Source organism: Lytechinus pictus, chromosome 3, assembly GCF_037042905.1.
Source record: "Lytechinus pictus isolate F3 Inbred chromosome 3, Lp3.0, whole genome shotgun sequence".
In the NCBI taxonomy this organism is placed as follows: domain Eukaryota; kingdom Metazoa; phylum Echinodermata; class Echinoidea; order Temnopleuroida; family Toxopneustidae; genus Lytechinus; species Lytechinus pictus.
In genome coordinates, this window is record NC_087247.1 from 20,716,635 (window position 1) to 20,839,232 (window position 122,598).

The window sequence follows — 122,598 nt, forward strand, 5'->3', positions numbered from 1 at the left end:
TTTTTCACCAGATATGTGATCATGCAATCTTTTCGATTATGTACAGCCTACATGCAGGTACACACAAAGTTATATTATATGTTATGGCCCATGCTCCAGAGTGTACGTACTTCCATGCAGGTACTGAAATTGGAACTAATTCCATACATAATATACTAACAATCATATCATGCATGTCATGGGCAGAAATCTGTCCCCAAAGGCTGGAAACTGACAAGCAAAAAAAAAACCTTAAAAAAGTTATCACCCAAAATGTAAGGTCATTTTAACCATAAAAAAATCGACAAGCAAAAAAAAAAGGTTTTCACCAAAAAAGTAAGGTTATTAAGTCCAAGATACATGAAGAAGCTCAAATACTTTTAATAGAAAAAAAAACTCCAAATAGCATTGGCAACAGTTTCTTGACTGGTTGCCAGCAAAACCAATAAAGAAGAAATCGTGGTGTAATACTAATATCTCAGTCAGAATAGCTTACGGTGAGTCTACCGTACCGGTACATTTGTTGTACCAGGCGGTTGGAATGGCAGGTTTTAATCGGTTTGAATCAAAATGAATACAACGGCTGTTTTCGATCCTACGCTTTCATAATCACAGTTGAGGGGAATTCCCTGACGTAAAAAAATTCCCGGTTTTGTCAGCACATTCACAGGACCAGTAGTAACTCGGTGTTGCGAAATAACTAGGAAATCCCCAATCTTCTGAGCAAGATTATGGAGAAAAGGGTAACGACTAGTGTAGTAGTATAATGCGTTTCTTTTTTTTTTCACTTTTGTACGATTTTGATTATTTGTGGGGCAGGCAGGTCAACTTACTTAGGTTACTTGCATGCAGATCTCGGTGTTTTTGCTTGCATTGTATGTCGCACTGCACCGCAGATATATAGAGCTCAGTCAACTCAGAGTCGGAGAAAGCTACATGCAGCGCCAGCGGTACCGTATGCGAGGCGAAGGGTATGAAGTTTCATATCTATTGTTCTCTGGTTTTAACAGGTAATAAACATGACTAGGGACAAATTCTACTAAAGGAGATCCCTCTATTCTATTCAGAGATCCCTCTAGTAGAATTTGCCTAGTCATGTTTATTACCTAGACAGCTGGCAGCCGTCTGTTTCGAGGAGTTTTTTAACATTTTTTATTTTTTATTTCTCCTCGTACACAGACGGCTCGCTAGCGTGCAGCCACCATTAGGGGACTTGCAATGCAAAATCCCCCCGTCGGGGCTCTTCAATTTTTGTCTTTAATGAATAAAAATTTTGAAAATTAATGCGACCAAAATGCAAATTAATATTCCCTCTTGTCATTAATTGCCAAAAAACGGAGAAAAATCAAGTTAAAAGGAACAAAAACAGTGACTTACCTCAGCTGTCGCGCAAATTCACTTCCCCGTTTTATCCAATCTTAAGTACATAAACATATGGCCATTGAGTCCCCTGTACAGATCGCGCTAGAACTTCGGTCTCTGTATTTGGTGAGTGAAGCCAACGGAGTTCAGCTGAACAACCAACATAACAGAGACCGAAGCTTTTGGTCTAGTTTATTACCATGCCAGTCGCGGTCTATCGCTCGCGCTCGTCATCTTTCATTTTTATAATTGACGTTCATAAGGAGTTTAACCACCTTTTTTGGCAATTTATTTATGAAGGGGGGTCCCATGTCTGCGCACCTATTATTTAACTTTTCATGATTCAACCAAGTAAGACGGAATTTAAAAGAATATGAATTTTTTCACAAAAAAATAATTTGATAAGGTTCTCTATATTATATTTAATAATCATGTGTGACAAACATCTCATGGAAAATTGAAATAGATATAATCTAGACCCTAGGCTATATGATTTTCTTGGAAAAAATCTTGGCCAGTCATTTTCAAATTTAACAGTAAAATGGCACACCCATCGACTTAAGTCTACACACCATTCAAAGATTTTGATTAGAAAAGGCTGCATTGCATTGTTAGGCCATCAAATGAAAAGCCTGAAATTCAATATTATTCCATCATTTTGATGTTTAAAATGAAAATCTCTCTATTGCAGGTGTAAATTTTGTGGTCGCTGCTTATCTACTAGAAATAATCACACAGATACGTGTGTGCACAGACAAGGGCCTAAGGGGGACTGCGCAGACTTGGGGATCTTGTAATAATTTCTGACATTTTACTATCATGAATTTAATGACAAAAGTCTGGACTTTGGAGTTACAGATAAATGTGAAATATGGTTGAACACGTTTATATATAGAAAATTTGTTATGGGCTATCAGACTTTTCCATACTTAGGCCAAGACCATACTGGTCTAGATCTAGTTTTGTTTAAACACATGCCTTTTCTTGTATCATATTTGCATGATGAGATATGATTCGGGATTAAGAAGCACAGTCTTTGGAATTATTTGATGAGCAATTCCTTTTTTTTTCATTATTAAAATCTATAACTGCTTTTAAAATTTGATTTGGGGATATGTATGTTCTCTCTGAAAATATTTTCTTTAATTATTTTTTTTTATATACACTGATTATGAGTGATTTAAGAGAGCAACAATGAGATTTTTATTGAAATTGTACATGAAATCACAATTTTGAGCATTTTTAACCTTCCGCTTTCTTGAAAATTTGTAACTTCAGAACTGTGGTCCCGATTCTTGTGATTTTGGTCTCAAAATTTGTACTAGACTTTTCGATATACAAAAATATCACGTGAAATATTGAGAGGTCTACACAAACAAATTTGAGCTTGAAAATTCGCTTTTTAATTGTTTTTTAATTAATTCTCAAAGACAAAAAAATAGCTTCAATACGGTTCCATAAGTTGGGAAGTGACCACTCGTAAGTGTATTTTATTTCTCACAAAATGTCATTTTATTTTTAGAACTAAATATGAAGCTATTATATTCATGAGCATACCTGATTATTGGGGATTGCTGTTCATGTAAGGTGTGCTTTGTCCCATTCGAAAGGTGTACTTTTTGTAATAAAAAATTTACAGATCAACAAAATATCCCTTATTCTTTTTAATTAAAACTTTACTGAAATAAAGTTCAGAAGATACCTTTCTTCACAGCTAAACACGAGTTCATGAATAAAATACTTTCAGAGAATTTTTAACTTGAACTTTATTTTTTTTAATCTCTTTTTTTATACCCCCGCCAAACAAAGTAGAGCAGGGGTATTATAATCAACTTCAGTGATAGTTCTAGTTTTTTCTGGTCAGTACATTTTTGTTGATAAAATATGTAATCCAAGGTCAAATGTCATCAAATTTTTAAAGAGTATTCTTTTCATAGGTATCCATCATACGATGATAACACAGAAAATCCAAATGCTTTTTAAATATTTTTAGAGGTTGAAAATCTCTGAATGTCCCATGCATATCTTGGACTTTTCCTATATATATCTATCCTTTGAAAGATGTGAGATGTTATATCTTATCTCAGATTCTCAGTTGGTCCTAGGCAGGTGACCATTTTGAAAATATGACTGGCTGAGATTACATTTCTTTTGAAAATAAAGGAGCACCTCCCCCTTCCATTTGGAAGGATGTTGGTGCATTAAATGATCTTTTGTTTGTAAATTTATTTTTTTTTTGTCTTTTTTTTGCTCCAATGTGACTAATTAACTTTTGATGGAATGCTCCCCAGGGAGTGGAGAAAGTGCATGCATTGTGTGCGGACATGCCAGGATCCGATGAACATGGGAATGATCTGTAAAGTGCTTAGAGACATTGTTCCAATGTATTTAATGCTATATAAAAGCGGAATATGTCATTTTTCTGGGGGAGGGGGCAGGAGGAATAGGAAGCGACATGAAAATATGGTCATTAAAGTATCAATCATACTCCATTCATGCTGTGCTGTTGAATTAATGTAAGAATTTGTCTTCATTAGAATAAAAAGTACAATTGCAGTTCAAGAGAAGCAATAGATTCAGAAGCATGTAAAAGTTTTGAAAGTACCTGTTCCCAAACCCCATCTAATATCTCCAGCAGACAAATGCCCATTAGAATTGCATTTAGGTCAAAAGTGTAGTGCAGAAATGCCAAGTACAAAGACCAGCTATGCGTGAGACTTTCCATAATCCATTGTGAGATCAAAGACATTGTGTGTAAAATATATGGGGATAGGCTTTTGCACATGTATGCGTGAGAAAGAGATTTGAAGGGATGAGCAAGAGTCCCTAATGTGGGAGTCACACACATAGTGCGTGAGACTTGGCATATCTGATGGTGTACTTTACAATTGACCGTGATAAATTAGTACCGGTATTCATTATCAGTTCACTGCAGTGATTCATTAAAATAGTTTCTGAATTGAAGGGCCTCATTTTGGTGGATTCCCTTTTCAATGATTAAACAAGAGGACTTTGTTGTTTTACATTGTAGAATCAAAGTAGTTTTGTTATTGTCCTATTTTCTTTTATTATCTGGTTCTCAATTTCCCTTCCCTGAAAACAATACAGTGCTTCCAAGTTAAAAAAGAATATAACTGAATTCTACCCTTCATAAAATTTCCAAAATATTCATTTGTTATTATTTTTCAGTGAGAGGCCTTCATCCAGTGCAAGTACAAGAGACCAATCCATGAAATACTGGCATGCATATCACTAGGTGTACCACCATTGAAATCACATGTAAGATAGGAAAGCAGGATCCAAGAGAAAGATGGCTGGACGTATTCCAGGTCCCTCGTCGGGTTCCCAAGAAGCTCTAAACTCAATGATAAGTCAGCTCCACAGTAAAGTAAAATTAAATGAAGCAGTGGAGTCTCAAAACAGAAAGAGAATATCGCATCTTCAAGAAGAGAATGCTTTGTTAAAAAGGGAGAATTCTGCATTAAAAGATAAGAACTCTTCACTTGAAAAAGAAATGGGGCACCTGAAGAAAGCAGATGGAAGGGAAAGAGATCAGGTAAATCTTGGGCTAAACACAAAAGCTATGTCTGGGTATCCAGGAGGATCACATTACCTTGGTACCATTGAGAAACCGACAGCATTGTCATCTCCAGATGTGACTGGACACCCTAAAGGCAGTTCTGCCCCTACCAGGATTAAGGAGCAGTCTAAATTTTGTGAAGAGATATTTGAAAACAAGCTTTCAAGTTGCTTAGAAGTCAAAAACTTATTACAAGATCTTGCAGCTTACATCGGCAAGTCATTAGCTCAACATGGTGAGGCACAGACCAGAGAATCCAACCTGAAATTGGAAGTCAGAAACTGGCATGATATTTCCAAATATTTATTGCAATTCTTTGCTCTACTCCAGGGTATTGTCATAAGTTTAGGAAATGATGATGATAGTGTTGCTCCTGCTTGGTTAAATATGGCACTTGGGAGTGAGACTGACAGGTCTGTCAGGCAACAAGTATACCAAATATGGAGACTAATGCATTGGAACATCCATCACTTGCTCAACAACAGTGGTAAACCTCCAGCAAAGTCACAATCAAAGATTGACAAATGGTTTGTCAAGGAGATGGACAAATGTATGGGAAATGATGACGTAGCGTCAGCAGTTGATAACCTTCTAAAATCAGTTTCAAAGAACCTTGGCATTGTTGAGGAACAAGTTGTTGAGGGCCTCTCGATGTCAATTTCAATGGAGACAGAAGAGGTGTCCTCAGGTGTATCGAGTAGCGATTCATCAATTTCCTCTGCAATTCCAGCAGAAGACCTCTGGACATTCAGAAGTCTTTTTCAGAAACTTGTAGAAAAGATTGATCATTTGTGTTTCAATATTGGTGAATCCCAGAATCTTGATGATGTGGATGAAATGGAGAGGGACATGTACCTTCCCCAGAGAGAGGCTCTTGAGAATTATGACCTTGGGAACTTGCTCAGGCTGATGAGTTCCACTATTCAAAGTCTTAGCCAGGAGGTAGTGTCAGTAAATGCTGAGAGGGGACTTTGTCAGAGATGTGGACATGATAATGGCATTGAACCAAATGGTGATAGAATCAATGGTAAGCAGGACAATGCTCCACAGAAAAGTGGTGAAACTTTGCACAACTTAATTGTTTTTGATCTGACGCTGTGATAAATTAATTTACTCTGGGAAAAGTTTACCTCTGTTATATGTTCAGGTATCTGTTAATTTGTGAAATTTTTTTAAGGCTTAAAAATTATGTTTGTGTTTAGCAAAATTACATCAATCAAATTAATTTTCTTTGAGCCCTTTAATTGATGTATAATTGATGACACTTAACCAGTCCAAAGCCAATGCAAAAAAAAAGGAAGAGTGAGACATTTGAAAAGTTTCTTTATCATTCCATCTTCAGTTTGATTCATATCATAATTGCCATATTTGCTTACACCCCCATATACTCACAGATCATACATTGCTGAGTCAGAGGAGACAAGGACAGTTACCAACTGGATTCAATTCTGCTGGACCCTCTGGTCTCAAGAGCAGAGAGTCAACTAGCCAGACCGCCAAGATGCCTCTTCCTCCCAGTTTCACATTGATGTCAGGTGGTGCAATGCCGAAGATGCCAGTAGCAGTACGGCCTCCCCAAGGGACGTTTCATGGGATTAGAGGTCCATTGCCTCCAAAGCAGCTTACTGTTCTTCAAAATAGCAATCCTCATGCCAGGTCTAAATCGGATACATTTCTTTCACCCCAGCAAAAGAAGGTCACGGACCAGTCCTTGCTCTCCAAACCCAGCAGCCTTGACAGCGTATTTAAGAGACAAAGCATACCCCTTGGTATCAGTACTTCACCACCATCTGAAATATTCAGTCGTAGATTTGCAGAGCATTCTTCAGATTCAGATGATGATTATCCAGTTCGTGGACCACCAGATACACCTCCTGAAGTGAGATCATTTGAGCATCTGCTGATCGGTAAAGACAGCATTGCCAACTCTTCAGAATCTTCAGGTAAAATAGACAAATTAGGGGCATTTTCAAAGTATGCAATGCAGAGTGCCTCTCAGCCCAGGGACAATGTCGCTCTTTATGATAGAAAGTTACCTTTGAGTCAAGTTCAACAGTGTACAGGTGACAACAGTGGTACAACCCAAGACATGCTGTTACCATCATCTGTTCAATGGAGTAGTGTACAATTCAAGGATGGTGGCATGGCTTCTCCAACGCTAGGAGCCATGAGTCAGCTGAACACTGCCCAGCAGAGGTCCCAGCATATGAACTACTTCAGTGCCATCCCCCAAGATAGTTCACTAAACACATATTCTGAAGATCTCGAAAGAGATGGTTTGGAAACTCTGACAAATTTCTCAAATCCATCGTCCAAAGAAGGGAGGGTTTGTCCTGTTTGCAATATGCTATTCCCAGACTATGTACCAATGCAAGCTGTTCAGAGCCACATAAATTTGCACTTTGATGAAAGTCCAGGTAGCTTTGAGGTAGTTGCTGAAAATTATGATAATAAATAAAGTTTTTAAAAACATTAGGCCACAAATTGCTGTTCCATCTTTTAAACTAACTCTTTCTTCTTCTTTTTTTTTTTTGTGGAAAAGTATTTGGTGTTTTGCCGCCTGTTAGTCAAAGCAAACCCATTAGGTGGTATTACTGGTAAGTATTCATGATATTCTTTTTTTTTTGTGACTAGTTGGTAGGTAGTTAAGTTAGGCACAAAATTTAAGTCATTTGAATTATTCTCTTTAAGATCTGTAGAGGGTTAAAATGTCTCACTTAAACTTTAAAGTGGGATAACTTTTTGAAACTGTAAGCTCGTCTTCAGATTTCAGTCTTAGGTTCAGATAAAGGTCTACTTTTATATGATTATGTACTTGTATGTCTCGTTATACACATATTTAATTTATTCACAATATAGTTATTAGAATATATTGTTCATTCAGCAACAGATTTGAATTTCAATTTGAATGAGGATGATTAATTCCTACAAATTTGGTCAAACTCAAGATCACATTGTATCATGGTGTGTGTCATACGTATTGTGAATATTTCTTTTGAAAAATACATGGACTCAAGTTTTGTATTTTTTTTCATTTATATTCGACCCCCATTGTAAGAAAAGATAAGAATACTACCCGACCTGCTTGTATTGCAACTTTAGCTAATGTTTATATTTATTCAAGAATTCACCACACAGCAAGAAAAAAATACTAAAAACTAAAAACTTTTTAAAGCACAATAACAAGTCCTAATGTAGTGATTACGGTACATTAATATGTGGTATTTAAATTATATACATGTAGTTTTATTATATACATTCTGCCAGATTTGTCAATTGCAGCTATAGATTCTTTATTTACAGCAAGAAGCAGCATGAAAGTGTTCCCAATTATAATATCCATATAAAATTAAAAGTATATGACTAGTGAGCAAGAGTAATGGATGTACAATAACTGGGCCTTGCAGTGTCCATCTGTAATCCAAGCTACAAGGGGGAAGATTTGAACCCTGGGTCGCATCTTTCAGATGGTGTAAAACTCATTCACACTCACAAGCATGCATACAACTTGGTGTTATAGTCTGCACCTTTGTATGCAGCAGCATGTTCAATTGGATTCAGAGATCAGAAGTGTGAGCCATAGTCTGGTCATGGACTCATTTTGTCATTAAAGTTTATCCCCCAGATGTAAGTAATCAAATCGGATTGATACATGCCTAATGAAACACAATTACACCCAGCCGCATTCACATGGGGATCTCCAACTTGGGGGCTCTTTAATACTGATGCATTAATATCCATGCCCATAAAATGCATATTGCATGATTTTCTGCTGTGTACTTGGAAGAATCAATTCTTATTTCATTTGTCATGATCTTTTGTTAACTTTCTTTTTAAAGTGCTATAAAAATAAAGTAGACCGTTGTATGAGGGTTTTCTCCCATTTTCCCGTGTCACATTCATATTTCCCTAAAATAAGTATAAAGGGGTACATAAGCATCAACATAGTGTTTGCTCTGCATTTAAATGGAAGTTGAACTGCTTCCTCGTTTTTGCAGCAAAATTCATGCATTTGGACTATAATATACATCTCGTCTTTGATGCCAATTTGGTTGTCTGCCTTGACTGCTGGTATTTATTTCAGTGTGTTAGGAGTTTGAATTCTTCAGTCAATTGTTCTCACTTCTTAATGATACGTTAAAGATAATTTCTAGTGTTATTGATTATTCGACATCAATATCTGTTCTGGATTTGCTAAATCGGTCAGGCATAATCAATTCTGCCATTTTGCATACTAGTAAAAGGATTCATCATTTTATTCTACCGGTATATGCTTTGTTAATTTCATATTATTTCATTCTTCTCTCAGCAGATCATGTACATGTAGTGACACAACTGCTCTTTGACTTCTCATGTTGTCTGCATCTCTTCATTTCTCACTTCTCATTTTTTTCAAATACATTTTCTCCAGATTTGTTATCTGTTCTGAAATCGAAGTTGAATTCTCTGTATGATATTGGTGCTTATTAAATGGAAATGTATCAAAGTTTATTTGGGACAAATGAGACTTTACTACTGTTAACAGTAAGGTGTTCTTTTATCCAGAAGGTAAAAAGCAAAGCACGTATAGGAAGATTAATCCCCCCAAACCATTTGATATCAATCTGTTATTAAAAATCTTCAATTAACTTACAAATTGTTTTCATTGTGATATATTTTATGGTGCATGTTCTCTTCTCAGCTCTCAAAACTAAAGACTGTAGACCACAAATGTTGATGAAATGCTTCCTGGGTTCATGAATTTAGAATTTAGAAGTCAGAAAGGGAGGACCTAAAATAATTTCAGTAAGAATAATTTTAAATTATATGAATACATAATACACCAAAACATACTCTTATTTTTTTTTATATGGTCTCGTTCGCATTAGTTGAGCCTGTTTCATAAGGACTTACAAATATTGTAATTTTGCCATGGTGATAAATAACTTGGAACCTTGATTGTGATTGGCTGCTGAGCCCCGATGCCATGTATCAAAATGGCAAAGTTACCATTATTGCAAGGCTTTTCTGAATGGGTTCTCGTTATGTAACAAGGTATCCAGGGTACTAGTATTAAACAAGTGGAACGCCCCTGGCAGTCTTGCTTGCATGACGCGATTCAATATATCAGCAGTGCTGACTTTGAAAACAGCTACTGAATAATTATTCACAAAAGGAAACGATGAAATACTATATCCATTGACCAAAATGACCATTGACCTTGGTCATGTGACCTAAGACGTGTGCAAAAGAATTATTCATACTTGATTACCCTTATGTCTATGTTTCATGAGCTAGATCCATAAACTTTCTAATTTATTATGCCAATTCAGCATAAATCCCAAACATGGCCAAAGTTCATTGACCTTAAATGACCTTTGATCTTGGTCATGTGACCTGAAAGGCGCATAGGATATTCAAGGACACATGGTTGCTCGTGTCCAAGTTTCATTAACTAGAACCATAAACTAAGTTTTGATAATTCCTCAAATACCCCCAACATTACCAAAGTTCATTGACCCGAAATTACCTTCGACCTTGGTCATGTGACATGAAACTCTCACAGGATGTTCAGGAATACTTGATTGCTCTTATGTCCAAGTTTCATTAACTAGATCTGTAAACTTTTTTAAGTTTTGATGACAATTCCTCAAATACCACCAACATGGCCAAAGTTTGTTGACCCTAAGTGACCTTTGACCTTAATTACTCATGTGACCTGAAACTCTCACAGGATTTTCAGTGATACTTGAATACCCTTATGTCCAAGTGTCATGAACTAGGTCCATGACATTTCAAAAATCTTAACCTTGGTCAAGATTTCAATGTTGACGCTGCCACCGCCGCCGTTGGAAAAGCAGTGCCTTATTGTCTCGCTCTGCTATGCAGGCGAGACAAAAACTTGAAGAAAAAAATCAGTTGTCTGTACAAACATTCAAGGCCTGACACAGTGGCATATCCCTGAGTCATTGTCTCACTTTGTCACACAATTCTTCCCATGTATTGTTTGTTTACATTCTTTGCTTTTATTTGGAACTGTGGAAGTAATATCCCAATTTCCACTATTTCTAGAAATTCAACAACATATCTGGTCACAAATTGAACGAAAGAGAATTGAGGAATTCAAGAAATTGTTTCATAAAAAGGTGTCACCTCATTTTTATTGAAATTCTAACTACTGTAAAATAGACTACATGTTATTATAAAGTACATGTACAGAGTTATTTATTTTCACATATAATAATTAAAGCCATTTTAAGGCTACATTTCATACTGAGCTTTTGGACACATGAAATCTGTCCTTTTTCAACATAGCTATATAATACATTATATTCTCAAATAAGGTACATTAACCTGATTACTTGGACAGAATTCAGGCATTGAATTAGGAGGGGCTCCATATCACCACACAAAGGTTTCGGGGGGAATCCCCACACAAGCGATACAATGCTACTATGGGCACTCACACAGCTTGTACTCATGTTCCATGAATGAAAATCTCAATGGTTCTCCACATGAGTGACCAATGGAACAGTATCCATGCACAAAACTATATTTATGTAATATTTTGATAATTTTCAAACCAATCTTGCTCAAATACATGTCACCTAAGTTTGAAATTTATAACTCGGTATCAGTTAGCATAGGCAAATGAAGAAATTTTTATTCCAGGTGGGTGTTTCATAAAGCTGTTCGTAAGATACGAATGACTTTACGTACGACTGGTGATCCTTTCTTGTGCTATGTGATATCCCTATGTAATTGATTTATGACCTAAGAACATGTTCCAGTCGTGCGTAAAGTTGTGCGTAACTTTACGAACAGCTTTATGAAACACCCTCCAGGTCACTATTTAAAGTATTCAAATTCTATATCCATTTAAATACTCAAGTTTAAACTCTCCCACAACTGAACATTATTTCCATTACTGACATTTTCTGTTGAATATGGCCAACTCAGGGTAACAGCTTGCACACAAACAAATTAATAGAAAATGTGTGAAAAGGGGGAGGGAGTGCTAAATTACTCCTCTCCATGTCAAGTTTTGTGTGAATAAGTTTATAATGCAAGAAGTTCTTGAATTGATGTTTTTAAATTAATTTCCTTCCTTCTTATAACTGCTGATTTTCATTTTCTACAGATACATGAAATACAAAATGCTTACAGTGAAGATTTATAAAATCATGAACACAATGTATGTGCATGTGCTGATTGGAGATATTAGCTTTATAGTTCATAAACAGTTCTTGAATTATTGGATTACATATGCACACACCAGAATGAAAATAATCACCATATTACCCAGGCAATGGTTCAAGGTACAAATCAATTCCTGTTTCTGTAATGCTCAAACCCAAACTCACAAGTGTAAATATGCATAATATATATGTTTTATATAGAGTCGTACAGCTCCATGATGTTGCTGATACCAGTATATAAATATTACATAAAATATGTGTGCACAGAACAAAATACTGCTCTTTTATAGGAAATCTTTCCAGCACACCACTTCCCTGTTATGATGTATATTTGCCAATGGGACATTAGGGGATTCCCATTTGAACACAAGTTTACAAAAATAAGAATGTGTCTCAACGGAACACATACATGTACCTGTTTTCATCATCATCCAAAGTACAACCATGCAATGTAAAATCACATCTTGTATGTATTTGCAGTGACTATCTCTTCATGGTAATTTCATAGGCAACAGCTGAGTTGAAAATTCATTTGTTTTTAAGTCTATTTTTGCAATAGAAATGAGAATGGACAATTGAGCCTTTGTTGATATACTCTGCCATATATACTTTTATATTTGAATTGCGGAATAACTTTTACACATTCTACAATATTTTTGTAAATTTAAGCTTAGATATGAATAATTTATTTGCTATATTTATGTTAAATGATAAAATTACAACAACTTACATTGAGGGGGGGTGGGGAGGGGGGTACTTGAATTATAACATGTGCTGCATCAAAAACGAAAAATAGGGGCCCCTGGAACTAACCCTTGGTCTTAAACTGAGGGTCTCCTGAACTGCCATAGGATCGAACAATTGCTAAAAATGCAATGTTCTGGACGGCACGAATTCTGTGTTTCAGAGCATTGCATGAATATGCATGATATTGGTCATGATGATTGAACCAATCGAAAGTCTCCAATTGCTGTACAGAGCTTTGGCTGTCCACTAAATGCAGTAAATTGCCAAATTGGTGATGTTCTGGAACAGAAATTTAGGCTGAAAATGGGTCTCGACCGCAGCACGTACATATCATACATTTATACTAAGTACCCCCCCCCCCGGGCTTCCATCATCTGGCAGAAGGGGGTCATAATGCCTCAGTGTACAGAACTAGACATCCCTGCATATTTACATTGTGTAGTCAATATAATCAATCAAAATTACAGAATTATGTTCAATGGGCTATATAAAATCACAAATGCAAAGCAAAAGAGTTTGCACCAATGAAAATCCTCTGATCAATAACATCACAGCAAACTAGGCACAGAAAAGGAACATAATGTCATTACATACTTATGTAAACAAGAAAAACAAAGGCCTGAATTAAAAAAGGTGGTTTAAAAAAAAAAAAAGGTTAAACCCATGGGTTTTGTTTACATGCTTGGACGATCAGGAGGTATTTCTTGCACAGTCAGACCGCAGGTCCCTATGCTAATGAGCAAAAAGGCCAGATTCATCCAAATCATCTCGTAGCTGAATCCTCCTCCTGGCAAAATCTCGTGATTCGTGAGATTTTCTTTCTCTAAGAATTTACCTGTTTTAACCTCAAGTTCAATGAAATATTATTGCACCATCAGATAGAGTAAATGTTATTCTTTCATATTGGTCATTTACTTTGTATACAATATTTTGTTAAATAAGTAAATTTCTGGCCTGAAAATGTGCCTCAAAACTGAATTTTCTTCCTCTGTTTTCTTTTGCAAATTGTGCAAAACTTTTTGTTTTGAGCCTCAATGATATCTATATCACCATAAAGCTAAACTTCTGTACTTTCTCACAATGCCACTCTTGATATGCGGCACCTTTTAATCGGGTCAAGATCACACTTTTCCAACCAAGGTACAAGACGAGATTTCTGAAATTTTGTACTTGCATGAAATCCAGAGTTCTGATTGGCTGGATAAGGTTCACAGAACAACAGGCGCGGGGTATTTGAGGAGATTACCACGTGGGAAGTGTGACCTTCCCATGAACCCAAGCACTGGAACTGTTGGAATTTGGCAGCGTGTGGTCTCTTTGACCAATCAGAGTGCAGTATTCTTGTTTTCAAGCTGCTTTATGTACTTGGCAAATGAAAAGTGTGATCTTGACCCGATTAAACCAATTCTTATTTTGAAACCTATATCATTTTAAAGCATACATATTCAGCTTTATCATGATTTAAAAATCATTTGGGCTCAAACAAAAATAAAGTGTGAAAATAGCAGCTTTTGTCAGGTGAAAATAATTGTTTTGTAGCATATTTTAGATAAAAATTTTAACCTATATTACAAAATCTTCGAATAAATTCAAACACATGACCTAAAAGAATGATTCTTCTTCTTTACAATGATACCAAATTCATGAAATTCGATGCACAATTAGAGCAGCAATGACCGAATGAAAAGAAGTGTTTTGGTCCGTATCAAGCTCATTAAATATGCAAAACATCTCAAGTCATGAATATCACTTGGATGAAAGAAGCCACTTTCTTGGGACCTGCCGTCTGACTGTGCAGTGATGTAAATTTTGATTTGCACCAAAGTTAGACATGACTGCATTGAATGAATCCAGAAGCCAATGATGTCATAATTCTACATGAATTAAACATATTTGCAAATCCATTTTCAATTAAATTTACTCAAGAATTGATACTAAATATTGTTTATTAAACAATTATAATGTAAATGATTAAAAAGGTGTTTTGAAATGGATTCGATTGCAACCCTTGTAGGATTATGACATTGACATCTGAATAAATTCATTGCAGTCATGCCTTACTTTGGTGCAAATCAAAATTTACATCACTGCAAAGAATATCTTCTGATCATCTAATCGTGAAGACATACATGTACCACATAAAAATAGTATCAAATTATTTGAGAGAACATACCCTTTCAGGCCATCTATAATAATCATGTGTTTATGACATATTTTTTCCTTAAATTGGGGCTTTGTGAGGTGTCAAGTTTTGTTTGACTCGCATGGTATAGTAAAATATCCAAAGTGTGAACTCTAGCGAATCTTATCTTTATATTGGAGTTTAATATACAAATCTGATGGAATGATGTAAGCATACAACTTATTCATCTCAACATAACAAAATATGGTTACAACTGCAATGTAATTATGAGGAGGCATAAAATGTCACTGGTCAAATACTTATTGTTGCTATGCATTAGCTACTATTTAAGCTTTCCTTAATCTCACTCTGTTTCCTTTAGGGGAGGAGGGGTTCAAACTAGCACATCAATGATGTGGAGCTCATCCGGCATCTCGCAACAAAATTTACAACAATTTTAATTTCAGCCCAGTTGACACCAGTGAATTATATTGGTGACATAAATTGAGGATATAGAATTGAAATTGATGAAGAAATGACATAAAAGCATTTTTTGTGATCTATGAATAAATTTCATATAAGTTGAGCATAAATAATTTTCTAGTCAAAATTTCTAAACTCTGTGTAGAACCTTGGTGAACCTCATGTAGCTCTCAAATGGAACAAAAATAATCAAAATCAATCAACAAATAAATAAGTATTTTTGTGAGTTTTGAAAATATGAATAAATTAGCATATTTAATGAGTTTCAAAATTCTGTGTTGAAATTTTGTATCACCACCTAGAGCTATCATATAAAGCAAACAAAATTGAAATTGATCAACAAATGAAGGAGAAAATTTTTTTTTTGTGATTTATGAATAAATTCTGCATAAATTAGCATAAATCATTTTCTAGATAAAATTTCACAATTTTGTGTACGTTTGGGGAACCTCATGGAGCTCTACCAGATGGAAGAAAAAAAATCGATCAACAAATAAAGAAGAGGCATTTTCTGTGATTTATGAATAATTTTGCATAAATTAGCATAAATAATTTTCTATTTCAAAATTCTGTGTAGAAGTTTGGTGGACCTCATGGAGTTCTACCAGATGAAAGAAAAAAGAAGCATTTTATGTGAATCTTTAAAAATACACATAAATTAGCATATTTAATGAGTTTCAAAATTCTGTGTAGAAGTTTTGAATTCCCCACCTAGTGCTATCATATAAAGCAAACAGAATTGAAATCAGACTTGAAATGACGAAGAAGCATTTTGAAATTCAGTCAAAAATAAAGAAGAGGCATTTTCTGTGATTTATGAATTTCGCATAAATTAGCATAAATAATTTTCTACTTCAAATTTCAAAATTTTGTGTAGAAGTTTGGTGAACCTCATGAAGCTCTACCAGATGGAAGCAAAAAATTCAAAATCTGTCAACAAATAATGAAGAATATTTTGGGAATTTTGAAAAATGCTAATAAATTAGCATATTTAAAGAGTTTCAAAATTCTGTGTAGAAGTTTTTAATCCCCCACCTAGTGCTATCATATAAAGCAAACAGAATTGAAATCGGACTTGAAATGGCGAAGAAGAAGCATTTTGAAATTGTGGACGGACGCCACGCCACGGCATATAAAAAGCTCATCGGATGAGCTAAAAACAAAGTGGCAGTATAAAATGTTTGAAGGCAAAGTAATGTCACTATCCATTGAATTACATTACTTCTAGTCAACTGCTCAACCAGTCACTGGTTCCTTATCCCAGGAATGGATCAAGCAGGATTAGGCATGGGCCTACCATCGTAAAAAAACAAGATGACTTATAATATTGTATTGTATGTAACCCAGCTGGATCTACTTGTACCACTGTCTTACCATGGAGATACCTCTGGGGGGTGTTTCACAAAGTATTTAAGTATGACTTAGAGTCACACTTAAATACCGAGTTGCGTATGGTATGAAAGGCTTGACCGCATTGGTCAGATCGTGTCATGAGGATCGACGCGCACTAATGCGTATCTATCAATAAGATCGCGCGTTGCATATCATGTACGCGTCGGCATTTAAGTACGACTTAAACCTTTTTGTGAAACACCCCCAGGAATAGTCATACCTAGAAATGTAACATTGTGCTAATAAAGATCAATAAAATGAAAACTCATTATTTTTATTTTTTACTCTTTACTGTATACATATTTTGTCAAGGAACAAAAGGATAACTGATTTTATCCAAACATTCTCATTTTCAATAAAGTTTTTAAGGCTATAGTCTTACAGAACATGAATCTTTTACAGGACCCCCACTGTGCATCTGATCTCCTTGAAGAACCATCTCCCTTATGAATAACTTACTATAAGATTGACATCAATACCATTCACGACCTGACAGACCATCAATTCTTCTTTCCTTGCATGACTTACCTTGTCATTATTTTCTTAATTCAAATTGATGGAATTCCCCAAACAAGAAGTCATATCAAAGCATGTGACTTAACTCATTGAGGTTTATTTTACTAGAATCTTTCATTGGCAGTACTTAAAGCTTGTTATTCAATAATGTTGAGCAACTATATCCAAAACCAGATAAAATGCCATGATCACATTTTTCTAAAAGACATTTCACTTTCACTATACATATCAATTAATGCACTAACATAAAATTGAAACGATATAAAGTTATGACTTCTGTATCATACCCTTGGCATGGTTGCATTATCCTTTTCCCTCATTGAATCGACAACAACCAGGCTTCTTATCTCAACTTTAATGACCTCAAAGAGTAAATCACCAATCATTGTGATGCAGCAAATCCACAACCCTTATTGCATGTACTGCATTTTAAGGAGATCACATTACAAAACCAAATATATACACTGAAAAATAATTTCAAGAGTAAGTCTTTTAAAGTCAATGACAATTATTTAATACCACATCATAGAACTAGATGTAGTAAGTTGTGACACGATTTGAGTAAAAAAAAAAAGTACATGTAAGCTGAAGATCACTAACAGCGCTCGATAAGCCTGTGGGTACTTTTTTAAAATCTGTATTCCATAAAATGACAGCTACATGTATAATAATTTCTCTAAAGCAATTTGTTTCTGTCAGAATCATTTGGTACAGAAATATTCAAATATACAAGTATGTCCAAACATTTTGGTAGTCATTTCGTTTTGATCTGTTTGAACTCAATTTGAGCTTGTTCTCAAATCTGTTATTCATATTTCAGATAAACACAGGTCCTTATGATTGAAGATTAATTACAGAAACAAGGATGCAAGAAACCTCAATTAAGTAATCTATCAACTTTGGAGATCCAGGACATTAAAGCTATAAATATTAATAGTAATAATAATAATAGGCATTTATATAACGCCATCTATCTAGAAAATATTCTATTCCGAGGCGCACAAGATTAAAATTCAGAGCAGACTTCAATCTGTCTTCAAAATATTGATCTGGGGGAAGTATGTCATACAAATTGTTAGATGCATGAAGTAAATATAAATTTATTAACCAAGGTAATAGAGCAGTAGAGTGTTCTATTTTATCATATTAACCAAGGATCACCTACCTACATGTACCTAAAAGGCCATGGCACAGTTTAACGATGCTTACATTTCAACCCTGACTAAAGTTTGGGATATATAACCCATTGACACTTCCTTATTGTAAACCTCACCGTACAAAGTTATAAAAATTATGAACACATGAGGGAAAAAAAATGGTAAACCACCAAAATTCTTTCAAAGAAGTTTAGTTGCATACAATTATTTTTTTCTTCAATATTCAGAATTCTTGATCTAATCCAAAAGATATGTCATATATCATGAATCCTTTATCTTGGAGACAAACATCACTGCACACATTGCTCCAAGTAGCTTTGCCATTTTACAATAATGTACAACTTATAAAACTTTGTAATACAAGATTTATGCTTTGCAAAGCTTTGGTATACTCACCAGATAAATTCACTCATTTTAAATTACATACTGTCGCTCCGAGTAAAAGATACCCAATTCCATGATTTTTTTTCAAGTTTAATAAAATCTTCAACTCCCTTGGAAGGAGATTTCTCTTATTGTTGTGTGACATATCTCATCTATCCATCTATTTGATATTGCACAACTTGGACAAAAATGGTGTAGACTATTCTTGGTGATATCTTCACATGCTTTTTTATTATAAAGGCAAAGTTACGCAAGGCAATAGCAATTCAAACCAATCGTATCAAGTTGCATATGAGCCACTTTCAGGACTTTCTCTTTCTGTATATATATTCAACTATCATGTGAAATATATAAGTATTGATAATGAAGTTTTACTATTTATAGATCAATACAAGCGCATTGGTGGATAACATTTAAATAAAGTTAGTTATCAATATGACAAATGCAATCATTACCATCAAATTGAAAAACTAACTCCACATCACTTCCAATTGTATTCTTCATCATGATGAAAACCAGTGTCACATTTTCTCTGGCCTGTTGCGACTAGACTTCAGCAAACCATGGTTCATAGCAGGGATATGTAACGAATCTAGATAATAGATTCTTTCTCAATGGGTACGGTTTAAAGTGCTGCTGCTTTCCTTCTTTATCCGGCCCCATTCTCATTGTTTAACTCTATTGGAGAGAAGAGAAGGGTCTGTTGCACCACAGTAACTCCTACAAGCAAGTTCTGTCTAAAACTACTTTCCAGAAAACAATGGCATCCTCACACTGCCTTGTATATTTCCAGTAGTAGTTTTGCATGAATGACTTTGCTTGTATGTGTGGTTTTCCAAGTCGATGGAAGAGTTATAAGTTGGTGTCTTCTGGAACAAAAGGAGTAATATTTCTGTCCGTATGGCTTTAAATGATGACACATTTTTCATCTTTCATTTGGGGGTTCCCATCTATGAGTTGCAGCACCGTTTTGAATATATCCTCCACACTCTGGGTATTAATAGAATAAAAAAGAGAGAGAAGAGAAAAAAATATGGTATAATTTTCCAGTTAACATACAAAAATGTGATGATGATGAAGATGACAATGAGAATAGTTACTGAAAATGTCCTTAACCCTATTTAATTAAATCTTTGAAAGACTTTCCTGCCAGAGCTCTTTGAACTGAGGGAGTGGGTGCCACAGGACTAGGCAAGCATAGACAAACATCTGGGAAGGCAGAAAGCATTTCAGGAAATATATATTATTAAGTGATTTTCACTAAATATTTGTTATAAGCTACTGAAATCATTGCATCTGATTTGCCCATAGTAAATTTGTCAATGATAACTGGAGACAAAACTCTTTATGAAACACTATTCTGGCATCTCTAAAGACGGTCTGTGGCACATACTCTATGAAAGAAAAAAAATGAAATAAATAAATCTGGGTTCATCCCCCTATATTGGGGGTTTCAAAAGAGAAAACTAATGTTCCCTCTCAATCATTTATAACAAGAAATATTAGAATTGTTATTATGGGAGCCCTATCACTGACGAGAACAACTCATTGCCTTTCTACTGGTAACTTGCATTCACTGTAGCTTTCATGGTACATAATACTGAACACCTTTTTTTCGCAATATTCATGTAAAACAGGTGGTATACTTCCACTTAAGTGATACATGGAAGGCTTCCATATCAACATCTTTTTTTCAAATTAAATCTATAAATGATAGCAGTTGGGTATTTTTACCTTGTATATTGATTCTGAGTGAGTATTATATTTCAAATTATTCATATAAAATAGAAAGTGGTTTACTTCCACAGCAGTAATATATACTTCATCATCATTATCTTTATATATTCAAAATTATGAATGATGAAATTTGGGTTTCCCTTTTTTTTATACACCCTGTATTCCGGATTCTGTTTTACTAGTATTCATCATTTTCTCCCTTGCAATTTGTCAAGGATTAAAAAGGCAAATTTGAACAGATACGAAGAATGTATGGAAATATCATAACTACCATAATACAATAAAAAATATGATATATCAACAGGGCGAAAGGCAAGTGTCATGGAAAATTAAGAGTTAAAAGTGATCTAACCTCATTCTGCTTTGCTGATGATTCTATGAATGTGGCACCCCATGAATCAGCCAGCTGCTTGCCTTGTTGTGTACTTATAATTCTATAAAACACAAAGAAAAAAATATATATTAATTTTAAATGAAATCTACAACACAAAGAATGTGGACATACATGTAATTTTAATGTAAATTTGAGTAAATGATTACTTTTTCAACAACAAAAATCTTTGTTCATCTGCAATCTTGATTCAAGGTTCATTACCATAAAATCAAAAGCAATGCTGACTCAAGAGGCCTTCATATGTCAAAAATCTATTGTTAGAAATTTTTCATATGAAAATATTAGTTTAAAGATGGTTGATATATATTTTGCTAACCTTATTGGAAATAATTCCAGAGAAGGCCAAGGTAGAAGATATGCATACATTTACAACTTGGCAAAGATAATTTTTTTTTCATAATAAAGAGGGAGCAATTGCAGTTGTAGCTATGATAGCATTCAATACTTGTCAACAAACATGGCATTCTATTGGATCACTGTACAGTGCGTTCCACAAAAAGAAACTGAGATTCCTACTTGTTTTCCTGCAACATACAACAACAAATAACTTGTGGTGATTCATTTACATCATCACAGAATTCAGATTTTCCTTTTTATTTTGATACCAATATGATATAAAGAGCTCACACACAGACAAGTACATGTAGGATGAGTTTAAACTTTCAATATCAAAACCAAGTTGGGTCACGATTTGATCAGGATACGACCTTGCCTTGGTCACAACCCGCCATCCACCTCCGTACACGTGATCTGTGGAGATTTTTGTAGAAAATCTGTGGGGCATACACTTGGGGTTGTACCTTTTTCACCTAACATGCAGGTTCCATTTTGTTATGGGATGCACTTAATAATGCTTCTAGGTGGTTTCCAAAGTTTGCAAATGATTTATTATAAACTAGACGGCTTTATCAAAGACTAAATACATATAGTAGACATCTGATAATTTGATAACTTCCTATTTATAAAAGGGAAAGTGGTGATATTATCATGGAATCATTTGCAAGTCATATCCTGCATTTGCTCAGTTTGGTTCCTGATCCTGAAAATTGATTCCTGATTAAATTTAGGTAAACAGTGTTAAAAAAGTAAGTAATTGACATTAAAGAAACTTGTAAAAAAAACATGTTAAAAAATCACCAAAAGAGGGAGCAATGCAGGACATCAGTTCCACCTTCATATGTACATCAAGAGTCCAATGTCAGTGTTACACACACTGTATGTTGCTTGTAAAACACTTCCATTTCATTAAAGGTACTATAATTACATGCACATGTACCTGTATTTGAGCTCAATTTAAATAGTTTTTCCCCCCTGTACATATAAAAATGAGCACAAATATGAATTAATATACACAGCTGAAGAGGGAGGAGAAAGAAACGATAAGAAAGAGGGTTTATACATATATATAAATCATCTCAAATCACATCCCCACAAATTGACAACACACAGGTCTATGCAGTATTTTTAAACAAGTTCAAAAAAGGGGGGGGGTGGTGTTTTAAAAGTGCCAACCCTGCCCACATCATTAGTGATGGCATTAATAATCACAAAACAATCATATTCATGTCAATTATTGTTGATTTGAAACAAAATTAATATTTTATTACTTTACCTTTCCAAATGAAGATCTTTTTTATTTCCAACAAGTACCAGTGGAATACTGCAGAGGAAGAAATGTGCAGATCAAAATGAAGTTAAGTCACATTACTACATTATCAATCTTGAAATTTGCACATTCTCATTTTGTCAACGGCAGTGAATGCACATGTGCATGCTTCTAGATGTCCTGTACATTCATTTGATTATTAGGATTTTTTTCATTCAAATAAAATTGCAGTTTTGGTTGAATTGGCCTCCAAGCTACATTTGAAAATACTTCATATGAATAGATAATTAATCCACACCTTCATTTTAGGGGTGGAAATCATGATTCGGAGGAAACTTCAAACTTCGGAAAAGATAGGTTTGTACACGCGATCAGCTCAGATCCAACGACTTGAGCGTTGCGAATGCAACATTGAACACAATGAGTTTTGAAACGTCCTTACATTTACTCTCATGGTGGAAGCATACACAAACAGGTGCCAGAACTGACCTTTCTTGTGATGGGTCAAACTGCGCACTAAAGCTGCGCTTACGAAAGCAGGAAATTTAAAGACAATCACCATATAAACGGCTTTATATTTTTGACACTGAACAGTACACTGCTGATCGTGTGTGTTTGATGTTTTTTAATTGATTTTTCATTCATGATTCATTTTGCTGTTTAAATTTGAAAATCGACATTGAACACACCCTTAATAACAAGTGGAACACCTCTGGCAGTCTCGCCCGCATTACACGATTTAATATAGCAGCAGTGCTGACTTTGAAAACAGCTATTGAATAAACATTCACAAAAGAAAACATTCATATGATAATAAAATACCCAAAATGACCTTTGACCATGATCATGTGATCTAACATGTGTGCAAAACAATAATTTATACTTGATTACTCTTATGTCTAAGTTTTATGAACTAGACCCATAAACTTTCAAAGTTACGATGGTAATTCAATGAATCCCCCAAAATGGCCAAAGTTTGTTGACCCTAAATGACCTCTGACCTTGGTAATGTGACCTGAATCTTGCACATAATGTACAGTGAAACTTGATTACTCAGATGTTATGAACTAGCTCCATAAATATTTAAAGTTACGATGGAAATTCAACAAATACCCCTAACATACCCAAAGTTCATTGACCCTAAATGACCTTTGACCTTGGTCATGTGACCTGAAACTCGGGCAGGATGTTCAGTAATACTTCATTACCCTTATGTGTAAGTTTCATGAACTACAGTAGGTCCATACATTTTCTAAGTTAAGATGACATTTCAAAAACTTAACCTTAGGTTAAGATTTCGATACTGATTCCCCCAACATGGTCTAAGTTCATTGACTCTTACTGACCTTTGACCTTGGTCATGTGACCTGTAACCAAGGCAGGATGTTCAGTAATACTTGATTACCCTCATGTCCAAGTTTCATGAACTAGGTCCATATACTTTTTAAGTTATGATGTCATTAAAAAAAACTTAACCTTAGGTTTAGATTTGATGTTGACGCCGCCGCCGACAGAAAAGCGGCGCCTATAGTCTTGCTCTGCTACATGTATGCAGGAGAGACAAAAATAAATAAATAAATAAGTGAATAAGTGTATATGTCAGGAGAATTTCTGCTTAACTTATAATGAAAATATATTTATTCACATTTTTTCTAAACATTGGTTAAAAGTTTTAATTAACAAACTCAATTTTATAATGTACTTGAAAGGAGTGCATGTAGTATCACTGTGAAAGTCTCAATTAGTCAGCTGCCTTAAGGTGACCGCACACCTTACGATTGGTCTACGACTCAATTTTAGAATAAAACGCAGTAGAATTTGATGCTAATATTGAGACTTGGAATATCTTACTGTGTAATGTTCGAAATCATTGTACTAATACCTATGTTCAAATCTGCAGAGATGCCAACCTAAAGGGATGGTTGTCAGGAATATTTACCATATTTGTCAGGAACAAATGGGAGTTTCTCAGGAACATCCCGCGAAGTAGCATCGTTTATACGCTCACAAAAAAAAACTCAGAAAATGAGTGAACAATGTCTCCGCCTTAATGATTTCGTGATCAGCTGAAATTGATGCAGAGGATTGGAAAAATGTATCGATTCCAGGAGCTTTCTGCAACTTGGCATATTCTTTATGCTTTTTGCTTGAAACATGTCTTCTACAGTCATCGCGTCCTCCGTGTGAAATTGAAACATCCAGTTTGCACGCTGAACAAAAGATGTGGTTTTTACTCACTTTACTTGGCTTTATAACTGGCCACACAGCAGAGTATTCCATTTTAAATGTCTGAAATCTCCTTTCTTTGGTAGGCTATTACTCCATTTCGCCTGCGTCCACAATTCTTTTGCGCGATTCCATGATGTTAACGATGTTAAACTTTCAACCACCAAGACGAATGCTACTTCGAAGTTTGAACTCGCTACAGTGCAATATGCATGCAATACACGTATATGCAGCGCAGTGACGTGCCTAGCAGTAGCACTGCACTAGCAGTTACATGCGATTACCATGTCACACATGTGTTCATGTGTACAGTCAATCGCCATTGACATTGTGCATGCATGAACCGCGGCTTGCACTCCGCACTTCGCTGTGTATTCAGCAGCAGCGCGCGGAGGCGCTTGCAATAGAAATCTCAGTAGAGAAACTCCCGTTGGTTTACCGTTGGCCACACACACGCTGCATGCACGATACATGTATACACAATACACGCATCTATACACATGCACAGCAAAGCAATACACAATACACATATATTGTAGTTGTTTTTTCCGTAATCTTTTTATTGTTGCCGTAACACCGTAATTGGAGGAATAAAATCGGAACAAATACGGCGAATCCGTAACGGTTGGCATCTCTGAATCTGTGACTATGCTATCATCCTTCTTAGAATTAAAAGCAAATTTGATATCTAGTCGTAATGACGTCATAGCAGTCATATGATTGGCTATGATTTGAAACTAATTTGGCCTTTACTCCAAAATAAAAGCTTGCAATCTTTCAAAATGGTTATATTAGTATTCTTTCAATTAATTTTAGCCTCAAATAAAATGATATGTTCCATTCACATTTTCAGAAAATGAGCAAAATGCAATTTGTTCCAAAGTCGGATCGCGAACATTCGTAAGGTGTGCGGTGGCCTTTGGGCCCATAATTTGAGGTTTTGGGGACAGAGTTTACAAAAGCACCACACTTTCCCTATGTCACTATTAGGTCAATAGCTTATTTTTTCCCACAGAACATGGTGTTGAAAGTTGCATCTTCATGCAAAAATATGCAAATTTTTGTAAATTCGCAGTTATCTATGCATGAAGCCATATATGCCAATAGGAATTAATTAATAAAAGTTAATAAAAAGATACCAAACTTTAGGAAAGTCTCAATCAGGTAAATAGCTTTAAATTTCCCTATCAAATGTGCTCTTGAAAATCCTGTCTTCATGCAAAATATGCTAATTTATGTAAATTAGTAATTATTTTATATGCATAAATTAGTCCCATTCCAAGTTGTGTAATAATCACATCATGGGCGATGTATACGTAGGCAGATTCTATACATCTGTACATTATTACTATCTCCTTTCGGTTAAAGACCTATCATGAATTTTTCGATCACTATATTGTAATTAATTTGTTGGGATGTAAAGTAATGATTTTCAGTAAATATCAAAATCTCCAGCTTCGACGTGAGGAGGGATTGTAGACCAAGATATAATTCAAACAGCAAGCAACAAGTCTGATCGAGACTACACTTCAACCAGGGTTACACGAGAACCGAATTCTCCCTCACAAATTTGGACTGATTCTGCTCGAATATGGCCTGATTCGGATGAATTCCGTGGATGCGGACCCTATTCATCTCTGATTCGGGTTGCTCACTGAATTAGAGACGATTAGGTCTGGAATACGTCCCGTATCAGAGCAGAATCCCCAAGAATTCAACCGAATCAATATTGACCGCCCCGCATAAAGCCGTATGCCAACCCGAACAGTGGCAACAATCTAGCAAAAGGTGGCCAGAATCCTCCGATTATCGCCAAATGACGACCTGAATAACGACCCGAATCTGAACGATTAATTATGCCCGAATTCGCCAAGTATGCCACCGAATTTTCCGAAAAATACACCAGAATCTTTTGAAATTGGCTAAAATTTACTGATTTGGCAGCTATTCGGATGCCATTTTTCTATTTTCTGGCCCTTCAGATGGATTCGGGGAGTTCCCCCAAATAGAGAAGAATGGGTCCGGAATAGGTCCCGATTCAGCACAGGAATTGACCAAATCAATTTTGGCCATCCCCAAAAAATCAGAATGCCAACACGAATAGTGGCAAGAATCGACCGAAGCATGTCCAGAATCCAGCCGAATGTGACCCGATATCTCTGATTACAGCCAAACGATGGCCTGAATGTTGACCCGAATCAGAACGATTGTGCCGAGCTCGGACGGTTCGGGACGGTTATGCCCAGAATGATACAAAAAGGTCTGAAGCTGCCCAGAAAACTCCAAATGCCTTCCCTATTCCAACCGAATGTCATGCGAATACATCCCAAATGTGGCTCGATTGAAATTTGTTGTGGTCACATTCGGGAGTATTCTGGAGGGTTTCGAGCTGGTTTTGAACATTTCAATATGAGCCAAATTTCTCAGCAAATGTTCCCGAATACCTCCCAATTTTCTCGCATTTGCGAAGGCAAAATAAAATATTCCTGAAACCATTCAAATACATGTATTTGGATGGATTCGCAGCTGATTCGGTTCTGTTCTAACCCTAGCTCGGCCCTTGCTTTAAGCAAGGGTTACACCAAAACCAAATTCTCCCGAACGAATTCGGACCAATTCTGCCCAAAATGGCCTGGATTCGGTACTTATTCGTCTCCGAATCGGGGAGCTCCCGGAATCAATTCCAGAGGATTCGGGACTATTCTTTTCTCCCTCCCCGAATATGAGAACGTTCAGGAAGGGTTCAGGAACATTTGAGGGATTCTGCTCATTTTGAAATATTTAAAATCAGCCGAATATCCTCCAACTACTCCCGAATGTGGCCACGACAAATTTCGTTCGAGCCACATTTGGGACATATTCGGAAGGAAATCGGTTGGATTTTGGGAGGCATTTGGACAATTTTGGAAAGTCAATTCTTGGCATAAAATGCTTCGATTCAGGACCTATTCCGAACCGATTCGACTCTAATTCGGTCTGAAATTATTTTGGAGAATTTGCCATGGCGTGCACACCAAAAAAGATGTACAGTCACTGGAAAAAGTCGCTTTAGCGACAGAGATCAATTCATGAGCCAACAAATAAAAATCACTGAAATGATTCAGGTCACCATCAACCAAAGGACGACAGAAACAGAAGGAACAGGTCTCTTTGCTCAATCTGATGTGTCCATGTTCTCAAAAATTACATAGTTGTGCATCACGTCAGAGGGACAGACATGGACACTTTTTTTCCGATATGAGAACCATCCATATACCCTCCTCTTCTTTCTGACGGGAAAACTCTACCTGGGAAAGAAATCTGACCTCTTGAATTGCTTTGAAAAAAAAAAGATTAAATAATGGTTTATTTATTCCATTTTTTGTTGTTGTGAAAGAGGTATGAACAGTATTTATATATTTGCATAAATTTGCATTTTAAACATGATAAACTCCTCTGGTCGCATTGAAAGTCACCAAAATGAATGAATTGTGTAACAGTGTATAATTATAACATAGTGACATTTTTGTGCTGGTCCCTCGATTCTAAACCCAAAATATGGTAATTCATGTGTTTTACACAAATTTGCACAAAAATTGCATAAATTTACATTAATTAACATTAAAAATAGATTCTCATTCCGCAATTTTATAGAAATTAATCAAGATTTGATGCCCCATCAAAATAAATCCCAAATACAAAAAAAAGGGAAGAACTAGGCTTCTAGAAAAATTTAGGTCTGTAATATAAATATACAGTAAATTATGGTGAACAGTGTGAATTGTGTGATTTTGCATAAATTAGCACTATGAAATAGAATTCCAGTCATCCTTTTGAAAATTAATGATTTTGGTACCAGTGACACATGTGGAAAAATAATTGCGATTTTGACAATTCTATATGCCGAGATATGATAAAATATGTGTTTTTATATATAATTTGCATAAAATGTGCATAAATTAATATTAAAAATTGATTCATACTCACCAATTTCATTAAAAAATCGACCTACAATTGAATGTTTAGCAAAATAAGACCCAAATGCAAAACAAGTGGAACGCCTCTGGCAGTCTCACCTGCATTACGCCATTTCATATAGCAGCAGTGCCTTCGAAAATTATTTAAAGTGAGATATGGTGAAATTTGTGTATTTTGCATAAAATTTGCATAAATTAGCATTTCAAAAATAGGGTGCCCTTCACCGATTTCGGGGCACCCTATCTAGAATTAAAGCTTTTGATACCAGGGACCCACATGCAAAAAAAGTCGCTTTTGTAAATTCGGTCCCCAAAAGTTTGCTAAGGCCCCTGACTATATGGAAGTATATTGTTTTATCTTCATATTGTTTAATGTCCAGTTCTTTAGACGACATTTCGGTTTCCATGTTGTGTATTTAACTATTTTGTAAAATTAATACAAATTTTAAAACTTTTGTATTTCCATCCAACTACCGGTACAATGAAATTTTCAGTGCTTTTAAATACTTGATTGATTATCTTCACTTTGAACTTGGCCTTAAAATTAGATTTTTACATACAATCCTAAAGAAGTTCCCATGGATTTGCTGTGTCACAGGCCTTTAGAGTGTCAGTGTATGATTCTATGATTCCACAAACGTTTTAAAATTATCCCAAAATGTATTTTTAAACAAATAGAATGTCTCTAGCAGTTTTGCCTGCATTATGCGATCCAATATAGCAGCAGTGCAGACATTGAAAGCAACTTAAGATGAAACGAAATATCATTTGATTATAACTACTATTAAGTTTGTTTACCTCAAATGACCTGTAACCTTGATTTTATGACCTGAACCTCTTGCAAAAAAAATCAGGTATACTTGATTACCATTACATGCATGTCCAAATTTTATCAAATAGATCCATTTGTATGAATATTTTTTAACAACTCAAGCTTGGTTTGTATAAGGATTTCAATGTTGATGCTACATGGGGTTCAAAGTTCATTGATCCGAAAAAATGACCTTTGACCTTGATCATGTGACCTGCAAATTTTGCCAGATGATCAGTTTCATAAGGTAGGTCCATATCAATTTAAATTTATAACGAAACTTCAAAACCTTATCCTTAGTTGCAATTTGATTGCTGATACAACATGATCAAAATTCATTAATTGACCCTAAATGACCTTTGAACTTGACCTGAAACTCATGCAGAATGATCAGTGATACTTCCAGTTTCATGAAATATGGTCATATACTTTTTAAGTTACATGACATATGAAAACTTAGCCTTGGTTAAGTTTTCAATGTTGATGCCACCGCCGCACAGTGGGCCAGGAGAGAGCAAAAGTGCGCCAAAACTGGTTTTGGGTCATGAAACAAATTTTGTTTTTTTCATGTTCTAAGCAAAGATAAGAACCTGTAGAATGTCTCCGTACAATATTTCTCAATGAAATTGATTATTAGTTGCCCATTTTATTTAATATTACCGGAAAATGACCCTTTACGGCTACCGCATGTGTAATTGACACGTTTTTAGAACTTTCATTGTTTTAACAAAACGGATTGCTTAATTTATTTATAATTCACGGTACTTTTTGATGAATGATTGTTTTAGGTGATCGGAAATTTTCAAAATAAAATGATAACCCCTTCAGAGGTAATTTTGGACGAAACCATTTGACAATGGGGGGGTTTTAGCAATTTTTTTTCATGAGCATTTCTTTTACAAATTGCTGCCGATTGCTGCGCTGTAAATACCATGAAGGTCTTTGTTATAGTTCATGCTTTACACTGATACCAAATTTAGCTGCATATACGTGCATTTTCTGGAGATATGATCAATTTCCAACCACATGTTCGCCGTATTTATCACAAAAATTGTTCCAAGTTAGTGTCCCATTATGCGCGTGCCGAACGTTGCGGGTGACATTAGACAAACTCCCCGTCGCGTGCTGGGAGATAGAGAGAGAGGGGGGGGGGTGTCTTGCTCAAGTGTAAGGCTCTTGTGACTGGTATCTGCCTAAAATATTTTCGTTAAGCCTACGTAAAGACAAGCTTTCATTTCCACTTCCACTAACTATATAATAATACATGTAACACAACTTCATTTTGATGTCAAACTGTTCCATATCTGATATGCTATCATCCTGAGAAGATAAATTCTTAAGGTAAGATTCCCGGATAAGATTATTAATTTGTTATTTTGTTAATAAACCAAGTAGGGGCTACTGTATATCGATATAACACACATGACTAGGGATGTGATAGGTCTCACGCAGTTTTCTGCCAAAATATGAAAATGTGTATAGGAAAGAGATGGGATATATGTGGGCTCTATACATGTATAAGTTGCATTATCATTATTATAATATTTGTCCCCCAAAAGGGTTTGTAACTTCACATACACGTATGAATTCGTTTATCTCTTGGCTCATTCTAAATTTGGTATAAGTTATTGTTAGTATCGATCAAGAAGGAAGTGTATATTATCATTTCAAGGAGTGTTTGGTTTGTGACTCTCATTGACTTTATATACATGTATTCCACAGACTAATAGTAACAGGTGACATTGTGATTAGTATCAAGTTTTTAAGAGTACAACAATCACAGCCTCTTCCCCCTGATGTTCAAAGTATGCTAAAAGATCCTCTAACCAAAGACATAATAGTTGGTGAGATGGCAGAGAGAGACTCTGATTCGGAATAACTTTGTATACGCCGTTCTTGGTGAAATAGGTAGGCCTTGTAGGGCCTTGTACTGATTAACCTGCAGAGGACCCGGCCTCTGTTATTTATCATTGGAATAATTTTTTTAAAGATTTCACTGTCCACTTCTGGTATCAATCCATTTTAACCCTTTGCGTGCGACGGGCTTCCACAGAAGCCCAGCGAGTCGTTCACTTAGCTACGACGGGCTTCTACAGAAGCCGATATTTTTTTGGTCTAATTCGATGAAGTTTTTTAGCTTTTTCGTAATTGTTATGTACTAAAACCTCTGCCACTATTTCCTTTATAAACCTATTTCGATAATAAAATGAAAAAAATATACAGCTACGTGGGGAAAAATCCCGAAAATAGGAAATCATTTCATCTTTACTCGATTTTTTCGTTGGATTCAGACGGGGACGGATAAATTTGGTGACGAGCACGTACGCGCGCGCAAAAGGCCCGATCACGTGATTTGTTCGGATCACGTGATTTGATCCACATCGTACACTAACATCTTTTCTGCAAGATCGTCACGTAATAAGCTACGCGTTTATTCACCATTTTCGTCTTATAATTTGTTTCATCAAGGAGATTTCACTCTAGAATTATATCTCCTCGGTTTCATCGATCGATTGTATTTTCAGAAAAACTAAAAAGCTTGTACGAGAGTAATGTCTTAGTACTTTGAGCTGGTCTCGGTGCACCTTTGAACTTTTTCACTCCCCATAATATAATCATCTCTCTTCTTCTCATTATTTTTGTCTACTATTCTGTAAAAAAAGAAAAAAAGAAAGCAGTTTAGCGCACCATTCATCTTATGCTCTTTTCAAAAGGGAAACGTCCATGTTTTTCATGATATCCGCACTACCCGAACAAAAGAATGTCAGGGCGGCCACTCAAACAAATTCTTCCGAAAAGAGCAGGATACAGATGGTCAACACCCCGAACAAAAGGAAGATTAGTGTTTATCGAGAGGATGACTTATTGAATGCTTTTCGCACTTAGCAATACAAAAAGCTTTTATGAATACTTGTTTTTTTATTTCGACCAACATACCGGAACTAAAAACAACAAACTTTGTCTCATTTACCAACAACACGTAGGTGCTTATGACATCCGTCAGTGATTCAAAGCGCTTCCCCTTGGTGATGATGCATATAAAGGATGAAAGAAGAACCATTTTGGGAAATTATAGAAAAAAAATGTTCAGATGTCACGGAGAACGAGAGAGAATGAGAGACAGAGATAAAAGGGTTAATAGACAAGTGCGCTTTGCTAAAATCCATGAATATCCACTTAAACGAATAACAACATGACTTTATTTTTGGGTATAGATTACTAAAAAAAAATCCCACAACGTTTGTTTGTCGCAACTCGGTCCTCAGACCCTTGTCAAACTGGTGACTTTTTATTATTATTCTTCTTTGACATACCCCTCCCCCCTCCAGATAGAAATGTTCTGACCTGCACTCTAATATTACTTGTTTGTCTCCTCTCTCCGATTTTCTGCTTTTTTTTCTTCCAATTTCTTTTTTTTTAACCGGCGAAAAGCGTGGTAGAATAGATTCATTTAGAAAAAAAAATCTGACCCACCCGTTTTTGTTCCCGTTACTGCAAACAAACATTTGGGTCACTTACCCTGGTTAGCATCAAAACCAAAATATCTGATTTCTTACATAAAAAAACAGGGGCCGCTGAGCGTTTTTGATAATGGAGGGGTTGAGCGGATAGTTGGAGGGAGTAGACCGGCCAAAAGAAAAATTACAAATTTATATAGACTTCGGATTTTTTGTACATGTTGCTGAAGGGGTGAGGATTGAAACTTCCTACCAACTCCGCCGCTTCTGTACTATTAGATTGAACGATTACAACGATAGAGGCAAAAATGAATTCTATTATAATAATAATAATATGCAACATTTATATAGCGCTTAATACAAATGTTTCTAAGCGCTGTATACTATTACTATTACGATTTGTTTTAATGATTTATTTATTACCATGATTACTGCATGTGTTTTTGGTTGTGAAATCAAGGAGACAAATAAAAAATAGAACAAAACGAAAGAACAAATAAAAAACACTTTTAATTGCAGATGGTTATAATTTATTCAAGAAAAAATAATTTCTCTTACTTTTAGTAGTTGCTAGCATGGCTCTTTTTGAGGGAAAAGTAAGATACAGAAAGAAACGTAGAAAGTGACAAGGAGAGAGTCGGGAGGTATGATTTCAGACTTACAATTTTAGTCACTCTTACTCGTGTAACTTTGAAATAATTTCAGGATATTACAAATCGAATACTGGTGAGCAAACTTCAGGAAGAAAATTATTTTACTATTACAATAGCTGCGGGGCAAATCGAATTAAATGAGACATATAATTTACGAAAAAATCTTTAAAAAATGACTTTTAGTAAAAGATGGAGGCCTCTGTCTTGCCATATCCCTAAGCCCCAAGTTCACAAAAAATAGATTGGTCGTGCATTTTCTTTTGCGATAGATATCTACCCACGTTATTGAAAATGGAAGATGATATAGAATTTATTGTGAAATGACAGTTACAATAGTAGTTTTAAAAGGTTTTTGGGGACTTTTTTTGAGAATCTGGGAGAAACCCCCCCCCCTCCCCTAAATTTTCGACATGATGGCCACGATGCAATAGGATGAGAGGCTCACAAATGCAACAATCTCCGATCAATACAAGTTGGCAAAATGGAGGCATACTCTCGGAACGATTTCCGATGAAGAGAGAGAAAGAGAGAGAGAGAGGGGGGGGGAGTTAGAAGTAATGTAAAATGACAGGTACCGAGAAGAAATAAATTAGAGAGAATGGATAGAGGGGGATGGGGCGGGTATATACCTCGTAATCCAAATCGGGGAGAAGGAAGACGATACATATAAATGAGAAGAACTAAAAGGAAAAAAGGTGTAGACGGGAGGGGATATAGAAATACTTTAGATATAGGAAAGGGAATGAAAGCGGTAGATAATACATTCTGTTACAGGTTAGAAACCAGGGAAAGGAAAAACGAAAAAAAAAATGCCTTGGTACCGTTTTTCAATACATGTAGCCTACACTTTATATTGACAAATGCGCAATAACCCCCCCCCCCCCCCCAAAAAAAAAAAAAAAAAAACATCCGCCAGTCACATAAAATGATTTCAGTAGCTTTCCAGTGCCCCTGGTGCACTTTGAAACCCCCCCCCCCCCCGCGTTCTTTCCTTCTCTCATCTTATTGCTATTATTTTTGTCTTCTTTATATTTCAAAGGAAATAAGAAAGAAAGAGACAAAACGGGGTACAAATCTTTCATGATTTATTTATTAATTTTGTTTTCGACTGTGAAAAAACCCAGAACGGTTAAAAAAATGAATAAAATGGAGGAACATAATAAAACACTTTTAATTTAGATGTTACGAGGAGAGCGTTGGGAGGTATGATTTCAGATCCACTATATAATTTGAAACTTATTTACACCCTCACTCTTTGAAATTGCAACGGAAAACATATCGAATACTGGTATGTAATCTTCAGGAACAAATTTTTTTTTTAATACAAACCATAATTTATGAAAAGATACCAAAGACGATATTTAGTGAAACGTTGAGGCAACCGTCTTGAAGGCCCCCCAAAAATCACAAAATAGTTTCGGACTTTCGTTGCGCGGTGTTAAATCATCATCATCGCACTTGCAAGGGAAAATTCGCGCTTTTTTATTCATTCTGGAAAATAAAGTTATTTGGTATGCTGTGATTTCACCCAAAATGGATTATCGTTGTAATTATACACTTTGCAAATGATCTCTCTACAAGGAGGTAAAGATACAATTCATGAGTAGCAGGACAATAGGCAATGAAAAAAAGCACTAGAGCAGACAACAAAGCGGTATCGATCGAACCCGACATGTCCGCGCGTGCTGATTGCTCTTACGCATTTTTGTACACAGCGCCTATTGACTTGGGGGAAAAGCGAAGATTTTACAAAATAACACGACTTTTTCCTCATAAATTTCTTAACTATTCTGTTGATTTGAGAAGCGAAACCTGTATTTCTAGAAAGAAAAATGTATGATCTTTCATCTTTACATTTACTAAAAATCCTGAAAATACATCAGTTTGGCGCAATTAGCAATTGATTGGGAAAATACCGCCACAGATCCAAATACCAGCAATGTACCAAAACGGCTCCGCCGCAGGGAGAGGTAACGGGATTCGCGGGTCCGCACGCAAAGGGTTAATTCATGTAGGTGTGGTTCATGGGTGTCGATCGGTATTCTTGGTTGGGGGGGGATGATTGACACAAATGTTCTTGTGGATGGGGATCTTTCAACATTACCCCCACTAAAATCACAAGTTAGGACATTTGGGAGTGGTTGATATGCATGGTGTTCTTGCAGTGGCGTACCGTGAGTCACGGCATGGGGGGGGGTACCAGCAACATTTTTGAGTCACTTAGTGAGCGCGCGAAGCGCGCTCAGTTGCCAGGTATACTGACCTAATAGGGACATTTTAAGGACAGTGCCATTAAACGGATATGTATCTCACTGCTCAAATAATGCGAGCGCGAAGCGCGAGCTGAAAATTTTTGCTATGCAGACCAAAAAAGGACATTATAAGCAAATTTTTGTAATCATGATACATACCTGTCTCGCGAAACAATGCGAGCGCGAAGCGCTAGCTGAAATTTTTGTAATTATTTACCCCAAACAAGGACATGTTAAGGACTATATTTTAGGAATCCATTAAGAGTATACATATCTCACCATAGTCATCTAATGCGAGTGCAAAGCGCTTGCTGATTTTGCTACATCTAAACACATGAAGCACTTTTTGTAGTCATTGTAATCATGATAATACGAATCTCACTCATCAAATATTGCGAGCGCGAAGCGCGAGCTGAAAATTTAGGATATTCAGACCTGAAGAGAGGCATTCTAAGGCCTGTTTGTAAGAATTCACTAAGACCATACGATACGTATTTCACTAAACAAATGATGCGATCGAAAATTTTTGATATTCAGATCAGAAAAAGGGAAATTTTAAGGACTGATTTTTAGGAATTCATGAAGAGCAGTCATATCTCACCAATCTACTAGTGCGAACGTAAGCACGGACAGGAAATGTTTTATATTAACACCTTAAAATGGGGCAATCACTTTAAGTAGTCATGAAAAAGAACCATATGTCACTACATAAAACAATAAGTCGAATTGCGAGGAAATATATTTGGTGTATATTGACTTAAAAACGTTAAACAGACAATGCGAGTACCGGGAACAATGAAGAAATCTAGGCCAGAGCAAAATAAAGATATGAAAAAAAATGTTTCTTATGTATTATAACATAACATTATTATAATATAACATTATGATGAACAATAATTTCTTCATTCCCACTACGTTTCTCTTCCTTTCTCCTCTTCCCCGTTTTTTTTTTTGCCAGCCGATTGGGGGGCACGTGCCCCCATGCCCCCCCCCCCCCCCCCCCGTAGTTACGCCACTGTGTTCTTGGAAATTCTTTCATTATTGCAGTGTACTGTACTTATAATTTTTTTTTGAAAATTCAATTTGTGTTACAAGCAAGCCTATTCTAAACTCATACGAAAGAAAAAATGACAAAAATTGTCTGGACCATGTACAAAGTGATCTGTTTATTGGACATGATGTATACAACTTCTCTCTTAAATCTAATCCGACTGGCGATATCTTTTTTCTTCTTAATGCATGATGATAAAATGCAGATTCGGACAAATTAAGACTAGCACAAATTACAAACTGTGTGGCTTCTCGTGCGCCATCGGGCTTACCGTCATTCCTTAGACGATTTTAACCCTGGATTTTAACATGTTTTAAATGCTTTATAAGTGCATAAAACAAAAACAAACATAAAAATAATCAAAACTCAACTGTCATGTTATGATATTTCTCCAATATTTTCTTGAACCATCAGTGTGTAATATCAGCTAATATATGTGTTAAAATGAAATTTACGTACCGCATGAGTGTGCTCATATAGAATGCAAAACTGTCATCCCTTTCCAAACTCAAAAGAGATTTCTTTTTGCCAAAATAAGAAAGAGCCAATCAAGTTTAGTTATTCAAGTCCATAACAATAACAAGAATAACATGGGAAAAAAATCTGATGTTCATATCCGAAGATACGCTTTAGAGAGAAATTAATGATTATTCTTTCTGAAACCATTGATTGATTTCACTTATTAAAAATTGTAAAAATATGATCATATTACCACTGGTGGGATGGAACACCCTATCAACAAAAGTTGTTTTTCGTCGGGGTCCTTTTATGTCATGTGTTAAAAAATATCATATACGTAAACATTTCATTCTTTTTCATCTTGAACCTCCACCCATCTGTTTAAAAGTCCTGGAAAAGAATGTTTTTATTTAATAACAATATACACAAATTGCGAGGGAAACAAACTGATTGATGGCATACTATAATCATCACTATAATCATCATGATCAAACCTTTACATTTTTTCATCATCATTATTATAAATTTTCAACCCTAAATTATTGGGGGGGATGATAATACAGGCCATCCCCCCCACTTGAAATATTGGGGGGGATATATCCCCCCCATCCCCCCCGTGATCGACACCCATGGTGTGGTTAATCATTGTATCCAGGGAATGAAAATACTCCTTTGCATTTTTTTTTTACAAATTCACTTTGAATTTTACAATTCCGGATTCATGGTAGGGCGCCCTCTTTAAGCGATACTCAAGTCACCAATTGAATTGTTTGTATACCCCGAGCACAGACTTTTCTTGTTTGTTTGCCTGTTTGTGTGTTTGCTGTTTGATAATATGCTTAATTATTGCTGAAATTTCTCTAAAACTAGTTTCTGAAAATTTGAAACTTATTGTAGAATTAGAAACATGTAATTTCTTCTCAAATGTTAAGAGCCAATCAGAAAACAGTATTTTAACGACGTCATCAATATTTGAAAATACTTTTATTGAATTCTACGGGTGAAATTACCCCTATCTACAAAATTTAATCGTACAAATGTGTGAATAATAGGTTTTGGCGCACTTTGGGTTCATTCTGGCCCACTGTGCGCCGCCTCTGCCGTTGGAAAAGTGGCGCCTATATGCAAAATCTCGCTCGGCTATGCAGGCGAGACAAAAAAGTAGAACTTACTTGACTTTTCCTGTCATGTCGAGAAGCTTGTCATATATAGTTTGTATAACTTCAAAGCTGGAGGAAGGAGAACAGATCAAAAGAGAATAAGAATTGAGCCTCAAAATTCTAAGTATATGAATAAATTGCAATACAATAGAAACCATATTATGCATTCAATAAAAATTGCTAAGGTCAAATTTAAACACACCTATCCACAAGTACATTAACAAATGGTAAAAATCAGTTTCACAGCATTTGATTCATTTAATTCCAAGCAAAATTGTACATTTTCAATTTTTTTGTTCAATTTCTAAATTTAGATCAGATGAAAGTTCATAATGTGAAAGGTAGGGGGGCACATAATCACCCTAAAACTCTTTACATGACTTCATTATACAACCATACAAAAAATGATGTGACTACATTCTTTTTAATGAATTTTACATGTAAATATGAAAAAAAATGTTGCTTTTTAATTATCTTTCAATCACATAATCTGAATATAATTATGTTACATCAATTTAAGAGAAAATATGCCAACACACACGTACATGTACGTAAGTTGCTGAAATTTGTCAAAATGACAAACTGTAATCATAATGCAACTAGCCAGGGTTTTTCTGTCCAAAAAAGATACTTGATGATGCTACATGTAAGCAAGTTTAAATGTCAATATTTGATACTTCTACATGAAATTCATGTTCTAACCTCGGAATCCCCTTCTCCCACACCCTCTCTCTTTCTTTCTCATAATATTTTTCTCTCGAGATGGCTCTCTATGATAGCTCCCTCTTTCTCTTTTCCTCCTTCTCCCACCCCCTCTCTTTTTCACTTACAACCATCCCTCCCCTCCCCCAACTTCCGTCTACCCCTCCCTCTCCCCACCCTCCTTCCCTTGAATATATGTAAATGTATGTAATGGAAGTCAGATCATTACCTTTTAGCAGATGTGACAGCATAGACGAGGACATAACCATGAATGTTGACAGATAAGGATTGTGGAAAGATAGAGTACTCATCTTGCCCTGCAGTATCGATGATTTTCAACTGATATTGCTGTCCATTTATCTTAAACGTCTTGTCAAATGCTGTGAATGACATAACATGTCATGAAATTCTTTAAAATGGAATAAAATGAGCACTGCATGATAATCAAATTTCAAATCAATACTCCACCTTGAAATCAAGTTGATTTAAATAAAAAGAGTAAAATATTCAAAAAGTAAAAGAGCATTATATAATCATCAAATTGGATGAAAAATACCAAACAAAGAATTATCTAATTTGTCATCATTTTAAGAAACGATGACATAATCAGCTGATAACCACTTTATCTCCAATAAATTTCATATTGATCTGCAATATTTCTTGTTAATTACTGTATATTAAAGATAATTCCCTTCTATTATTAACAACTACTGTATAGTATTAAGATCTTTTAGCCTGATGATCAATGCAAACATTCTTGAAGCAGAATATGTTATATCATCATCTATAGAGTGTTCTGGCAATGCATTAAAAACATGTATTTTGGTTTGCATCAATTGCCCGTGCAGTATCAGAGCGTGTCCCTAAAAAGGACCGAAATCTGACGAATATCCCATAGGTTCCTGTACAAAATTTACTAATATTGAATATGAGAGCATATTCAACAGTTTAATGCACATGCGCGAATGCGTGAAATATACAACGCTTACAACAATGAAAGCAATGAGATGCGCAGCATAGAGCACAATTACGCTTGAAGACGTCATAATGAAATATATGCAAGTCGCAAATTGACGACCAAAATTGATCCTATGAAGTGATGATGGCATAATGTGAAAGTGATCTACATGTACTATGTATGACTTGTTCAATCAAATTGCTCCCTCTTTTTTTTTTTTGGGGGGGGGGGAGGTGGGATAGATGATAAAAATTATATTGGATGCCTGTATTTCATGAAATACCAGAAATATTAAGTCATTAGGGCCAATATTCCACTCATCTGCGATTCGTGGAATATTTTTGCAAACTCTTGGAATATTCCATTCTGAGCCATCCAATATAATATAAATATTATATCATGAAAAAGTTCATGTACGTGGGTATGATTACCCCACTCATCCACATTCACTTTTTTAGGAAATGCATACATGTAATACAAAATTTAAAATGCTTATAATTTTTTATCCAATTTGCGAAATTTTCACTGTTGCTTTCTGATACACATTTTTTATCTCAGGTTGGAAACTTGGAATGCCTTTCAAATTGTCTGACTGAACCATTCTTAGGGTACAAGTAGATTCTCATATTACTTCAGTGAATATGCAAATTATTTAATAGTTTTATTAATTTTTTCTATTTAAAATAATTTTTCTTAAGACAAATTCCATATGAGGATCATAATGCTAGAGTTACATTATAACCCTGGGATACAGGATTTGAATCAATAACATTATGCTTGACGGAGTGAAAACCATTACACCATGAGGCCTATATTAGACTCTGTTGAACTTTATACTATATAAAGCAAGGATGCTTAAATTATATATTTTGATATTAAAGATTGTCATGGAAAAGATTCATGCTGATTCCAAAGATTTGCAATGGGCTTGTAACTAGATCAGGAAGTTGGGAGAATAGATAGTTTCCTGTACCTCAAAAACACACTCATGGTGCAGCTGATTGCTATAAATATGGATCAGTCCAAATAAATTATGGTGACATATACAGTACATGTATGTACATGGTTAAAGCAAAATATTCATATTTTATTCATACTGATGTAAACAATCATTTTTAATAAAATTCTTGTCAAATTTACCGTAAACTACAAAAATACCATTTGAGAATATTATGCTCATATTGTTTGTGATTATTATTTATCATATATTATTTCTATTTTAAAATGCTCACTTTTCTTTTGAAGAGATGTGATTAGAAAGTAATTCCATCTACCATGCTAAAACTAATACCTTTTCAAGAAATGTTTCTCTAAAATGACGAAGTTGTGGGTTGGTCAATGGAGTTCATGTGCACATCAGATCAGCTTTGATTTTCAGTATCAACTGTTTCTTAATAACATTGTTTTTACTTTTGTAAGTGATGCCTATTCAATTTTGATATATCCAATGTTACACACAGAAATGCACGGGTAGTAGGTGGCTAACAATTGTCTTGTCTTCAAATCCGTGTTAGGAGAGACTGGGATCCAGTAATTATGGCCCCTCTTCACTTTTATGATTGGTGCATCAAATTCATCAGTCAGTGCCAATGTCCTAAAACGAACTACTTTGAATTTGAATAATGTCACTTTAATAACTCCATTTTACAAAAGAGACTTGCCACTTTACAGTGGGAAAAATATGGATTGTCATACATGTTGGAGCCCATTTAAGGTATTTTGTTGATTTTTCAAAATTGATAGTCTACAGTGTATATGCACCAAAGAATTGCAAGCTCTCAAAGACTAGAGAACCATAAATACCCTTGACCAATAATTACTGCAGTCAATCCTACATGTAAATGTGTGATGCTTACTTATCAAGCTAGGTTTTAGTTAGGGTTAGGTTTGATAGAACATGAAGCCTCCTATATGTACTGGGATATCGATGATTTTATATCATCAGCAAGTGGGACATACAAGGAGAATCACTTCACACTTGAACTTAATTAGACAGAGTAGGATTGGATGAATGGGAGTCTAGGCAGTGGCATAGGGCCATGGGAAAATTGGGTCAGGGGCAAGCATTGAAAATGTGTCAAGTTTCAACATCTAATGCCAAGGAAAACATGAAATGTTGCATCCTTCCAACTTCTGATATCCATGTCTCAAGCCTTTCCCCCTAATATTTTTCCTCCCTCTGCCTCCCCCCAAAACAGTGAAGGTAAAACCCCATTGCCTGAACCTACCATGGGAATACGGTACAGTGTAATCTGGTGCTGCTGAAGTCAGAAAGAGACCCATATTGCAAGCTACTACTACTTCTACTGCTCCTCCTACTACTACCACTACTACTCCGACTACTACTGCTGCTGCTGCTACTACTACTACTATTACTACTGCTGCTGCTGTTGTTGTTGCTGCTGCTGCTGCTGCTGCTGCTACTACTACTACTACTACTACTACTACTACTACTACTACTACTACTACTACTACTACTACTACTACATGTACTGCTGAGCACGTACTAATATGTACTACCTCAATGTGATCATCATCATACTTACAATTACTAGAATCATTATCATTATAATTGTTAAAATAACAATAAATGGTATCATTTTATTTTAAAATATCAATGTTGAAGTTATCATTATCAATATTGACATCATTATCATCATCACCATCATTATCATTATCATTATCATCCACCCTATAATCATCATCATCATCATGATCATATATTTATAAATTTGTGAACATCCAAATAGTCTCTTGTGAATACATCTGTCTACGACACTCAGATTCATTTATTGCGAAGGATGACATCATAGGATGGATTCAATCAAGAGGAAAACTTCAACAGCTCTGGCACGGACATTTCAGTAATTAGATTGTGAATCGTCCCCACAGATCCAATTTATTAATATAATGCACAGTATCTGCCACAGTCACAGCATGGGCAATTTGTTAGCCTCTCACACTCAGCCCCCCCCCCCCCCCATCTGCACATCCCATATATTCTCAGATCATCACCTTGCCAGCTATGGGATGCTCTAAATTATGCAAGACTGGAAGACTCAAAGGTGCTGATAATGGTCCAATTCTGTTAAATACATGAATATGGCTATGGTGAGGCAATGCCCATGACTCCTGAATTCAGCACAAATTTCTCCATGTATTTTCAGATAAACCACCGATGATACATGTACTTCTTCCTCCATGGTCATGCATGTCTATTACACTACAATTTCAATTTTCTAAAACGTGCATTGCAGATGCATACTTAATTTAATTTCAATTTTCAAGGTGTACAAATGACTAAACATTGTTCTTTTTGTATCTTAATAAATTACATTCTGATTCTATCTGCACTATTTATTTCATTTATCCTAAAACAAAACCTAAATGAAAAAAATAGTCTTGCATAAAATGTGCATCAACTACAGCACAGACACAAGTTTTCAAGAAAATTTGAATTTCCAAAGAAGCACATCAGAAAACCAGAATTATTTTTAAAAACTTAACCTTGTTTACAATTTCTTTTTGGTTCCGCCAACATAATCTTAGTTCCTAGACCCTAAATGACCTTTGACCTTGGTCACGTGAAAGATGTTCAGTGATACTTGGGTGAAATATAAGAAAGAAGTACAAGTCCTGGGGGTGTTTCATAAAGATTTACGTATGACTTAGAGTCGCACTTTAATACTGAGTTGCGTATGGCATGCATGTCTTCACTCCAATGTGTCTCTAAAATCTTATGAGCATTTGGTGAAAACTGAAGATTTGAAGTTAGTTCAATTAGTTAAGATTTGCAACGGCCTGACTGGCCAAACATACGACCGTACTTTGATTCCTATCCCATTCAAACTTCTTTTGGCAGGGTTTTTTTTTTAAATGGTAGGCCTACATGTCCCTGTACAAGTTTATAGAAAAGTGACTCACAGCACTTTTTTTCATTTTGAAACAAAGAAACAAGCAAACAGGAAAATAGAAATCTAAAAATTTTGTACTTACTGTTTTCAATTGTGGGGTCGTAGAAATCGACAAACTGTTTTTCTACAAACTGAATTGTCAGTGAAGATTTCCCTGTAAGAATGAAATGCAAAGAAAGTTTTTTATAAGAATGGCTTTAGTATAACTATAATGCTGAGGATCATAAGATTTTTGTTTGAATTTAAATGTTAAGATCTCATCCCAAGTCATACATGTAAGTGAATAAATGAATGCTGGGAGGTGTTTCACAAAGATTTATTAGTACTTATGACTTAAATGCCTAGCTGCGTACAGTATAAAAGGCATAACCGCATTGGTCAGATCATGCAAAGAGGACGTGCACTACTGCGTATTGTGCATTGCAAATCAGATACACATCAGCATTTTTAAAGAGCGATTTAAGTCATACTTAAATCTTTGTGAAACACCCCCCCCCCCCAGTTCTCTACAAATAATGCCCGCCGGCAAGTTCAAGCGTACATGATGGGGGCAGGAGGCACTCCCTCCTGACAAAATTTTGATGACATTTTTTTGCTTTCAAAAGTTTTAAGAATTCATTTGGATGGTTTGTTTTGGAAACTGTGGTGACCTTTGTCCTCTTTTTTTATTGTCAGAATTTTTTAATGGGAAAGTGCTACTGCAATGTGCATGACATTCAACTTTTTTTATTGTAGGAAAATGTTGCCCCTCTTTTCAAGACTCCCAGGTATGCCACTGTTTACACCCTTTGAGAGTGCAACTGGTGTTATTATGATGATACAAATTACATTTTAATTATTTGTGATTGTAAGCACCCATCCTCATTCTATCATGCAGACAGAAGTGAATTTCTAAATTGTTTGTGGCAATAAATGAAGAAGGCTTGTTTGTTAATATGAAGGTGAGAAGTTACAAAATAGTAAGCCTTAAAGGGATGGTCCAGGCTGAAAATATTTATATCTTAATACATAGAGAATTCACTGAGCAAAATGCCGCAAATTTCATCAAAATCGGATAACAAATGATAATGTTATTGATTCAAAGTTTAAAGTTTAGCAATATTTTGTGAAAACAGTCATCATAAATATTCATTAGGTGGGCTGATAATGTCACATCCCCACTTTCCGTTTTCTTATGTTATTACATAAAAATCATAATTTTTTCATTATTTCATACTTGTGTGAATAATATGTCTCCCTTATAATGAAATAAGTTGCAGCAATAAATATCTAATGCACTAAATCAGTTGTCAATCCAATTTTTCTAGTTCTTGGAAGAAAAAAATTTGAATAAACCTAATTTCATATAATAAAATACAAAAGAACATGTGGGGATGTGACATCATCAGCCCATCTAATGAATATTCATGACCACTGTTTTCACAACATATTGATAAACTTTAAAATTCAATAACTTTTGTTATTTGTTATCCGATTTTGATGAAATTTTCAGCAATTTGCTCAGTGAATTCGACTATATTAAATACTTTCAGCCCGGACCATCCCTTTAATATTCAGTTACATACATGTACAGTACATGTATTACAACAAATCATATTGAGATACTATAGTGTGATTGGTAAATAGCTAGCCACAACAGGGAGGTAATTAAAATATTTTCTTTGACTGTTAAATATATCAACCAGCTGGTCAAATTAATATCATTATCTGTCAATTAGTTCTTTTTTTTTTAATTTGTCACTGCTAAAAAAGATTTCCAAAGTACAGTGTACTCTGCCATAGTGCCATTAGGTTGGCAGTGCACTGACGTTACAGAAATGTGATATAAATTGCAGTGATTAATCATGTCATTAGCATTAAGTGGGAGTATAAATTTCTCACTCAAGTTTAAGACTGCCAGACCATAAGAATACATCCTGAAGATATTGAATCTTATCTTAAGTATCAATCAAATTTTACGCTTAAATGTAATTTAAGGAACTATTTTTTTTTAATGCATGTATGTAGTTTGATATTGACATTTACAAATGGTGAACTTGGACATTCATTGGGCAAAAATGCTAAAAATAAGGTTTAAAAAAGTGTGAAATGAAAAAGGGAGTTAGTACATTATACTTAAATAACGTGATTTTTGCCCATTTTGGTTAGTAACACAAATTACAATATGGTATGCGAATAACATCCTTGTGTTGTTTTTTGTGGAGGGTACATATGGCACTCTTTCATATTAAGATCTAAATGTACCACAAATAGGGAAGATTGGGGTAAATAAGCCCCCTTTTTCATAATTCCAATCATATCTTTTTAGCAAATACATGTAGCAGTAGAAACATGAACAGATGTCAAATATTAGGTCTACAGGACTTAGACATATATTATCCAATAGAAATATGAGAACTAATCAATCTCATTTGCATATATCAATGAGCATTTGACATTAATGCGAGGGGGCCTTGTTAACCCCATCAAAATGGGGCAAATGAGGCCCCTTGGTTAAAAACCATGTTCTGTTGCACGTTGCTATATTCAAAGTAAATTAATTCAGTTGGTTTGACAATCAGTGAACATTTACTACTGTTATTTAAAGGGGAATGAAAACTTTGGAACAAGTAGGCTTGTGTTGAAACAGAAAAATCAGAGAATATAAAGAACAAAGAAAGTTTGAGAAAAATCAGAAAAATAATATAAAGAAAGTTATGAGCATTTGAATATTGCAATCACTATTATGCTATGGAGATCCTCTAATTGGCAATGCGACAAGGATGTGTGATGTCCACTGAACTGGAAATACGTGGAAGTCGTGTTCACCCAAGCAAAACATCACCGGCGAACTCGATAAGTCACGTGACCGCCGCCATTTTGCTAGGTCAATCGTTCGATAACGTGCCGTGGAAGAAAGTAATAAAAAAAGCATGGTATCCATTTTGACATGAAAGTGCACCCCTCGTCCACAGACCGTTATTCATGAGAAGTAATAGCCAAACTCTAGTTTGATTTTTTTTTATAAATTCACTGTTATTTTGTGCTCTTCTGTCCATGGAGCGGGACAGTTCATTGATTTAATAACTATAATATATGTTCGTATTCATAATTCAATATGCATTTATAACTGACACTTTTCTTCACCGATGAAATAAGAACTGTGTATTTTATAAATTTGGGGAAATGTGAAGAATCTTACTTTGGTTGTTTAGTGTATGCAATCAGTATTTATATAGGAAGATCTTCAAATGTATCTTTCAAAATGACTTCTGCATGGGTGTGATAAGATAGCAGAAATTTCTTGCACTGTAGTTCTGTAGCCAATTACCAGGTTGAATATATTGCTTCTTTTTTTTTTAAGGAATAAACTAATGAAGGGATTCTTGCCTTAAGGTACGTAGGACTTTATAGCCTTATTAATTGAATAACTTGAGAAAACTATTTATTTCATTACATACATACATGTATCTGGGTAATTCTTGCATAACTGACATGACATTAATTTCAAAGCATATCACACTCTGGAATTTTACAATTTTCAAATAGTTCTTGCTGAGATTATTTGACTATTTAAATATGCATTATGAATTTTACAAAATTGTAGAGAACAATTGTAGACAAAATGGATGTGACATTCCCATGACATGTCATGTCAGGTCTGTTACACTTACAAGTGCATTTTATGTACAATCGTCCAATAATATTTGGTAAAAGTCACAATTTTAATTGGATGGTGTCTACATTTTTAAAGTAATGAACACTCATGAATTGCCCTTTGCCCTAACTGGAAATGTGTTCATATGTGTATATTACAGTGTAAGCACTATACCTTGCCGTATCATTTTTTTTTTAGTAATACTTCGTGACAAAGGATATTTCTTGGCCTCTGTCAAACCATCACTTAATGTACATAAACTGTGTCCTAAATGAAATGACTAAGGGCATGAAGGCACTTAAACAATGGACTGTGCAGATTTTGTTTATAATTTCTCTTAATTCAGTGAGTACTCCCTTGCCAAGAGTGTGCAATTATTGGTGGACCTTTTCCACTGTAAAGGTACTTGATAAATTGAATGCAATTATACAGGAAATCTGCAGTCCATCTGTGGTTTATACTTGTGCCAGTACGTGCAAATATTTTATAGATTTAACTCAGAATTGTGCAATTACATTTGTATTCATTGATTTGTTGTCACTGCTTGCTTGCTTTAAAAAAAATATTCTTTGCCATTGCCAATCCAATGTGTGTGTATGGGTGCAATTCATTAACTCAGGAATGTTCTTGCTACTTCAGCTTCCTTCTTTTCATTAAGGCAATTGAAAGTATGTGCAAGATGCAATATGTTTTCTCTATAAATATGAAATTAATACTGATGTACTTAGTGTGGCAAAGTTGTATTTTAATGTAATTAAAGGTAAATGCCAGTTTTGGTAACGATCTCAAAATGACTTTTTACAGAATCCAATATAATGACCACCCAAGTGTCGGTTTGTATGAATAAAAAATATGTGCCAAAGGATTCTGGAAGAAATTGTGTAATTGCTGAGAAATAAGCAAAATAAGCGCGGATTCGGGCACTTCCGTCGGGTCTTTATTCCAGCAATAATAATATACTGTCCCACGTGTGCCTATCTGTGTTGGCGATCTTCAGTGTGATCGTTTTTCAGCTTAGATTTTATGATTTCACAGAGTTCAGTTTATGTAACTGTACCAGATCTAGATCCACGATGATATAGTTATATTTAACCTTGGTTTTACAGACTTTCTCACGAAATCAGTGTTTACTGCAACTACTATCATTTAGCTTTAAGCCAATCATGTACAAACATATTTCTATATGCACAATGTACTGGGACCTGGTAATTCATGTACTTTAAAAAAAGGGGTTAAAATATTTGACAAGAGGTAGTGGTCTTGTTGTGCAATTTTTGACATGAGGAATATTTCATACTGACCAGGATATGCATATAACTGGTATGTGAAAATAAGCAAAATTTAAAGTGCCACAACTTTTTAAATGGAATTACCAATTTTTTTTACCATTGCTATGCTTTTCTGATTTGTGCATGCTCTTATTTGTATTAGTAAACTTGTTAGAGTTGACTTGGTTTTGTTTATCCATCACCCATTCCTTTATGTAAAGATGTATTGATGTATATATGTAAGCATACATGTCGTGCAACATCCATGCTCTTCCAAATTAAATTTCATAAGAATTAAAATTCTATTGTGCCCATTTTTATATACACTGTACTTAGTACATATTTCATGACTGAGCACACGAAGGTCCAACTTTGAAGGCTTCATTTAAAAGTAACAACCTTCTTGTCCTCAAACTTCTATTCAATTTTTCACCCTGAATGTGTGATTGAACAGTATGAGAGGGAGGGAAGGGAATATTTACTCAAAATTTATATAGAGAAAGTTGAAATGAGAACGGCAAAATGGTAAAAAGATGGAGAGAGAAAAAAAGAAACAGACGATCAACGAGAAGAGATGGAAAGAAGAGGAAGATCAAAGAGAAAGAGAAAAAGGGGGAAATGGCGAGGGATGAGAAAGAGGTGAGGAGAGAAAGGCGAGACGAGAGGGAGATAATTAAGAGGGCTCGATATAAGGGAGATGGGATATAAGAGGAAATAAAAGAGAGATATAAGGGGGATAGAGAGAAAGGGAAGGTAAGAGAGAGATGAGAAAGAAGAGGAAAATCAGAAAGAAATGACAGAGAAAGGAAAATAATAAAGAGGGAGATCGAGATGATAAAGGGGAGAAATAAGAGAGAGAGGGGCATGAAAGTAGAAATGGAAGAAATAGAAGGGGATGGAGAAAAGGGAGGATAAGAGAGATGGACAGATAAGAGGAAGATCAGAGAAAATGAGAGGAATAGTTGAATGAGAAGGGAGGTTTAAAAAAAGCTAGAGAAAAGGGACATGATTTCTAATCGTTAAAATAATTTTTTGAAATGCAACCAGCTAGTAGGCCTTCATTGTTCAAATTGTAGGCCTACTCAGAAAGCAAATTTGTTGTGGGTCCTTTCTTTGTCAGTGTGCGCGTGAAAAAGGTCGAGCTTTTTATGATTTCATGTCTGTACATGAATACAAAAATGTGACTAAATCAACATTTTCAGTTATGAAAGTATTCAATAATATATAGTTCATGATGTAACAAAGCAAACTTAAACTTTAAACAGCACAAGGAACACTTTCTTTGCGTTCCTTTCTCTTATCTGCATACATGCAGCGTTTGTCGACCAGCCAGTATTGACCTAGCAAAATGGCGGTGCGCTCAGTCGAGCGTGAAGCCAATGCTCTTAGTTGCCGCACGGCTTTGTGTATGTTGGGAATAGGGACACGTATTTTCAGTTCAGTGGTGATGTCACATGTGAACAACTTTCCCTTTGATGGACTGTAAAAAAAATGTCTCTTTTTGCTTTTTCTTATGGTGACACAAACTCTTTATCCATGATTCTTTAAAAATCTGTATTATATGCCCTCCCATAGAAAGAACACAAGATCTACTGATAGATGTGATAAAAGAGGCAGTTTACCTATAAGTGAAATATATACTAAAGTAATGGGGAGAGTTGTTCACAAGTGACATCACACATCTTTGTCACATTGCCAATGTGAAGATCTCTATAGCATTACTGATCACAATATTCCAATGCTCATCATTTTTCTGATTTTTATAAATCTTTCGAAGTTTCGTTGATCTGTTTCTTTGATTTTTCTGTTTTCACACAAGCTATCTTGTTCCAAAGCTTTCATTCTCCTTTAAGGATTTATTTATTCATCCTATCCAATATCATGAAACAAATGATTGTCAGATTGTGTTTTCAATTGTCACAGTTATCTATGTTTCTACATGCTCTATTGGGAATGGACATATTTTGTGTACATACATGTAAGCAAGTGTAGAGATGTCTACACTGCATTTTACTGTTTTAACAGATGTAACCATACAGTGTTAATTAAATTTTAATCCAGAGGGGGGGGGGGGGGCTTGGGCTCATTCGCCCCATCTGGCATGTTAAGTTCATAGGCTTCCAGTCAGAAAGAAAAAGGGAAAGTGGGGAATTTTACTTGTATTTAGTTTGGATGGGAATGTGCAGCTGAAGGTTGTTATAATATAATAAATACTTATAATCAAGTTTCAAATTTTATTATTTGTTAAATGAAAATTTTTATCTATAAATTGTTCTTCAAAACGGCATTTTGTAACGTCGCTTATCGAAGCTACGTCATAACGAAGTGGTTCAAGGGTCAAGCCTATTGTATTTGCGGTGTTTACAAATGGATCAAGGAATCTACATGAGATCGGTAAAGTGAGTGATTGTATTACCGACAGGCCTTGTATTACCGAACGTGCGCATCATGAGCATCAGAAAATAATTCCATACGCTCAAAATTTTGCAACATCCTTTCAAAGAGAACTTGAATAGAAAGATGATGAAAAATTGTCAAAAACACAATTTCAAAGTCTTAATATTCGAAAAACAATAAAATATGGTCAAAATAGCGCATCAGTGACTTTGTTGTTTTCTCAACTTTTCCCATAGAAAACACACGTTCGGTAATACGATACCTTTTTCAAGTGACCAAAATATTTCACATGCGAAGAGGGGTCCGATTGGAAGCTAATATCGTAAATAGGAAAAACGATTTCGGCCAAATTTTTACATATTTATATTTTGTAGGTAATTGTGTATTCATGGTGAAAGTTTGGTGAATTTTATGAGAATAATGTGTTTGATATGATTGAATTCATGAAAAGTGTTCGGTAATACGATCCACTACCATATGGTATGAAATCTCTCATTTTTCATATTTATACTAACATTTTTTCATCCAGGTCTTCATACGCATTAGGCTATGAAGGTTGTATAGATAAATAAAATGCAACAAATTTATGTGATCTGTAGGTTTAAAGATGGATTTCCTAGGGAAATCCATCCATGTTTACATATTCTGCTTTTTGGGGAGGGTTTCAAGGCTTCGTGATGAAAAAGTATATGTCAAAATATTAAAAAATATCATCACAGAGTCCTCAAGGCTATGCCCATATTAGACCAAAAGCTTCGGTCTATGTTATGTTGGTTATGTTGGTTATTCAGCTGAACTCTGTTGGCTTCACTCAGCAAATACAGAGACCGAAGTTCTAGCGCGATGTGTACAGGGGACTAATGGCCATATGTTTATGTGTATTAAGTTCGGATAAAACAGGGCAGTGAAGTTGCGCGACAGCCGAGGTAAGTCACTGTTTTTGTTCCTTTTAACTTGATTTTCCCCGTGTTTTTTTGGCAATTAATGCCAAGAGGGAATATTAATTTGCATTTCGGTCGCATTAATTTTCATAAGTTTGATTCATTAAAGACAAAAATTGAAGAGCCCCGACGGGGGGATTTTGCTTTGTAAGTCCCCTAATGGTGGCTGCACGATAGCGAGCCGTCTGTGTACGAGGAGAAATTAGAAAAAATGTTTAAAAAACTCCACGAAAACAGACGGCTGCCAGCTGTCTATGCCCATACTGTATGCCCCATTATCAAGGATTTATTGAAATTTGACAAGCAAAAAAAAAGGTTAAAATTAAATCACCCAAAATTGGAGAATATGGACCCATGTTTAAGGCCAGACTAAAAATTGGGCCATGGACCCAAGTTTAAGGCCAGTATCTAAACATTGGGGCCGTGTTTAGGGATTTTCCAGCATATAAAACCATACCCCATCATGTTTAGGGATTTCTTCCAGACCAAAATTAATAAGCAACCCATTCCTGCGGCACATCCCCATATGCCTTGATTTCGCCTTGAGCCCTCTCTCAATCCCCTATCTCACTTCCCCATGTTTTATACACAGCTGCGTGCCGATGTGCGATGGTTTACTTACTCAACGACAACGCTATAGTGGGCGTCCTTCCCCATGAGCAATTTTTATTGGGCGTTTGGCCGTTTGGGAGCATTTAAAAAAATCGCTGAAATGTCCAATCTTTCCCTTTTAATTAGTTTTATTTTAGTAAAGGTACTCCTGAAACACTGCCCTGCACTTGTACCGCCTACATACACTGCATTAGCCCTGCCACCGGTGCCAAATTATGCAGCCACGGCCAAGCTAACACCACCAAAGTTCACAACACTACGCTGCACAGCACAGCCTGCACGAATGCCACTAGTTCAGATGCACAGCACTCGGAGTCAGATCACACTAACAACACTCAACAGTATTAAACAGCAACTAATTTTCTTTAACTTACCGACTGATCGGAATCCCATAACAGCAATTTGTCGCGCTTTGGTATCAGGAGGCATCTTTGACATGTTATATACAATTATAATATTACATAAAATGAATTATATTACATAAAATAGGTCTGTTGCAGCAGGATTTGTGGGACACAGAACAGGATTTTCTCGTACACAAACGATAAAGTTTTCTTAGACTACTTTTCAGACTTAGCAATTATGTGCTAGTATAATTATAACGATGGCAATTTTTCAGTACTTGTCCGGAGAGATGTCCGGCAGCCCCGCCGGCCCCGGTTCCAGCATTCCCTGCCTTGATTTTACACTCGTCCTTCTACTTTAATGTATTTCTTTCTTACTTACTTTCTTACTTTCTCCCTTTCTTAATTCCAGTTTCTCTTTTTTCGTTGTTGTGTATGTGCATGATATGGGCGCCCCGCGTGCATCGATCGATCGATCATGCCCCCCACCCCTCAGAGGATTTTGCCGCGCGTGATGAAAATGCAAAAAAGGGGATAAGGGAAAAAGAAAGGAAAAGGGAAAGAAAGGAAAGGAAAAGGATAAGAAAGAATATTAAAGAGGTGATATGGAAACGGAAAGGGATTGGCCCTATTAGGGCTACAATAATGTGAGAAGAACCATTCCGAAATTCCGCACTCAGAAGGGACCGGGGGGTCATAAAGGAACGGGAAATAATGGAGATAAATTAAAAGTCAAAGAAAGGAAAATGATGAAATACTATATTAGGTGCTAAACATAATGTCAAAATCTCTAATGATTAGAATTTCATTTTCAAAAGCTTTAGACCAATACGTACAGTTGCTTGCTTCGCTAGCTCTCGGGACTTTTCAGAAATTTTCCCATGCAAATTTGCCATAATTATGTTTGCCCTTCATTTTTACGCCACTGCGTATAATTATATATACGATTAGGCTACTAGCCCCGAAAATGGCTGAATCTCGATCTTTAAAGGGCAAGTCGACCTTAGAAAAATGTTGATTTTGATCAATATAATGCTAAAAAATTCATCTAAATCGGATGTAAAAAAAAAGTTGAGACATTTTTAAGTTTTGCTACATTTATAGTTATGCGCACGATTTAGTCACATGAAAATGACAGAATCGATGATGATCCTCACTCACTATACTTCTTTTGTTTTTTATTGTTTGAATTAGAGGTCTAGACAATGTTTTGATTTTTACAGATTTTACAATACTAAGGACCAATATGAACCATCCCATGAAATGTTAAACAATGGTAATTTCAAATGTTTAGGAAGAAAGTAAAACTTTCACATTTAGGACAATAAATTATAATTTTTCATATTTCATATGAAAAAATGCAAAAAAAAATATGGTGAGCTAGTGAGTGATGTCATCAGTTCCCTCATTTGCATAACGACCAGGATGTGCATATCCTATTTTGTGAAACTAAGCGAAACTTAAGAATGTTATAACTGTCTTATTTTACATCCGATTTGATGAAATTTTCAGTGTTATACTTGTTCGATTTTTTTTCTTCTTTTTTTAAAATCAACTTGTTTTTGATGGATCTCGAGAAGTTCGGGGATCGGCATTTATGAACCCTGGACCACACTCATCATAGCACTCAAGGGTTTCTTTCTTTCCTTCTGACCTTCTTTACTTCCTTCCTTAATTCCTTCCTTCCTTCCTTAATCCTTCCTTCCTTTCTTTCCCTTTTTTCTTTCCATGCATCTGACCTTCTTTCCTTCCTTTCTTTCTTTCATTTCAAAATTTCGCTTAATTCTATATAACAGTTATTCACATCCTGGATAGTATGGGGACTGATGACATCACAAACTCATTACTTTTTTATTATCATTTTTTTGCTTTTGATTTTATTACATGAAATGTGTAATATTTTGATTTTCTCCTCGATCATTGTCATGAGAAACAAAATGGTCAGTCAAGTTTGTACTTAAAGTGTCAAAGTGTATATTTCAAACATTTAAACAAAAACAAAAGCCTATATGAGGGACATCATCTAATCTCTATTGGTGAGGCGTGCATAAAACTGTTTTGTGAAAAATAAGTCAAACTTTGAAATGACATAGTTATTTTACATCTAATTTTGATCAAATTTTCAGTGCTGCTTGTTTGATTTATAATTTTTTCAAAATTTTTGGGTGGATCGACCCGGGCCGCGGACTTAATTGACCTTTAGAAATGCATCATCACATTCTTTCACTGTTTTTCTTTGTCTTCTTCTTTAAAAGAAGTGTATAGGCCTATATAGATACATAGCTCTTTAAAGGGACTATAGTAGCCTAATGTGGGAAATTTTTGGCCAAAAATAGGGAATAAAAAAATACTGAAAATGTAGCTATAGCCTGACCTTGCTATTTGAACGGTCCCAAATTCTTATTCGCAAAATTGATGCGAGTTTGGAATCGTCAGAAATGCACTCCATCCCTTCCCAAATAGCACCCCCCCCCCACAACCAGCGCCCCCCCCCCCCACCCTCCATGTATACAACATCCAGAGCCCCGCCCGAGCCTATATAGCCTAGCCACATGCAGGTCAAAATAGAAAATACAATAATTGTAGTTTAGGTCTTTTAAATAGACTATTACACGTATTGCATGCATGGCGCCTATCGCCGGTATAGACTTTCAGTGAAAACCACCGGCCTTAAAAACTGGGAACAGTCCGGGAACTGTAAAGTCTCCTCATACAAATGTACAATAGGCTTTTGCTGGACTAATCAAGACGTTGAATATATACTACTCATTGAGGTGAGGTGAGTTTCTTGTTATATGTTAAATTGGTATTTAGTCAGGCATTGATACGAAACGGTGGGATTTAGGTCGCCGCCTCCGCCACAGAGCAGAGTCACAGCCACAGAGTTGGGGGCGCGGTCCCCACAGGTCTCTGGCCATACCTGGCCCTTGCGCCGTTGGCGTTGCGGGAGTGAGTACATGAGTGCGGGTACGGTTTACCGGTATAACTTAAACTTTAATAAAGCCATGGGTTCGGGGTTTATTTTCATTTGGTCTAATGTAACTAAGATCAAATGCCAATTCGTCCAATTGCCAACTCGTCTACTATCATTTGGTCTAGGCTATCATCAGTTCGTCCGATATAGAACTTAGTCTTACTCTTAGATTAGAAGTCTACTTCCCATTTTTAGCCATTTATTTACTGCCATTGGCATATGATATTAGGCATTACATGATACTGTATAGGCCGAGTCTAGATCTATTTTAATTTTAGATCCAAATCTAAATCCAGATTTAATCCACATTTGGTCCAAATTAGTAAAGCCTCTAAGTCTAACTTAATAAGGCTTAGACTTAGAGCCGGGGGGGGGGGGGGGGGCACTTACATTGACGAGTGGATACCATCATCACCATGCGCGACCTAAAAACACGTAAAAAGGTAGACAGCTGGCAGCCGTCCGTTTCGCCTTTCGGGGAGTTTTTTAACATTTAAATTTTTTTTAATTTCTCCTCGTACACAGACGGCTCGCTATTGTGCAGCCACCATTAGGGGGTTAACAATGCAAAATCCCCCCGACAGGGCTCATCGATTTTTGTCTTTATTTCATAAAAATATATAAAAGAACTACCAAAATAAAGATTATTCCGTTTTGGCCTGATATTCACCAAAACGGGGAGAAATAATCTTAAAAGGAGAAAAAACAGTGACTTCGGCTGTCGCGCAACTTCACTTCCCTGTTTTATCCAAACTTAATACATAAACATATGGCCATTGAGTCCCGGCCTTTACAGATCGAGCTAGAACTTCGGTCTCTGTATTTGGTGAGTGGCCAATGGAGTTCAGCGGAACAACCAACATAACAGAGACTGAAGCTTTTGGTCTAGTAAAAAGGATGTCTTTTTCAAGATAGGGCATGTTACATAAGTTACGCAACGTAATGTGACAAAAAAATGAAGATCATCAAATATCAATTAATTTGGTATCATTTGAAAGCTCTTAAAGAGACCTTTCAAATGATACAAAGAACTATTATTTTCTGATTATAAAGTTATTCCAGTTAAGGACGTTCCACAGTTAAAGTGAAATCCATGACATTTTCACCAAACTTTGCACATAGATACTTTAAAACCTTAATATTCGAAATATGCAAAAATTAACATAGGTCCATGTGCTTGATTTTTTGCTATAGAGCTTCAAAGTTCACCCAAATTGACGTTCTTAAGAATTGCGCATTCAAAAGAATTTGGCATTTTTAGACCGCCCGAGATTACTACAATGAGTTTAAACCTCTATTTCTCAGTCAAAATACATGAAAAAATCATCAAATTTCGCAAGAGAGTTAATAATTGTATCGTTAGAAAGGAAAATCTATTTATATTGCTATTTGTTTGCAATTTTAAGTTTAGCAGCACTGTCAGTTCTTAAACATGGCGTAAAAGATAACAAAATCCCAATCTGAAAAATGTAAAATTTCAGTAACAAACTACAAACGTACAATAAATGCTGCACTTTATTCAAAATCCATGTCATTTTCACCAAAATTTGCAGAGTTGTAGAGGAAGGTATACCTATGAGGTACAAACATTAAAAAATAGAGGTTCATGTGCTTGTTTTTAAAGTATCAGCATTTTTATTAGAGCAAATGTGATTTTTAAAACACAAAAAATGCGCCGAATGCTTAGTATATATGTGAAGAAAAAATCAAAACCACTCTACCATTTATTCAAATTCGGGGTAATATTCGTGATTCTTGGCAGCACTGCAGAGTAAAGTATTTTGAAATTGTAGAGAATCTTTTTTTGAATGGTCCATGGAATAATTCCGTTTTTAGCTTCATAAAATAACGCATCGGATCTACAGTTAAAGTGCAGAAGATGAGAAAAATCATTTCATACCCGCAGCTTATTAACCACATGTTCATCCATTGTGACGTCAGCGCGCAGAGTGTAAACTATGCGCAGATCATAATGCGCACAAACATAACTGTGGAACGTCCTTAAAGTCACGCATACTCATCCAAATTTGTGGTCATTGTCTTGCAGTATTAAAAGTCAATGGAATACAGAACCGATTTTTGTGACCATTTTGAACCCAAGTCTTCAACAGGCTCTAACTTCTTTGTTTTTTAGCCCTTTGAAGTAATTTAGGTATCAATGGAAAGGTGAAAGAAAGCTCAATTGATGATAAATCATGTCAATTTGTAATTTTTCTTCTTGATATGTGTAAAATAATTTCTTCTAATTAATTCTAATTAATTATGCAAAATAACAATTACTCGCCTCTTTTTTTTTGCCAAATGAAGGTGATCATGATAGATGATTTATATAATTTAGTTGGCATCAAAACAGCATCATGTAGATAATTTCCCTAATGAATTTGTTTAAAGTATTTTTTTTTGTAATTTCTAATGTATTACTTTGTTTTCTGATATAAATTACAAGCTCTTTTTCAACTTTAGTATTGTATACATGTATGTACGGGGGTCTTTTTTATATGTGAAAGTTATCATTCCTTTTGTACTTTGTGTATGTGCTATTTTCTGATGTATTTGATTGTTTCACCAATGCCTTATGTATTCTATTGTTTCAACAATTTGTTACGTAGCTTTTGATTTTAGAGACAATGAACATTTGATTACAATTTTTTTAGGAGGGATGAGCCAAGTGTAAAATATGTATGTACATGTAGCATTGTATGCAATTTATTACAAGTATCAAGAAGGATAAAAATGAAGATTTCAGTTTTCAATGCATTTCTTAGATTTGTTTACATGTACATACATTGTATTACAAATGCCCTGTTTTAGCTCTCTTTTTTAAAGAAAAATAAATAAATTCAGATTCTAGAGTGAAATCACTGCACATAAATGTACACAATTTTTTACACATACTTCCATGCTATTATGAAACAAAACAAAAAATAGCAAGATTTTGTGGGAAAGATCTTAACAATCCAAACTTACCAATCTCCCCATTCATGAATAGACTTGAAAGGCACCAAATTATTAGTTGAAGCCAAAAGAAAAGGAAAAGAGTGGTCTATTTCTTTCAAAACAAAACAAAAGACAACCAGGAAAAAACAGATCAAAGCTCCAAACAAAAACAGACATCAAAGCTCCAAACAAATACTCAAAACAAGAGAAACAAAAGTGACACAAAAACTTGTACCAATCCCATCCCCATTTTCCAGTTTAAAACAACCTGCACCCCTAACGAAAAAAGAAAAGGAAATAAAATGAAGAAAAAAAAAAATCAAAATTAATGAAATAGAAATAAAATCATAAATACAGGACTTAGACCCATCTGGAAATGAAATATTCTTTCCTCTGAATTGTCATGTATATTCTTACAAGAGTGGAAAAAATATATAAAAAATAAGCAACATAGTTCTTGCATTATAATAAAAAAATCAACATTTAAGATATTCCCCTTTCAAAAGCAAATCCAGTCTCCAAATAATGAAACATGATAAAAAAATAAAATAAAAATAAACAACGTAATTTTTGCATTTTTATTAAAAAGTCAACATTTATGATATTCCCGTTTAAAAAGCAAATCCAGTCTCAAAATAATGAAACATTGAAAAGTTTCCAAATTTTCTACACAAAAAAAAAAAACACTAGGTTTTAAGAAGGTGACTAAAAATCCTGCTATTGAAAACTTATACAAAAAAAAGTTTAGATATATCAGAAACCAAGCAGTGTGAAAAATGGTCTGATGATCTAAATGTAGATCTACATGTAAGTTTTTTTATCCAATGGCAAAATAGATTTTTGACTATTGGGTTACTTTGGATTAAAAAATCAGAATGTTCCAGTATAAGTTTATTCACTGTTGTATATCAACTAATTAATGATTGTTTATTTAAGATACATGTAGGTGTGAAGAATTCACCATTTTAACTGAACCACAAACTTTGATACACTTATTCTGTTTATGCCCTATTGTTTCTAAATTTTGGACGGATGTAAATACTTCGTTGAATTTCCACAATATAAATTGTCACAAATTTTCAAATATTGATATATATGTTTTGGTGTTCCAAGTAAGTTTCAACATCTCTCAAACACAATAATTTTATTTGCAAAATACTTCATTTTCAGAACAAAATGTCAAGAAGGACAACTTTTGTTAGCTTTATTCATAAATGAGTTGAAATTTGTTGAAAATGTTGAAAAGTTTATTGCTTTTAAAAAGGGCAAGGAGATGCTACATTATAAAAAATGGAGACCGTTTACTAATTTTGAACTAAGTTGAGACTTACTTTTATTTGTTATGTATTTAATGATGTACTGTACTTTATCTTCATTACGATGAATATTGATATATCTTGTTAAGTATCTTGTGGTACACGATGAATATTGTACCTATATTTGGTTTTATTGAAGCAATAGAGATTCAAAAAAGAAAAAAAAAACACTATATATTTTGCAATTTAATGTAAAAAGTCCCAAAAACCCAGTTTCCAAATGATGAAACATGACTGAACAATTAACCACCTTGACTCTTGAGTCACATAACCTTGGGAGGAAAAAATATTTTTGTGACAAAATGAAATATCAGAATAATAATCTACGGTATAATGACAGACATTTTCAGAAAAAGGCACAATATTATCAAGTAACAAAGAATTCAGATCCAGTTCAATCCAGCATGAACGCTCCCGTCACCCAGCCCTCCACGTCGGGTAGCTCGACTGCCGAGAGACCGGCGGGAGCCCACCGCATCTGGCAGCTTGACTGCCGAGAGACAGGCGGTGACAAGGGTAGCTTTCAACTCTTTTATCTGGCCTGCGTTTTTTAAAAATCGGTTCATTTTTGTTTTATTTTGAAGATGAATAGTTAAAGAAAGACTAAATATCCTTGTTTCCTTTTTCTACTCATCACAAAATTTCGATCATTTATGCATCCAAAAATTTGACGAACTTTCAAGCTCCATACTTGACAGGCGAGTATCCATATTGAAACTTACAGAAAGTGCACATTGTTGACTGTCTGAAAAAAGGTACAAGATCGCATGCCACTATGTGCGCATGCGCATTAAACCCCATTTTCGAGGAGATGCCACTTGCAGCAAAACCCGCGCGAAACCGATGCAGCCAAAACCAGCGCTTGCGATGCAGCAGCATTCGCACATACCTAAATGAGGATGTCAAAAACACTCAAATGTAAAATAATGAAAAAAAGTATCTATTTCGCTTGGAAAGCTACATGTATACGTGTTTAGGGTCAAATTGCGAGGGTATAAAAAATAAGACTAAAATGTTTCATAAAGGATGTACTTTTTGCCCCAACAGTCAACGCTACATGTTACTTTAGAGCACGATTTGCGCGAGGTGTGGGAGGTGGGGCCGTACAGCCCGTACTAACTAAACCCAATGATGTTGGTAAAGGTAAAACCGACGACCGACGTCCGTGACATAACAATTAAAATATTGCTGTACTTGTTTAGGGGTTCAATTCAGGGAATACTTGCCAAGAGTATCGTTTTGCCAATAATTGTCTAATTACCAATATGTCTACTATCATTGGTCTATCATCTATTTGTCCTTTATTCACATGGTCTAATTGCCATTCTGTCTAATAACCAGTTGGTCCAATAGCCATTTAGTCCATAAACCAGTTACCATCGTAACTATGGAAATCCATCAGTGTTATAATATTTTCTACAGAAAATTTGCACAATGTCCTTTGTATTAAAACTTAGAAGTACAAATGAATTTTCAGTAAAACAATGAATGCATGAATATACATCATAGTTGGAAAATATTTTGAACAAACATGCCTAAATAGATGCTGACGTTGCTGGCCATCCATAGTATTGATTGATCATATCAAACGCAACGGAGCCCTGATATCCACCATTCATCCCTCTCAATCCAGCCAAACACTTTCAATGTCTACTCCACTGCACTCACCTCATAATATGTGAACCAATGTCTTTGTCTTCATTTATTTTTTTACTTACTAATCTATTAATTTGTTTATTTTGATTTGCCTCATTACAATGATGAAATTAATTTCAATTCAATTTATTTTCCACATATTGAGTACAAAATATACAATATCAGATTATATTATCAGTAGTTTCAGTAGGCCTACAATCAAATACATACACTGTACATACATGTAGATAATAACAATTCAAGTATAATAAATAGTTACAATATAATATTATTACATAAAAAAGACATAGAAGATTAAAATGTGGAGGGCATTGACAAAGGCCATATTGATCTATTAAGGTCAATCCATAATGAAAAAAAATGGAATACATAAATTAGATATGAGAAAAAAAGATACTTGACCTGAAAACCCCAGACAGAGCAAAAGAAAGTAAGAGACGAATAAAGGGGAGGGAGAGGCAAGTATAAAACTACATTAAGGAGTATGAAGGGAAATTTTATATTTTCGTTTGAAAGACAGGAGTGTGGGGGAATGTTTGAGTTCATTCGATCAAGAATTCCAAAGTTTTAGTCCGGCATATTGAATAGTGTTTTGTGAAAATGTGTATTTGAAATTTGGAATAAAGAGATCATTAGCTTGTCTGGTTTAATAGACGACCAGTAAGTGATTTATTTTGTGCAAAACATTAAGAAAGTTAGGCAAGAGATTATTGTAATAAGAATACATAAATATAGCAGTTTGTTGATTATTAATTTGATCTTTAGTGAGTATTTTACATATGGCAAAAAATGGTGCTGTATGTGTACGAGGGTTAGAGTTTGTGATAATATACAAATAATGAATGTTTATGAGTGCAATGGACAGAATACTTCATGAGGTGAAAGATGAAATGATCCATTCAACAAGGCGCAATTATCTGATCTTAAATTTCACTCTAGTCCCACATACTGATATTCATGTTAGTAAAGTGTTTACCAGTCCCATGATATGATTTCTTTCATTCTTAAGTTACAGTATGCAAACAGATGAACAGAAATTAAGCTTGTCGGTTGATAAATGAAACATTAAACATTTATGCTTATGAATACATGTAGGTACCTGTTTAGGCATTTTGATATTGGACAATATATAATAACTCAAAAACTACTGGGAACTGCAATATCCTGCTTTCTAGTCAGCTGTACTCCCCCAAAGTGAAAACACCCCCAAAGTGAAAACACCCTTGAGATCCTTGAAGCATCAGCATTAGATACATTCTTTATAATGATGATGGCACTAGAGATGGATGATTAATTGGACAGATAATATTGTATCTAGCTACCCAGCAGGTATCCTTTTCACTGCCTCCCCATTGAAAAAAAGACAGTATCTACATGTACATTTTGCACATGTTGAGATATTAAGCATTTTGTGTTTTTTCAAAAGCTGCTCAAAACTATTTTATTTCTTATTATTCGTTTATCATCAAAATTATTGAGTATATATGTGCCTATTTAAGGCTCCCAAAACAAATATTTTTTTTCTTTTTTTTTACATATTGAAGAAATGTACCATAGATAGGCCTACTCATGGAAAGTCAAAGCGAATGCTCGGTTTCTCCATGGAAAAACGCAGTACGTGTATCTACAGATGGACCAGAATTCCATTCAGTTTTATTATCACTCGCTTCGTTACCATGAAATACTGTCATTGTGTATTTCAAGGGGAAAATAATAAGTTAGATACACAGAGGGCGCCCTGATGAAAATGAGTTTAATTAACACGTTCTTCATCTGTGGGTACTGCATTTTTCCATGGGAAACTGAGTATTTGCTTAAAATCTACATTTACAACAAAAGTCAAAACATAACAACAAAATTTGTATGGGGGGTTTAGGCCTAAAATAGGCATTCTACTATTTGATGATAAAGGAATACTTGAGAAAAAAAATAGTATGGAGCGACTTATAAAAAAAGTTAATACTTACCATCTTATCTTGTGCAAAATGTAGATATTGCGTTTTGCCGATTACTTAAAAGTTGCTTTTCAGAAAGCAATTAGAAAAACTGGATGTGTCATGTGAAAAAAAGTGGCTTACTGACTACTTTTCTGAAAAAAAAAAATTGAAAAAAAAAAGTCAGACACTGCATTTTTCCATAGAGGTGCAGTGTAAAGATGGATAAATGTACCTGCTGGATAGTTAGAGACAATATTATCTCTCCAATCTATCATCCATCTCTAACATCTTCATCATCAAGAATGTATGATGCTTCAAGGATCTGAAGGATGTATCCATTTTGGGGGAGTACAGCTTACTAGAAGGCAGGATATTGCAGTTCCCAGCAGTTTTCTAATAATGAGTTATTATATAATGCCCAACATCAAAATGCCTAAACAGATATCCTACCTAATCATGAGCATATATGTTTAATTTTTCATTTGTTAACTGATGAGCCTAATTTCTTTTCATCCGTTTGCGTGCTGTAACTTAAGATTGGAAGAAATCATGTATCATGGGACTGATAAACACTTTACTAACATGAATATCAGTATGTGGGACTGGAGTGAAATTTCAGATCAGATAATTGGTATCTTTGGAAGAGTTTTAAAAGGTATCCGTGAAGAAATAAAATATCATCATTGGTTTTAACATATGTTGTCAATATCATACTAATAATTAACATACACGAAAATCAGGTAAAACAAATAATTGTCCGGGGGTCAAATTCAAGGTCAAAGTAAAGGTCAAAGGTCATGACCTTATAAATCGCTCCAATACATTATTTGATGCATGTTTTGGATTCCTCTCTGAATTTCCTTTTGAATGGTACCAGTTTCGTGAAAATTGGTCAATACGTTACGACGCAATGGCCATTGAAAGTTGAAGGTCACGCCCATTTTTGTCAAAACAAGGAGAAAAGGGCGGGCCGTAGCACGAGAACCGACGGGCAGATTGGACTAATTTTTGTTTGTTTTGTGCTTGGGCCATTGGGAATTTTATGTGTACCAAATTACAACGAATTCTGAGAGGGTCGGGTGCAAAATTGCACATTCATTGGGTGAATTGGCATGGAATGACCCTTACCTTTCCCTAATTTATTTAATGACAAATGTGTTTGTTTTTATTCTGTTCATTCGTTGAATATTCAATTGATTTACCTGATTTTGATTAAATCATTTTCATGTATAGTATCAAAATAGCAGAGGCGTTACGAGGGGGTAGGCAGGGGGCAAATGCCCCAAACTTTTCAATAGCGGGGCGGGGGGATGGAGAAGAAAAGGGAAAATTTTGATAAGAAGAAGCCAAGAAGGATATAAAAATAGAGATTTGGATAAAAGAAATCTGTAACTAGGGTCATTGATTAAGGTTAATAAAAAATATTCAATTGAAAAAAAATATGAAATTTATTGAAACCATCTTGCTCATTTTCAGAAATAAAGTGGTACATGATACCCTATCAATGCCAAGGGTTGAATTTTCACAAATGAATAACAAAAATCCACAAGAATAAAGTGGTACATGATACCCTATCAATGCCAAGGGTTGAATTTTCACAAATGAATAACAAAAATCCACAAGATTTCATTGTCTGTTGAGCCATATATATGTAAAAAATATTTCCAACGTATTTCAGTCAAACTTCATAAAACTGTAAACACACTCTTTATACCAAACTGATCCACATAAATGATCAGCATCATCAGCTACGTTGGCTCAATCTAGAGGCTGCACCCAAATCCAAAAAAAAAGATCACCATCTTGAGCAAAAAGCTTGAAGTAGTTAAACCACACAGTCTCGTCAACTGTAGACCCAGTCCTTGAAGCGCAAAATCTTTAGATTAAAAACCATGGCTGTACGCATAAATTATTTTTCTGGGGGGTGGGGGTGCAGGACACATGAATTTTTCAAAGAAACTTTAATGGGGAGAGAAGCAACTGTGATACTGGGGCAAAAATACCCTGTACCACCACTGGTGAATATATAAGAAAATAAATCTTTTTAAATCAATAAACTAAAAGGCTAAGATAATTCTAATTTTCTTAATGGGGGAGTGAAAGTCTGTTTGTGGTCTCTCAGTGACTGTGTGTTATAAATACATAGTCTTAAATATATGTTTTCAGATATCTACTAATACTACAGAGAATAAATTGACCGAAAATTGTATATAGATAGAAACTAAATACGTTTTGAGAGGAAAAGTAATTGTTTTCTACATTATTAACGTAATTATTGTGGTATAAATGTATAGAGTAGATAATTAACATTTTATTATGTGGGTCTATATTACTAGACTGCACAGCATTATAGGTCAGGAAGCTGGCCAGGTATGAGTAGTTGAGAACTTGAGATAGCTATTGGTTCGTATCTGCTTTAAATAATGTACCTACATGTATTATCATAATAATAAATGCCTCTGTACCAGCCATAATAATAAGTACACCTGAAATTAAATAAAATATTCTCTTTAAGCCAAAGATTTGGAAATGTTAAAGGAACCCAAGTAGAGCAGCATTTTCGAAATTATTTCAGGCTAATAGAAATTATTACTTGTGTACAGTATATTTTTACAAGAAATGATGATTAAAGCAAAAATTTTGAATTGACCCCCCCACTCGAAACAATACCCCAAACGTCTATTTATCATTTAATGATGATGAAAAATTTGATCTGGTGGACTTGAGTAACTCAAGTCATATGAAATTCATTCAGAATATATATTGCTAATTATTTAAAATAGCAAAGAAACATTGAAATCACATTGAAGATACATCAAATGCAGAAAAAGCAGTGAAAACCATTCCCTTTCCTTCAATGCGGGACTGGGTTCACATCGCCGATGACCCCGGCAGTGCATTGGAAGGCATACCGCTGGAATTTGAATTTTGCTCTTCGGAAACCTGAATTCGAGCATAAATCCCAAGAAACATTTTGAAGATATAAAACCTTGAAGACATATACCATCTGATATTGATGATTCTTAATGTGAACTTACATGTATGATTACGATCGATTCAGTAAGAGTCATGTAAATTCCACATTCTCACTCTATTGTCATTTTCCGGAGATAAAATGACAATTTTGCTCTAAATTCCTCTAAATCCGAGGATCAATGGATATCGGAGAAAAAAGTGGTGGAGACATTTTTTTGTTATGGTATGGTAATAGTGACCCTCGTTTTATATACAAACTTTGTTTATAATACAGTAAAATTAATATTTGTGGTTCAAAAGTTGGGACATTTTTCCCAAACCCTGTATTTTTTTCTCAAACTACGCTATTTTATTGCAAAAACATGCTTCAAATTTGCCCCAAAATTTGAGACCTTTTCTCTCCAATAAGCCAGCCTAAATAAGTTTTAACGGCAAATATATGGGCGCACGCATTAAATGAGCGCATATGAACATACGTGTGGAGTATGTACCTTTAGAATCCAATGTCATAGTTGATATATGAGAACTATAATGAGAACATGGATACTAAATGTAGAATTAGTTTAGAACGATGCATCACATACCGAGACAAGATACATGTAGACACATTTTGTAATGGATTCATGACATTGGATTCTAAAGGTAAGCCCAACTGGGTGAGTTGGTTATGAGATGAACTGGTGATTACAATGTAGATGAAATAATGATTGGACCAAATGGTTGTTAGACGAAACGATGGACGGAATGGCATTAAGACTACATGTAAATGAAGGTAGACCGTGTGGTGAGTGGACGAGTTGGCAATTTACCGCTTCAGGGTAGACAAGACTCGACTTAGAGGACTCCACGATTATGATTATAATGTTAATAATATTCCCATCAATTTCATATTTATAAAATACCATCATAGAGTCCTCTTGGCTAGGTTTATAGCTGCCCGGTCGAATCACTGTTAAAGTAGGAATCCAACCCAAATCACAAGACAAGTTTTCAAAGTCGACTTACAGATCTCTTATAAAATATAAGAAAATATTTTGATAAAGAAAATAATTTTAAAAATTATAAAAGAGTTAGAAATTGTTATAACTTGTAATTATTATACCGATGGAAATGTTAAATTGACTAAATAGATCTATATTATAGGTATTAATCAGTGTGATGTAGGATATGGGTTAGGAATAGGATCAACACCCCATTTGCTCCCACACACACTTAACGAGCAAAAATTAGTAAAATGTCCTCTCTTTCAAAATCTTTACCGCTATTTCTCGAGAACCTCAACAATATGCTATCTTGATTACTTCCCCAAGGGAAAGAGTGCTTAGGAGAAGGCTACAAATTCCTGCTAATAAAGTACATAGTCAGGGAATAGGAGAGACCACTTTTCACAATTTACTCACCATTTGCCAATTCCATAGTCTTGGTGATCTTATTCTCTTTAAACAGCAATATCTTTGTTATTCCTTGTATTTTCCTTTCTACTATTGCCTACGTGTAGTTCTTGTTATTTTATTTTGAATTTTCTGCTCTCATATCATGAAAATCATTTTAACCAAGGTTTGATGTTAATTGAAAATGTAGATCAGTTGTAGATATATAATACAATACAAAGGCATAATTTGTCTGTTTCTTTTTATCATTGCAGATTGAGAAGGGATATAAAATGGCTGTAGCTCCACTATCACTATTACAAGTATCATCTGTTTTCAAAAGATGTGGACTGCATATGATTGACAAGACTTTGAGCCTGAATTACTTAAAGGGCAGAAGATGGAATACAGTTATACCATGGGAAGTGTCTTTCTTAGATGTTAAATCAAGGATGGAACCGCTTTACTCCACTCCTTCTCTTCTAAGAACTACTCGTTGGACCATGCAATTGTCACAGAGACATTTTTCTCAACCACCGTGGCAAGTGTGGCCCTTGGGCAAACTTGACCCTCCTAAGAAGAAACATTTGAAAGAACCCACTCATTCATCAGCTGTCTCTGTTCTGGATCTTGATACCCACACAGTGTCCTATCTTGGTAGACTTCATGATGCAGAAACCCCAACAGAGGTTATGGCAGTCCTTCGAGAGGGTGGGAATGACCTATCTACTGTGCACTATGCTCGTGCTCTTGCAAGACTTGCTGATATTGTCCATGAGCAAAAACAGGAAGAAGGACTTGTAAAAAGTACTATAGCTCCTGTTTTATATGATTCACGGTTCAGACACCTGTGCCATTTAGTTCTCCAACACTCACGGCACCTAGGTAATGATTTATTTGTAGACACACTGGAAGCATTGCAGAAATTGAAAATTCCTCTGAAGAGCAGCATGATGTACACATTTCTAGTGCAAGCCGAACAGCGGGTCAATACATTCAATGTCGCAGAATTAGCCCAGTTTGCGGGTATTTTGAGTCGATATCATTATCATGGGAATGCAAGAGTGCAAGCCTTGGTTAACGCAGTTGGTCTCTTGACACCACAACTTATTAATGATTTAAGAACCTTACACCACACCCTTACCCTTATTACTGTAGTGGGCACTTCACTGGACAGTGTATGTCGAGGTAGAATTGCCAACATGCTTCTTGCCATACTAGCTGCAGATGAAGAGCGTTCACTGAAGGACATTTCTCAGGCTGTCTTAGCTCTTCATAAGATTGACTATAAGGTAGACATCCTCCTGGAATTAGCATGTCCAGTGCTGACTCAAAATATGGCAGATCTATCAGACTCTGATCTTTACCATCTGCTATGTGCATTCAGTGGTTTGGGCCATGCTGATCAGGACTTCTTCGAAGTAGCATCAGAGAGAATCCTAGAAGACATTGACAAGTGGAGTCCTACATGGTTGATCAATGTTGCCAAAGCATTCAGTGTTGCTGAGATGGAAGCACCTCTTTTGTATGATCGTATTATCAGGAGAGTGATGGATAGTGATGTGAAAAAGCTCAGTCTCTTGGACATGACCAACCTTGTCTGCAGTTTACATGCTCTTGGCCATAGGTAGAGTATTCTCATGATTTGAAGCACAATATGATAGGCCTACACTTTTAGTACAATTTCTCATTTCTTTTTTTAGTGAGGGGGGGGGGGGGCTTATCTTTTACCTAAGTTCAAAGCATGGCACAGGTTACTGGTAAAAATATCAATAGGGTTGGTTTGTAGGGGCCCTAAATCTTGATATATGAAGGCATTTTAGGGACAGCACTAAGAGTATAATAAGTTACTTTTCACCAAATGTTTGTCCGAGGAATGTTGATGAAACACTATCTTCTTACACCATAAAAAAAACTATGTAATGAATGATCTACGCTGGTGACCTAATGGACAAATTATTCAGTCAAATTTTCAATTTCTTCACAATTTTTTAGGCCACCATCCAGCTGGGACTTTGGAAACTTTGTCACCAAGGCTACAAGATCTTTGATAGCTGATACTTCTAGGTTATCGTATGCAGACTGTAGGGCTGTCTTGTCTCTAGCTCATTCTCTAGCATCCTTGGGCTACTTTCCTTCAGATCTGTGGCAGTTTCTCACCAGTAGAAAGTTTGCCAACTGGTTTATGATGGTCAAAGGTATGAAATTTAACCCTGGATAATAAAGGAATATACATGTATTTTGTATCTGGTTAGTTCACAGTTTGAAAATAATGCAGTCATATACATGTAGGTGTAAGGGTTTTTATGCATCCACCCACTGGTGTGGTTGTCAGAGGCATTGTTTCCATTTTATACTTGTAGTCCGTCTGTCCATCTTGTTTTAATTCTTCCAATAATTAAAGAACCTTGTAATGGATCAACTAAAAAGTTGGGTTGTGTCTAATTCAATGTACATGTGCATATGATAAAGGAGTGACATTGATCTGATTATTTAGGAAGATAAAATGACATAGGTCATTATGTATGTTTAATCCTTGTGATTACTAGAGAATTGTTTAATCAAATTTGTCTCATGCATGCATATGGGAATAATATCTGATCTGATTTGGGGTCACAAGGTCTAAGGTCATAGAGGCCTTAACTACTGTAATTGCCACAATAACTCGTCATTTTATACATGTGGATTGAAATGAAACTTTGCTCACACGAGTAATGATTAAATGAGTTTTTTGACAAAAAATTCACATGCTAAGTGTGAAATGCATGTAGTTCTGTGCTTGTCATCACAGAGGCATCAATTTTTACTGCTTGCAGTTGAGAATCTGTAGTTCAAAAGAAGCAAGGGAATGAAAAGCAGGGATTGGGTCCTTATCAGAAAATTCATGAAAGATCTTCAATATTTTTTTATATCATTGTTTCATGAAAGAGATGGATACTCAAAACTTGTCAAGGTCTTCATATGGATTATTTCCAATTCGTCCAATTGCCAACTTGTCTACTATCATTTGGTCTACATGTACCATTAGTTCGTCCACTCACCACATGGTCTACTTTCATTTAGTCTAATGCCATTCCGGCTAATAACCAGTTGGTCCAATAGCCATTTAGTCTAATGCCATTCCGTCTAATAACCAGTTGGTCCAATAGCCATTTAGTCCATATGCCATTTGGTATAATTTGACTAAGTGTTAATTGTCCAAAATGAATGAAAATGAAATGGATATTGGACCAACTGGTTATGGGACGACATGGTCATAGACGAAATGGTGATGGACGGAGTGGCATTAGAATAAATGAAAGTAGACCATGTGGAAAGTGGACGAGTTGGCAGTAGCCAAATTGCCAATTTACCATCATGTATGTAACTACCAAGTTGCCATTTGTGCCATTAACTATCATGTATCTGCTTGTTTGTTCTTCCCTGATTTCATTTTCAGATGGCAAAGAATACAAGAACATGGTTGGTGATATCAAGGTCTTATCCGAACTCCTCAAAGACAGTCATCTGGATGCAGCTGACATGTGGGCCGTTGACATTGAGAAGTTATTACCCTTGCAATGATATTGATTTGATTACGGTAGTAGCCAAATGGACATAGTTATTGACTTGGGGCTTCAAATGATTCAATGGAAACACTGGAAGAATTCTATTCTGACAACCCATACCATACTGGTATATGCAACAACAGGGCCCCATCTTACAAAGTGTTACAATTGATCCAATCAATCTCAACTGTATGGAAATCCATCCATACCATAATTTTTTCTACAGGAGATTTGCACAACCTAGTAAACAAAGAGAATCACACTGAATCTTTAAGAGAATAATGAATGTATGAATATACATCATATCTAGAAAATATTTTGAACAAAACATACAATTTAGATGTTGACGGTGTTGGCCATCTGTAGTTGTGGGTTGATCATATCAACGCAACTGTTTGTAAGACAGGGGCCCTGTTGTCTCATTGGTTTGCAGTATTAATGGTTATAATTTTGTTGGAGAATGGTTTTGTCCCATGGGTTTTGTTACAGATTACCGGTACTGCTCATTCCATATATACTTATATGTGTGAAGTTCCAAGGGACTTTCAATGCAGAGGCTGCTGACCTACTTCCCAAGTAGGTTTGACAAAAAAATCTGAATTCTTGAGTAACACTTGAATTCATGATCATGACCTTTTGCATCTGAAGAGCTAGTCTAGATCTTGACGTTCGTAGTTATTTCTTTAGAAAACCCTACACTCACTCATTGCATTGGTATATACACCAATACACCATTGATTCCTCTTTTTACCTTCTTTTAGAATGAGAGGTGAAAAGAGGAGTACTGGTGAGTGAGTGTAGGGTTTTCCCCAAAAAATAATGTCCAGATCAAGACTACTGAAGAGCATTTCTTTGAGCCAAAGATTTATTTATATTGCTTTAACCACCTATGAGATACTATAGTTAACTCTTTCTAATAAACAGATTTCCGTGATTAAATTGTTAGTCTTCAAAAGATGAACCAAAATATTGCTGGTTATTTGTTGATTTTGTGTGACACTTCATTCACTTAGCTAAACTTTTCTGCATCATAGGCATTGTGATGATGATGACGAGGTACGATACCTAGTGTTAGTGCAGTGTTTTCTTGAGGGATTCCACAGACTAATTCGGTTGAAACTAGAAGCCATGGGCATTGCAATCACAAGGTATGTCACTGTTCTGACAAGATGCTGCAGCATGATTGATGGCTCTTGGCCTCAGCAGCTTGATGTCTTTATAAGCCAATATTTAATTCAACCCTCAAGTCAGATGGATTATTGTTCTTTTCTTAAGAATGTTGCTCATATAATTTTGGTGTTCAATTCATGAATGAGGCTTGTTACTGTACCTATGTAATGCACCTCTTGGGAAAAACTTGAGCCAAATAATTTGACAATGTCATTGGCAGGTGATGGATTTTGTATGCAGTCATCTTGAGCTGGGCAGAAATGTAAGGTAGCGCTTTTGGTTCAATGCACTGGTAGCATGTTATTTTGCAGCAAAGTGACATAATGCTCTTTAGTACATGTATTTGATTTCCATTTTGGTTAACTAATCTAAAATGCCAACTATTGAAGTGAATACTAAACAAGGATATCTCCTAGCAAATTATTCAGTAAAAATCTTTGCTTAATCCAACTTTTGAATTAAGTACCCGTCCAGGAACCTACTTCAAAGATAGTGAGAACACGATACTGTATTGTCGCTGAACGACATGTTATTTTTTATGTTTTTTTTTCAAGAATAATGTTGCAAGTGAACAATTATCCACACTCCTCTTCCAGCTGAATCATTTTGTGGAAGATATTACTATACAGACTCCACCAAGTATGGAAATACACATATACGATTTTAAGCATGCAAACAATTTTGACAGTCTTTACGGTCCTTATGAAATGAGAAACTTTTTGGCCAATACACTTCCACTATTAAAAGCAGAAAATAAAATGTATTTTAAAAAAATTCACGGATTCATGCTTATTTTCCTTCCATAACCAATTCTAATTATCCTGCATCAGTAGTCAATAAGGAAAGAAAATGCATGTTTTCTTTATTTGTGATATAGCATTTATTGCCTTCAAAGAACCACAAGCTCATATCTGGCAGTTTTTTTTTCATCGCACATCAGGTCTTGTGTACCACATCAACACATGTAACTTCCAATAACCTATTCCAAAATAACCACACATTTAGCAACTAACATGCACATGCTTTAAAATAGAGGTTCACATGGGTTACACATGTACTGATACTTGACAGGAATTCTAACAAAGCAGCAGCTGTCGGATTCAACTGGTAATTTCCATTCTTGAAAATGGGAATTCCATAAGGACAAAACTTGGAGAAGAGAAAGCAACTTCAGTTGGGTATTTATAGCACACTTCATGTTAATGGGACATGTACATGTATGAATGATTTATGGAAAAAGGAACAATTCTATTCCAATCAAGATTTTATGTTTGCTGCAATATGAATGCATATGTTCACTATTTTCAAGTTTCTTTTCATACAGGGACCCTGTTCCACATCCCATTGAAGCCTATTTCAATTCTCAGCATCATTCTGAATTATAGAGTATACTTCTGATAAGCTGTCCAAGTGTTTAGACTTATGATGGTATCAAGATAAGATCTTCAGTTACAATTATTTCAGTCAAAGGGAATTCAGATAAATTGACTGTGAAAATTGATCAATGAAAGTAGTTCATTTCTACATGCACTCAATGGTAACAACCGTGACATATTTTACTACAGTCCAATATTAGCACTTAAACTTGCTCAGACGTCAACAATAACCAGGCATGTCAATTTAAACATCAACACCATACAAATATCTGACTCCCAGTATTGCATGTACAGAATACATGTTAATTTCAGCGAATAAAAGTAAATATTATTTCTTAAAGGGTCTCGACCTTCATTTCATAAAGGTTATTTTGCAAATTTATAGAATACAAGTAAAGATATACTTGGTATGTAAATATTCATGAGATGGATGATTATCAATTCATTATATAAAAAAAAATCTGAATAAAAAGCTTAAAGCTAGCATATCAACCAAGGTAGATTGATAAAACATATTATTCAGGTGGATCATATCCTTATAAATAAACAAACAAAGTGCAAAAAATAGAAAAAAAATAAAAACATAACTTCAAACTAAGTTTGGCACAACATGAAAAACCAAAAGTTCTTTTCTTGACACCAGGCATTCTAGCTAGTTTTTCTTCTGGAACACTGCAAAGAAAATGACAGTTGTCCAATACTCAAAAAACTGTTCAAACAACTATACATAGCATAACAATAAACTGTGCTACGTTTCACCATTATCATCTATTATATTGGTCATTGATGTATAATTTCAGGACAAAAATCCAAATGACCTATATAACTGGGGTCAACAAAGATATATTCTAAAATGCTCATGAAGGTAATACATATTCAAAGGTTATTGTTGCTCTGAAATATCTCTTTCCTCACAAAAAATAGTCTTCTAACCATTAACAAATTGTGGAACATATACCTTGTGCACTTTTGTGCTTACAGTTTCACCATGATTATTTCATAACATATGGGTAAAACAGACAGTATGGGATAACATATAAGATGTAAATTATGGATTGGATATAACAAGATGTCAATGAAGGTGTATTCTTAAATACTCATGAATGTACCATTTATTCATATTTCTACAAGAACACCTGTTCTCTATAATATATACCTGAGAGGAAAGCCAAGTCCTCACCATCAAATGATTAAATATGGAGTCACATTTTCCACAAAATACCAAACCAGTCACAGGTCCTGGATTTGTTTGTTGCTGCTGAACATAGCTACCAACAGAAAAATGAACTGTAAATGTAACCCTGTTTGACACCTACTTGTCTGTGTGCAACAAATATTAAGTCTTCTTTACAATCACCACCAATATCCATACTAAAAGTGTTTCAATCAACAACACATTGAGGTCATTACTGAAAGCAAATGACACAGTAAAGGGTTTAGATTGTATATTGAGAGGATAAAATCTGCATATATAATTTCTTTGGATTTTCCTATCTATCAAAGGTACCTCTCTAAGAGTAAATGATGCGCATAGTGTTGGTGAAGCCTGCACCTGATCGCCAACCAGTTACTACAATGACAGGGGTGTTATCTTCAAAGAACTTCCTGCCCTTGCCGACCTCTACAGCAAACTTGACACGGTTGTCAATATCCTCAGACCAGATGCGTTCCTCCTCCTCGGGGTAGGGGTAGAGGAGAGGAAAGCAGCCACGATGGAGATGGATCTGACGAGCAATGACTTGGTTACGGGTCACTGCCAGGATAGGGGCAAGAGGACGGAAGCGGGAAATCATGTGGGCAGACCTGAATATAGAGAATGGATAAGAGGCAAAATATATTAGAGAAGTTGAATCACCTCGACACAAGTGTTAAAAAAAATAAATAAACTGTCCATTACAGTCCTGCATTGCATTACAATTCACTGTTTCTATTGACAATCATAATAAAGACAATAAAAACATCACATCATTCCATCCAGGCAAAATATATATACCGGTATATATTTTTTTCATTTCAGGGGCTACTTTTCAAAACCTACTGCCAAAATCTGCAAAATTGGATATGCTCCTACATTGCAGTGAATGGGGGTTTGTATTTCTCATTTTTCATTTTTTTTTTTTTTGAGGGGGGTTATTTTCCAGGGTGAAATCAACCCAAGCCCCCATTTAATTTTTCTCTGATATCATCCTAGTTCATTACATCATAATTCTACATGAAATATCATAAGTTGAGTCAATATGCATGTACAGAAAAACTTGCAAAGTCAACCTTGAATATTTACCCAAGTAGAAGCAATTTTATACCAGATCATGAAAAAAATGTGCCATATACCACTTCCAAGTTAAAGTTTTCTAACATATATCGGTCGTCCCCCCAAATTTGACCTAGGAAAAATTACCATCATCAATTAGTCTATTAAACAAGCTTGTGGCTTCAATCACATAAAACATTAAAATGAAATTATATTTCCATCACAGCTTCTGCCCAAACTCAATAATAGTTGGCATCATCAGATGATTTCTTTCTATGATTGTTGCTCATGCAAGTCCATCATCAGGGAATGCACCATGGGTGTGATTCATCAGAAGATATCTTACCTTCCAGTCTTAGTGAGTACAATGATTGCACCAGCCAGGCATTTATAAGATGCTTCCACAGCTGCAATGGCTACAGTCAAACCAGCACTGGTTGGCATATCAACCTCCCTGGTCAGTTCTTCAAACTGCTGCCTATGGAACACTGCGGCCTCTGCCTCTCTGGAGATCTATGGAAACATACCCAACAAGAAAAAATGTCTGTTATTTAACATATACATCAAGTGGGTCTAGTAACTTGTTTGGAATATCATTACAAATCATTGGCAATTAGTTCTAGAATTTCATTTTCTTTAGATGACTCTAATTTATACTGATAACAGATGAGGACATTCAATAAAATCACCATGATTCTTGATAATACAAATTAAATATTTGATAAATGTAGCTGTCCATTCATGCAATCAAAACTATAGAATAAATATTCTACGTTCCAAGGTAACATGATAACTTTGTCACTGATGGTAACCACCATGGTAACACTGCTCAATTGCTTTACTTTATTGTCGAAAGAAGGGTTCTGATTGCTGTTAGGTTAAGATCAATGTCCTATATTCTCTTCATATTTCAATTGTACCATGGTACAAAACCAGGGTTTACGCAGATTTCATCTATTATCCATTTCAATTAGGCGCCTTTTGCCAAAAGCGTGCATTTTTAATTGAACCTTTCTTAGTGTACATAATGATATTATGGAATTATGTACACACACCTGCATAAACCTTGGTTTTGTACCATGGTGCAATTTAAACCCATTTTGAGAACACAGACCAGTATATTTTAGGCAAAATTAGAAGGTGAAGGAGAATGGGAAGCAAAACAGCATTGACTAAATACTATAAACTGGGAATAGCATATCCAAAATTATTTTACATTTTCAACTACTTTGAATAGATGAATCTGTCATCAATATTTCATCTCAATATTTTGATATTTGTCTTCCTCATTAACACTATTATGTCATCTATGATATCATTAGTATTATATTAGAAAGCAGTGAACTCTGAAGAGATGTCTGAGAACCTACAAGAAGAAGTCGGCAAAGAAATAGAAGGAAATTAATATCTTTTGGACAATCCAACAATTAAAGTGAGGTGAATCATTTTAGAGGAGTTAGCACATACATGTACTATCACCAAAAATGTTTTGATACAATAGAGAAAACCTTTGAGTATGAGCTTAAAGAGAAGGACCACGAGATTGGCAGTCTAGGGAAGAGAGTTAATAACCTTGAAGCTCAACAAGATGGCTTGGAACAGTATTCAGGGAAGAACTGCTTTATGTTGACATGGGATAGAAGGAAAAGAATGTGAAGACAGAGATGAAGTAATTGGGAGATTCTGCAAGGACAAACTTGGGGTAACACTAAAAATAGTGATATTGACAAATCCCGAGAACAAGGATCTCGCAATAATGAAGATTGCTAGCAACAAAACCTGCAACGCTGTCACTAGATTAGTGGAAAAACTACACCATACCACTATGTTCAAGAAAACTTAACAAATGCCAGATTGGAACTTTCTTGGCAAGTGAAGAAAACTTACAAAGATCACCTGAAGAGCACATAAACACAGGACAGAAAATAAACTTAAATAAAAATAAATGATCATGAATTTCCCTAATGAAGGTGAGTGATATTGACAAAATTAAGGCAAAACTTTCAGTCTATCGCTCACATCCACCGCAGGACTGTTCTTGCTTTACTGTTTTTGGTTTGCTTTTGCTTGTTTTTGTAAATATCTATTTATTATCATGGTTATTGTAGTCTTGTATATAATTATGTTATTTGTGATTAAATAAATTGAAATGAATACTGTCCCTGGTGTATTAAAATCGATCACAAAATGTCCAGCACAATACAACCTATGACACTTTGGTACTATACAGGAAATGAGATTTAATAGCATGTAATGAAGAAAATATCTCGAAAGTAAAGAAATATTTACCCTGTGCATCATGCTAACAGCTTCAACTGGGTATTTGCCCTTTGCTGTTTCTCCTGATAACATAACACAATCTGCACCATCAAGGACAGCATTGGCAACATCACTAGTCTCTGCCCTGGTGGGACGGGGGTTGTTCACCATACTCTCCAACATCTATAAACGTGTGATAAATTACATAAATATATCAGTGTCAGCACAGTAGGTGTATTCTTAGTCACAGTACAAATTTGCTTAAGGTTTCTTTAAAAAAAAACCACACAAGGCATTAGACATGTGCAAGATAACTGCATGTTTCTTATATTTTTCTCTATTGTTTTTTTTTAATAAATGAAATAGTGTATTTTTTATGCTACATATATATACCATGCAAAACCTGCTGTTTACCTTTTGAAGCATTGGACCTGGTACAATTACTATGTCCTTACTTTGTAAACTTTTGAATTTTTGGTAAACTACTTTTCTTGAATTAAAAAGTGATATTAACAACATTATTATGTCTCACCAACTGGCAAAAATACACACCTAGACCCCTTTTCATAGTTCCCTCTCAATTGCATCCTAACATGAAAAATAAGAAAGCCTTGCAGATCATACAGTATTTTGCTATGTTTGTGAGGAATGATTAAATGTGTACTGCTTTGGTAAAGGGTCAATAGTATGAATTCTACTGGAGCATCATCTAACTTTCCAATATTACAAATGTGTCGCAGCCTCTTAATCTTTATTCAGTGGTTGATTATTTGTGAAAAATCAAAATTTGATTTTTTTTGTTTTTGTTAAAGAACCAAGAACCCGCAGGCCTCTCAGTAGTTTTATTTTTTCTTTAGAAATTACCCTTGAGCATTCATCTATATATTTTGTAATTTATCAGTAAGCTACAAAGATTAAATCCTAAAATTTTCAGCCCATTCTATGCTTGAATTTTTTTTTTTTCATCAATAAAAAAATTACCCAGACATTTTCAAATAAGATTCATTTTTATTGTACATCCTTCACATTTTGGGGCAAACTTGTTCATATAATTTAGTGGTGAATTGGAATAGCTATATTCACTGGGGAAGGGGGGTGACAAAGGCTTAAAAATGCTAATACTTGAATATATCTTCAAATATTCCACAGCTTTTATTTTGTCATGCCTGTGGGAGTATAATAAAGATCACGGGAGCATTTCATGATAAGTTTTGCCAGTGATTTCACTGACAGATGTTAAAAGCTACTACAAATCCTTGCACCTGATTGGCTGAGAGCAATATGGTCATTTTAAATCACTGACAAAACTGCTCATGAAACACTCCCCTGCTAGATCCTGCCCCTCACCTGAGTAGCACAGATGACTGGTTTACCAATCTTGTTACATCTACTGATCATCATCTTCTGAGCTAGGAAGACCTTCTCTGGGGGGATCTCAATACCGAGGTCACCACGGGCAACCATGATACCATCACTTGCTTCCAAGATCTCATCAAATCTACAGGAAGGAAACCATGGAAATGTAGCATGGCTTTAATCAGCTTACACAACATTTTCAGGGGTTTTTTTTTCATCACAATTAGTCAGAAGTGAGATTTCAGGGCTTGGCATACATAAAAGGCATCTATATGGATACTGATGTTGCGTGCATATGTGCCTTTTTTTACACAAAGTGAGTTAAGAGGTATCCCTTCCCACTGGCACAGTCAGCACATCTGAAAGCTTAAATCTTCTCAAGGTAGTGAGGAATCAAATCTACAGGAAGGAATCCAAGGAAAGGCAGCATGGCTTTGAGGTTTTGAAGTTTTATGAGCGAAGGTTTGGGATATCTTGCAGTGATTATTTTCTGTATACTACTCATAAAATTAATCACAATTTCTGTTGCCAAAGCCTAGACAAGATTATCAGATGGGTAAGCATTGGCAATTTCCATAAAGGAAAGCTTCAAATACCTTGCAGGGTTTTTCATCACTATTTCTTATAATGTAATTTTAAAGCTCTAAATAGAATACACAATGAAGAATAAATAGTGGAATTTCATATAAATGATCTCAGAAACAGCTGGTTTGTAGCAGTACAAGGTATCTATACAGGATATACAAGCAAAATTAGAAAGTGTATTGCATGGAGTGGCCCCCTAACATCATAGTTTTATCTTCAGCTGACTTACTTGGCTACACCTTCCTGGTTCTCAATCTTACTGATGATCTTGATATGAACTCCTTGTTCACCCAATACCTCTCTCACCTGTTGAACATCGCTAGCCTTGCGGATGAAGGATGCAAACACCATCTCAACCTGACAATAGAGGGGTAAGGGGATATCAGATTAAGCTTGTACATGCCTCACAAATATTTCCTGTGTAACACATTTCACATAGCTGAACCATTGCTAAAATATTCAAAATTTCTGGGACAAACAAAATGGAAGAATGTGTATTGTTAGACATATTCAGAATCATGAGCACCTGCTCTAGTCAAACTGGGATGCAAAATACATAACAAACCCTGAAGGCACAGATTTCATGCTTAAATTCTACCATTCCACAATTAAACGAAACAACTGTGTTATCATAAATATGATTCAAATAGTTTGAGCTTCCATCTTGCTTTTAGAGGAAATAACAATGATCCTAAAAGAGATAGAGGGCTATTAAGCACCGACATGACATTTGCTCCAGCGATAATTGCTCTGGGCATAATTTCTTCTAAGATGTAGGGTTAGGGTTGCAATAGAGTTTTATGTTAGGTTTAGGGTAGGGTACAAAATAGTGCTAAACGTAGGTTGAAGTTGGTCATTAGATAAGTGTGTTGAATTTAGAGCAGTACAACTGTCGCCGGAGCAAATGTCATGGAACTGTTTAAGCATGCTGTCGTCAAAACTTTTCATGACTTTTTTTCTTTGAGTCTTGCACACGTGTTTAGACTAAATTGTGACTACCAACGACCCAGAAGTTTTTTGGTGTCAAGTTTTTTGGGGGTTAAAAGACCTTTTATCAGTATTTGCACTTACGGGAATAAACTTACCCCATTTTCTAAACCAAATTTGAGATCTCCCTTATCTTTCTCTGAGAGTGCAGGCAAGTCTACTTCAGCATTGGGTAGATTAACACCCTTCCTACTACCAAGCATGCCTCCATTGATAATCCTGCAGTCTAGGTAGTCAGAACCTGTTCAGAAATAAAATATAAAGTTAAGTGTTCAGGTAGACATAAGTAGGCTTCAATCCTGCTTTGCATGCGTTGGTTGTCAATTTCATCCGAATGAGGTTTTCAATACTATGAATATTTGCCTACATCTTAAGGACGTTCCACAGTTAAAGTGAAATCCATGTCATTTTCACCAAACTTTGCACATAGATACTTTAGAACCTTAATATTCGAAATATGCAAAAATTAACATAGGTCCATGTGCTTGATTTTTTGCTATAGTGCTTCAAAGTTCACCCAAATTGATGTTCTTAAAAATTGCGCATTCAAAAGAATTTGGCATTTTTAGACCGCCCAAGATTACTACAATGAGTTTAAACCTCTATTACTCAGTCAAAATACATGAAAAAGTCATCAAATTTCGCAAGAGAGTTAATAATTGTATCGTTAGAATGGAGAATCTATTTATAGTGCTATTTGTTTGCAATTTTAAGTTTAACAGCTCTGTCAGTTCTTAAAAAAGGCGTAAACGATAACAAAATCCCAATCTGAAAAATGTAAAATTTCAGTAACAAACTACAAACGTACAATAAATGCTGCACTTTATTCAAAATCCATGTCATTTTCACCAAAATTTGTAGAGTTGTAGAGGAAGGTATACCTAAGAGGAACAAACATTAAAAAATAGGGGTTCATGTGCTTGTTTTTAAACTATCAGCATTTTTTTTAGAGCAAATGTGCTTTTTAAAACACCAAAAATGCGCCGAATGCTTTGTATCTATGTGAAGAAAAAATCAAAATCACTCTACCATTTATTCAAACTCGGGGTAATATCCGTGATTCTTGGCAGCAATGCAGAGTAAACTATTTTGAAATTGTAGAATTTTTTTTTGAATGGTCCATGGAATAATTCAATTTTTTAGCTTCATGAAATAACGCATCGGATCTGCAGTTAAAGTGCAGAAGATGAGAAAAATCAGCTCATACCCGCAGCTAATTAATCACTTGTTCATCCATTGTGACGTCAGCGCGCAGAGTGTAAACTATGCGCAGATCATAATGCGCACAAACATAACTGTGGAACGTCCTTAAATGTTTCATAAAGTCATAACTTAAGTGAAAGAAAGTTGGAGAGTACGAATATATTTCTTTGTAAAACTATTTTTTTTTCACATAAGCTTTCCTGACTACGCTTTTTTCTATGCTGCAATAACACTAGTGAGGGAAAAGACATTAATTGAGATTCCTGCTGTCCTGAAGTACAATGGCCATTATGGATGATAACTATTCAGCTATCTAAAGCACTTGTTTACCTTCAATAACCCATAAAAGCTCTTCATCAAAATAAACAGGATGTATTAGTGAACCCATTTCAAGGGCAATCAAAAAGTCTTTTCAAAGAAATTTTCCTTTGAGTTCTATCTAATCCACCTCTTGTCACCTCTGTCAATGCCTCATTAACAATAGCTAGTAGACTACAGCATTTAAGCCCCTCTTTCCTCACACTGTACATTATCCTCTAAAGTCATAGAGCTATCATATCAAACTGATAACCCCCTATCAGAGCCGATTCTGAACTCAAATTTAAAATGTGGCGACACTTTGGTAGTTTTGTGGTGTATGGTTTCGTGGACACTTATTTCCCATGAGTAATAGGCTGCAAAAATATCATATTTGCCATTAACATACATTTTCAACTTACCAATTTTAGTAACTTCAAGTGCAATCAAACCATCATCAACAAACACAGTGCCTCCCACATCTAGGACCTTTCTCATGTTTGGATAGTCAACGTAGATCTTCTCTGCAGTGCCAGACTCGGCGTCGCCTTTGTTTAAACTTAGGCGGATTGTCTTTCCACTTTCCAACTTTATCTCAGCCGAACCTCCCTACAATACATGAATAAAATGATCTTCATGAAGGTTACATTAAAGCTGAATCATGAAAAACATTCTTTTGAACATATAAATTCACATCTTCACAAGAGATGCTGTGTTCAATATATGTATCCTTTAAATAGTCCGGGTTATAACTGAGCAAGGTGCCACTTGGAGAAGGAGAAATTTTCATATAGTGCCTCTAGACCAGTTCTTTACGCTGAATATGAATATATGAGGTAAACAGGCTGTATCCTGAAAATTAACCTGTGAGGGCGCTTTTTTCAAAATGGCCGCCATATTTTGCGAGAATTTGAATTTTCGTACATAGATTTCGACATAAGCATTCAATTGCCATAGAATTAGTGTCATATGAAAGCCAAATAAATTCCCTACAATTTGGTACTATTTATAGGGAATAAGTAGGTCATTTAGCTGAGATTTTAAGTAGAAAACTTGATTTTTGTAATTTTTTCCCAAAAATTAAAAATTCTACAAATACATGATTTTACATAATTCTATGAAAAATTAATCAATTACCTTGAAATGTTCCTGAAAACTTTATTGATATACTATTATCATGTGGATGAAATTCCAACTCTGTATCATTTTTTAAAGCAAATTTATAAGGTATCAAACTTGAATACTTCAATTCCAGAAATGTCGCTTTTTGTATGCATTTCCATAGATTAATACGTATAACATGTATAATACATGTATGTATAATACATGTATGTATAATGTATAGTTAAAACTTAAATGCTATTATCTCCACTAGTTAATCACTTGCAGAGTTAAGAGTAGGCTTTTCTCTATCAGCTGCATAAAACAAAATGTTTGCACATCGAAGCCTAACATTTTCAGGGGGTGGGGGTGTCGAAGTCCCCCCCCCCCCCACGTTCCTATATCATGTTGTTGTATATTGCCTATTTGTTAGAAAACTGTTTTTTGGAGCACCCATTGAGGCAAAAGGCATTTCTGTTATACAGTACATCCACTTTAATTACTTTAAAACCACTTGGAGAGGAAAAGAGTAGGCTTTGTTCTACCAGCTACATCAAAAGAAGTGGCACATCGAAGCCTACCCCTCTCGGGGAGGGGGAGCTTTTGCTTAATATTGCCAATTTATTTGAAAATTCACAACATTGAGGCCAAAAAGCGTTTGTGCTTTGTTGTACACCCCATTTTATTAATTTGAGACCACTTAGAGAGGAAAGAGTAGGCTTTGCTCTATCAGCTGTAAAGAAGTGTTGGCAAATCGAAGCCTATCCCCTTCAGAATGTTCGGGAGCTGTAGAATTTACCTCACCAATTTTCGGTATTTGACTATCTATTGGACATTCACAATTTTGGATCACTCATTAAGGCAAAAGGGCGTTTCTACTATATAGTACAGCAAATTCTATTTTCTTGCAATGACTTGGAGAAGAAAGAGTAGGCTTTGCTCTATAAGCTCCATTTAAAGAAGTGTTGGCAAATTGAAGCCTATCTCATTCAGGCGGATGTAAAAGTTACCCCACTAATTTTCGGTATTTGGCTACTTGTTGAAAATTCACCATTTTGGAGCCCCCATTTAATTATTTGTATTATGTTGAAGAATGAAATTAAATTGAATTTAATTGAATTGAAGCAAAAAGGTGTCTCTGATATATAGTTCTGCCACTTGTATTGCCTTGAAACCGCTTAAGGAGGAAAGAATGGGCTTTGCTTTATCAGCTATAAAGATGTGCTGGCAAATAAAAGCCTACCCCCTTCTGGGGTCTGTCGAAATCACCCCCTCCCCCCTTTGCATTATTACCTATTTATCAGAAAATTCACAATTTTTGAGCCCCCATTGAGGTAAAAAAAGCATCTCTCATATATAGTTCTGCCACTTTTACTGCCTTGAAACCAATTAAGGAGGACAGAATATGCTTTGCTCTATTATCTACCTATAAAGAAGTGCTGGCACATTGAAACTTACCCATCTGGGCGGCTGTCAAACCATCCCACCCCTTTTGCATTATTGCCTAATTATTTGAAAATTCACAATTTGTGAGCCCCCATTGAGGCAATATGCACTTCTGCTGTATAAACACCCGATTTCATTTTCTTGAAACCATTTGGAGAGTAGATTCCCCTCTTTCAGCTATATATGTCGAATTGCTGCCATATCGAAGCCTGACCCACTTCAGGGGACTATAGATGTTACCCCAACTTTTTTTTACGATTTTTTGCCAATTCATTGGAAAACTCGCCATTTTGGAGCCCCCATTGAGGCAAAAAAGGTGTTTCTGGTATATAGTAGAGCCACTTCTTTATAGCTGATAGAGGAAAGCCTACTCTCTCCTGTCCAAGTAGTTTCAAGGCGGTAATAGTGGCAGAACTATATATCAGAACCGCCTTTTTGCCTCAATGGGGGCTCAAAAATTGTGAATTTTCAAATAAGCAATAATGAAAAAGGGGCGGGGTGATTTCAACAGCCCTCTCATGGGGATATGCTTTTATTTTCGAGCATGTCTTTATATGTAGCTGTTTAAAGCAAAGCCTTTATTCTTTTCTCTCCAAGTGGCTTCAAGGGTGAAAAAAGGCAGAACTATATATCAGAAATGCCTTTTTGCCTCAATGGGGCTTCCAAAATGGTGAATTTCAAGAGGGGGGGGGGGAGTAATTTCGACAGTCCCCTGAAGGGAGCAGGCTTTTATTTGCCGGCACTTCTTTATATGTGCCTGATAAGGCAAAACCTATTCTTTCCTCCCTAAGTGGTTTCAAGGCAGTAAAAGTGGTATAACTGTATATCAGAACGCTTTTTTGCATAAATGGGGGCTCCAAAATGGTGAATTTTCCAATAAATAGGCGATAATGAAAAAGGGATTGGGTGATTTCAACAGCCACCCGGAGGGGGTAGGCTTTTATTTGGCAGCACTTCTTTATATTTGGCTGATAAAGCAAAACCTATTCTTTCCTCCCTAAGTGGTTTCAAGGCAGTAAAAGTGGAAGAACTATAAATCAGAAACGCCTTTTTGCCTAAATGGGGGCTTCAAAATGGTGAATTTTTCAATAAATATGCAATAATGCAAAAGGCATGGGGTGATTTCAACTGCATCCCGGAGGGGTAGGCTTTTATTTGCCAGCACTTGTTTATATATAGCTGATAGAGCAAAGCCTACTCTTTCCTATCCAAGTCATTGCAAGAAAATGAAATTGGCTGTACTATATAGTAGAAATGCCCTTTTGCCTCAATGGGTGATTTGAAATGGTGTAATTTCCAATACACAGGCAATAAACATAATATAGAGGGGGAGAAGTTGACTCAGACAGCACCTTAGAGGGCTAGTGTTCGATGTGCTGCGCTTATTTATGTAGCTGGTAGAACGTACTCTACTCTTTCAAATAAATAAAATAAATAATAAAGCACAAACGCTTTTTGCCTCAATGTTGGGTCCAAAATGGTGAATTTCCAAATAAATTAGCAATAAGCGAGGGGTGACTTCCACAGCCCCCCCCCCCCCCAAGTGGGGTAGGCTTCGATTTGCTACTTCTTTTGATGTAGCTGGTAGAACAAAGCCTACTCTTTTCCTCTCCAAGTGGTTTTAAAGTAATTAAAGTGGATGTACTGTATAACAGAAATGCCTTTTGCCTCAATGGGTGCTCCAAAAAACAGTTTTCTAACAAATAGGCAATATACAACAACATGATATAGGAACGGGGGGGGGGGGGAGGACTTCGACACCCCCACCCCCTGAAAATGTTAGGCTTCGATGTGCCAACATTTTGTTTTATGTAGCTGATAGAGAAAAGCCTACTCTTAACTCTGCAAGTGATTAACTAGCGGAGATAATAGCATTTAAGTTTTAACTATACATTATACATACATGTATTATACATACATGTATTATACATGTTATACGTATTAATCTATGGAAATGCATACAAAAAGCGACATTTCTGGAATTGAAGTATTCAAGTTTGATACCTTATAAATTTGCTTTAAAAAATGATACAGAGTTGGAATTTCATCCACATGATAATAGTATATCAATAAAGTTTTCAGGAACATTTCAAGGTAATTGATTAATTTTTCATAGAATTATGTAAAATCATGTATTTGTAGAATTTTTAATTTTTGGGAAAAAATTACAAAAAATCAAGTTTTCTACTTAAAATCTCAGCCAAATGACCTACTTATCCCCTATAAATAGTACCAAATTGTAGGGAATTTATTTGGCTTTCATATGACACTAATTTTATGGCAATTGAATTCTTATGTCGAAATCTATGTATGAAAATTCAAATTCTTGCAAAATATGGCGGCCATTTTGAAAAAAAGCGCCCTCACAGGTTAATTTTCAGGATACAGCCTGTTTACCTCATATATTCATATTCAGCATAAAAAATTGGTCTAGAGGCACTATATGAAAATTTCTCCTTCTCCAAGTGGCACCTTGCTCAGTTATAACCCGGACTAAAATCATTAACAAACAAAACATGTTCAGCAATGGGATAGCAAGTCCAGTTTTATTCTTCCAATCTAACATTTCTGCCAAGTTTCTGTATGTAAACAATATCTTGAACAGCGCTGATATCTATTTATCTTGATTTTCCTGACATAACCCCATTATTATGAGTATCATGAAAATATAGCATTTCAAGGAATTCTAACAAGTACTCAAGGAGGTAGAAATGGGCAATGTGGAAAAATATCTTGCTTCACAATGTTGCCTGACATTGTCTCACCAAGATAAATTAATGCATAATTACTTACACCTGACAAGAGTCCAGTTCTGATCTCTGGTCCCTTTGTGTCAAGAGCTACAGCAATACTGCATGTACGCAACTGGGTGAGACGCCTCTCAGCCTCACGAACATTTTTTATCGTCTCTGCATGGTACTACCAGATGAAAACAGAAAAATATAATTAGTAGAATTTTGAGTTACATCATCGACATTTAAAGGTCAAGTCCACCCCAGAAAAATGCTGACTTGAATAAATAGAGAAAAATCAAACTAGCATAGTGCTGAAAATTTCATCAAAATCGGATGTAAAATAAGAGAGTTATGACATTTTAAAGTTTCGCTTATTTTTCACAAAACAGTGATATGCACAACTAGGTGAGTCAGTCGATGATGTCAATCACTTACTATTTCTTTTGTTTTTTATTGTTTGAATTATACAATATTTCATTTTTTACAGATTTGACAGTAAGGACCAACTTGACTGAACCATATATTATTAACAATGCTAATTCCACATGTTCAGGGAGGAATTAATCGTTGTATCACTTGGCAATGAGGAGAAAATTGGAATATTTCATATTTCACATAATAAAATACAAAAGAAATAGTGAGTGGATGACGTCATAGTCTCCTCATTTGCATACTCACCAGGATGTGCATATAATTGTTTTGTGAAATTAAGCGAAACTTTAAAATGTCATAACTTTCTTATTTTTCATCCGATTTTGATGAAATTTTCAGTGTTATGCTTGTTGGATTTTTCTCTTTTTATTCAAATCAACTTTTTGTTGGGGTGGACATGTCCTTTAATGGTTTTCAATTGGGAGCATAAAAACGGAAGTATCACATGGCTATATGCCACATACATATATGTTTTTTTATCTTATTTCCCTTTTAATTCACCACAAGTTCAACAGTAAGAACGACCTATGATTCCATGGCTTGGTTCTCAGATATCTCTTTGGGTTATTTTGGAACTTCAAATCTGGAAATATCTGAGTATTGTTTGTCATCAACAACATATCAAATGCAAATAAGACAGAAATATCTGATGAGCTTAAGACTCGCAAAGAATTGGTAAAAAAAAACTTTGGTTTGTAACAAGCCATATACAGTCCTTTTTTCTAAGTTTTCTTCCATGTTTGAGTATCCTTTTGATTAAATTGAGTGATAAAAATGTATCCGGAAGGATGTATGTGGTATGCTATGGAGTTTGGAAACTCTTGTTGGAATGTTCCCAAGGGAGTGGGAAGGTGCATACAGTAAGTACAGGCAAGCAAGGATCCAATGTGACCAAGTTAATATCTGCAAAAGTGCTTAGAGGCGTTATTCCAATATACTAAGTGCTATATATGTGTCCTGCCACCCCAAAAACAACAAAATGAACTTTGAGGTTTTTATTGAGTTTTAAAAAGGACAACCTAAATTAAGAAATTATATAGCTTGGAAAGATTGATCAACAAAAACCCACACAAGTATTTGATTGAATGTGGAAGAAATTCATTGACAGCTTCAAGACAATGAGAAAACAATGTTTGAAATTTGGGGTTCACTCAAGCACTCAAGCACACTGTGCAATTTAAGTTAAACTTCCATCCAGTCCAGAAAAATGATGTTTAAAAAAAAACTCATGTATCTCATCTTTTATTAATCTTCAAATTTTGACAGTGTGAAGAAGAGGAGTTTCTCTTTCAGATAAGCTCATTTTCTAACTTTGTACATTTCGGAACCAAAGTACTGTTTTAGGTACATGTATGTACAGACAACCTTCCATGGTGACTTATTGTTGGTTTTGGGGTGACTGGTCACATATAAAAGTGCATTATTAAATCATCATTACCTCATGGGATCCATGTGAGAAGTTCATACGAGCAATGTTCATGCCGTTCTTGATCATATCCATTAGAGTGTCTACACTACGGGAAGCAGGTCCTGCATCAACAAAAGAATTCAACAATAATAAACATGTAATATATCAGAATTCCCACTCTGGCACATATGTCATTTTGGCATTAAATTCATTTGATAATTAGGAAAATAAGCAGATTTTTTGTCTACACACGTACATGATGTAGAATTGGTAATAACCAGACCATGTGCCCATACAGTAAATATTTTTACATAAATTTCATATTTGGCTTGCTTAAATGATGGCAGAATTAATATGAAGAAATTATACCAATTTACTTTGGAACTTTTTCAGACTTCCCCTATCATTTTTGGTTATTGCGACTACAAGTGATTAATAATTAGGGATGCCAAGTAAACTTGATTATAAGTACGAAAATCGTCTATAATGGACCCTTATACAAAGAAAATGGGTCTTCTCTGGCCAAACACGGACCTACTACAAGTAGTGTTACAAAAGTAAGGATTCTTATTACTGTCTGCAAAAGAATCATCCCTGCTTGAACCTATGTAAAAGCAGGGTAATAGATTTCATTCAAATACACTTTGACTTGTATAATTCTTATTGTACATATTTACAACAAATTTAAACCAAAAACTCAATATCTGGAAGTGGACTTTATAATGGAACTATGACTTTTACACTTTAAAGGAGAATGAAACCCTTGAAACCAGCTGAATCCATATCAAAGAGAAAAATCAAAGAAACACATTGTTGAAAGTTTGAGGAAGATTGAATGAATAATAAGAAAGTTATGAGCATTTGAATATTGAGATCACTAGTGCTATGTAGATCCTCCCATCGGCAATGCGACCAAGATCTGTGATATCACACACGTACAACTCCCTCATTACTTTAGTACTTATTTCACGTATATTCTCACTTTTATAGAGTCTATCACAAGGTGAGGTGTTCTCTTTATGAGATGACAAGTACAGAGGTTTCACAACATTATATCATTGATGAATCGTTTGTCATATGATTAGAATGAGCAAAAAGATATGTTTTGGGGTATATTTTCAGTGTCCAAATGGGAGAGTTGTACGTGTGTGACATCACAGATCTTGGTCGCATTGCCGATGGGAGGATCTCCATAGCATTAGTGATCTCGACATTCAAATGCTCATAACTCTTTTATTGCTAGTCCTATTTTACTCAAAGTTTTGTTGATTTTATTCTTTGATTTTTCTGCTTTCACAAAAGCTAACTTGCTCCAAGAGTTTCATTCTCCTTTAAACACTTGAGCTTGACTTTTGTGTAAACATTGAACTTCATGTCATGCCATAAATTATGATACACACAGGTAGACATCTATTGCCTGATTTTTATCCCATTATACATGTATTTGCTCGTTCAGCTTCTTGGTCAACCCAGAGATGTATGTGATATTCATTTATGCTTTTATGGGATGTCAACGAAACTATTAACTTAAGTATCAAAGCGATTTCTACACGGACTCCTGGCATCAAAGTCCACATATATGTCCAACATAAAGATATATTTACACTGGAAATGTAAGGTATCATGACCCCTACCGATTGTGCAGACGATTCCAGAGTTGCGCACATTGCCAGGACGAGATTCAATGTGAAGCTTGCTGCAGTGGTCCAAGAACGTGTTGGCCGTGACAACCTTGTACTGGGCCATCTGAAAGTAATGCTCGCTGTCATGTTCATCATCTGCAACATGGGGGCGCTTTGAAGCCTGAGACATGGTGATTCCAAATAACTACCCTGATAAAAAAAAATGAAATTTTAAAAGAAAAGCATGAAATTAAAGACATCTTCAAATCCTATCTGAAAGCCTATTTTTGAAACCCCCTAATTTCAGTCTTTCATTATTAATCATAAACAAAATAATCATCGGGCAAGCAGTTAAGCATGATATTTTTGTACTTTGTAGCTTGTAAAGTTTTCTTTTGTCAATTTCATTTTTAGCTCTGGTCTGAGTCTTTCACTTTGAAAAAAGACATTATTATAATTAAAGCCATTTACCACATTTTACTTATTGCAAGTACAAAGCAAGCCTCTAATGTGAATTGACCATCATTGGTATACACAGTTTGCTGCTCATTCAAACAACATTACCAGGAAAACAGGTACCCACAATCTTACATGATAAAATACACAAAATAAGTCAACACTGTCTGTCACACTATATCTGATAAGATGATCTTGCTATGACACACTCAACTATCCTTATTGACAAGCAGAATGCATTTAACAAGTACAACTTGAGACTAAAATCCATATCAACCCAATATCAAATCATATTTCCCTATGGCATATTCATCTCTGAGTATGGATACACTCCATATTGTCAAGACAAGCCTTTGACATTTATAAGCAGATCTCTTTATTTTTTTCTTTATTTAAAAGAGTTTCAAAAGCTGTTGTACAAGCATGACAAGTACTATTCATCACGTTTATATAGTATATACAGTACTAACTGAAAAATTCATAGCACCGTTGAATTGATGAAGAGGACATGAATCTCACTAAAATTATTCAAGCTTCAATAAATGTTATAAAATGCCCTAAAGAAGTTATTTGTATCATGGACCTACATGTATTGCATGTTTGTATGAATTCACGAACAGATAGCCTATCTCAAAGATAATAGCAAGGGCATAGGCTGGGGGGGGGGGGGTGGTGGTGCAGTGGGTGAATCCTCTCACATAGGCAGAGGAGTTTAGACACTGGCAAGCAAAACAAAATTTGTACCCCGTCTTCTGCTTTCAACAGCTGATTTTCCACATTTTAGTTTCACCTCCCCAAGATGTGCACCTCCCCATGCTCAAACCAGCCTATGCCCTTGAATAGATTACAGTAGAACTGAACAGAAAAAAAAAGAGTAAAAGTAAAAAGCCTATACTTTGCCAAGTACAATGATTCGTAAATGTTATTGCACTTATATCAAATTGTTAACAATGCAGTGACTCCGTTTTCGGTTTTGTTAAAAATAGCGGGGAGTTAGAGTATAATCGGTAGAAACAAAAACTCAGTTCTTGGTAATTCTTAAAAATAATGGGGAGTTAGGGGCAATGTGTTGTTGGACAATGTGTATTATCAATACTTTGATTGAAATAAACAGGAAAAACAAATCTGCAATATATGATTTTAAAGTAATTAACCTTAAGAAGTTGAAATTTGTGTGAATGTCACGCGAGTCACAATGGAATGGCTGACTGACATTTCAAAGTTTCACTTATTTTTCACAAATCAGTTATGTACATTGTACACACTCAATTATATGCAAATGAGAGAGTTGATGATATTCCTCATTCACTATTTCTTTTGTTTTTCATTTTATGAAGTATACAATAATTTCAATTTTTATAGATTTGACAATGACCAACTTAATTGAACCACAAAGTGTTAAAGCAGAGGTAATTCCACATTTTCAGGAGGAATAAAACTTTGTTTCACATGACAATGAGGATAAAATCAAAGTACATGTAAATCATAAATGTATATGGAATAGAAAAAGAAATAGAGGGTGGGTGATGTAATCAGCCTCTTCTTTTTCACACCAACAGGATGTGCATAAAACTGTAAGGTGAATTTTTTAATGTCATAACTTATTTTACGTCTGATTTGGATGGAATTTTCAGTGTTACACTTGTTGGATTTTTCTCTTTTTATTTCAATCAACCTTTTGTAATTTAGGTGTACATGGCCTTTTCAAGAATTTTCATGAAGCAAGTGCGAGCTGAAATTTGTTGATAAACTGAAAGTGGGTACTTTCAAACCATGTTTATAAAACAAAAAAAACTTCAAACATTTCCAGCGAAATATGTAATTGCAAACAAATTATATATATATTCAGAGACATTTCACACAAACGGCACGTAGCGCGAGCTGGCAATTTTCTTGAAAGACGACCACAACCTCAAACTTAATTTGATATGTGACGTAAAAACGGGGCACAATTATTAAGCCCTTCAATTAAGAATTAAAAGTGCTTTGAGATGCATCTAATAGATTTCACAATTTCCAATGTCTCTAGCCTTGGGAGGGCCCCACTCCCTGCAAAGTCTACCGCTTTTGCAGTTTTCTATGTTGGCAAGTATGGTCAGGTGATACTATATCCCAATAACCTTGCATGTCTGACATGAACATCTGATATCATCATGTCTGAAAATGGCAGACAGATTAGCATTAAGTTCCAGTATGTCAACATATGATGTTGACCAATCCTTTATTTCAAGTTGACTTCAAGGTAGTTTAAGCCATTTACAAAGCATAAAACAAAGAGTATCAAGATGCATTACTACGCAAAGAATCTAACAGTGCAAGACATGATGGAATAAAATACATCCTTGTACAGGGAAGATGCAGAACTTTTTGTCATTTGTGCAATCCTCATAAGAATTAAAATTATGATTTACATTTTGTATTATTTTTTAAATTCATTTTTAGTTGTTTGTGATAATTTATTCATATATCGAGCAATAATCATGTAGCTCTTCAGAACGAATGGGAAACCACTTTTTTTTTCATATTTGGATACTATACAGTGCGTCCCACAAAAAAACGAAACCGAGGTTTAGCGATGATTTAACATAACTTAATCACAAATACAATAGACAACTGACCTATCATTGTAAAGCTTAGAATCTCTTCTTTCAAACGGTATAACATACAAGACTTCTCATTCACGCATGAGTAAAGAAAGGAAAGCAAAAACTTGTTTGGCAGGGGTATCAAAATTTCAAAAAGAAAATCACATGCCTAAAAAGTTCAATATCTGCTCTTTAATTTGATAGCTAAATCGCAGAAAATGGCCAAGAAATAACAAAGCTATCTTTGTTCAAAACAATGCTTGTATTTCCATAATGTCATGAAACGTACATGTTTTGACCAGTTTCTCACCTAAAAAGTAAGCTATCGCACGGTTAACAAAAGACTTTATGCATGGCTCATCGTCAACAGAACGGAGAGTCAAGTAAGTCTGAAAGCTATCCAGTAAAACCTCTTCATTTTATGAAATTATTGGAATTCAAGCCTTATTTCAAATGTTACTTCTTGAACGTTTTCTGTAATTGAGGTATCAAATTAAGAGCAGATATTGAACCTTTTAAAAATTTGATTTTCTTTTTGAAACTCAGATACCGCCCGCCAAGTGACTCTTTTGTTTCCTTTTTTCAAATTGTTTTTGCTCACTCATGCATGAATGATAAATAATCTAAGTTATTTCAGATGAAAGAAGAGACTCTAAGCTTTACAATGATAGGTCATTTGTCTATTGTATTTGTGATGACAAATCATTGATAAATCTCGGTTTCGTTTTTTTCTGGGACGCACTGTATAGTATGAATCATAAATATACTTTTAAGACTCATTTGACCTTCAATAATGATGTCATCAAAATGGCTTAAGAACTCAAAAATTCCAATTTGCATGTATGACATTAAAATCATGCAAATTTGACTCTAACTCCACAAACATTGGCCGATATATAAACGCCCAATTATCAATGTATGTTGTTTTAGCTTCAGGAGGAATTATTCTTTCTGAATTATGTCTTTTAAATTGATGAAGGCATCATCATCAGAAGTTTCAATTTAATAACACATTTGTGTCTTTTTTGGACATTTTGCTTGTAACATCTATGGGAGAGGACTTTTCATCAAAACTGGATTCTATATTCCTGTCTTTCATGAAAAACATATCCACTATTTCTTGCCAGGTTTTACCAAGCTTTGAGTATGCTGTAGCGAATATTCAAAGCATTGGAGTTATTTTCCTCCATTATTTAAATCAGATGGTGGGATCATGCCCGTATTTTAATTGCAAAATTGGATTCAAGATTCTCATTTTGAGAATGTCAATTCTGTAATGTCAATGGGGAAATATTCTGGTTGATTGGTTAACACGCTATTATTCAGAACCAACTGAAGACAATTTTTTTCTTCATTTTTTTAACTCTTTTGATCTTCAACCTTATACGCAAATTTGACTCTAACTCCATTAATATTAGCCAATATATGCCCAATTCTCAATGTATGTTTTAGCTTCAGGAGGAATTACTCTTTCTGAATTGTCTTTAAATTGATAAAGGCATCATCGACAGAAGTTTCAATTTAATAACACATTCATGTCGTTTTTGGATATTTTGCTTGTAACATCTATGGGAGAAAACTTTTCATAAAAACTGGATTCTATATTCCTGTCATTCCTCAAAAATATATCCACTATTTCATGCCAGTTTTTACCAAGCTTTTTGAGTATGCTGTTGCTAATATTCAAAGCTTTGGAGTTATTTTCCTCCATGTTTTAATCACATGGTGGGATCATGCCCATATTTCAATTGCAAAATTGGATTCAAGATTTTTTTTTTTAAACAAGTAATGTCAATAATGGGAATTCTGGTTGATTGGTTAACATGCTATTAATACAAGGACTCCTCTTTCAGAACCAACTGAAAAAAACTATTTTTTTCTTCATGTTTTTTCTTTTAATCTTCAACCTGACTAGCTTTAATGATAAGTGCTTACTATTTGCAATAAGACTGAAAAGGGGATCATTTGTCCTGGATAAGTACTTGGCATAGCAATTGAACTTCCCTATGCTGAGGGGTGCAGTAGGCTGGTCGGTCATTGGCCATGTTGAACTTGTAATGTATAGAAGTACAATGAAATTAGAGGAAATAGGTTGACACCCAAGTATGACCTCTATTAAAGCTAAGTAAACATTAATGCTGCTCAATATCAGACTTTAACACTCCATTTTTTAAGGACGGCTATCAAATTCTTTAACATTTCCTTCAGTTTCACTAGAAAAATTAGTGCAGTGTGTTAACTTTTATCTTAAAGGCAGAATAGGAATGAGGGAAAGGGGGATCACTCTAGCAGCCTTGATAAATCACTTTTCATTATAATGTCAAAAAAATATACAATCTGTCAAATGTGTGAGTGGGAAAGCTAAATTAGCAAGGCTTTTGTGACAGCTGAGCTTAAAGGACAAGTCCACCCCAACAAAAAGATGATTGGAATAGAAAAAGAAAAATCAAACAAGAATAACACTGAAAGTTTCATCAAAATCGGATCTGAAATAAGAAAGTTATGACATTTTAAAGTTTTTATAAATTTCACCAAACAGTTATATGCACATCCTGGTCAGTATGCAAATGCGCGGACCGATGACATCACCCACTCACTATTTGTTTTGTATTTTATTATATGAAATATGATATATTTGAATTTTCTCCTCAATGTCATGTGAGCAAAGTTTCATTCCTCCCTTAACATGTGGGATTTGATTGTTTTAACATTTTGTGGTTCAATCAAGATGGTCCTAATTGTCATATCCGTAAAAAATGAAATATTGTATAATTCAAACAATAAAAAACAAAAGAAATAGTGAGTGAGTGACATCATCAACTCTCTCATTTGCATATCACTGAGGTGAGCGTAGAACTGTTTTGGGAAAAATAAGCGACACTTTAAAATGCCATAACTTTCTTATTTTACATCCGATTTTGACGAAATTTTCAGTGTTTTGTTTGTTGAATTTTTCTCTTTTTATTCAAATCCACTTTTTGTTGGGGTGGACTTGTCCTTTAAATAAAAACCATGATCAATCAAATACGGGTACCACTGATATTAAAGTCAAACTGTACTTGATCATGATTCTAGTAAAGAATAAAGCAGAAATTGATAAAATGCACAAAAAATAACATGAAGGCCTATCCAGATCCCTGAATATCCAACTTACTACACTCAAGAGAAGTTAACCAAATAGCCCCTGAACCGCCCTTCCTATTACACACTGAACCGCCCTTAACAGACCGTACGTTTTCTTTGCGCTATAGTATCTCTTGTCTATGATTTACCGTGGTAATATTGTGTGTGCATACCGTATAGGTTGGCTATATAGATCTGCATAGAAAAGTGTATGCTCCTATTGAGTATAATAGAGAAAAACCGATTGACATGCATCGGTGTGTAGCAAGTTCCAGACTGTTGCGCAGTCGATCTCAGCAAAGATGGCTTCGTCCATGTCTCGGAAAACCACTTACTTCGCCGAAGAAGCTCGGGCGTTGCTATATGTTCATCAAAACTTTGGATATCACACAGAGTGACATCTAGATGTGAGTTGGAATTAATTTTTGACATATTTGATCCAAGATTTGTCAGTGATACTTTACATTTTTTTGAAGGCGTGGGACTGGGGCGGCTGAAACCCGAACTTTTGTTTTTTTTCTTCTCGCTCTGCAAACGATTGTCAAAGGTCAATATTCGTACATCTGATTGAACTTTGCCATGTACCATTCTATTCAACAGGTCCTATGCTACAAAATAAATATAACTTGTAATGAACAAAAGTAAATTTATAAAAAACTATTTCAATTTGTTTGGAACAATGCCTACTTATTACCAGTTTGATTGTTTCCTCCAGTGAGAGATTGCCATTATGCATAGGAATCTGTAGGTGCTATAGGGTTAATGGAACTGAAGTCCATGTTGGTTTTTTTTAATTCTCTTCACCTGTAACAGGATTAAAACAAGTGGAATGCCTCTGGTAGTCTCGCCTGCATTACGCAAGTGGCTATTGAATAATTATTCACAAAAGAAAACACTAATTTGAAAATAAAAATACTTTGTCCATTGACCCAAAATAACCTTTGACCATCGGCGGCGCAAGCCAAACAATTTAGGGGGGGCCACCAAAATTTTTTGATAAGCAAAAAAAAAAAAAGTTATATATAATTATCAACCAAAATTTTGGGGGGACCGACAAAAAATTTTGACAAGCAAAAAAAAAAAAAAAAAAAAAAAAGGTCAACAAAAAATTTAGGGGGGGACACGTCCCCCCTGTCCCCCCCGCTTCCGCTGCCTATGTTGACCATGATCATGGATGTATTAAAGACATGCAAAATAATAATTCCTACAATCTACATGTAAATGATTATCCTCCTGTCTATGTTTCATGAACTAGATCCATAATTTTAAACTTTTTAAGTTATGCTGCCAATTCAACAAATACCCCCGAACAAGGTCAGAGTTCATTGACCCTAAATGACCTTTGACCTTCGTCATGTGGCCTGAAAGTCAGGCAGGATTTGCAGTAATACTTGATAACCAAACTTTTATGAACTATGACTATGTCCATACACTTTCTAGGTTATGATGACATTTCAAAAACTTAACCTTGGTCGCGTAATGTTGGGGAAGAACAATAGGAAACAAGATGGCGGTGTAAACATCGGGCAATTCTCTTCCTTCTTTTCATAATAATATTTTTCTCATTTTTGATGAATTCTTGTTTAAAAATAAAATTGATAGCGTAGAAACGTCGGAAACGAAGTTGTATCCCATGTTTAGGGCTAGATCTTTTAGAAGGAAAGTAGAAATTTCGGGGGCGAAAGTTTCAGGTTTTTGGGCGGTACGTGCAGATGAATGGGAAGCAATTCCTGGCTTCGTGGAGAGTAAGCATACGTTAGTAAATGATTTTTACTCTCGACTCAAGAAGCCTCCTGGCTAGTTACCTTGGAACTGCCCTATTCTGAGATTGGCCTTGATTTCCCCATGATTTGTCAATGGAAGGTCGCTTTAATTTAGATTTTAACAGTTAGATAGACTAGAAAGTCAAACTGTCGGTGTCAAAAGGGGCCTAAGGCTAAGCTTTCGATCCTACATGTACTAGCAGAATCTTCGTCGGAGGCAAAATGACAAACATATAAAGTTAGATAGACTGTTAGAATTGACTCGTGACTTGATGATCTGGCACTGGGTCTGGGTGGGATCTATTCGGGTGCAAAGTTCAAACGAAAATAGACATTCATTTTCACACTCATTCACATAGTGTCACAAACACAGCTACACTATACAGTCTACACTACAGTCCAGACATGACAGCACTCAGCAGGGTCGTCAGCAGACTTCAAATGACAAATCTAAGTTAATTTTGTGTAAACTAAAAAACGTAGCTGGATGTTAATCTAGAGTAGATCTACTGCCGGTACTTACCGTGAACGAATTTTTTACTAGCAAACCGACTGAGTGATGAAGGTAACTTTAGGTAGATGATCTACGCTATCGTTGGTCCCGCGAATTCTGGCATGCACAGCGCGATCATATGCACGTTATTGCCGCATGCAAATTGCCCTGGCTCGCCGGGGTTGCTTGCCTGGGAATGCCATTTGTACCGGTAGGTACGTAAATACGGCACGTAGGCCTACGCTACACACCAAATGCAAAAGCAGCTGATAAAAGGTCAATCCATTGTATAGTTTTTTGTCACTAGATGGGGCTATACCGCTATGATTCCAGGGGGGTGAAACTCCGCTTCTGCATCCGGTCAGAATTGAAGAAAATTTTGGAGGGTCAAAAGTGCACACTGCTTCCATTTTTCGTGTACAAGTCTATGGACACCGCCACTGTTTTGGTACACCAGCGAAATGGAGGCGTGGTCATGGAACGTCCTTCGCGCATAGCGTAAAAATATGTAAATTAGCATTTTGTCACTAATTAGCATAATGCGCGACCTGATTGAATATCGTTGGTGTCTGTGGTTGTAATACTTCATGTCACTCATTCATTATTTTTTTTCTCCTAAGAGTAATCTATTTTTATTGATCTATTTGTTCTTGCCTGTCACGATTACTGCATATTTGATTTATTTTAGCTGAAAGTGGCCAGGATCTTTGCTCAGGCAATAACTGGAAACTTTATGAGTGGGATTTTAATTGAGCTTGATTTGCCCTCTTTTCGTACCATTTTCATTCTACTAATTACATACACTATTTATATTAGAGAAGAGGTTCCTAAAGAAAATGTTGCCATAATGATCTTCCCCTTAAATTGTGTATTGTTCCTCGGTTTATAATAATGGTTGAATGTAATTACGATGTTTCTGAAGCCCTTATTTATTTTTTATCGTTTCTTTTTATTGCAGAAAATGAAAGGAACCTAGCTTTATTTCATAATTTGAACAAAATAAGAACAAATCAAATTCTTTGACATAATTATTGCACAGTCTCCAATATAGGTCCTATTATGAATAGCAGTCGGGAGCACTTAATTTTAAATGGTGACTTCTATGTCATTATCATATATCAATAACCATGACCCAATACAATATTTTAGGAGGATTCTCAAAATTATCTAGGCAAGAGAGCAAACCGATCGTAGGCTATTTCTTTTTTATTTTCAACTGGAAATGAATCTGGTGTAATTTTTATATGGAAAGAAAAATACATTATAGAGGTTAAAAAATTTGTAGAATTAATTCCCCCTCCCCTGTAAACCCATCATGAACAGTAAGGTCTTATAATTGCTTCTTCCAAAACAAACAGAACTTTCACTAACCCCCCCCCCCCGCCATCTCCTGCCCCTTCTCTCTCTCTCTCAGAAACTGACACACACAACTATATGCATAAAGGCATACAATTCTTCTGTCATTTTACTTCCTTTTCCACTCTTACCCTTATTTCTCTTGAAGAATATTTTAATTAAAGGACAAGTCCACCCAAACAAAAAGTTGATTTGAATAAAAAGAGAAAAATCCAACAAGCATAACACTGAAAATTTCATCAAAATCCCATATAAAATTTAAAAAAAGTTATGACATTTTAAAGTTTCGCTTAATTTCCCAAAACAGTTATAGGCACATCCAGCCTGGTATGCAAATGGGGAGACTATGACATCATCCACTCACTATTTCTTTTGTATTTTATTATATGAAATATTCTAATTTTCTCCTCATTGTCAAGGGATACAACCATTAATTCTCCCTGAACATGTGGAATTGGCAAGTTGGTCCTTGTTGTCAAATCTATAAAAAATGAAATATTGTATAATTCAAACAATAAAAAACGAAAGAAATAGTGAGTGATGGACATCATCCCTAGTTTCGCATATCACTGTTTTGCGAAAAATAAGAGAAACTTTAAAATGTCATAAGTTTCTTATATTACATCCGATTTTGATGAAATTTTCAGCACTATGCTAGTTTTATTTTTCTATATTTATTCAAGTCAGCATTTTCCTGGGGTGGACTTGACCTTTGACTGTTGTTTGCTCTCATGATGTCACAGTAGCATCATCACATTTCAGTACAAAGTGTAACATCTTGTGCCATTTGTGCATAAAAAAATTTGGTAGCAATATATCATCACACATTGGTGATTAATGAATGAAAATGACCAAGATCAGATAATTTAATTCAAAATTAACATGTTTATTAAAGAATTCATTTTTTAAAACATTGAAAATAGCATAACAATAATGATTAGAGTCATTGGCGGCGGAAGCCAAAAATATTAAGGGGGGGGGGTCCACCTGAAATTTTGATGGACACATATAAAAAAAATTGAAAAGCAAAAAAAAAAAAAAAAAAAGGTTATCAACCAAAATTTTAGGGGGGGGGGACCAAAAACATTTTAGGGGGGGGTTCACCGGAATTTGGGGGGGCACAGGAAACAAAATTGAAAAGCAAAAAAAAAAAAAATGGTTATCAACTAAAAATTTAGGGGGGTCCCCCCCACCTCAAATTTAGGGGGGAACTTCCCCCCCCCTGCTTCCGCCACCTATGATTAGAGTCTACCAAGCATTAAATCATATTTAAAAAAAATATAGGATTAATTACATTTTCTACACTTCAGTCATAATAATGTTTATTAAAATTTAATTCAAAAGATGTCGATCAGCCTAATAGTTAATATGAGCGATGCATCCAGGATTTCATAAAAAGAGCATAAAAATCTGTGATATTCTGTTTATTTTTTCCACAAAAGTTTGTAACTAAAAAAAAATGGTAAATTCCTTTCAAATTTGCTGACAAGAAATAATCTACTGGTGTGAGAGCACTCGTCATAAAAAAAAGGGGGGGGGGGCCATAATTCCAGAATCTCCCTAAAGAGTGCCTTTCACAATCAATACATTAGTGAATCATTCTCAAAATTTTATATTGTCTACTGTCACTGTGGTTATAATTCAATCTATTTTTTTGAAATATAGTCTATTTATATATTTTTGCAGAGGTAACCCATTTCAAAACTTTTTAAAAAGTAAGATATTAATATCCATGCATAATTATTCAAGCATTATGAAGCCTTGCAATCATGGTAACTTTGTCCAAACCCTTTGCAGCTACCATAAAAACCTTGACTTCTTGCTCAGCCCTGTTACCATGGCAATTGTCATAATGACAAGATTACAATAGTAATAACTTGTTTATAAAATGAGGTCCAATATACTCACTTTATTTCTTAATTCTCTGATCACCTTTATTAACATTTATCTTTGCATGATTTTTATTTCAAAATATAAATTTTTGCCTTGTATACAATAGGCCTTTAAACTGGAAATTATATTTAATGTCATGAAAACTACTAAGAACTAGTAGAAGTATTAAATATCAATAAAAGGTGATACATTTGCCCATTGGAAAAAAATATTTCTTACTTGTATTTTGTGTGAAATTTTGTATACTTTAATGTCATTGAACGTTGATGAACCTGAACTTGTACTGCACTCTTTTCTACAGATGTGCAGTTTAAAGCACATTCAATGCTTTGTTGATATATCTATTCAAATTAATTCATTTTTTAATGTGTTTAATTGCAATGAAGTTACTTGGCCTTGATTAACTTGGCCTTCACATTTCTTCCGTCTTGGCACCTGTTGTGGTACCGGTGTACTGGTACTTAAACAGCTTGGGAAGTGGGAAACCTGCATGGTAAAAAAATATAGAAAAGAATAAAATGAGCTGCTGATGTAAATTATTCTCGCTCATCTAGTCCAGTTTATTAAGAAGATTTAAACACTATTTAATACTCTTCAGTGTTAAAACACGTTTAGCACATATGTAGTCACTTTTCTCCTACATCCAGACAAATTAATAGATCAATATAACTATTTACAGTATGTTTTAATAATAAAGAGTGCAAATTAATTCAAATATTTATCAGATGATAACTTAATATCATGTTTTTTTATGTACAATTACATAGACAGAAGGTATGGATAATTAGTATGCATTGGTGAAAATGGAAATACTGGTGAATTTGAATTCAAGCAAATATCAACTCTCAATGGAGCTTTAATTTTACATGATATCTTATCTTGGTTCAGCTCAATTGGCCATAGCCCCCCTCCCCAGGGGGGATATTTATTTATTTAGACTTTTTTTTTTTTGGGGGGGGGGGTGATGTGCTTAGATATAGCCTGTATTATTATTAAAACAACAAAGATTGTAACTCACACTTGCTGATCTGCATGGTTCTCAATTTTGTCCTTCTGACTGGGTGTGAACTGCTAAGAACTTGGTCCCATTGGATCTGCAATTAAAATTTTTTACAGTCGAGAGTTTTAGAGGAGATAAATAAAATTACTCTTCTTAAACAATATTTTAAAAATTTCCAGCTGCCCATATCCTTGGCCTATGAATATTCCAAACTAGAAAAAAATATCTGGTCCAAAAACTTCATTCTCTCTCTATCGTGAAGTTTCACAAAGAGGCATACCAGGTACCTGACTGTTTATTAAAGTAAAATGATTCCAACCACATATTGCTCCAGCTGTATACATGTAGCTGAATCAGGACCTGGTCTATGCTGGTCCACATTTGAATGAAGTAAATACTAAGAACATTTTTTGAATACCACCCCAGACCAGGCCTAGGCTAGGGCATCCTGTTCAAATAGAAACTTGATTTACGTCTAGGCCAAGCCATTTCATTAAAATCTAACAAATCAATTGAATTTCATCACTGATTACTCTGAAGTAAAAAGTTTCTGAATAAACGAATCTGCTGAGAATTTCCCTATACTTATTCATATGAAGATGAAATAGCGGGGACGGACTAGGCCTAAACTTCAACTTTCAAGCTTGAAGTTTGGGCCTAATTAAAGGCAAAGCCGCCTAACTTAGTCCGCCCCCGCTATTTTCATACCCCATGACTACATCGACAATCTCGCTAGCCGGCTAGCACCGGCGATATCATCAAAGGCCGGATCCCGCTCTGACCAAAATCGACAGTTTGACGTTACTAAAACAGGAGGTCGGAAACAAGTCCACATCTACCCCTGATAATTGACAACAAAACTGAAATACAGGTTTACTTTTGGCCTACATGAAACATTCCGATGAAGGTCTAGATCTACGACAAATAGTAAGTTAGGCCTATTTTTTGAGAAACTCAATGACAGATTTAATATTTGGAAGTCAGGCAAAAGAAATGGGAATGTATGGAACTGGAGGTTTACGTAGTAAAGTAATACGGGATGAGCCCCGAACCCCGGCAAACGCATTACCATTGCAAGTGAGATCAAAACATGAAAATGAACTTAACTTACTTTTATTCCTATGGAATGTCATTAGATTAATATTGATGTTTCCTCCAAGATTTTCTGCTCCAATGAAGTTCACTCAGAAATCATGATTTCAAACATCAATTCTATAAACAGATGATTAGTCGAGCTATTTCGTTATAGAAACTGGAAATTCGCAGAGTCCAAAGAACAACACTTCGCACAGATCTCGTGGGGAATTGTGGGAAGGAAAAAACGTGTTTAATTCATAAGATATGAATAAAACATTAGCGTTTTAGCCAATCATAGAAGTGTATTTTGCGTAATTTGACGTCATTCTCATGAATAAAACATTGACCCTCCAAAATCAACCTTCAAATTGTCCGCCGGCAGCCATGTTGGCTGTGTACAAAACCTATGGGAAATAAAAACGCGCGGAAAGAGTTCCCTCTCTAGCTCCCTTCGGGAGCTTACGTATACGTAAGATCGTATCTCTGTGTATGATTCCGAGGAGATTGAGAGCTGCAAAGATTGAGAGTATATACAGTGAGTCCCAGAAAAAAAGAAACCAGGATTTTCAAGTCTTTTTTCTTCAAAGGGAAAATAAATTATGATATATAATTTATATAATCATATAATTCAATTATTCCTCTTTATTTTGATACCTAATAATATGTGACGAACACTTCACGCAATAATGAGCAAAACCGAGTTTGAAATTTTAAAGGGATGCTCCGGGCTATAAAGATAGAGTAAAAATTTCAAAGCAAAATGCTGAAAATGATCAAAATCAGATAACAAAGTTATTGAATTTTTAAGATTTGCATTATTCTGTTGAAACAGTTCTAGGCATGTCTTTATGAATATTCATTAGGTGGGCTGATGATGTCATACCCCACTTGTTCTTTTGTTAAACAATTGTATTGACAGCTGATTAAGTGCATTGGTTATTTGTAGTTGCAACTTACTAGTATGTCGTCATAATATCATTATGGAAACGCATCATTTACAGGAGCGGATCCAGCTTTCGCCAATAGGGGGGGGGGGCGATTTTTTTCATCCATATTTTCTCCGATCGGCCGGTCAAAGTTTATTTTTGTTTGTTTCTTTGAGGGGGGGGGGGTAGCCCTAACAGTCACTTCTTAGCTTTATACTTATAAAACAACATAAATATATAATAATATCATATAGGCCTAAGCGATAATATTGAATAGTGCGAGCGCGAAGCGCGAGCTAAAACTTTTTTGAAATTTTATGTATTTTGTCCTGAAAATTGAACATTCTAAACAAATGTTTGTGATCCTGAAAAAGATGTGTATGTGACTAAATAATTACTGCAAGCACCGAAGCGCGAGCAGCAATTTTTAATATACGTTCTGGTCTGATCGAAAAGGGACCTGTTAAGGACTGTTTGCAGTCACCCATGAAGACGATGCATATTTCAATAATCACATAATGCGAGCGCGAAGCGCGAGCTAAAAATGTTTGACATTCTGACCTAAAAACTGGACATTCTAGGCATTTTTTGTAATCATGAACAGGATAGATATAAACAATTGATGCGAGCGCGAAGCGCGAGCCGAAAAAAGGTTGACCTAAACAAGCGACACCCTGTTTTGTTTTGCGAATCATGAAAAGGGTTAGTAATTCGGTATCTTCCTTTATTAATTCAATATTCTGATCTGAAACTGGATGATTTAAGCACGTTAAGCTGCTTATTTCAATAAACATGCGTGCGCGTGTTTTAAATTGAGACATATACCCTGGGCATTCTAAATAAATTTCTTTTATTATGAAAATCAATAATGCGAGCGCGAAGCGCGAGCTGAAAAAAAAAGATATTCCGATCTGAAAAGAGTCAATAATATTTAAGCACTATTTCAAGCAATGTGTAGGAAATTGTGAAGTGGATGAAGATCGCACATGTGAGCTTATTTTGGACACAGGACCGAGACTTGCATGTCATGAAAATAATGACTACATCTTCATATTCCTCTTCCTAAGTGCGAGATAAAAGTTTTCCATATTCCATTATGAAAAAAGGACAATTTGATTATTAGGAATTCATGAAAATTTTATTATCTTATTCATTAATCTTATATAAGCCTAATGAGAGCGCGAAATCTGTTGAAATTCAGGCCTGAAAACTGGAAATTTTAGGCACTTTTGTAATTATGAATAGGATGCATGGGTTAATATATTTTCAAAAATTAATACGAGCGCAAATCGTGAGCCGCAATGTTTTAAAAACTGCCATGAATAGGGGGATTTAGGTTGTTTGTTAGAATTAATCATTTTCAGGTCTGATTGTCAAAATGCAAGCGTGCAGCGCTAGCTGATAGATTTTGACAATCAGACCTAAAAAGGGATATTTGAGAACTTTATGGAAAACAAGAAGAGAAGAAATACTAACTTATAAATAATAACATATCAAATAATGCGAGCGCGTGGCGCGAGCTGAAAATGTTGACATTCAGACCATAAGACAGAAATTTTACAGAGCACTTTTTAAAAATCGATTTGAAAATCAAACAGAATAATGAAAGCTCGATGTCCGAGTTGAAATATGTTTTGTATATTGACTTGAAAACTTGATATTTTAAATATTATACAGCGGCACGAAAGATTTTATTTCTAAGTCTTCCCCTAACCTTATTTTATTACTCGTCTTACTCCTATTTTTCCTCTTCCTTTTTTTCTCCTCTCCTTTCTCTTCTTCTTTTTTTTTGCTCCGCCAATGGTGGGGGGGGGGGGGCCCTCAGCTCCCCTGGATCCGCCTATGATTTACACATTTATGAAATAAATTAAACATTTATAATTTCATGTAACAACATAAGAAATAGGAAAGTGGGGATGTGACATCATCAGCCCACCTAATGAATATTCATGAAGACATGCCTAGAACTGTTTCACTAGAATAATGCAAATCTTTAAAATTCAATCACTTTATTTGTCATCCGATTTTGATCAAATTTTCAGCATTTTGCTCTGTGAATTTTACTATATTTATTTATTTTCAGCCCGGAGTATCCCTTTAAAGTCAAAACCAGGTTGCGCACAAAATTTGGACAAGATTAGCATTTCTTTTGTATTCCTTGTATCAATGATAAGACAGGATTCAGATTCACACATGTGAGTTTCTGCTCAAATCGTTGCTGATAATGCCTCATTAGGCTGGGGACGGCGCGGCGGGGAGAGGTGGGACAAAAATGGCACTCTGGTGGTTTTCCATCTCTAGCTTTTTAAAGGTCAAGTCCTCCCCAGGAAAATGTTGATTTGAATAAAAAGAGAAAAATCAAACAAGCAATATGCTGAAAATTTCATCAAAATCTTATGTATAATAAGAAAGTTATAACATTCTAAATTGTCGCTTATTTTTCACAAAACAGTGATATGCACAACTCAGTGACATGCAAAGTCAATGATGCCACTCACTTTATTTTGTTTGAATTATACAGTATTTCATTTTGTTCATTGACAATGAGGACCAACTTGATTGAACCACATAGTATTAAACAATACTAATTCCACATGTTCAGGGAGAAATTAATCCTTGTTTCAGATGACAACAGGGAGAAAATTTGAATATTTCATATTTTTATGTAATAAAATACAAAATGAATAGTAAGTGAGTATTGTCATCAGTCTCCTCATTTGCATACCGACGAGGACGTGAATATTATTTCTGAAATTAAGCAAAATTTTGAAATGTCATAACTTTCTGATTTTACATCCGATTTTGATGAAATTTTAGTGATACGCTTGTTGGATTTTTTCTTTTTATTCGAATCAACTTTTTGTTGGCATGGTTGGGGTCGACTTGTCCTTAATTATTCAGAATGACATTTTCATGTCATTATGGTAAATAGTGATCACACTATAAGCTACATAGCCAGGGACATAGGTATCACTCCTAAACTTTAAGATTTTGGTAAAAGTATGATTTTGGAACACCTCTTACACGGTGTAAGGTGGACCACCCTTGGGATAAAGTGGGACATAGTGGGGGTAAAATGGGACAGTGGGGGTAACATGGGACAGGCAAAACTATTATGTTCCCCAATGACATATAGGCTATTATATATCACTGAAAAACAAGAAACCAATTTTTAAGCGTACGGATTGAATCAAATTTAAACTGGAACAGTCACATTCACAATATTTGCATATTTGGCATCCAGAGTTACAGGAATTTTATTCAGATTAAAATATAATCTCTCCAAAAAGTCAATATTTATGCTTTATATTTCGTTTGTTTTATCCTACTTACATGACTTATCTTAATGCAACTTAGTATGGGGGTATATAAGGTGTGCTTTCCAAAAGAAAGCACACCGCATCTGTACTCATTTACAATTACATTTTTATGAGTGTCGATCACGGGGGATGGGGGGATATATCCCCCCAATATTTCAAGTGGGGGGGGGGTGGCCTGTATTATCATCCCCCCAATAATTCAGGGTAGGAAAATTGTAATAATGATGATGAAAAAATGAAAAGTTTGATAATGATGATTATAGTATGCCATCAATCAGTTTGTTTCCCTCGCAATTTGTGTATATTGTTATTAAATAAAAACATTCTTTTCCAGGACTTTTAAACAGATGGGTGGAGGTTCAAGATGAAAAAAATGAAATGTTTATGTACCGGTATATGATATTTTTTTAACACATGACATAAAAGGACCCCGACGAAAAACAACTTTTGTTGATAGGGTGTTCCATCCCACCAGTGGTGAATAAATTAATTTTAAGAAATCAATTAATTCAAAAGGGTGGAAAAATAAACGGGTGGAAAAGGGTGGCAAGATAAACAGGGAAACCCCCATGGACGTAAATCCTATAGGGGTAGATCTTAAGAAAGTACAAATACCTTTTCTCAGATTTACCCCTCCCCACATCCAAGTGCATGGTGTTTGTCCCATTTAATCTACAACCCTTTTGAATATTAAACATTTTATCATTTGACCCCATCAGATACCTCTCATGAAAATATTGAGGTTCAGTGAGCTCAATATAATATGATAATATTTTTACAATTTTTTAACAAGTGAAATCAATTAATGGTTTCAGAAAGAATAATCATTAATTTCTCTCTAAAGCGTATCTTCGGATATGAACATCGGAGGTTTTTTTTTTCATGTTATTATTGTTATTGTTATGGACTTGAATAACTAAACTTGGTTGATTTTTTCTTATTTTGGCAAAAAGAAATCTCTTTTGAGTTTGGAAAGGGATGACAGTTTTGCATTCTATATGAGCACACTCATGCGGTATGTTAATTTTCATTTTAACACATATATTAGCTGATATTACACACTGATGATTCAAGAAGATGTTGGAGAAATATCATAACATGACAGTTGAGTTTTGATTGTTTTTATGTTTGTTTTTGTTTCATGCACTTATAAAGCATTTAAAACATGTTAAAATCCAGGGTTAAAATCGTCTAAGGAATGACGGTAAGCCCGATGGCGCACGAGAAGCCACACAGTTTGTCATTTGTGCTAGTCTTAATTTGTCCGAATCTGCATTTTATCATCATGCATTAAGAAGAAACAAGATATTACCAGTCGGGTTAGATTTAAGAGAGAAGTTGTATACATCATGCTCAATAAACAGATCACTTTGTACATGGTCCAGACAATTTTTGTAATTTTTTCTTTCGTATGAGTTTAGAATAGGCTCACTCAGTGGGGTAACTACCGGGGGCATGGGGGGCACATGCCCCCCCCCCAATCGGCTGATAAAAAAAAAACGAGGAAAAAGAGAAAAAGAGGGAGAGAGGAAGGGAAATGTAATGGGAAAGAAGAAATTATTGTTCATTATGATGTTACATTATACTATAATTCTGTTATATTACATAAGACGCATTTTTTCATAACTTTATGAAAAATAATTTGATTAGGGCCCATGTCTTCATTGTTCCTGGTGCTCACATTGTCTGTTTAACTTTAACGAGATATATAATCCTGTGGTACTAAAACCTCCTGTTTTCAATATACTTCCTCGCACTTCGAATTATTATTTTATGTGCAATAGTATGCTTCTTTTCATGACTACTTAAAGTGATTGCCACATTTTAAGGTCTTAATATAAAACATTTACCTGTCCGTGCTTATGTTCGCATTAGTGGATTGGTGAGATATGTCTGCTCTCCATGAATTCCTAGAATCAGTCCTTAAAATGTCCCTTTTTCTGATCTCAATATCAAAAATTTTCAGGTCGCGCTTCGCGGTCGCATCATTTGGTTAATGAAATACGTATGGTCTTAGTGAATTCCTACAAACAAGCTTTAGAATACCTCTTTTCAGGTCTGAATTTCCTAAATTTTCAACTCGCGCTTCGCGCTCGCAATATTTGATTATTGAGATGCGTATGTTAATAAATATGATTACAATGACTTCAAGTGCTTCATGTGTAATTCTAACAAAATCAGCAAGCGCTTAGCACTCGCATTAGATGACTGTGGTGAGATATGTAGTGGATTCCTTAAATATAGTCCTTAAAATCTCCCTGTTCGGGGTCAATATATATTTTCCCCAGAAAAGTAAAAATTTTGATTAAAAAACGTTGTAGAATATGATTTATCTTTAATTTCCCCTAACTTTACAGTGCTTATCGAAGATATTTTGATTGCTATATGTGTAAATTACATCTCAAGCCATTGCCATGGCAACCAAATAACATCTAATTTACAAAAATAACATGTTTGACAAGACAATGGACAGGTGGAAAATACAAGTGGAATTAACTTAATCTGTATGCTTAAGATTTGACCCCCTCATTTGAACAAAAAATACAAAAAGTGTTCTGCAGGAGTTCTTTATAAAGATAAAAATTAATGTTGCCTTGGTAAAGCTTGAACTAAATTTAAAAATAAACAATTTTGCAAAGGACCCGTTGCCATGGCAACATCTTATTTCCCTCTAGAAAAGTAAAAATATTGATAAAAAATGTAAAATACATGTACAGTAAGATCATCATTCCATTTTCCCTAATTTCAAGGTACTAATCGAGATATGTTTGTGACTAAATTTTATAACTATAACATCTTAAGCCATTGCCATGGCAACCAAATAACATCTAATTTTTTTAAAAAGTGGATGATAAGGTTAAAAACAAGTGAAAGATACAATGAATATTAACTTAATGTGCATTCGTAAGGTCTGACCTACTCAATTAATTTAGGGGAAAATAATACAGTCAGTGTTCTGCATGAACTAAATTAGAATGATAAACATTGATGTTGCCTTGGTAATACTTGAATTCAACAATAAATATCAATATTCAAAATGGCCTGTTGCCATAGCAACAGATCATTTAGTATCAGTTTTGATTAAAAAAGGGACTGTAGAATCTGATTTTCTTGCATTTCCCCTAATCTTTGTGTGCTAAACATCGATATGTTTGATGCAAAATGTATAAATAACATCTGAAGCTATTGCCATGGCAACCAGATAATATCTAATACTAAAAAATAATGATTTGGATGACAAGATTTTGGACAGGTGGAAAATACAAATACAAATAACTCAATATGGCCGGTCATTTAATTTCGAACAAAAATTTCAGTAAGAGTTCTGTATGAGTTCATCAGAATAATAAAATTATGTTGCCTTGGTAATACTTGAATTTAATGATAAATATTAGTGTTTCAAATGTCCCGTTGCCATGGAAACAGCTCATTCCCCTCAGAAAAGTATCATGTTTTATAAACAAAAAAATTATAAAATCTGATTTTTATTTCATTTGCCCCAATTTTAGGGAGCTAAGCATATATATGCTTGCTGTTAATAAATAAATAACATCTTCAGCCATTGCCATGGCAACCAATTAAGATATAATTTTTAAAACAAACTAACACAGTTGTAATGATAATGGACAGGTGGAATGTAAAGTAAAGATTTACTTAATCTACATAAGGTTTGACTTTGACCAGTCATTAAGTTTTGAACAAAAAATACAGTAAGTGTTCCGCATGAGTTCATTAGCATGATAAAAACTGATGTTGCCTTGGTAATGCTTGAATTTATTGACATCAATGTTTACAAATGTGTGTTATGTTCCCATGGCAACGGGTCATTTTCTTCCCCCTAAAATACCATCTTTGATAAGAAATACCTTGTAGAATCTTATTTTTCATTCAATTCTACTAAGTTTAGGGTGCCAAACATACACGTACATCTCTGTTGGTTAATGTATAAATAACATCTTAAGGCAATACCATGGCAATAAAATAACATATAATTTACCCAAAAAATAACATGGCTGACAAGATAATGGACAGGTGGAAAATACAATAAAATTAACTTAATATGCTTGAATTTATTGATATCAATGTTTACAAATGTGTGTTCTGTTCCCATGGCAACGGGTCATTTTATTTCCCCTAAAATACCATCTTTGATAAAAAATACCTTGTAGAATCTTATTTTTCATTCAATTCTACTAAATTTAGGGTGCCAAACATACACGTACATCTCTGTGGTTTAATGTATAAATAACATCTTAAGGCATTACCATGGCAATAAAATAACATTTAATTTACCAAAAAATAACATGGCTGACAAGATAATGGACAGGTGGAAAATACAATAAAATTAACTTAATATGCGTAAGGTTTGACCTACTCTTTTAATTTTAAAATCACATTAAGTGTTATGCATGATTTCTTACGATATGTTGATTTGGTAATGCTTGAACATAATGATAAATATCAATGTTGCCAATGGTCCCTTAAAAGTACAAATTTTGATAAAAATAATATGTTTATTTTATTTCCTTGTCCCTTATTTGAGGGTGCTGAACATAAATATGCTAAATGATAAGCACCATCTTATTTCATTATACATGGCATCGAAATAAGACCTACAAAAATCATATCAGACTTTTTTGGGCTCAAATAAATTCCCGAAACTCTAATTTCGAGGCTGGTCAATTTCGTTCAAAGTTTTCGCAGGCTGCCATTTTGAAGAAAGCGTCTTGGTGTGATTTGTGCTTTAAGGCCGTTCATCATATCAATATATATAAGGGGATAATAGGCGATGGTAAATCAAAATCAAAAGTCTATCTGAGGAGTTGACATGGTCTTGAGCTCCTAATCAATGTAAATAAATCAAGTAAATCAACTTTTACATGGAAATCATTAAAATTTTGCTTTGTCTGACTGTTTTAGCATAATACTTGGCTCGAAATTTGATGACAAAGAATTATCAAGTATCATCTGCTAATACGCATTTTAATTTCTGCATATATCAGAAAATTTTTACTTTTTGAAAATTCCCATCATTTCTTGAAAATTGCCGAAAATTCCCACCAAATTCCCGTTTATTCCCATGAAAAGATTCCATCAAGAAAATTCTCGGAAATTCTGCAACCCTACTCCCCCCAAAAAAAATCATTACCAAGAAAAAAATAAAGAGAACCTGAAAGAGAGATGGATAAAATATGATTATTTTACGAATACTATACCCAAAATCTTTTACAAAATCTTATTTTTGAAAAAAAAAATGAAAAATTTCGAAAGTTTTACTCTTTCGCTTGGGCTAGCTGACAACTTTTAAAAATAAATTTTACTCAATACATCAAATCTGGACCCCTCAAAATTACACTACAGATTTTGACGAAGAAGATTTTGAAATACTGTGATAATTTTTAAATTAACATAATTATGAATCTAATCAACATGAAGTATAATCTATTCACTGCTAATTTTACATGATAAGTAGACTATGAAAATATTTAAATTTTTGAAAATACCCTTACTGGTTGAAAGGTTGAAAAGAAAAATTAAGTACTCCAGGGTAACAGGAAAATTCAAGATGATTCCCTCACTGGCTGCCGTAGGCTAAAAATCCACAACTCATCCATTACTTGATAAAATGGCTTTAATTTGTTTTTTATTCATTGGTTATTAAGGATCAATAGTACATAGGGCCAAGTTACAGGGACAGCCAGTGGTCTGGAATGTCCAAAAACATAAGTTGGCTTCAAAAAATTGAATCTAAAATGGTTGCTGATACCTAAAGCGGACGTAGCTCATTTCATATTGGCCTAGGTGAAGTGATTTTGACTTTAAATCATTGGTTTCAAGAGTCTAATAATATTAGGACAAGTTACAACGACAGTCAAGTATGTCCGAAAATCCAATATGGCTTCCGAAAATAATTATAAAATGGCTGCTGATACTAAAAAGTGGAATAGCTCATTTTATATTCACCTGTGAGATATGATTATGGTGTCTAAACTGTGATTTCAAAGGCGAATAATACATTAGGACAAGCTACACGGACAGTCGGTGGTCTTGTATGTCCAAAATTCCAAGATGCATGGCTTCCAAAAAATATATAAAACAATGTCTAATGTTGCTTACAAATAAACAAAGTTTGTTCAATATCTGTCTGGGGAATATGATTTTGGTGTCTAAACCATATTTTAAAGGGTCAAGTAATGCATTAGGACAAGTTACAAGGACAGTCGGTGGTTTGGTTATGTTAAAAAACGCAAGATGGCTTACAAAATGGGGTCTAAAATTGACTGTTGTTACTTAAAAATTGGCAGAGCTCATTCTATATCCACCTGTGAGATGTGATTCTGGTGTCTAAACCATATTTTCAAGAGTCAAATAATAAATTAGGACATAGTTTGTTCAATATCTGTCTGGGGAATATGATTTTGATGTCTAAACCATAATCATAAAACCATGGTTTAATGCATTAGAACAAGTTACGAGGACAGTCAGTGGACTGGTATGTTAAAAAATCCAAGATGGCCTCCAAAATGGGGTCTAAATTGACTGTTGGTATATACTTCAATATGGACATAATATAGTTCATTAATAATATACTATGGGGATATGATTTTGGTGTCTACACTAGTATTTAAAGGGTCAAGTAATACTGTACATTTGGTCAAGATGAAAGGACAGTCAGGTGTCATTATTGTGTCAAAAAATTCAAAGATGGCTTGAAAAATGGGGGTTATAATGTTACTAAAAAATTGACATAGTACATCAAAAATACACCTGGTGATATTATTTTGGTGTCTACACTAGGGTTTCAAGGATCAAATTATACTTTGGGACTGGTTACAATTGTCCATTTTGCCTGAAAATCCAAGATGGCCTCCATAAAAGGGTTCTAAAATGACAACTGTTACTTTGAAGTGGATGTAATATCCACTTGTGAGAAATAATTTTGGTGCCTACATTCAAAATGCAAGCAGGTAAGAGTTGGCAACAGCACCCATTGATGTAATTTTAGAATCTACCTTGGATTTTGGACAAAATTGATAACTAACCATCCTTGTTACAGTTTGTCCTAATGTAATAGTGGACTCTTCATACCACAGTGTAGACACCAAAAATGTTTCTCACATGTTGATGTTGTATGAACTCAGATAATTTCTGAGTGATATAAGTCAATTTAGATGCCATTTTGAAAATCCTCTTGGATTTTTAGGAAAAAATGGACAACTGGATATCATTGTAACCAGTCTAAACATATTTTTAAAACCTTGAAACCAAAGTGTGAACACCAAAATGATTTTTTCTTGGTGGATTTTAAATGAACTATGTCAATTTTTAAGTAACAGACTCCGATTAGACTCCAATTGTCGGAAGCCATCTTCGATGTTTAGACACACTGGATTACGGACTGTCCTTGTAACTTGTTCAAATGTACATGATGTATTTACTGACATATATTACACGAAATATGTCCATTTGTTAGTAACAGGAGCTATTCCATTTTTGGAAGCCACCTTGGATTTTTGGACAAACTTGACCACTGACTGTCCTTGTTACTTGTCCTAATGTATTATTTGACCCATTTAACCATGACATAAACATATTCCAGGATATCAAACAAACTACTTTTTTAATGCAGCAACAGCAATGTTAGACTCCATTTTTGGAAGCCATCTTGGATTTTTTTTTTTAAATGGACAACTGACTGTCCATTCAACTTGTGATAGTGTATTATTTGACCATTGAAACCATGGTCTAGACACCAAAATCATATATCTCAGATTGATAGGAAATGACCTATATGTCCATTTATATATCAACAGCCATTTCAAACTCCATTTTTTGGAAGCCGTCTTAGGGTTTTGGACAGGTCAGACCACTGGCTGTCCTTGTAACTAGTCCCAATGTACTACTTCACCCTTCAAACATAGAAACCAAATTAAGCCACTGAAATTAGATGTTATTTGGTTGTCATGGCAATAGCTGAAGTTATTTGTACATCAACAGCAAACATATCTATGCTTTGCATCCTAAAATTAGGGGAAATTTATGACAAAATGCAGATTTTAAACTGTTTTTCGATCAAATTTGGTGCTTTTCTTGGGAAAAAAGAGTCGTTGCCATGGCAACGGCAAATTTTCAACATTGATATTTATCATTAACTTCAAGCATTACCAAGGCAACCTCAAATTTCATCATTCTAATGAACTAGTGCGAAACATTGTAATCTTTGTTCAAAATTAAATGACTGGGTCAAACCTTGAGTTAATTGTTATAAATTGCATTTTCCACCTGTCCATTATCATGTCAACCATGTTATATTTTTTTTCAAATTAGATGTTACTTGGTTGCCATGACAATGTATTTATATGTTATTTGCATGTTAACAGCAAACATATCTACCCTAAAGTTAAGGGAAATGAAAGAAAAATCAGATTATACAGTCCTTTTAAAAAATCAAAACTGCTACTGTTCTTGGGTAAATGATCCGTTGCTATGGCAACAGGCCATTTGGAACATTGATATTTATCGTTGAATTCAAGTATCACCAAGGCAACATCAATGTTTATTATTCTAATTAGTTCATGCAAAACACTGACTGTATTATTTTCCCCTAAATTAGTTGAGTAGGTCAGACCTTACGAATGCACATTAAGTTAATATTCATTGTATCTTTCACCTGTTTTTAACCTTATCATCCACTTTTTTAAAAAATTAGATGTTATTTGGTTGCCATGGCAATGGCTTAAGATGTTATATTTATAAATTTAGTCACAAACATATCTCGATTAGTACCTTGAAATTAGGGAAAATGGAATGATGATCATACCGTACATGTATTCTACATTTTTATCAATATTTTTACCTTTCTAGAGGGAAATAAGCTGTTGCCATGGCAACGGGCCCTTTGTAAAATTGTTCCTTTTTAAATTAAATTCAAGCATTTCTAAAGCAACATAATATTTTATCTTTATACAGAACTCCTGCAGAACAATTTTGTATTTTTTGTTCAAATGAGGGGGTCAAATCTTAAGCATACAGATTAAGTTAATTCCACTTGTATTTTCCACCTGTCCATTGTCTTGTCAAACATGTTATTTTTGTAAATTAGATGTTATTTGGTTGCCATGGCAATGGCTTGAGATGTAATTTACACATTTAGCAACCAAAATGTCTTTGTTAAGCACTGTAAAATTATGGGAAATTAAAGATATATCATATTCTACAACTTTTTTTTATCAAAATGTTTATTTTTCTGGGGAAAAACAAGCCGTTGCCATGGCAACGGACCAATTGGAACTATCTTGATGATCTTTAATATTTCTAAATTTCATATGTATTCAATTGGGAGCCTGAAAATTATCATTTTGGTCATCTATATCATGTTTATTTACCATTTATATGGGAATGTATGTTGTTTTTGAGAAATTAATCCGTTGCCATGGCAACGGCCGAAAATGGCATTTATAAATTTACCTCCCATCTTTAAAATAAATCTTATGGCATATACTAATACTTGTGAAAGTTATATGCTTTAGTCAAAATTTGCACAATTGTTGTGATTTTTGGAGCTAATCCGCTCTACTAATACAAGAACTGTTTATTATTATTATTTCTTCTGTTTTTTATTGTTTGAATTTTACAATATTTCAATGTTTACAGATTTGGCAATAAGGACCAACATGACCGTACCATACAATGTTAAACAATTGTAATTCCTCATGTTCAGGGCGAAATGAAACTTTTTTTCACAGGACAATGAAGAGAAAATTTGAATATTTCATATTTCAATAAAATACAAAAGAAATAGTGAGTGAGTGATGTCATCAGTCCCATCAGACCTGGGGGTGTTTCATAAAGCTGTTCGTAAGATACGAATGACTTTACGCACGACTGGTGATCCTTTCTTGTGCTATGTGTTATCCCTATGTCATAGAGATGTATACTAATTACGTAATTAGTATACATCTCTATGCCCTATGTAATTGAGTTATGACCTAAGAACATGATCCAGTCGTGCGTAAAGTCGTTCGTAACTTTACGAACAGCTTTATATGAAACACCCACCAGGATGTGCATATAACTATATTGTGAATTTAGCAAAACATTAAAATGTCATATAACTTTCTTATTTTACATCCGATTTTGATGAAATTTTCAGTGATGTGCATGTTGGATTTTTCTCTTTTTATTCAAATCAACTTTTTGTTGGGGTGGACTTGTTCTTTAATGATAATATTCCCCTCTTGGGTATTAAATTTAGGCTATAGTAAAAACATATTGAATAATTATTGTCAGAGTCGGTTCTTTTTTGTGTGCATCAAATCCATGTCAAGAGCTACACCACGATCCTTCATGAAAGTTTAATTCGAACCTATTTTTGTACGTTTATTGACATTTAAGTTACAGATGAACTACATTAGGCCCTAAATATTAAGTTCATTTAGACATAATCATGCCTTGATAATTTGATGATGAATAATTAAGGATAAAATGCGTTTATAAAATCTCAGACGCCATTTTCAATTTTGGGGACTGGTGGGGAGAAATGGGACAAAATGTCCCAGCTGTTCCTTGACTTGTCCCACTTCTCCCCCACATTGTTCCACTTCACACCAATGGCAGATTGAGTACAAAGGGAGCTTCAGTATATATATTTCCTCGTGTCAGAGGTTCTTTATTAATTAAATTGCCAACATGTATATTAACATCCAGGGTCTTGGAGACAACGTCCGAGATGTCGTCTAAAAGAATTTCATATTTAAACACATGCCATAATATTATAATAGCTGTTGTATGGTTTACCTTGAAAATAATTAATCATACATCAAATAGATTGCATATTGAGCATACACAAGGACTGTATTTGAAGAGTTTAGTTGCAAAAGGGGTTAGGTCCACTTTGGACCATTCCGAGAAAAAACATGTTTTTTATTCTCACTTATTGCAATATTCTTATGAGAAACTAAATTGTCATGATCTACTACCCTATCATGTGAACATAAAATTGGGCATAAAGAAATCTACCTGTCTTCAATTTTTTTCTGTATATTTAAAAAAAATTATAATTGTGGACCTAACCCCTTTTGCAAGTAAACTAAAACATGTAAAATGAATCCAATCTCTTTTGATTAAAAAAGTGATTTTTCTTTGCCACTTTCATTCACGTTTTCATTTGAATTTCAAATTGTCTTTGGTATCATCAGATTGACTAAAAATTTTGAGGTTTAGAGACAGAAAACAATAAAATTTATGAAAAATGGACCTGACCCCTTTTGACAAATGGGTTTTTCAGAAGAGTTTAGTTGCAAAAGGGGTTAGGTCCACTCCAAGAAAATCACTGTTTTTTAATTCTCCCATAATTGCAATATTCTCATGCGAAACTGAATTTTCATGATACCCTATATACCATGAGAACATAAAATTGGGTATTAGAGAAATCTACCTGTCTTCATATTTTTAAAGATATTCTTTTCCAAAAAAAATATGTGTGGACCTAACCCCTTTTGCAACTAGACTGAAATGGACCTAACCCCTTTTGAAAAAAAAAGTGATTAATCGTTATAATGCCTTTTTCAAACCATTTTTTTTTAAATAAAGGTTTTCTATCATGTGAGATATTACTATTGTACCACAAAACTTGGTTTTTAACATTTACAATATTTGGAAACTGAATATATTTAAGTTCACTCCAAGTTATGAGAGTGTATATAAAAGTCGGGTATACCTTTCGTTTTACGCACAACTTCAACATATCTTTACTGAAACAATTTGTTTTCAAGATTAATAAAAAAAAGGACATATTTTTTTCAATCCAATATCTAAACATAAATTTCCACGGTACATCATTATCAATTTCAAAGAATCTACTCAACCATGATAAATAAGGATTGGAATTTCGATTTCAAATCTATCATTCTCAGTCCTCCCCTTATAATATCATTAATCAAGACTGCTCTCTTGACTTTTTCTCGTTTTGAATTCCATAAAAAATTATACATCAGTTTATTGAGATCAACAACTAGTTTGGGATGGGTAATGCAGAGGCAACGTAAACAAATTGAGAAATTACTATGATATAAGAATCAAAACTTTACCATAGTAAGTTAAATTTCTCATTTTCCAAAAATTTATAATTGATTTAACTTTTTGAAGTTTCTTAAACCGGATCAGTCGTTCAGACTCTTTTTTATCACTTGTTAGATACATTCCTAAATACTTGACAGGTTCATCATT

The 122,598-nt window shown here is 34.9% G+C and overlaps 4 protein-coding genes across 12 annotated transcripts; 2 read left to right on the forward strand and 2 right to left on the reverse strand.

Annotated features, from left to right (window-relative positions):
* The first annotated feature begins 463 nt into the window (after positions 1-463).
* LOC129257659 (uncharacterized) lies at positions 464-9,412 on the forward strand. 4 transcript variants are annotated; one of them, XR_010292971.1, is made up of 4 exons: positions 464-722; positions 4,531-5,948; positions 6,316-8,230; positions 8,293-9,412. XR_010292971.1 is itself a non-coding variant. In XM_054896030.2 (3 exons), exons 2-3 carry the CDS (start codon positions 4,652-4,654, stop codon positions 7,377-7,379), a joined length of 2,361 nt encoding a protein of 786 aa, XP_054752005.2. In that variant the 5' UTR covers positions 464-722; positions 4,531-4,651; the 3' UTR covers positions 7,380-9,412. The 4 variants fall into 4 exon arrangements, 2 of the variants coding, with proteins under 2 accessions (XP_054752005.2, XP_054752007.2); XR_010292972.1 differs by having other exon boundaries at positions 711-950; XM_054896030.2 differs by having other exon boundaries at positions 6,316-9,412.
* Positions 9,413-15,057: 5,645 nt separating this feature from the next.
* On the reverse strand, positions 15,058-53,846 carry LOC129255803 (GTP-binding protein Rheb-like). The gene is made up of 7 exons (XM_064096603.1): positions 53,467-53,846; positions 44,320-44,391; positions 39,595-39,745; positions 38,676-38,732; positions 22,644-22,691; positions 20,990-21,071; positions 15,058-19,890 (listed from the first exon to the last, which is right to left on the reverse strand). Exons 1-7 carry the CDS (start codon positions 53,528-53,530, stop codon positions 19,807-19,809), a joined length of 558 nt encoding a protein of 185 aa, XP_063952673.1. The 5' UTR covers positions 53,531-53,846; the 3' UTR covers positions 15,058-19,806.
* Positions 53,847-68,870: 15,024 nt separating this feature from the next.
* On the forward strand, positions 68,871-73,842 carry LOC129257657 (uncharacterized). Its single transcript, XM_054896029.2, has 3 exons — positions 68,871-70,229; positions 70,598-70,800; positions 72,042-73,842. The coding sequence occupies exons 1-3, from the start codon at positions 68,896-68,898 to the stop codon at positions 72,164-72,166; spliced, it is 1,662 nt and encodes a 553-aa protein (XP_054752004.2). The 5' UTR covers positions 68,871-68,895; the 3' UTR covers positions 72,167-73,842.
* Positions 73,843-74,176: 334 nt separating this feature from the next.
* LOC129257655 (pyruvate kinase PKM-like) lies at positions 74,177-101,089 on the reverse strand. Of its 6 annotated transcripts, none has more exons than XM_054896028.2 (11): positions 100,829-101,089; positions 92,391-92,588; positions 90,787-90,878; positions 88,975-89,100; positions 84,057-84,243; positions 82,233-82,375; positions 81,377-81,504; positions 80,554-80,704; positions 79,237-79,389; positions 77,294-77,460; positions 74,177-76,499 (listed from the first exon to the last, which is right to left on the reverse strand). In XM_054896028.2, exons 2-11 carry the CDS (start codon positions 92,566-92,568, stop codon positions 76,208-76,210), a joined length of 1,617 nt encoding a protein of 538 aa, XP_054752003.1. In that variant the 5' UTR covers positions 92,569-92,588; positions 100,829-101,089; the 3' UTR covers positions 74,177-76,207. The 6 variants fall into 6 exon arrangements, with proteins under 6 accessions (XP_054752003.1, XP_063952679.1, XP_063952676.1 ...); XM_064096609.1 differs by lacking the exon at positions 100,829-101,089 and adding an exon at positions 93,579-93,705; XM_064096606.1 differs by lacking the exon at positions 100,829-101,089 and adding an exon at positions 93,305-93,411.
* Positions 101,090-122,598: the final 21,509 nt, after the last annotated feature.

Coding starts and splice junctions, on each gene's coding strand:
- LOC129257659 (XM_054896030.2), top strand. CDS start 4,652: ATGGCTGGACGTATTCCAGGTCCCTCGTCGGGTTCCCAAGAAGCTCTA. Junction 5,949..6,315: donor AAATGGTGATAGAATCAATG/GTAAGCAGGACA, acceptor ATATACTCACAG/ATCATACATTGCTGAGTCAG.
- LOC129255803 (XM_064096603.1), bottom strand. CDS start 53,530: ATGTCAAAGATGCCTCCTGATACCAAAGCGCGACAAATTGCTGTTATG. Junction 21,072..22,643: donor AAAGATCTTCATTTGGAAAG/GTAAAGTAATAA, acceptor TGTGTTTTATAG/AATTATAAGTACACAACAAG. Junction 19,891..20,989: donor CATCAGCAAAGCAGAATGAG/GTTAGATCACTT, acceptor ATTAATACCCAG/AGTGTGGAGGATATATTCAA.
- LOC129257655 (XM_054896028.2), bottom strand. CDS start 92,568: ATGTCTCAGGCTTCAAAGCGCCCCCATGTTGCAGATGATGAACATGAC. Junction 84,244..88,974: donor GAACTGGACTCTTGTCAGGT/GTAAGTAATTAT, acceptor CATGTATTGTAG/GGAGGTTCGGCTGAGATAAA. Junction 80,705..81,376: donor AACCAGGAAGGTGTAGCCAA/GTAAGTCAGCTG, acceptor TCCTTCCTGTAG/ATTTGATGAGATCTTGGAAG.
- LOC129257657 (XM_054896029.2), top strand. CDS start 68,896: ATGGCTGTAGCTCCACTATCACTATTACAAGTATCATCTGTTTTCAAA. Junction 70,230..70,597: donor TTACATGCTCTTGGCCATAG/GTAGAGTATTCT, acceptor ACAATTTTTTAG/GCCACCATCCAGCTGGGACT. Junction 70,801..72,041: donor CTGGTTTATGATGGTCAAAG/GTATGAAATTTA, acceptor TTTCATTTTCAG/ATGGCAAAGAATACAAGAAC.